At 44.3% G+C, this 143,964-nt stretch overlaps 1 protein-coding gene and 1 long non-coding RNA gene across 4 annotated transcripts in view; both read right to left on the minus strand.

Moving 5' to 3' along the window:
- Nucleotides 1-7,399, minus strand: part of LOC129827852 (protocadherin-10-like) — a 13,188-nt gene extending 5,789 nt beyond the window's left edge. Inside the window, exons 1-3 of one of the 2 annotated variants that reach the window (XM_055889090.1) lie at nt 4,542-7,399; nt 3,251-3,309; nt 2,763-2,869 (exon numbers count right to left, since the gene is read on the minus strand). In XM_055889090.1, the coding sequence (XP_055745065.1) occupies nt 2,763-2,869; nt 3,251-3,309; nt 4,542-6,878 (2,503 nt within the window). In that variant the 5' untranslated portion in view covers nt 6,879-7,399. Of the gene's footprint in view, nt 1-2,762; nt 2,870-3,250; nt 3,310-4,376 lie in introns of both variants that reach the window. The other variant, XM_055889089.1, reaches the window with a different exon arrangement.
- Nucleotides 7,400-70,403: 63,004 nt separating this feature from the next.
- On the minus strand, nt 70,404-100,670 carry LOC129827854 (uncharacterized). 2 transcript variants are annotated; one of them, XR_008755223.1, is made up of 4 exons: nt 100,098-100,670; nt 98,915-99,061; nt 98,653-98,749; nt 70,404-71,305 (listed from the first exon to the last, which is right to left on the minus strand). It is a non-coding gene; the product is annotated as an uncharacterized LOC129827854 (long non-coding RNA). The 2 variants fall into 2 exon arrangements; XR_008755224.1 differs by lacking the exon at nt 100,098-100,670 and adding an exon at nt 99,225-100,085.
- Nucleotides 100,671-143,964: the final 43,294 nt, after the last annotated feature.

Here is a 143,964-nt window from a genome sequence, read left to right on the forward strand (position 1 = left end):
GAAGAAAAAAACTACGAAAGGAAAAGCACCACTGTGTATCGAATTGACCTGTCATCATAAAGCTTGAAGGTTTATTAAAAGATGTGAATGAATATCCACATTATTTCTGGGCCGTAGTACTTTAACGATTTTACCGATCAAACATGAGAAAAGAATTACAGCCCCAGTCGAAGGCTATATAGTACATCAGTCTGACTTTAATATGCACTGAAAGCACTGTGTCAACACGTCTCTCCCTTATTCAGAGAGAGAGAGAGAGAGAGAGAGAGAGAGAGAGAGAGAGAGAGAGAGAGAGAGAGAGAGAGAGAGAGAGAGAGAGAGAGAGAGAGAGAGAGAGAGGAGAGAGAGAGAGAGAGAGAGAGAGAGAGAGAGAGAGAGAGAGAGAGAGAGAGAGGAGAGAGAGAGAGAGGAGAGAGAGAGAGAGAGAGAGAGAGAGAGAGAGAGAAAGGAGGAGAGAGAGAGAGAGAGAGAGAGAGAGAGAGAGGAGAGAGAGAGAGAGAGAGGAGAGAGAGTGAGAGAGAGAGAGAGAGAGAGAGAGAGAGAGAGAGAGAGAGAGAGAGAGGAGAGGAGAGAGAGAGAGAGAGAGAGAGAGAGAGAGAGAGAGAGAGAGAGAGAGAGAGAGAAATGAAGATTGTTCAAGGGAGAGAGACTGTAAATGCACTGACCCCTTACTTTATTGTGTACGTCTCTATCTTCTGATTCTGCATGGCTCTCGCACAGGGCAAACAGCAGTCTTGATAATAACCTTCATTTGGTAATTGGTATGCAGAGGTCTGAAAATGAATTACTGATCAGCGAGCTGTTACCACAGCGATAACGTGAACCGCAGGCCTAAGGAGGGATTCGCCACGGCAACTGGGGGAATGGGGAGGGGGAAAGATGGAGAGGGGGATATTGAGGTGGGAAGGAATGTCAATTCCAAAGTTCCAAAACAGTATGGTGACAATGTTCCCATAATAACAGTCTATATAAGATAAGCTATGTCATCTCTGATACCAGAAGAGTACTCTACTTATTCCATCCAATATCAACAAACCTATATTCACCTAAATGATCACCATTTTCAATGACAATCACAGTGCTATAAATAGGGCCCGTGCCCTGGCAATTAGAGTCTGGAGAGTGGTGGGCCTCCCTATGGTTCACCCTGTCCTCATTACATTTGGGAATGTTTCATGGAAAATGAAACATGTAATTAAGAAAAAGCATGAGGTTTTGACATGTCAGCAAACTCAATTATCACTTATCAAATAAGCGCAGTGATTTCCAAGTGTTGTGCAAGCAGACGATGCTAAGCCATGCTATCAATTATCCTAATCAAACAAAGACTAAATGCACAGCAATTAATCTCTTTAAAGACATTAAGCTCTCTGATAATTCCATAACAAAGTAACAGTAGCCTATTGCCATACAAGGATACTCAAAGTCAAACGCAAAGACAGCAAAGTCCACTCAATACCACACCATGGAGTCAACACTTAGCATTAGGAGTCTGGTCAAGCCCTCCATGAAGTAAAGAAGGGTTCTATGAACAAGGAAGTATAGCTCCTGTAGTCTCTGTATCGAAGAAGCTAATACTAGCCTGTAGCATCTAATATGGCTAAAACGTATGTAGAAATCAACCACCTAAATAAATGCCTTTTGGTTGAACATCAAAGGTGTTCAATGTGAGAAGTGACTTTATAAAGAGGTCCAAGCTAACCAGATACAACTTTAAAAGAAAAGTAGGCTAAATGAAACAGGATGCTTCCTTATAAACGTCTGTGTATATCCACAGGCTTACAATAGTGGCATTGTTATTTCTAGACATGGCTCATTTCGCATGATGTGGGTTCACCCTCTGGGCTGACCATGTTGCTATCTAAAAAACCATAGGCATTGACACACACACACACACACACACACACACACACACACACACACACACACACACACACACACACACACACACACACACACACACACACACACACACACACACACACACACACACACACACACACAAACAGACGCGGCTGGACCAAAGCAATCACACGGATTAATGAAGAGATAACGGAATTCATAGCTGAGAAGACCGAATGTAAAAACCCGGTATATGATCCTTTAGGTAGAGCAGATAAAAGCTGACGAGCAATCAGGAATGCGGTCAGTGCGGTGGTACCGGCCTATGGCGAGCGGCAGCACCCAGCGCAGTCAATTAATCAATCGTTTGTTTGTCTGCGACCGCAACTTATTTGGTCCCGTTCCCACACCAGACCGCACCGCCCAATGACAAGCCTACCGGTCCTCGTTATGAATTCCGTCACGTTTCCGTCATGTGGTCCCTAGCAGCGGGCCATTTTACTAACAACAGGCTTAAATTCAGCAGAACGTCATTGTCTCGAAACATTAACGAGATTGAGCTACATCCAGGAGAGCGAATGCACATTCACAGGAGACTAAAATATACGAAAAACAGCCCACTGTTATAGTTGTATAAACCAGAAGAGTTAGAAAAACACTATAGGCAATATTTTATAAGTCCTAAGCACATTTTCAACATTTGAGATGGAGAGAATGAGTATGGCACGACTAGTCTGGAACTCTGAAAGCAGCCGATATTCGTGCAGCTCATAATGAGTCGCTTACATTTCAGCACCACAATGGGAAGAGAGCAGTGGTGATAACAGAGAAACGGCAGCCACGGGAGCTGGATGACGAGAGAGCAACAAGCCGCACAACCAGCCAAGAACTAACAAGGGGACAGTGGTGGATGAACTTACCCGTAGAGTGACCTCGATTGGTGGCGTCATGGTCACTGTCGCCCTGTTCGCTGTCACCGTGACCACTGTCTTTAGAGCTAACGAGATCCGCTTCTTGGAAAGCCGAACTGGGCACAGAATAGGGGAAGAATAAAGAACGTTGAAGACTGAAGTGTATTGAAGATAGTGGTGGGCCGCATTTATTTTCAAACGTATGTAAAAAATAATACAAAATAAAAAGTTGACAAAAAATGACGCAATGTCAATATCACAATCTTCATCGTCATCATAATTCATCCTGCACTTCATTATCATCGTAATTGATTGGGAGTGTATTCACAAGTGGGCAGCGCCAGAAAGAAAACCATTCCTAGGTATTGAGTCTTGTTGGCATGCTTGTGGTTTGCAGAGTCCCTCCCCTCTGGCATTGAATGGCCGCTCTAAACAACACTCTCAATCACATCACTCGCAGGGCACCAGGTGTGCGTGCTCGTGCTCGTGCTCCTTACCTGTTCACACGCCGAGGTCTGTCCACCAGGTAACTGAGTTCGGCTCGCTGATGTTTGGTCTGAAAGAGATAGGCGGGACATTCCTGTGTTTGGGACGTGTTGGTATTTGATAATCAAAATAGGATGTTCATGCGAACACAAAATAACAATAATTAAATCTGGTAAAGGGAAGGGGGGTACCTAGTCAATTGTACAACTGAATGCATTCAACTGAAATGCGTCTTCCGCATTTAACCCAACCCCTCTGAATCAGAGGTATATATATATATATATATATATATATATATATATATATATATATATATATATATATATGATATATAAGATATATGATATCTTATTGATATTTGACGTTAGATTTGAAGTGATGTTCTGATCTAGGCCTATATTTTGAGAGGTGCCGTTTTAGGCCTCCTACCCGAGAGCATAGATAGATACCTACTAATACCTACTGCCAGGGAGAAAATTAAGTGGTGCACCTATTCAGGCTGCCGCAACTATAGACAGATCTTTGTTTTAGTGCGACTCAGCACGATCGTGACTGGTGTGCGTAATGTGTGTGTTCTCACAGTGGACATGGTCATTGCGCAGACAACAGAAACACACACACACACACCAGCCTTCAAGGCGCCCATATATTAGCCTCATTTATGCTTATCTTATTCCAAATCCAGCCTACTTCAAAATCACTTCTGAGCAGAACATAAACATGCAATCATTACTATTGCAATGATAATCTATCTCCCGCAGGATTGCCAACCGCAACATGTCAGCAACTAGCAATCATGTTCGGTTGAATTGCCGTTCCGGAAATTAATTGCAGGATATGCAGGATTATGTATTATGGAAAATAACAAACATATTTGTAGAGGACTCTGTTTAAACAATGGGGTGATGCAACATACAGGAAGTTATCGTCAATTTTAGGGATGCTTAATTAATTAACTTCCCTGGCAATGCGTAATGCATCTTATTTTTGATGACATTTTATCTGCATACTAATAGCAGCAGTGAGGATGTTTTTAAACAAGCATATGTTTGCGGTTATCTCAATCTATATGCAATATACTGATAGCAATTACATGCTGTGGGGTTTTGGGGTTCGAAGGTATGAGAGGACTCTTACCTCGCTTGATAAAATGCTGCCGTTTGATATGATGTCGGGTTGCTGGTCAGTGTACCCTGTCACTATGGCCCCGCACGGGTTGTGTTCCGTGTCTGTGCTCCTAGATGGGCTACACGGCTTTAGGAACATGAGGTCGGTTTTGGCAGACTCCGGTGTCAGACATACCTGGTAGCAATAGTTCTGGTTTTGGTGGTGAGAGCCGAAGCTCCCGGACTCTTCCACGGGCACTTGGGCTGTACCGGCCCCGGTGACGTTGGCGCTCTGCACCAGCATGATATCAGACTTGCTGAGCTTTTTCTTGCGGGCTCGCGCATGCCTGCTGCAGCATGTGGCGCACCCGAGGCAACAATCACTGGTGAGGCACGTGTAGATATTTAGCTTTTTGTCCTTCTGGCAGCGCACTGCCAGCACGATCATAGCCAGGAGGAAAATGAAGGAGACAGAGCCCAGGGCGATGATGAGGATGAGGGTGAGGTCCAGAGTGGTCTCCTTGGACTTGGCGGTGCCCCTCTCCCGGTGGTCCTCCACCACGCTGTCCACCAGCACCACGAACACACTGGCGGTGGAGGAGAGGGGTGGCTGGCCGTGGTCCCTCACCTCTATCAACAGGTCATACATCTGGTTCGGGTCCCGCTTGGTTGAGACGCGCCGGGCAGTGCGCAGCTCTCCTGTCCTCCAGTCCATACGGAACATGCCGTTCTCGTTCCCCCTCTGGATGCTGTAGGAGAGCCGTGCGTTCTCGCCGTCATCTGCGTCCATGGCGACGATACGGGTCACCAGGTAGCCAGGCTCAGCGGAGCGGGGCAGCGGCTCTCTCGCAGTGCCATTTTTACCCAGAGGAGCAATGACTGAGGGAGGGTTGTCATTCTGGTCTACGATGATCACTTTGACCGTGGCGTTCGAGGAGAGCTCGGGGCTACCTGCATCTTTCGCCTGAACCGTGAAAGTGAAGTCTTTAAGCTGCTCGTAATCGAATGATCTGAGTGCGTAAAGGTAGCCCGTTTCCTCGTTGATTGACACATATGTTTTCACAGACATACCCTGAATATCACAATCCATTATGGAGTAACTAATTAGAGCGTTCTGTCCAACGTCTGGGTCCAAAGCTGTCACAGCGTGGATATAAGCTCCTGGCACATTGTTTTCAGTCACATACACATCATATATGGGCTGCGTAAACGTTGGGGCATTGTCATTTTCATCCGACACTTGCACTTTGATTGATTTACTGGTTGCGAGGGAAGGGCTCCCTGTATCCTTGGCAACTACAGTCACTGAATAAGAGTCAGCATTCTCCCTATTTAGAGGTCCGTCTGTTACAATGGTGAAATAGTTCCTAAAGGAGGGTTTGAGTTTGAACGGGACATCACCGAGGATTTCAACATGAATCTTTCCGTTTTCCTCGGCATCTTTGTCCGTCACGCTCAGCAGGGCTATAACGGTTCCTGGGGCTGCCCTCTCGCTCACCGACTCAGTCACGGTGCTAAAGGTGATATCAGGAGCATTATCATTTACGTCTGTCACTTTCACCAGAACTTTACAGTGTGCAGCCACGGCATTGGGTCCAAGATCTTTCGCCTGAACGAATATTTGATATAAGCTGCTCTCTTCAAAATCCACCTCGCCGCACACCTCGATTCGTCCAGTGCGCGCGTCTATGGCGAACAGATCCTTGACGCGGCTGGAGATGTGGTTACTGAATGAATACACTATCTCCCCGTTCTGCCCCTCGTCCAAGTCGGTGGCGTTCAGTTGGATAACGAGGGTCCCCACCGGTGCGTTCTCCTGAAGGCTCACCGAATACACCGGCTGGTCGAACACGGGCACGTTGTCGTTAGAATCCAGCACTTTGACCACCAGCAGAGCAGTGCCTGTCCGTGGAGGTTGCCCCCCGTCTACCGCAGTTAGCACGTACCTGTGGGCCGCCTGCTGCTCCCTGTCCAGCGGCTTCTCCAGCACCAGCTCTGCGAATTTGTTCCCGTCGGTCTGCGTCTGCACATCCAGGTAGAAGTAGTTATTGGTGGTGATGTCGTATGTGCGCAGCGCGTTGGAGCCCACGTCCGGATCGAATGCACTCTCAAGAGGGAACCGGGTACCGGGGGTAGCGCTCTCTGAAATCTCCACGGTGATGTCGGTCTCGGGGAAGCTGGGCGGATTGTCATTGATATCCACGACCTCTATCTCCACGCGGAACAGCTCGAGTGGGTTCTCCAGAAACACTTCAAGGTGTAATAGGCAGCTGGCACTCTGCTTGCAGATCTGCTCCCGGTCAATTCTTTCGTTGACGAACAGAATCCCGTTCTCCATGTTCACTTCCAGGTACGGCGTCCGCGAGCTAGGCACCACCTGGAAGCGCCGCGAGGCGATTTTGGTCATGTCCAGTCCAAGGTCCTCGGCGATATTCCCTACGAACGTGCCGTGATCCGCCTCCTCTGGCACAGAGTAGCGTATCTGTGAGACCACTCCATTTGTAATACACAGAAGAAGGAATAGCACAATCATCGCCAAAGAACAAGTGCACTTTGGAAAAAATCTTATCCTTTTTTATTTAACGCGTCAATTCCCATTACCATTAGTCCAAGGAAAGTCCCCAAACTGTATAAGGCTTTGGGAGAAAAAAAATGTCTTTTAGTAGTCCCGTCAACCGTGGACCATCTTTGTGATGGTTAATGAAGGTCTGATTACACCCAAAAGCCTGTCTTCACTGCCAAATCAACAAGCTCTGGGCTACTTCAGATGCGTCCGTTAATGGCAGCAGTGCACATTCCAACGATGCGCAGTGCTATTTAAGTGATGAGGAGATTACTCTAAATGCATATATCAATTTTAAAACATCATAATCCGTACCATGCACGTAATCGATGCATTTTGTCATGAGCTTTTTCCAATTAATGCCTATTCACAAACAGCCACTGTTGTCTGACTTTCTCTCTCTCTCTCTCTCTCTCCGTGATATCTGCTCCTTATAGCGCACACACTGCTGCGGTCTCCTCTCCGACAACTGAATGCTGTTCACTCAACTATTCGGTTTTTCCGCAGCGCACCTACTCTACCAGCCAACGGGATCTTCGGGCACCAGCAGAGATCACTCCTCATTGGACGTTTGGGACGTCTGTTAACAGTGGACAGCGCTCTATGTGATGTGACGCTCCCCGCCTAGTTGCTGGTTCGAGCTGAATACCTAACGAGGAAGATACATTTGAGATGGGAGGAAGTTTGGGTTTTTATTGTTTTTAACAAAACCACAACGCACCATTTCTTGTTTTTTGGGAAAACGTAACACAATAATTAATTACATGATTGTCATTGATTGATGTGTAGACTATTTGTTTGAGGATAATGTATGGAAATGCGAGATGAATAGGCCAGATATGAGTCAATCACGTATATTCTGATGAGGCGTGCACGCACCACAGTGTGAGTATTCCTCATGCAGCCAGCAGCCTACTCCTTTTTAACTGCGCTCACACTAAACAGGGTAACTTGTTTGCAATATTTCTGAGCCTCTATCGACACAAGATGTAAACCACAGACCTTACGCGTCCCCTAGCGGCCAAGAGAGAAACATCAAATACAGTTCACCGGTTCAAATCTCGCCTAGTATGACATAGGTTACACATATCTCATTTTAATTTTTTGTGTTGTTTCCTTTGTTACGATGTGCTGATAAAGCTGGATGAAAAAGATCCCACATCACAGGAGCTGTCCGTGACGTCAGACAGTACCAAAACGCACATTCACAGGCAAGACATACAAAGAAAGTGATTCATACACAAGACAAATATATTGTAACTTAAGTGGAAATTGGCCTGGAATAGTGCACATGCTTTATCTAAAGTGTAGTGCATTATTAGATGATCAATGTAGGAATTCTATTGAAATCTAATCTAATCTAATGGAAAAAAAGAACAAGGCCATATGTTAATGTTATAGAGGGGAGTATGTACACCGGCCTGGATGGACTGAATGGAGTGCTCTGTCTGAGATCTAACTTTAGAGTGCCCATTGTGGTGAGTGGTACACCGATGACGCATCACATATTGTGAGGCATTGGTTACTATTCTGGATGTACTTTTACTTCTAATGAAATAAAATGAATTCATCCCAATACTCTTGCACAACAGCCTTTTCCTGTGTGTTTGTATTTGCTATCACTGATTTGAAAGGACTTGATAGATTGCTGGCAGTCTATGGGGGTCTCTCTCTCTCTCCCTCTCCCTTTCCCTCTCATATAAAGCCCTCATTAATATGTCATATAAAAGTATTCATTGCCTGGTCCTCAGAGGTCTGTATTTCTAAGGATTGTACTGGTAAACAGCTAATGACTTGGTTAGTGTTTGGAGTGGGGTAAAGTTGCCCCTGGACAATGATCTGAGCTCATTTTTGTATTTCTCTCCCTTATGTTTTAAGGTTAGGAATGTGGCAGGGTAAGCTGATCCTAGATCTGTGCCTGTGGGCTGATTCCACCCAGAGCCATTCCAGTGGGCATGGACTGATGAACACAGGTGATAAGAGGGGGACCCTGTTCAGGCTGCCAGAGACCAAGAGCTCCCCCTAGTGAGCAACAACGCCACTACACCCTTTCTCCCCCTTATGCACTACTTCCTCTTATCCTCGTTGATCCAAAAAGGGGACATTTCAGATTTCCTGCATGGGCTCCAGCAAAGGAACCTACCACACATTTTAGCAGGCAATTGGCAATTGCCAAAGCAATTGCAAATTATGATATGCCATGGGAGGGTCAACATCAGTTGCATCCAAGGGGAGATCTTCTCCTAAAATAAAGTCACATCAAACTAGGAGAGTCTATCCGACGTGCTGCTGTACACTCTCATAGACAAGGGAGAGTGCTACAAGTGTGTGTGTTGGGGAGGGGGGGGGGGGGGGGGCTCCATTAATATTTTAGAACATTTACTGATTTGAATATAAATCTGATTATCTCTTCCTCTCTCTCCGTTCATAGGAATGGAAGGCAAAGCCTCTCTCCTCAAACAGTGTTTTATGGCCGGAAAATAACCTCAACTGTGTTGTCAATGGCTCCTGTTCAATGTTGAGGATGTACTACTTTAACAGCATGTGGCTTTCTACCTTTGAAGAAATAGCTTGCTGACAGTGAGGTGATTGTTGCCTTTCTCAACGGATATCCACTCCACTGATATTCATTGACTTGCTTTCTTCATCGGCTGTGTAAGACACAATACAGGAAAAAAGCTTTTTTACTGCCACTAGTTTCTACGAAACCATTGTTTGTGCGGTACCTGAGCCGTGCTCAATCCACACTCCCTACGGCTACAACATACAACACAATCCACCACTCCCTACGGACTACAACATACAACACAATCCACCACTCCCTACGGACTGCAACATACAACACAATCCACCACTCCCTACGGACTGCAACATACAACACAATCCACCACTCCCTACGGACTGCAACATACAACACAATCCACCACTCCCTACGGACTACAAGATACAACACAATCCACCACTCCCTACGGACTACAACATACAACACAATCCACCACTCCCTACGGGCTACAACATACAACACAATCCACCACTCCCTACGGACTACAACACACAACACAATCCACCACTCCCTACGGACTACAACATACAACACAATCCACCACTCCCTACGGACTACAACATACAACACAATCCACCACTCCCTACGGACTGCAACATACAACACAATCCACCACTCCCTACGGACTACAACATACAACACAATCCACCACTCCCTACGGACTGCAACATACAACACAATCCACCACTCCCTACGGACTACAACATACAACACAATCGACCCCTCCCTACGGCTACAACATACAACACAATCCACCACTCCCTACGGACTACAACATACAACACAATCCACCACTCCCTACGGACTGCAACATACAACACAATCCACCACTCCCTACAGGCTACAACATACAACACAATCCACCACTCCCTACGGACTACAACATACAACATAATCCACCACTCCCTACGGACTACAACATACAACACAATCCACCACTCCCTACGGACTGCAACATACAACACAATCCACCACTCCCTACGGACTACAACATACAACACAATCCACCACTCCCTACGGACTACAACATACAACACAATCCACCACTCCCTACGGACTACAACATACAACACAATCCACCACTCCCTACGGACTACAAGATACAACACAATCCACCACTCCCTACGGACTACAACATACAACACAATCCACCACTCCCTACGGACTGCAACATACAACACAATCCACCACTCCCTACGGACTACAACATACAACACAATCCACCACTCCCTACGGACTACAACATACAACACAATCCACCACTCCCTACGGACTACAACATACAACACAATCCACCACTCCCTACGGACTACAACATACAACACAATCCACCACTCCCTACGGACTACAAGATACAACACAATCCACCACTCCCTACGGACTACAACATACAACACAATCCACCACTCCCTACGGACTACAACATACAACACAATCCACCACTCCCTACGGACTACAAGATACAACACAATCCACCACTCCCTACGGACTACAAGATACTACAACATACAACACAATCCACCACTCCCTACGGACTACAACATACAACACAATCCACCACTCCCTACGGACTACAACATACAACACAATCCACCACTCCCTACGGACTACAACATACAACACAATCCACCACTCCCTACGGGCTACAACATACAACACAATCCACCACTCCCTACGGGCTACAACATACAACACAATCCACCACTCCCTACGGACTACAACATACAACACAATCCACCACTCCCTACGGACTACAACATACAACACAATCCACCACTCCCTACGGACTACAACATACAACACAATCCACCACTCCCTACGGACTACAACATACAACACAATCCACCACTCCCTACGGACTACAACATACAACACAATCCACCACTCCCTACGGACTGCAACATACAACACAATCCACCACTCCCTACGGACTACAACATACAACACAATCCACCACTCCCTACGGACTACAACATACAACACAATCCACCACTCCCTACGGACTACAACATACAACACAATCCACCACTCCCTACGGGCTATAAGATATGCAGTACAACCTGAGAACCAGGACGGAGGAGAGCTGCATGTGATTTCAATGTTCGATGGCCACATGGGTCAGCTTCACTCACTGCCTGCCTGTCCCGCTCCCCTCGTTTCATACTGAGGCCTCTCTCTCTCTCTCCCCCTGGGGGCTTAAGGCCCATATTGGTTTCACACTGTCTGTCTGATGGAGGAGAGTGAGGCTTTTAGTCGACTCATCCTAGTGTTTGAGTGTGTGACAGGCAACCTTCTGGACACTTGTATATGTACGTGTCTGTGTGTGCCTGTTGTGTGTGTGAATGTGAGTGTGTTTATTAGCAAAGGAGGGATAGGGGGAGAGAGGGGAGTCGAAATAAAGAAAAAGTGTGATATTTTATGACAGTAGGAATTTTGTTTTAAAGTAAAAGGACCCCATGTTTAAAAATGTAAATGCCTCTTCTGGAACCGGCGTGTCGTCAGAATGTCTTGTCATGGGAACTTGGCTGCATGAGCGAAGGTATCAGGCGTCCCAATGAAACACAGAAAAAGCTTTTAGAGTTCACAGACAATGCAGTTGGTTCCTACGTCACTTTATGGTCACTGTGCTCAGTGTACTGGAGTGACAGTGTCAAATCTCCATAAGGACAGTGTTAAGGAGAGGTTGAGTGCTCTGACTTCATATGTTAGTGTTAAAGAACCAGTGCATTCAAAAACCAAATTTCCCTGTGTTTTATAAATATTTCCACACTATGAGGTTGCAATAATACTATGAAATTGTGAAAATGATTATAATGCCCTTTTAGTGTAAGAGCTGTTTGAAAAGACCGTCTGAAATTTCAGCCTGTATTGATGGGATGGAGATATGGCCTGCCTGGTGACATCGACAGGCGGTAAATTAGTTTGCCAATAACAGCTCGTTTTCAGATTTTCCCACCAGTCTCAGACCAATCCCAAACAATCCTAGCAAAATTCTTGTTTTAGAAATGTCTCTTCGCTAAGAAGCTATTTTAGTTTATTTTGACCATTTTAATTGAAGAAAAATCAAAGTAGGTACTTAAATAAGCATCTAGGGTCTAAGCCCTGTCTAAGCCGGGGGAGGGGGTTCTAAGTTAACATCTGGAATTGTTTTAAGATGGTTATACCAAGGACCATTGAGCTATTTGATTGGAATTTAAGACCCCTTAATAATAATAATATGTATATACCTGTATATAGTACCAGTCAAAAGTGTGGACACACCTACTCTTTCAAGGGTTTTTCTTTATTTTTACTATTTTCTACATTGTAAAATGGTAGTGAAGACATCAAAACCATGAAATAACACATATGGAATCATGTAGTAACCAAAAAAGTGTTAAACAAATCAACATATATTTTATATTTGAGATTTTTCAAAGTAGCCACCCTTTGCCTTGATGACAGCTTTGCACACTCTTGGCGTTCTCTCAACCAGCTTCATGAGGTAGTCACCTGGAATGCATTTTCAATTAACGGTTGTGCCTTGTTTAAAGTCAATTTGTGGAATTTATTTCCTTCTTAATGCGTTTGAGCCAATCAGTTGTGCTGTAAAAAGGTAGGGGTGGTATAGAGAAGATAGCTACCTATTTGGTAAAACAATAAGCTCGGGAGATGCCAAGGTGGAGTCATGTGTCCTCGGAAACATGACCCAACAAACCACTACATGACCATAAGTATGTGGACACCACCTGCTCGTCGAACATCTCATTCCAAAATCATGAGTATTAATATGGAGTTGGTCCCCCCTTTGTTGCTATAACAGCCTCCAATCTTTTGGGAAGGCGTTCCACTAAATGTTGGAACATTTGTGCGGGGACTTGCTTCCATTAAGCCACAAGAGCAGTGAGGTTGGGCACTGATGTTGGGCGATTAGACCTGGCATTCCAATTCACCCCAAAGGTGTTCGATGGGGTAGAGGTCAGAGCTCTGTGCAGACCAGTCAAGTTCTTCCACACCAATCTCGAAAACCATTTCTGTATGGACCTCGCTTTTTGCACGGGGGCATTGTCATGCTGAAACAGGAAAGGGCCTTCCCCAAACTGTTGCCACAAAGTTGAAAGCACAGAATCGTCTACCATGTCATTGTCTGCTGTAGTGTTAAGATTTCCTTTCACTGGAACTAAGGGGCCTAGCCCGAACCATGAAAAACAGCCCCAGGCCATTATTCCTCCTCCACCAAACTTTACAGTTGGCACTATGCATTTGGGCAGGTAGCGTTCTCCTGGAATCCGCCAAACCAAGATTTGCCCATCGGACTGCTTCGCGGCTGAGCCGTTTTTGCTCCTAGACTTTTCCACTTCACAATAACAGCACTTACAGTTGACCGGGGCAGCTCTAACAAGGCAGAAATTTGACAAACTGACTTGTTGGAAAGGTGGCATCCTATGACGGTGCCACGTTGAAAGTCACTGAGCTCTTCAGTCAGGCCATTCCACTGCCCATGTTTGTCTAGGAGATTGCATGGCTGTGTGCTTGATTTTATACACCTGTCAGCAACCGGTGTGGCTGAAATAACCGAATCCACAGATTTGAAGGGGTGTTGACATACCTTTGTATATATAGTGTATCTCTAGCTTAAACAGACAGATTTGGATGTGGATTTTTTTGTATTATGTTAATTCAATTTCCACGGGGCTGCGGACATTGTAGGCTAAGGTGTCATTGTTACCCATAAATGATTTGATATTGAGATAGAAATGTCTGCATCGGGGCCTTTAAGGGCCTTTTCCACTGCTCCACTGCACACAGTGAGATATAGAGTAGTGTCACATGGAGACAAGACATTGTTTAAAGAGACTACGACTTACATAATACACTCATTCACAATCATGCATGGACACACCAATTGTGCACAAACACATGCATGCTTGTACACTTATGTGAACACAAATACACACAAGTACACGCACATGAGCACGCATGTATGCACACACGCACACACACACATACTAACTCACTCAGTCCCTCACAAACAGCAAATGAATCCAGTTATTATTTAAGTATAACGATCAAAAGGGAAAGAGAGGAATCAAAGGAATAGATTCAAATGAACCTCAGCACTCCGCTAAGGGACAGGAGCCTTCTTGTAGGTCAAGTAGTAATTTATGTCCCTATTCTCTCTGCAATTCATCAAGATTAGACTCAGAGAGAGTTAACGCAATATTCTCTCCCCACTCAGTTCTCGTGCTAATCACCAGACTCACATAGGACCAAAATAACCTAAGGAACACTGTGGCCAACCTCTACACTCCATTTGTGTCTCAAATGACCCCCTATTCCCTACATAGTGCACTATATAGGGAATAGGGTGTAATTTGGAAGGCAGTCTCAATCTATGGGCAGTTCCTAGAACAGAAGAGAATAGAACAGAGGAAGGCGTAATATGACATGTAGCCAGAAACAAGCGGACAATCAGACGCAGAAACAGAACACATCATCTTAAAACTAACTGCATGTTAGAAAGAATGAGCCCTGCAGAGTACATGGTCAAATAAACACTGTGTAATATAGATTATAGAGGCCATTATAAAGGACATTATAGAGGCCATAATATAGGCCAACAATTCTGCAGGCCATTATAGAGTCCATCCATTATAGAGGACATTATAGAGGACATTATAGAGGACATTATAGAGTCCAGCCATTATAGAGGACATTATAGAGGACATTATAGAGTCCAGCCATTATAGAGGACATTATAGAGGACATTATAGAGGACATTATAGAGTCCAGCCATTATAGAGGACATTATAGAGGCCAGACATTATAGAGGACATTATAGAGGACATTATAGAGTCCAGCCATTATAGAGGCCATAATAGAGTACATAGAGGACATGATAGAGTCCATCCATTATAGAGGACATTATAGAGGACATTATAGAGTCCATCCATTATAGAGGACATTATAGAGGACATTATAGAGTCCAGCCATTATAGAGGACATTATAGAGGACATTATAGAGACCAGCCATTATAGTGGACATTATAGAGTCCAGCCATTATAGAAGCCATAATAGAGTACATAGAGGACATGATAGAGTCCATCCATTATAGAGGACATTATAGAGGACATTATAGAGGCCAGACATTATAGAGGCCAGACATTATAGAGACCAGACATTATATATCACATTATAGATGGCATTATAGAGGACATTATAGAGGCCAGACATTATAGAGACCAGACATTATAGAGACCAGACATTATATATCACATTATAGATGGCATTATAGAGGACATTATAGAGGCCAGACATTATAGAGTACATTATAGAGGACATTATAGAGGGCATTATATAGGACATGATAGAGGCCAGCCATTATAGAGGCCATTATAGAGGACATCCATTATAGAGTACATTATAGAGGACATTATAGAGGCCATTATATAGGACATTATAGAGGCCAGCCATTATAGAGGGCATCCATTATAGAGTACATTATATAGGACATTATAGAGGCCAGCCATTATAGAGGACATTATAGAGGGCATCCATTATATAGTACATTAAAGAGGACATTATAGAGGCCATTATATGGGACATTATAGAGGCCAGCCAATATAGAGTACATTATAGAGGGCATCCATTATAGAGTACATTATAGAGGCCATTATATGGGACATTATAGAGACCAACCAATATAGAGTACATTTTAGAGGCCAGCCATTATAGACATTATAGAAGACATTATAGAGGCCATCCATTATAGAGTACATTATAGAGGCCATTATATAGGACATTATAGAGGCCAGCCATTATACAGGACATTATAGAGGCCATTAAAGAAGACATTATAGAGGACATTGTAGGGGACATTATAGAGGACAATATAGAGGTCATTATAGAGACCAGCCATTACAGAGGACATTAATGTGGATAAATAGTTACTTGTCTAACAGAACACAGAGGGTGTTCTTTAATGGAAGTCTCAAATATAATCCAGTCAGAATCAGGAATTCCCCAGGGTAGCTGTTTAGGCCCTTTGCTTTTTAAAATGTTTACTAATGACATGCCACTGACATTGAGTAAAGCCAGAGTGTCTATGTATGCGGATGACTCAACGCTATACACGTCAGCTACTACAGCGACTGAAATGACTGCAACACTCAACAAAAAGCTGCAGTTAGTTTCAGAGTGGGTGGCAAAGAATAAGTTAGCCCTAAATATTTCTAAAACTAAAAGCATTGTATTTGGAACAAAACACTAAACCACACCCTAAACCTCAACTAAATCTTGCAATAAATCATGTGGAAAATGAGCAAGTTGAGATGACTAAACTGCTTGGAGTCACCCTAGATTTTAAACTGTCATGGTGAAAACATATTGATGCAGTAGTAGCTAAGATGGGGAGAAGTCTGTCTATAATAAAGCGATGTTCTGCCTTATTAACAATGCTATCAACAAGGCAGGTTCTACAGGCCATAGTTTTGTCCCACCTTGACTACTGTTCAGTCGTGTGGTCAGGTGCCACAAAAAGATTTAGGAAAATTACAATTTGCTCAGGACAGGGCAGCACGGCTGGCCCTTGGATGTACACAGAGAGCTAATATTAATAATATGCATGTCAATCTCTCCTGGCTGAAAGTGGAGGAAAGATTGACTTCATCCCTACTTTTATTTATGAGAGGTATTGACATGTTGAATGCACCGAGCTGTCTGTCTAAACTACTGGCACACAGCTCGGATACCCATGTATACCCCACAAGACATGCCACAAGAGGTCTCTTCACAGTCCTCAAGTCCAGAACAGACTATGGGAGGCGCACAGTACTACATAGAGCCATGACTACATGGAACTCTATTCCGCATCAAGTAACTGACGCAAGCAGTAAAATTAGATTTAAAAAACAGATTAAAAAACGCCTTATGGAACAGCGGGACTGTGAAGCAACACAAACATTGGCACAGACACATGCATACACACACGATAACATACGCACTATACACACACATGGATTTTGTACTGTAGTTATGTGGTAGTGGTGGAGTAGGGGTCTGAAATATGTGAATGTGTTATATTGTTTAAAAAAAATATATATTAACTGCCTTAATTTAGCTGGACCACAGGAAGAGTAGCTGCTGGGGATCCATAATAAATACAAAATAGAGTCCATAAATTATAGAGGCCATTATAGAGGCCAGCCATTATAGAGGACATTATAGAGTCCATTATAGAGGACATTATAGAGGACGTTACAGAGTACATTAGAGAGTACATTATAGAGGCCATTACAGAGGACACTATAAAGGCCAGCCCTTAAAGAGACATTGTAGAGGACATTATAGAGGATATTATAGAGGCCATCCATTATAGGGTCCAGCCATTCCAGAGGCCATTATAAAGGCCAGCCCTTATAGAGTCCATTATAGAGGCCAGCCATTACAGAGTCCATTCCAGAGGCCATTATAAAGGCCAGCCATTACAGAGAACATTATAGAGGCCAGCCATTATAGAGGCGGTCAAGTACCGATGTAAAGAAAGAGAATCTCAGGGAATAACTGTAGCCAATGAAGTTCCATACATAGTCGTCTGTACTCTAGCTGTGTGACTGACTCAAATGTTTAGTGTGCTATAGATCATCTCATATCCTTGCTGTTTGTTGTTTGTCCTTGTTTGTCCTTGTGTGTCTATTCAGAGCACAACCTAATCATATGACTACTATGTATAACTCTCGTCATGTTTAAACATATGTTTTCCATATTGAATGACATTTATTGAGTGGATGTATTCCAATAAGGTTCAATTAAAGTACTATTCTGACTGAGACGTCACTCTGGACTTCATGGAGAATTTTTGATCAGAAGGTAAATAGAATATTTAGTGAATGTAAATCCTGAATAGGGTGTCATTCACTTGATGAGGTTTGAGACTGTAGCCCTCATAAATGAGAACAGAGAGTGAGAGAGGTGTGTGAGAGAGAGAGAACGAGTAAGAAAGAGAGAGAGAGGTGTGAAAGAGAGAGAGTGAGTGAGAGAGGTGAGAGAGAGTGAGAGAGAGAGAGAGAGAAACAAACACCGGATGGCTTGGGCTAGCCCACGCTGTTCCTTGTCATTTTGCCAGTCTGGGAGGGAGATGAGGAGTGAAGTGAAATAGTATCCATCAAACTACTACAGGGCTGGTAGCTAAGATACTGCAAATAGGGTAACAAGAGGCCAAAAAGTCCCCATTCCCCAAACAAGAGCCAAAAACTGGTGTCTAAACTCTTACTTTTACACACTCTGGCTACAAGAGAAAAAACTAGTTTAATCCTCAGCCTGAAATCTCCCCACTTGAGTCACGTAATAGCAAGCTTTTCTGTGGCGCAACTGGCCGAGAATGTTTCAGGAGGGTGGCCATGTGTGTTTGCGAGGCAGAGGTCCCAGGTTCTAGTCTTGATGTGAAGTGGTGCACAAGGAAGCTATGAAATCGGAGTGACGTCCCCCACAAAAGTGAGGACAAATCATAGATCGCTTAGTAAGCAAACAATGTTGTTGCGAGTGTTTTTTTTATACATGATTGACAATTACACTGAACTGTGCAGGGGAAGGAATGGCCTGCTGTTGTAATACTGAGGTCTGCTCCATAGGGTAATCACACTAAAATACGTTTCTCGACTGATCTTAATAAGGCTGTTCAGTTCCATACACAAGAGAATTTTTTCCGTTGTACTTATTGTGAAGCTTTCTTGTTTCCATGTATTCTCAGGCATCATTTGTCATTTTAGGCAGTCGTTTGATGCATCTTGTGTTGTGGCTGTGCCAAGGGCAGGGGAAGAGTGCAAATTGCTTTCCTTAATTGAGTTACCTCACACATTGCAGATGTGTCCCATCTCTCCCTCCATTTTACCATCCTTCTCTCATCCTTCACCTCGCCCGGGCTTGGCAATTTGGTTTGCCAACGCTGTCTCAGGAAAAAGCTGCATGCCATTGTCACCTTTGATGTCCTAATTTTCACGTCGAGCCACTCCAGCAGCACAAAGACTTCCAATTCCATTCAGAGGCAAAGAGAGAGACACAGAGAGAGAGAGACAGAGACAGAGACAAAGACATAGAGAGAGAGAGAGAGAGAGAGAGAGAGAGAGAGTAACCCTGATCTCCAGGCCCAAAGAGAAATACAAAATGTGCTACAATTGCATGCTTGCCTCAACAGCACCCAAACTCGTAGATAGATTGTCAAACCCCCACGCTAATCCATCTATTGTTGAGGACAATACGAATACATTTTTTCATACTTATCCTCTCTCTCTGCATCTCTCTCCCTCTCTCTCTATATATATATAAGCAGGGCCCTGGTTGCTTTCCTTCAGATGAAGCCAAAAGGAACACTTGTAAGAGCTCAATTTTCCATGTTAAGCTGAATTTTCCAGGTTTCTTCTTTGGGTTGAAAAACAGAGTGAGGAAACCAAGCAAAAGCATTGTTTATGTTTGTCTGATGGGTGTGTATCTTCTGTTGTGGGAGAGACGCCGGAGCGTGCTGTGGAGTTCTTGGATTTGTAGACAGCAGAACTCTGTGATCCTGTGTGTTCTCAGGTGTGTTCTCGGGGGACTCAGTAGGCCTGTCTGGGTAGGGAGTGGCGCATTCGCCATGGATGCCCTCTATCTGGGCAGCTATTCACTTTTGCTATTGAGCCCTTTCTGGAACTGCTACGCAGGAGGCTGCAGAAAATGTGTGTAGCAGGCATCGGGTTGGGGACAGGCATAGCAGTGTGAGTGTATGCTGAGGGCGTCTCAGTGGTGGTTAGGGATGAGCAGGACTTAGTTTTACTAAGATAAAACTGGGGCAAGCGTTAGGCTCTTACGTGAGGCACAGGGGGACAGGGCACCTCCGCAGCATCAAGGAGGGTTGCAATGGGGCTGTTAAGGGGTCAAGATTTATCTGGGCTTGAAGGGGTGGGTCAGGATGAACTGGGAGGGAGTGTCACAAGCGGTGGTGTCGAGGCTGATGAAGTGGAAGTGGGTCCACTCTCACGTGTCATACAGAGGGAGGTTGCTGATCATCAACAACTTGGCGGCATCCCCCTAAGGCATACATTGGTCGTACTAAACCCCTCCCCCCCAGTGGTCAGGGCACCACTGGCTGAGGGTGGGGATGTTGTACCTGCCTGTCCCGGAGGGGGGACAAGGCCTGGTGGACCTGGAGAGCAGGGTGGCAGAGACTACCTTAACACACTGGTGTTGGCTGGAGCGAACCAGCATGTGGTCTGGGCTTAGGGCTGGACCGGTAGCTCTTCCTCATGCGGTTGGAGAGTCCAAACACAGCAGGGGTCTCTGACGCTGCAGTACGGGGGGCCTGGCAGCTGCTGAGAACCACTTGGCCGTGGGTCTGGGAGGTGCGCATTTTCCACAACCCACAGGTGCCTATAAGGTCTGTTCGTTCAGCCATCCTGCAGGAATGTTTCATGGCAGCAGGCATCAGGACACTAGCTGACCTACGGCTGCCGGGGGTCGGGCAGTGTAAAGCCCCCCCCATGAGCTGACACAGCAGGTTACAGGAGAGAGTCATGGGGGAGGTCCAGGAGGCGCTGCCAGAGCCTGTGAGGTACTCGACCAGCCATGATGGGAGGGGCCATCACCGTTTCCACCACTGCAAGTGTCAGCAGAGACTGGGAACTGGCAGGGGTGGTCCGGAGGACTTAGTGACTTTAAACACTCCGAGCCTGGGGGAGTTTGCGGAGGTGGGGCGCTGTACATCCTTAGCGTCAGGTTTAGACACACCAGGAGCTTAGCGGGAGTGAAGGGGCATCAGTGGCAGGAGGAAGTGGGGTCTGACAGCATGGCAGGGTACAGATGGAGGGTGCTTTATAAGCTCCCAGTGCTGAAAAGGTCAGGGATGTCCAGTAGAGGGTAATACGTGGAGCCCTGGACACCAACAGCTGGTTGGCTTGGCTTGACCTGGGAATCAGGGAGGGGTATCCGTTTTGTGCAATAACCAAGACTGTTTATTCTGCTTTTTTCTGTGCCAGTGTGATGCAGTTGCTGCCTTTGGTGGACTGCATTTGTGTGAGGTTGGTCTTCTCTGTGGGGATGTTTGTGATGGGGCCAAGGTATTTGTTACTGTCTCTGTTGGAATATGCGTGTGAGTTCGGGTGTGGAGATGTTTGTTAAAGGCTGAGTTCTTCAAGTAGGGAAACGGACAAATTTGTTATTTTTTTGTTTTGTTTGGCCAAGTTGGTCATGTGGCTAACAAGAAGGAACCAGGTCAGAAGGAAGGGAGCGACAGACCCGGATATATTATTTAAAGGGATTGTCTCTGCGTGGGGTAATGTGGTGCTTTTAGTGTAATGAGGATCTAATTACAGTAAGATAAAAAGTCAAACGTCTCTCTCTCTTCCCATCCCTGATAGAGGAAAGGACAAATGGGTGTCATTTCCCTGTGTTTGTAATCATTAGTACACAGCCTGTCAGTGGACTAACGAGCTTCAGCCCAGCTTCAACAACAAGAGGGAGTATAAGCCATCAGAAACTGGGCTGAGGGAAGATCCACAGAGCTTTGATTACTGGATGTGTGTGTGTATGTGTGTGTATGTGTGTGAATGTGTGTGTGTGTGTGTGTGTGTGTGCGTGCACGTGTGTGTGTGTGTGTGTGTGTGCGCCGCCTGCTTGCATCTTTTGTGTTTTACAGTGCTGTAAACTCTGTCTGAGAAGCTAGCCTCAGACTAATTGAACAGACTTACTAAAGTGCAGGGCTCTGTTTGTCCAGCAGCTAGGTCCTCAGCCTCTCAGCCTCCCTCCAAAATACAACAACACTGTGTTTACTTTACATACTCCGCCTGCCGCTACTCTCGCTAAACCCTGAGTATCTACCCCAGCTAATTACCCACACATTTAACATTTATCTTAATTACCCCCCGACTTAATTAATTTAATCGATAATTAATTTAAATATAGTTTAGAATTAATTATTGTTGCATTGGTGATAATTAGCATTGTTAATTAACTTGATGGTTTCTGTATCCCTCTGGTGTTCCAGGATCAGATTTCACAGAAAACTTGAACTCTTGTTTACCACAAAACCCTCATTAGCTCATCTTGCTAACTCTGCACGACACTTTTTCAGCTGTTAGTGTGTTTGTTTGTAAACCGGTAGGAGTTACTTACGACCAATCTGCCCGTTGTTGTTTTATAACTGTCTATTATGGTTATAATTGTTTTCCAGCATGATATTTCCCTCTTTGTTCCAGTTTGGTATGATTTATAGGCTGGGTTGATGTAACAAAACATTGATTTAGTTAGTGAACGGCTCTCCTGACTTCCTGCCTCCCTCCATCCTTTACTCATTCCAGTCCTCTACTCTTCTGAGTCACCTCATTCTCTCTCTCTCTCTTTGTTGCCTCTCCTCCTCTCGCTCCGTGGTTCTTCTCTTGACATTAAGTCATGGAGTTATATTAATAATGGTTTCTCAGCTGTCTCCCGACACACTGCGAATGAGAGGTTTAAAAAGAGGCGAGATATATACTGTCACCTTTCCACTGCGCATCAGAGGAGAATAACAATGCAACGGGCTTCCCAGCAGACACCTGGAGGTAGAGCAGGAAGAGAAGAGGAGCTGTAGCTTAGCATTTAGCTGATGTGTTGTGTGCATGGTGGTCCCATGCCTTTACATGAGCGGTGTGAGCAGTACTCTGAATCAAGGGGTAGCATTGGGTAAGGCCTCAGTACTGTACTGTACACTCACCGGAATAACCAGGCTAGGAAGCAAATGGTCTGATTGTCTGACACATCCGCCTGTGCTATGATTAGAACTCTATGAGCTGTTTAGTACAAAGGCCCGGGCTTCAGCTCGACTGGTTAATCATGACTCTTGTCTGTGAGAGAGTGGTGAGTTGCCGGAGTCCTGGAGGGGTAGAACTGACTGTACAGCGGGAGAAACAAATAGAGAGGGTTGTGTGTGAGTGTGTTGCCCCTGGATAATTCCATGGTTGTATTCAAATGTGTGAATATGTGGCACAATATTGCACACACACACACACACACACACACACACACACGCACACGCACACGCACACGCACGCACACACACGCGCGCGCGCACACACACATGCACACGCACACGCACACGCACACACACACACACACACACACACACACACACACACACACACACACACACACACACACACACACACACACACCACCTCTTCTCCACAGTTCTGTGCTGCTGTATGGTTCCTGCCTGCAGAGCTAAGTCTCAGTGGCTCTGGATGGCCCGTGAAGCGGAGCGAAAACCAGGCTGAATTTAATGACATGTGTGACAATTATTGTGCGGCCCGTGGAGACAGACACAAATTTAATAAGTTCTGCGTGTTTCTGCCCTCCAGCCTCATCAGTGGGAGGGTCTCGGTGGGCCTCCGACAGACTCCACACTCCATCCCACCATTACAATAAGCTGTGACTTAATTAATTTAATAGGGTCAGGAGTTATTACCACCACCACAGCAGCCCTGTTATTACTTAGGAACAGCGCCCGACTTTATGAATTCAAAAGGTTATATTAAAAGATTCTTTATTTTTATTTTTTCCTTTTACTTGTTTGGTCCTCTCCCAGGTATGTGACGCATGCACGCTGGGAGTCAGCAGGGACGATTTAAATTGAGGTTAGACTTTAATACCATCATTCCGATTGACAGAAATACTGCATGGGTCGTGAAGGGGAATGTATTATTTGAATTTCTTGAATATGAATACATTTTTAATATGCTCCATGTACAGTGGAATCATGTACAAGTAGGTATCTGTTTCTATAGGTCTGAAACATGTTAGAAAGTTAAACTTCACATTTCAGCAGATTACCGTAGGATCAAGTGTTAGTTGATATGGTTTATTCACCACATTACTGATATGTGTAATCGTACCTGTACGTTAGAGTGCGGCATGCAGGCGTACAGTACAAACCAAGCTGAGTAATATGGGACGGGTGTTAGCTAAATCTCTCCTTCCTCCTCCTCCTCTAACTTCTTATTGTAATCCTCTTAACATTCCACTCCATGTTGCAGGCCAGATATCAAACGCTACAGGATGTCAATATTGATACGGGAATGCACAGAGACCCTTACAAAATCGCTGTCAGAGGGCCTGCGAGGGAGCAGAAGGAAGAGCAAATGTTTAAATTAAAAGGCGATGGTGTTGTTCCTCCTGAATCTTCTCTGGCTACGGCCGGCGCATCACAAACAGGAAGTGTTTAATCAATGCAATGTGAGGACAATCGATTTCTCCCCTCCGAACACAGACAGACAGACCGACATTCTAGAATGTGCTCACATCCAAAAGGCTTGGCAAAGGCAGAGGCCTGGACAGAGAGATTATTAGAGGCTGTTAGTTATTGACATCAGAGACACTACGTTTCCCTCAGTGTGTTAGAAAGAGAAAGAGAGAACAGCTCAGGACAAATGTACCACAACTCTGTCCTCAAGAGACGAATGTCAAGTAAATCACCAACAAATGTAAACAAACTATAGTGAAGTACCTCCAACTAATTAACGTCAACAATCAGGTGCCTTTTAGAGACATACCATCACATCTTGACTAGTAGAACAGCTATAGACTTATAATTGGCAGGATGTGACCTCGTCCTTTAATCCACGGCAGGGAAACAATGCGAGGCTTGAGTGGTAAGAAGCTGTGTGTGAATGTAGATGGCATGTGGGGTAAAGGACAGCCCCTGCCACTCTGAGGGTCACCACTCATTTCCATGTCTGAAGTGGAGCAGGGAGAATTCTGTGCATGACGTTCATGCATGAATTATTAGCAGTTCAATGCTGGTTTGACTGAAGGATTTGACACAGGGGCAAGGCAGGGGACAGACTCTCTATCGCTGTCTCTCACTCCCTCTCCCTCTCACACGCTCTCTTATTTCTACATTCTCCCCTTCACTAAAATCTTTTCTCGAGAGCCAACGTTGGCGGAAGCGAACCATCCAACCACAATTCCTGTCTAGTGGGATGTGGTCTTGTTTCGCTACAGGATTTCCCCTCCCAAATCAAACCACAACTGCCGCCACTGGAGCCTTCACAACCACAGCAGATTTGAATACGATTTGTCTATGACCTTCAGGCAGGTCGGAGGCTGGCCTGTGAATGAGAAATCGAAGAAAGCAATAACCAGATCACGTGGCAGTCTGTCTTGCCCCAAAGTGACCTCAATGCGAGAGAGGAGAGAGAGGAGAAGTAGAGGAGGCGCCGTCTTTTTGGGGGTACTGCAAAGAGCATTGCTTTCAGCTTTCCTCCGTTCCAACCGGGCTGAAAAGAGGCAGAGTACAAATGCAAATACGTATTTGGCTAAGGAGGTGATAATGCCACTAACACTTCAGTAGAGGCCTGTCATCGCTGCATTCCACTGTAAGGGTATCAACCAAATGTTAGTGTAGTGAAAAGATGGGAAGCTGAAAGAGAGAGTCTGCAGGAGTTTATTTTTGTGTCAGTGGTGTATAGCTTCTTAGCCTGTCATACTTTTTTGAGGGTGGTAGAAATAGTTTATTTTTCTTTCTACCTCATTATCTAGACTTTCTATTCTGCCTTCTCCTCAGACTTAAGCACAGAGACGTGCATAATATACAATCTAACACTCCGACAGAGACATCTCCTTCCTCTACCACACACACATAAACACACTAAAACCGTAATGAGGGCTGGCAGGTCTGCGTTGGGCATATGTGAGACTGAATTTACGGCTTCATATTCAATTAGCGTTACTGTAGGGCTCGCCAAGAGAGCCCCGGGCTGCGCAGAGAGTGAATGAAATAAAAAACAACACTACAACATCAACATCTCTAATTGCATCAAATAAACACTGACCAGGGCCCAACTTCAAAGTATAGACAGAGCCACAGAATCACGTCTAAAGAGTAGAGATCATTTATTACAGTTATCGCTTATCAAAACAAGGTTTATGGATATGCCAATTGGCCCAGGGATATGTTTTGTGATTTTTTTGGGGCCGTCTAGAAGGTGTGCCTATTATATGTTTATTAGCAAATTTAACCAGCAACATTGTCTTTAAAGAATGGGTTGATTTGCCCAGGGATAAGTAGGTTACTTGACTAAGATCGTCATTAATTAAAAACAAAAAAATAAGTTTTAAGTGAGAAGTAGGCATTGGTCTGAAACTGAGTTCTTTATTTTTTGGCATGAACACCACAAAGCCTACTCCGGCACACAGCTTGGACCAACTTCAGCAGCTATGTTGGTCTATTGTAACGTCAAACAATATGTAGGCAGGTTGCTTAGGATTCAAACCTTCTCAAACGGCCTAATTCATACTTTTAGAGGAGGTGCTTCCACAATAATGTGATTTGTACCACATACAAGGTAAAGTATAGGTTATTCACACAGACATTATCCCATTCCACTACCTTTTCCACTTTTTAGATGTATTATAGGAAATCAAGCTTTGCTTTTATGCTTACGAGACCGTCAGGCTTGTGTGAGCTGTTTTGTCTTGTTGTAACGTGGTGCCTGTCTGTATTTCCGTGAATCTTTATTTTCAATCAAATCAAATCAAATGTTATTGTTATTTTAGCACTGCATGTCAAAATATTTCATAACAACTGTTTTCTGATCAGTATGTTGCCCAATGTTACAACTGATTGTGGTGTGTTGAACACAGTCACTCATATAGATATAGAGGTCTACGGAGCCTGTCTGTATTCCTGATGTCTGTAACGATTAACTTACCTGTGTAATATTGACATAAGCTCAGAACCACTCGTTTTTTTTCAATTGCTGTCTTGATCAACGGGCATTTTGTTACCTCTGTCAAATAAACATGGAGTCTAAAGTTCTGTTTGAATGTGTATTTGTTTTTGCAATAAAAATGGCGACGCCACAATAATGCACATTCACACTAGGCCTATATCTAAAAAATACGAACAGCCAAATGATACACTGTGCCTTTAAAAGGTATTCATACCCCCATGACTCCTGAACTTTTTATTTAGGACATAAAGTTCAGTTTAACAGTTGTACTTAGGGGTGCATGTTATGGAATATTTGTATTCTGTACATATCACATTTTAGGGAGGACCCAGATGCAGACAGTCTCAAAGTAGCAGAAGTTTATTACTAGAACAGGGGGCAGGCAAAACGATAGGTGAAGGGCAGGCAGAGGTCGGTAATCCAGATCAGAGTCCAAAAGGTACAGGATTGCAGGCTGGCTCAGGGTCAGGCCAGGCAGAGGTCAATAATCCAGTGTGATGTGACAAAGTGCAGAATAGCAGGCAGGCTCAGGGTCAGGGCAGGCAGAATGGTCAAAACCGAGAAAACAGGAACTAGAAACAGACAAACCCGGGGGGGGGGGGGGGGGGGGGGGGGGGGGGGGGCGCTGGTAGGCTTGAAGAACAAAACTACCTGGCAACAGACAGACCGAGAATACTGGTACAATGTAAATACACTGGGGATAATGGGGAAGATGGGCAACACCTGGAGGGGGGTGGAGACAAAGATAGTTGAAACAGATCAGGGTGTGACAGTACAGGCTTCTTTTCACTCTGTCATTTAGGTTAGTATTGTGAAGTAACTACAATGTTGTTGAACCATCCTCAGTTTTCTCCTATCACAGCCATTGGCCTAATTTAAAGTCACCATTGGCCTCATGGTGAAATCCCTGAGCTGTTTTCTTCATCCCCGGCAACTGAGTTAGGAAGGATGCCTGTATCTTTGTAGTGACTGGGTGTATTGCTGCACCATCCAAAGTGCAAATAATAACTTCACCATGCTCAAAGGTATATTCAAAGTCTGCTTTTTTTATTAATCTAACAATATGTGCCCTTCTTTGCGAGACATTGGAAAACATCCCTGGTCTTTGTTGTTGAATCTGTGTTTTAAATGTCTTGCTTGGCTGAGGGACCTTACAGATAATTGTATGTGTGGGGTACAGAGATGAGGTATTCATTCAAAAATCATGTTAAACATTATTATTGTACACAGATTGAGTCCATGCAATTTATTATGTGACTTCTTAAGCACATTGTTACTCCTGTACTTATTTAGGCTTGCAATAACAAAGGGGTTGAATACATATTGACTAAATACATTTGAGCTTTGAATTTGTAATTAATTTGTAAAAACTTTGAAAAACTAAATCCTACTTTGACATCATGGGGTTTTGTGTGTAGGCCAGTGACACAAAATCTGTAACACAACGAAATGTGAACGAAGTCAAGGGGTGTGAATACTTTCTGAAGGCACTGTATTATTCAGAGTTGTTGACAAATATCGAACACATGGCTGGTAGTTTGGCACTCTTCATCAGCACACATTTAGATAAAAAAAATCAACAAGATAGGAGAAGGAGCATCGTGGATTTTATTATGGATGTTAGAGAAACTGGTGAGTTTTTCTGATGCTAGCAAGCATGCATTTGCACACTGCAGTCAATGGACAACAGAGGTGCTGTTTAAATGTAACGTTAGCTAGCAATTTGTTATCTCAGAAGTTTGAGTTTTGTCCTGTCTGAAATGTGGCTAGCACTTACCGTAGCTTGGACTATGGAATGGCTAGCTAGCTAGTGTTGCACGCATTGTAAAGTAGCAGCGTGACAATTTGGCCAAATTTTGTTGTTGGTTTTGAACTCATGTAGCTAGCTAGCAATTTGTTTGTGGAAAAATGGAGACTGTCATTTAGACGTGAGCTAGCTAATGCTAGCTATCTTCTTTGTCGAGGTCAGCTGTTGTTGTATGGCTCTAGCTAGCTAGCAAATGGCTGTTGCAATTTGTTTAAACATCTTCCATAACCAAATAACGGTAGCTATAGAACAATTGTACATTGCACTGTACCGTACAATTGACCTTATTTTAGTGCCCAAAAAACGTAATACTTCCAGGTCAACTGTAATATGAATACCATTGTAAAGCACAATTTCTCCCCTTTCCAGCAAAATCAATGACGAGACCTTCATGCTGCCCATCTCTGCATGATTGAAGAAGGCAATGAGCCATCCTCTGGTCATCTTAAAAATGTTGGGTGGGGAAGCAAACCCTTCTGCGTGATAGTGAAAGGGGGAGATATGTCATGTGGGGAAACAGCTTTTTTCACCCGATCTGTCCAACTTATCACCTCTAAAATGTAAATAAAGCACTATAAAGAGTTTATATAATGTGTCATTACATACCTATTTGAAGGTTTTAGTCAAATTTGAATCAGAGTTCCTCTGTCCAGTGTCTGTGTTCTTTTGCCCATCTTAATCTTTTCCTTTATTGGCCAGTCTGAGATATGGCTTTTTCTTTGCAACTCTGCCTAGAAGGCCAGCATCCCGGAGTTGCCTCTTCACTGTTGACGTTGAGGCTGGTGTATTGCGGGTACTATTTAATTAAGCTGCCAGTTGAGGACTTGTGAGGCGTCGGTTTCTCAAACTAGACACTCTAATGTACTTGTCCTCTTGCTCAGTTGTGCACTGGGCCTCCCACTCCTCTTTCTATTCTGGTTAGCCAGTTTGCTCTGTTCTGTGAAGGGAGTAGTACACAGCGTTGTACGAGATCTTCAGTTTCTTGGCAATTTCTTGCATGGAATAGCCTTCATTTCTCAGAACAAGAATAGACTGACACGTTTCAGAAGAAAGTTATTTGTTTCTGGCCATTTTGAGCCTGTAATCGAACACACAAATGCTAAGGCTCCAGATACTCAACAAGTCTAAAGAAGGTCAGTTGTATTGCTTCTTTAATCGAGACAACAGTTTTCTGATTCGCTAACATAATTGCTAAGGGTTTTCTAATGATCAATTAGCCTTTTAAAATGATCAACTTGGATTAGCTAACACAACGTGCCATTGGAACACAGGAGTGATGGTTGCTGATTATGGGCCTCTGTACGCCTATGTAGATATTACATTAAAAAAATTGCTGTTTCCAGCTACAACAGTCATTTACAACATTAACAATGTCTAGATTGTATTTCTGATCAATTTATGTTATTGTAATGGATCAAAAATGAGATTTTCTTTAAAAATCAAGGACATTTCGAAGTGACCCCAAACTTTTGAACGGTAGTGTTTATATATGTATATTTCTACACATTTTTATGCCCTTTTTTTTGGAACAAAACTACCTTCACACTTCCATTCATTTTTTAAAGCCGGTACCGGTTACCGGTGACACTTGTGGGGGTTACAAAACGGATAACAGCATAGTGTTAGTGAGAGTCTCCCCTTTCCGTAGAGTGGTCATAATAGTTTGTACTATAGTTAAAATCGTGAGGATGCTACGGATGCTTTCGTGAGAAGAACGATTTTCTGGATGTCTCAAGGTCTGACAAACACCACTCTAGCTCTGCCAGCTTTCACCGCAGATACAGAAGTGCGACACTGGCGGATGTGGTGGATTGAGAATGCATCCAATGCAACAACAAAAAACTGAGATCTCTAGGTTAATATGACGAATTAGCACGTGACGGATTAGTAGAAATTAGCACGTGAGAGCGACACAGTTTACATTAAATGTTACCCGTACAAACTTAATCAGTCTGAATGGTGGCAAGTCTAATGATCACTTTATGGACGCTGTAGTCTCGTTGTTATCCGAAAGCATAGATATTAACACTACTTCATCACCATCCCTGATCCGGGAGCATCCTCATCAGTAAAAAAGCTGACTAGCATAGACTAGCATAGCGCCACAAGTAAATACTAGCATATAAATATCATGAAATCACAAGTCCAAGACACCAAATGAAAGATACACATCTTGTGAATCCAGCCATCATTTCCGAATTTTAAACTGTTTTACAGCGAAAACACAATATGTATTTCTATTAGCTAACCACAATAGCAAAAGACTCAACCGCATATTTTCACAATTTTTTTACCGCATAGGTAGCTATCACAAAACCGACCAAATAGAGATATAATTAGTCACTAACTAAGAAACAACTTCATCAGATGACAGTCTTATAACATGTTATACAATAAATCTATGTTTTGTTCGAAAATGTGCATATTTGAAGTATAAATCATAGTTTTACATTGCAGCTACCATAAAAAATATCACCAAAGCAGGCAGAATAATTACAGAGAGCAACGTGAAATACCTAAATACTCATCATAAAACATTCATGAAAAATACATGGTGTACAGCAAATGAAAGATAAACATCTTGTGAATCCAGCCAATATTTCCGATTTTTTAAGTGTTTTACAGCGAAAACGCAATATAGCATTATATTAGCTTACCACAATAACCAAACACACAAACGCATTCATTCACCGCAAAGGTAGCGATCGCAAAAAAACAGCAAAAGATATAAAATGATTCACTAACCTTGACAAACTTCATCAGATGACAGTCCTATGACATCATGTTACACAATACATATATGTTTTGTTCGAAAATGTGCATATTTAGCGGTACAAATCGTGGTTTTACAATGTGAATACGTAGCCAAAATGCACAAAATTCTCCGGAAATTTTTTGGACAGTCACCTAATCTAATCAAATAACTCAGCATAAACTTTACTAAAGAATACATGTTGTACAGCAAATGAAAGATACACCAGTTCTTATTGCAACCGCTGTGATAGATTTTTAAAAATAACTTTAGTACGACATACAGCTTACGTTATAGCGAGACAGCGCCCGCAATAAGGGCGGAAAATAGGACTAAACATTTTCCACAGAAATACGAAATAACATCATAAATGGTTCCTACTTTTGCCAAGCTTCTATCAGAATCTGGTACAAGGAGTCCTTGGTCCAGAATAATCGTTGTTTGGTTTTAGAATGTCCTCTTCTCCTGTTGAATTAGCAACCTTAGCTAGCCAAGTGGAGCGAAGATGTCCATCTTCACCTAACGCAGAGAACGGAAAACTCCAAAACTCAAGATAAACGTTGAATAATCTGATAAAACTATATTTAAAAAACATACTTTACGATGATATTATCACATGTATCAAATAAAATCAAAGCCGGAGATATTAGCAGTCTATACCGAACACTTTTCAGAAGCCAATGCTGATGTCCTTCCCGCGCCTTCGAAGACAAAGGAAATAGTGGTCACGTCATTCCAAGAGCTCTTGTTCGACCTCAGATCAAGCTAGACTCCCCATTCCACCTCCCACTGCCTGTTGACATCTAGTGGAAGGCGTATGAAGTGCAAGTATATCCATAGATTTCAAGCAAATGAATAGGACGGCCCTGGAACAGAGCCTCGATTTCAGATTTTTCACTTCCTATCAGAAAGTTTCCTGCAAAATGAGTTCTGTTTTACTCACAGATATAATTGAACATTGAGCTTCAATCGAAGCCTACTAATAATAATCTTCACATTTTGCTCAGAGAAGCTGTGTACTGCCTATTCCATGACACGTTACATCTGACAGTGTATAAACTAGTGGTGATTAACGTATCTATCCATACGTTTCTCTCAGCCTCACACTTAGAAACCGTGAGTGTTTATACCTCCCTACACATCACTCTGAAACCCTCTCTGCGATCTCTTCCAAAGTGAACGTCCAGCTGGAGATGATCCTTAGCACGTTGAGCACTTCAAGGGCGGTGATGATAGGTGTGCTTGTGTTTAGGAAGCGTTTCCCTTTTTGTTCTCCCCGTAGCAGCTTGGTTGGAGAAACGACCCCGTCACTATTCCCATTACCCAACTGACAAGACTTGTAAGAGTTTAGCCTGTTCTTACCAACCCCCCCCCCCCTGTCTCCCGGTCCCCCAGTCCCTCCCCTCAGCCACTCTCCATCCCAATGATTGGTTGTGAATTGGTTCTTAGTTGGACGTGTATTAAGGGGGACGTGCGACCTTGGCCCTGCTCTGCAACACCCTCTCTGTTTACTCTGTAAGCAGCACCAAGCTACTGGGGCAAGGCTCTGTGGTTTGGCTTATCAGGGACAGGGTCATATTCTGGGGGTTGGGACAGTCATACTCAGTCAGGGGCACCTTATTAAAATCCCCTGGACCTTGAGGTCTTGCCTTCTAACTAGAGACAGATTCAGACTTCGATGAATTGAATCGTTGGGAAAATGTAATCGTTTGCCAATCAGTGATATTAATGATTTAATGAACCACCACGGAGAAAAGAAAAAGCAACAGTACAGCTATGCAGGCCTTGGGGCATGGACTTGAGTGCCCATGCCCGATAGGGAGAACCACAATCTAGTAGCAAAAGCTAGAAGGAACTGTGTCAATCAGCACAAGGAGAAACCTTGAAAGTAGCATCTGAACAGAACTTGGATGAAGGGCTCTCCTTGTGTGTGTGTGTGTGTGTGTGTGTGTGTGTGTGTGTGTGTGTGTGTGTGTGTGTGTGTGTGTGTGTGTGTGTGTGTGTGTGTGTGTGTGTGTGTGTGTGTGTGTGTGTGTGTGTGTGTGTGTGTGTGTGTGTGTGTGTGTGTGTGTGTGTGTGTGTGTGTGTGTAGCCTACCTCTCAGATCTAGCTGCATGTCAGTCAACAGGACAACTATTGACTGGCAGTGGCCTGAGCATCAGTAGTGCTGGTTGATCTCTATGGACACAACCCTGCTCTCTAGACGAACAATAACACACACACACAGACAGACAAGGCTGGCTCAGCTCATACACTGTCATCTACTCAAACTGCATTGACATACTGGTCTCACGCACGCGCACGCGCACACACGCACACGCACACACACACACACACACACACACACACACACACACACACACACACACACACACACACACACACACACACACACACACAATAGAGCAGTCTGTTCACAACAGCTGTAGGATCTTAATTTGAGGGAGTTTTCCTAAGCAGGAAAATAATCTTGCAGAAACAGGAAATGTGAATTATTATGTGGATTATATTTAATGAAACTTATTTGTAGGCGTTGATACATTTGTCATTAGGGCAAATCAAGTCTGACCTTTTAAAGTGGAAATAACAAACCTTAGAAGCCTTTTTAAACATCAGATATGATACAAGTTGACATTTCCTGCTGTGTGGGAAAATTCTCAGCAACACAAGAGTGATCAAAATAAGATCCTAGATCTGTAGCACTTAGCATCAAGTTGAAAATAATTGGTTGTCTAAGATACAGACGAGGAACTATAGATATGATTATTACTATCATTATCAACCTTCACAGAGAAGAAAATAATGCATTGATATACACTACCGTTCAAAAGTTTGGGGTCACTTGGAAATGTCCTTGTTATTGAAAGAAAAACACATTTCCTGTCCATTAATGTCACGGATCACCCCCGGTACTGATGCTCATTCTGTTCACCAGTTCCGGAGGTCTACGTCACCGGCTTTCTAGGCTCCACTGAACAGGATTCATTATCATCAACCCCAGACTGTCGTGTCTGATTACACACACCTGGTTCCCATTTCCCCTGTCAGGTGCAGGAGAGCAGAGTGTAGTGAACAGGTGCACTTTAATTCCGTTCCACAAACTACAGCACATAAAAACAATAACGTGCCAAAAACACAGAACATGGCAAAAGTAAAGCGCCCGACAATAATCCACATAACAAACAATTACACACAAAGACATGGAGGGGAAACAGAGGACTAAATACATGCAGTAATTATGGAATGAAAACCAGGTGTGTAATGGAACAAGACAAAACCAATGGAATATGAGAAATGGAGCGGCGGTGGCTAGAAAGCCGGTGACGTCGATCGCCGAACGCCGTCCGAACAAGGAGAGCAGCCGACTTTGGTGGAAGTTGTGACAGTGCCCCCCACTTGACGCGCGGCTCCAGTGGCGCGCCGACGGTGAAACTATCGCAGCAGTTCGGGGTCCAAGACATCAGCAACCGGAACCCAACACCTCTCTGTAATCTGTAACACACCTCGTTCACCCTCCTCAGGACTTTGAATGGCTCCACAAGCCTCGGACCCAGCTTCCGTCAGGGCAGGCGGAGGGGAAGGTTTCGGGTCGAGAGCCAGACCCGGTCCCCCGGTGCGAACACCGGGGTCTCACTGTGGTGACGGTCCGTGCTGTTCTTCTGGCGAAGCGCAGCTCGCTGGAGGTGAACATGGGCGGCCTCCCATGTCTCCTCCACGCGCCTGAACCAGTTGTCAACCGCAGGAGCCTCGGTCTGACCCTGATGTCATGTCGCCAGAACCGGCTGGTGCCCCAATACGCACTAAAAGGGGGAGAGGTTAATGGAGGAGTGGCCCAGGGCACGAACGCCGGCCACTCCCCCGGCCGGTCCTGGCAATAGGACCGCAGAAACCTGCCCACATCCTGGTTGACTCTCTCTACCTGCCCGTTACTCTCGGGGTGAAAATCCGAGGTAAGGCTGATTGAGACCCCCAGACGTTCCATGAACGCCTTCCAAACTCTCGATGTGAATTGCGGACCCCGATCAGACACTATATCCTGAGGCACCCCGTAGTGCCGGAAAACGTGAGTAAACAGGCCTTACACAGTCTGTAGTGCCGAAGGAAGACCGGGCAGAGGGAGGAGACGACAGGACTTAGAGAAACGATCCACAACGACCAAGATAGTAATGTTTCCCTTTGAAAGAAATAGATTGGTTAAAAAATCCACAGATAGGTGTGACCAAGGTCATTGTGGAACGGGTAAGGGGTGTAGCTTACCTCTGGGCAGGTGTCACTGAGCCTTACACTGGGCACACACCGAGCAGGAGGAAACATAAACCCTCACGTCCTTATCCAAGGTGGGCTACCAGTACATCCCTGTCAGACTGGCACCGTCCGGCCGATCCCCGGATGACCAAAGGAGGGTGATGTGCGGGCCCAATAGATCAACTGGTCACGGACAGCAGACGGAACGTACATACACCTGACAGGACACTGGAGGGGAGCAGGCTCTGTACGCAACGCCTGCTCAATGTCCGCGTCCAGCTCCCACACGACCGGCGCTACCAGGCAAGAGGCCGGGAGAATGGGAGTCTGATCCATGGGCCGCTCCTCTGTGTCATACAGCCGGGAGAGTGTGTCTGCCTTCGTATTCTGGGAACCTGGTCTGTAAGACAGGGTAAACACAAAACGGGTAAAGAACATGGCCCACCTTGCCTGACGAGGATTCAGTCTCCTCGCTGCCCAGATGTACACCAGGTTGCGGTGGTCAGTCCAGATGAGAAAAGGGTGTTTAGCCCCCTCAAGACAATGTCTCCACGCCTTCAACGCTTTAACCACAGCCAACAACTGCCGGTCCCCCACATCATAGTTACGCTCCGCTGGGCCGAGCTTCTTTGAGAAGAAAGCACAGGGGCGGAGATTTGGCGGCGTACCCGAGCGCTGTGAGAGCACGGCTCCTATCCCAGCCTCGGATGCGTCCACCTCCACTATGAATGCCAAAGAGGGATCCGGATGGCCAAGCACAGGAGCCGAAGTGAACAGATCTCTTAGCTGCCCAAAAGCCCTGTCCGCCTCAGCCGACCACTGCAACCGTACGGGACCCCCCTTCAGCAGTGAGGTAATGGGAGCAGTAACCTGGCCAAAACCCCAGATAAATCTCCGGTAGTAATTGGCAAACCCTAAAAATCGCTGCACCTCCTTTACCGTGGTGGGACTTGGCCAATTACGGCTGCAATGCCGTCAATCTCCATCTCCACCCCTGATGTGGAAATACGATACCCTAGGAAGGAGACAACCTGCTGAAAGAACAAGCATTTCTCAGCCTCGACGTACAGGTCATGCTCCAACAGTCGTTCAAGTACCCTGCGTACCAAGGACTCCTGCTCGGCGCGTGTAGCGGAGTATATCAGAATGTCATTGATATACACCACTACACCCTGCCCGTGCAGGTCCCTGAAGATCTTGTCTACAAAGGATTGGAAAACTGATGGAGCATTCATCAACCCGTACGGCATGACTAAGTACTCATAATGCCCTGAGGTGGTACTAAACGCTGTCTTCCACTCGTCCCCCTCCTGGATACGCACCAGGTTATACTCACTCCTGAGATCCAGTTTCGTGAAGAAGCGTGCCCCATGTATTGATTCAATCGCCGTGGCGATAAGAGGTAGTGGGTAACTGTACCTCACTGTGATTTGATTGAGACCTCTATAATCAATGCACGGGCATAGACCTCCATCCTTCTTCTTCACAAAAAAGAAACTCGAGGAGGCGGGTGAAGTGGATGACCGAATGAACCCCTGACGCAGGGATTCAGAGACATATGTCTCCATAGCCATCGTCTCCGCTTGCGACAGGGGATACACGTGACTCCTGGGAAGTGCAGCGTCTACCAGGAGATTTATTGCACAATCCCCCCCGTCGATGAGGTGGTAATTGAGTCGTCTTCTTTTTACAGATAGCGAGAGCCAAATCGGCATATTCTGGGTGGATGCGCACCAGAATGGACTTCCCTGGTCTGGACTTTCCACCGTGGTAGCACCAACGGAAACCCCTAGACACCTCCCCGAGCACTCTCGTGACCACCCCGTGAGAGCCCTCTGTTGCCAGGAGATAGTGGGGTTATGCTGAGCTAACCAGGGAAGGCCTAGTACCACGGGAAACGCAGGAGAGTCAACGAGGAAGAGACTGATTGTCTCCTCGTGACCCCCCTGCGTCACCATGCCCAAGGAGATGGTGACTTCCCTGATTAGCCCGGACCCTAATGGTCGACTATCTAAAGCGTGAACCGGGAAGGGTCTAACTACAGGAATAATAGGGCTCCCTAAACTAAGGGCTAACGCTCTGTCGATAAAATTCCCAGCTGCTCCTGAATCGACGAGCGCCTTATGCTGGGAATGCTGGGAAAATACAGGGAATCAAACAGGTACAAACAGGTGGTCAACAGAGAACTCTGGATGAGAGTGGTGCAAACTCACCTGGGGTGACACCAGAGTGCCCTGCCCATTGCCTCTACTCCCAGAGGAACCGACACGGCACCGAACAGCAGTGTGCCCTCTGCGGCCACAAATGGTGCACGTGATGGCTCCTCCTCCAGTCTCCCTACGCGCAGCCCCTTCCAACTCCATGGGCACCGGAGCGGGGGTGCTGGAAGATGGCACCGACAGAGCTCCCTCTGGACGTCCGCGGGTGACCAGCAGGTTATCCAACCGGATGGACAAATCCTCCAGTTGGTCGAAGGAGATGGTGGCATCCCTGCAGGCCAGCTCATGTCGGACGTCCTCGCGTAGGCTGCACCGATAGTGGTCGATGAGGGCCCTGTTGTTCCAGCCTGCTCCGGCGGCCAAGGTCCGGAATTCCAGGGCGAATTCCATGGCGCTCCTCATTCCCCTGCCTCAAATGAAAGAGCCGTTCCCCCTCCGCTCTACCTTCGGGTGGATGGTCAAAGACGGCCCGGAAGCGATGGGTGAACTCCCCGAAGTGGTCCAACTTCGGGGAGTTGGACCACTTCGTCTTCTTCTCCCCACACAGCGGACAATGACATATAAACAATGACATAAGGCACAATTATGCATTTAAAGCAAAGCAGCATGGAATGAATAGGCAGCATTATCGAGCATGAGGATCGAGAGTATGTCGACGTCTTCTTCTACCCACACGGCGTTTGCACACTCCAGAGCTCTCCCCGAGAGGCATGAGACGAGGGCAGACACTTTCTCCCTTTCCGAGGGAGCTGGGTGCACAGTGGCCAGGTAGAGGTCCAGTTGTAGCAGGAATCCCTGGCACTGTGCTGCCGTCCCTTCATATTCCCTGGGAAGGGAGAGACGAATCCCACTGGGACTAGGTCCGGACGGGACGGGTAGAGGTAACCCCGGTTGTGCTGGTCGAGGCACTGGGGAGACTTCCTGTCTCTACCAGCTGTCCATAGTCTGGACAACGCGATCCATCATGGTACCAAGATGATGTAACATAACAGAATGTTCCTGGACGTGAATGGTCACCGTTCACAGAAAGACTTGTACACTAATAGACATGACCGCCTTGTCGACCTGGTAGCTACTGAGGTGAGAAAGGTGGTCTCACCAACAGCACACATACACAAACATTCTCTTGTCAGAGGAGCCTGGTTTGATGTTGATGATATATTTTCTTGTATCCTGAATAAGCCGGACATTGTTGATGTAGGGGAGGCCCGATGGAGGCGCTGATTCTGGAAGTAGGCTGCTCATTTGACTGCGACACGGAGCAGAAATTTGCCGACAAGCTTCTAAAATACCGGCCCCTCGTAGCAGGCTTGGACAGCCTAGGGATATAGGTGCAAGCTGGTTGCACTTACTGCATATTCTTAGGCTTGCAGTACTTAGTTTAATAGGCTTGCAGTACTTACGTTCATAGGCATGCAGTACGTGGCCTTTAGATTACGGGCCTGCCAAAGACCTAAGCAAAGCAGTTGACTTGGTCCTGCTCTGTTTCAGCTGCCATGTGCAGCCTGGCTGTTTGGAGAAAGTGCTTTCTTTATCGTTGAGTGTCCATTCATACAGGGACCTTTGAGATGTTTGGATCCTTCTTGAAATGTACATTTGATTTGTGGATCCAAATTAAGTATTTAAAATGTGTTTGTGTGTGTGCGCGTGTTGCGTGTGTGTGTTCAGGGAAGGGGGGTCTGTGAACTCTACATTCTGATCATGGGATTCAGGAGTCAGGCAGAAGTGTAAATTTCCCCTGTGACGGCGGAATACTTATCTCTCTCTCTCTCTCTCTCTCTCTCTGCTTTTAGATTCCAATAAAGAGGCCCGTGCTTTCTAAATCCATCACTTTCCATCTGGCGGAAAAGAAGGAGAGAGCGAGAGAAAGCGCGTGAGAGAGAGAGAGAGAAAAGAAAAGAAAAAGCCCCGTACTTAGCTTAAACCTTGAAGGACATGCATAGAATCAACCCCACTTAAATCAATCCGCTGGTGCGAAATATAATTTCCTGCTTCAAAAAGTTAGTGAAATATGTGCATGGAATATGAAACCTTGGCCAGACTCCTGGCGCCTGCTGTTCTGCACTCCTGACCGGTGTGGCAGGTGAGAAAGAGCACTTTAAGAGGGGGGCACAGTAGCATTTCTCACTCACTCAGTCCTAGCATAAATCAAATATGATTAGTCACACAGTATTCAGACCCTACAATATTCAAGCCAGGTTGGTTCCTTTTTATATGTCAAGACAAGATTGTTGTACAGACAGTATCAATGATTAAGTAAATGTCCCTCCCCCAAATGTATTTATATTCTCTGTAGGACCATTTCTATTTATGTCTAAATGATTTTGAGTGTTGCTAGAAAGCATGTTGGCCCTTAGGGTTAACAACCATCCTCTACTCTCTCCCCAAGAGTCTCCAACCAAAAACCATGTACAGACCAGTTAAAGAGAGAGATGGAGGGAGAGAGAGCGAGAGAGAGGGAGAAAGAGAGAGAGCAAGAACAATAGCGAGAGAAAGAGAGCAATAAATATATATAGAGAGAGAGAGAGATGGAAGAAGAGAGAGAGAGAGAGAGAGAGAGAGAGAGAGAGAGAGAGAGAGAGAGAGAGAGAGAGAGAGAGAGAGAGAGAGAGAGAGAGAGAGAGAGAGAGAGAGAGTGGACCTTTAGATGATAGGAGGTTGTGGACTAGGGGGTAATTATCTTTCCATTGTGATCTGTGCATTAAGCTGAGGCCACCTGATTTTTCTCTGAGTAGAGAAAAAAATAACGATAGGGAGAGAGGGAGAGGGAGAGAAAGGAAAGGAGGCAGTGGAGATAAAGGGTGCAGGGGGGGTGAGAGAGATTTGAAAAGGTTTAAATACATTTTAAAAATTGTTTCTTTGATGCTCTAGATTGTGTGTTGTGCTGTGGCCACTGAGTGAGTGTGGCGGAAACGTAATGCATATCAACGCAATATGGCAAGTGTGTGGTAACAGTATTGCTTCTGTCTCTCTCCTTGCGCCGACCTGGGCTCGAACCAGGGACCCTCTGAACACATCAACAAATGCCGCCCACAAAGCATTGTTACCTATTGTTCCAAAAAAAAGCAGCGGAACTTGCAGAGCCAAGGAAACAATTACTTCAATGTCTCAGAGCGAGTGACGTCACTGATTGAAACGCTACTAGTGCCCACCGCTAACTAGCTAGCCATTTCACACCGGCTCATGCGTGCGTGTGCATTTGTGTGTCTGAAAAACGGCAATGTGTTTAAATGCTGACATCTCCAAATGAGCCTTTCATTTGATAGAATTTGAGACCGTGGGATTACACTGCTCAAAAAAATAAAGGGAACACTAAAATAACACATCCTAGATCTGAATGAATGAAATATTCTTATTAAATACTTTTTTCTTTACATAGTTGAATGTGCTGACAACAAAATCACACAAAAATTATCAATGGAAATCAAATTTATCAACCCATGGAGGTCTGGATTTGGAGTCACACTCAAAATTGAAGTGGAAAACCACACTACAGGCTGATCCAACTTTGATGTAATGTCCTTAAAACAAGTCAAAATGAGGCTCAGTAGTGTGTGTGGCCTCCACGTGCCTGTATGACCTCCTTACAACGCCTGGGCATGCTCTTGATGAGGTGGCGGATGGTCTCTCCTCCCAGACCTGGACTAAAGCATCCGCCAACTCCTGGACAGTCTGTGGTGCAACGTGGCGTTGGTGGATGGAGCGAGACATGATGTCCCAGATGTGCTCAATTGGATTCAGGTCTGGGGAACGAGCGGGCCAGTCCATAGCATCAATGCCTTCCTCTTGCAGGAACTGCTGACACACTCCAGCCACATGAGGTCTTGCATTGTCTTGCATTAGGAGGAACCCAGGGCCAACCGCACCAGCATATGGTCTCACAAGGGGTCTGAGGATCTCATCTCGGTAGCTAATGGCAGTCAGGCTACCTCTGGCGAGCACATGGAGGGCTGTGCAGCCCCCCAAAGAAATGCCACCCCACACCATGACTGACCCACCGCCAAACCGGTCATCCTGGAGGATGTTGCAGGCAGCAGAACGTTCTCCACGGCGTCTCCAGACTCTGTCACGTCTGTCACATGTGCTCAGTGTGAACCTGCTTTCATCTGTGAAGAGCACAGGGCGCCAGTGGCGAATTTGCCAATCTTGGTGTTCTCTGGCAAATGCCAAACGTCCTGCACGGTGTTGGGCTGTAAGCACAACCCCCACCTGTGGACTTCGGGCCCTCATACCACCCTCATGGAGTCTGTTTTTGACCGTTTGAACAGACACATGCACATTTGTGGCCTGCTGGAGGTCATTTTACAGGGCTCTGGCAGTGCTCCTCCTGCTCCTCCTTGCACAAAGGCGGAGGTAGCGGTCCTGCTGCTGGGTTGTTGCCCTCCTACGGCCTCCTCCACGTCTCCTGATGTACTGGCCTGTCTCCTGGTAGCGCATCCATGCTCTGGACACTACGCTGACAGACACAGCGAACCTTCTTGCCACAGCTCGCATTGACGTGCCATGCTGGATGAGCTGCACTACCTGAGCCACTTGTGTGGGTTGTAGACTCCGTCTCATGCTACCACTAGAGTGAAAGCACCGCCAGCATTCAAAAGTGACCAAAACATCAGCCAGGAAGCATAGGAACTGAGAAGTGGTCTGTGGTCACCACCTGCAGAACCACTCCTTTATTGGGGGTGTCTTGCTAATTGCCTATAATTTCCACCTGTTGTCTATTCCATTTGCACAACAGCATGTGAAATTTATTGTCAATCAGTGTTGCTTCCTAAGTGGACAGTTTGATTTCACAGAAGTGTGATTGACTTGGAGTTACATTGTGTTGTTTAAGTGTTCCCTTTATTTTTTTGAGCAGTGTATAAGATTCTGGCATTTTTGTCAAAAATGTGTTAGTCACATGTAATTGATCTTTAGATGGTTCTTCATATGTCTGTGAAGCTACATTTTTGAAAGAGTACATTTTAAGTTAAACATTTTTAAAACCAGAAAGTTCTGTCTTCATAAACTCATTTGAACTTGGGCCTATACGGTTCTATTTGCAATCCAATCACAAGCCTTAAGAAATACAAATAGACCAATCAGAACACGTCTTTGCCATATCCCTCTAAGTATGGTCTAGGCTAGTGTAGCCAGCAGTAATGGCACGCAAGCCAAAAAAACACTTTCCGAAAACTTAAAGTAAATGATGTTGTCACATCATTGCTCAGTGTTGACAGCAGTCTGATGATCAGAATACATTTCCTAACGTATTTGATCATGTGTTCTGACTCTGTTTTGGTAAAATAGTGTTATTCTATTTTTTACGTATTCAAACAGCTACAGTTTCCTTAAAAACAATATTTTAGAAGTGTCCGATAGAAGCTTACAGCTGAAACCAGATTGACATGACAGAGCCATAACGTTATGTCTGCCATTGCACACCGCCTAAAAAAAGTGATTTACAAATGTCTCTTTTTATACTCTGCACGTTAGGTACCTTTAAGGTGATGACCTTAATGTGTTATGAAAGAAGAATTCACTACAAAACAGTTCTGAGATCTGGGATGGGAAAACTGATGCGAAATATCTCAGAACTATGCTTTGCGTAAATAGATATAGTGTGTGTGTGTGTGTGTGTGTGTGTGTGTGTGTGTGTGTGTGTGTGTGTGTGTGTGTGTGTGTGTGTGTGTGTGTGTGTGTGTGTGTGTGTGTGTGTGTGTGTGTGTGTGTGTGTGTGTGTGTGTGTGTGTGTGTGTGTGTGTGTGTGGAGGATAGGAGGGGTTGATCTTCTAGACAAACTAATAGGACATCCATTACAGGCTGCATGAGTGGGCTGTGAGCCACCACTAACACTGGTCCTAATGTCTGCGGTATATCTCTAGGCTCTGTGCCCTCACCAATAGGGCACAAGCACAACTGGGCAGACAGGAGTTAAACAGCCTTACAACTGTACAGATAGAAGTTATACAGACTTACAACTGGACAGATAGAAGTTATACAGCCTTACAACTGGACAGATAGAAGTTATACAGCCTTACAACTGGACAGATAGAAGTTATACAGCCTTACAACTGGACACATAGAAGGTATACAGCCTTACAACTGGACAGATAGAAGTTATACAGCCTTACAAGTGGACAGATAGAAGTTATACAGCCTTACAACTGGACAGATAGACGTTATACAGCCTTACAAGTGGACAGATAGGAGGTTTCATTACAGTCCAATGCTACAGTACCTCTGTATAAAATACTTATTTCTGTTCAGTCTGTCAACACCTTGATGAGGATAGCTGGTTTCTGTTCTGTCTCTAATGTGTCTTCACATCCTGTTATTTGACCCCCTTGTGTGCGATAATGGCTGTTTACTTTCCGTCGCTCCATTTACCTTTGGTCCTGAGTGGAGCAGCGGGACTGTTTGATCCAGATCCAACTGGTTTTGACTGGTTATGACAGAGTTATGGGAAGGCCGTCTGACGATGGCTCTTTATAATTACGTGGTATGTCGTGACACTCTCCCCTGTGCCAGATAATAGAAGATAATTGAGCCGTCACCTGTTGAACTCTCAACTCACTCTCTTTTTCTAACAAACACAAACACACACACACAACAGACACACTTACATCAACCCACAAATTGAGTCGGCCAGTCAGTGTTTCTTCCTCTAGCCGTACCCGCTTGGGGGAATATCGACGTGACTGTTCTGTGTTTGACAGAGTGAGCACACAAACAAAGGAGAGAGAGGAGAGGAAGCGTGTGCTTTAAAGCCCTGAGTATGTATCAAAGACTTCCACCCCGAAAATGAATCAATAAGCAGGTTGACGTTTATCATAATGAGTCTTGTCCTGGAGGCAGAGCTGAGCTATTTCCCCTTAGATAGGCCAGCTGCAAAGTCAAAATTGACTATATTGTGAAAATTCATGAAAACAGAAATCTGTTTTTTTGGTCTTAATTTAAGGTTAGGGTTAGGCATTAGGGTTAGCAGTGTGGTTAAGGTTAGAGTTAAGATTAGGGTTAGGTTTAAGATCAGATTTTATGACTTTGTGGCTGTGCCAGTTAATGACAACTCTGCAGAGTTGCCTCCAGGGCAAGATTCATGAGGAAAAACGTTAACCTGCAGGAAAAAAACACAATGTCTCTATTTCCCTCTTTTTAGTCCCAGCAAACTGAGAGGCACAGAGGATAGAAAGGGCCTGATGGGTTTCTTATCTTGATTTCACAGACCAAATAACCAACACAAAGGGTTCCAGAAACCGTCCGATTCATTCAATTTATTTATGATTTATTTGATATATTTTACTCATTTTGTGAGGGAGGAATGGGATCAGTTTGAGTATGGATTGGCTGGGAGTTCCCGGAGGCACACAGAGAGACAGAGAGAAAAGTAGAGGGTCATTTCAGCTTTCCCCCTCTCCCTCTCTGTCTCGCTGAAATTGCCTCCGCCGCCCAGGGGCATGCCTCAGATGATATTTGTGTTTGTTTTGTTCCCATTTTCTGATGAAGGTGACCTGTTGACAGATAATCTGTTGCTTTACGGTGCCAGTGCCAGAGGTGGCCATTTTGAAAGGCCTTATCGTCATCCCCAGCAGCTCTGGGTAAAAATTCCTCACTCTGTTAAAAATAAACGACACTGTGATGGAATTTGGCAATGTTGTCTACTGTGGCTGAAATTCCTTTTAGGTGGTGTTAGTGTTAGTCTCTGTCACTCTCTCTATCTGTCTAGAGCTGGAATCCATAGCAGTGAAACGGCCACATCCGTTTGCAATACTACAACAACAAAGACGTTACTTCAAACAACGAGCACTGTTTTTCCCCCCTAGGGCATCATTGCACATTATTTTTACCACAATGCTGGATGCTCCTTCTTAAAAAAACAAAACAAAAACTATACTGAAAAAATATATAAACGCAATATGTAAAGTTTGGGTTCCATGTTTCATGAGCTGAAATAAAAGATTCAATAATTTTTCCAGATGCACAAAAAGCTTATTTCTCTCAAATTCTGTGCACAAATGTGTTTACAACCCTGTTAGTGAGCATTTCTCCTTTGCCAAGATAATCCATCCACTTAACAGGTGTGGCATATCAAGAAGCTGATTAAACAGCATGATCATTACACAAGTGAACCTTGTGCTGGGGATAATAAAAAGCAACTCTAAAATGTGCAGTTGTGTCACAACACAATGTCACAGATGTCTCAAGTTGAGGGAGCGTGCAATTGGCATGCTGACAGTAGGAATGTCCACCAGAGAATTTAATGTTATTTGCTTTACCAGAGGCCGCCTCTAACATCGTTTTAGAGAATTTGGCAATATGTCCAACCGGCCTCACAATCATAGACCACGTGTAACCACGCCAGCCCAGGACCTCCATATCCGGCTTCTTCACCTGCGGGATCGTCTGAGACCAGCCACCCGGACACCTGATGAAACTGAGGAGTATTTCTGTCTTTAATAAAGCCCTTTTGTCAGGAAAAACCACAGTGAGTGGGCCTGACTTACAAGTGGGTGGACCTGGGAGGGCATCAGCCCACTGCGGAGTTCCTGCACAGTGATGTGAAATCCATAGATGAGGGCCTAATAAATGTATTTCAATTGACTGATTTCCTCATATGAACTGTAAACTCAGTAAATTCATTGAAATTGTTCCATGTTGCGTTTATATTTTTGTTCAGTATATAACAAACGCACCTGGAGCAACCAGCTCCACTCTTTCACCTTTTGGTTATCAGACTGTGAAAAGTCAGTGACTCCAAGGTTAAAGAGCCTTGTGGCAGTGAGCACACACTTTTGACTCACATTGCTATTCATAATAGGAAGCAATATACTAGCTTATTTAGTCCTTCCCATGCCTCCAACCCTATTCATTGAAAGCCAGATGAGTTTAGTCAATTGTATATTTCTGTAAACTGCCTGCCGCCTCTGGCTAAACCCATGCTCACAGCCTGTGGCGGCTAACACCAGCCGGTGACCTCATGCAAATGCTGCTTGCTCATGGGTGAAACGATTGGCAACCCTCAAAACCACCTGTGTGCCATTGGACAGAACGAGTAGAGAGCAGCTACAGAGGCCAGCGAACCAATGACCTCTGCTACCACTGTGAAATATTTTGTGTATTTTGTTCACTGTAACAGAGGGTGAAGACTAGGGTTGGGGTAAATTCCACAAATTAAATTCTCGTTCAATTCCTCTCTGTGTAAATTCAATTTAATTCAATTCAAATCCCTGGTCAGTCTTTGAATTCAGAGATAATTAAATTCCTCTCGATTCCAATGTTATGTAAATTCCAAGAATTCAATTAAATTAAATATTATCACCAACAATTCCACAAATTCAAATCAGAATGCATTTCCCTCAGGCTTTAAGGCTGATCATGTCACTGTTCAGACAGCCTAGCTATACTGGAAATACAGAAATACATGTTGAAATGATTTAAAACAATCCCTGCAGTCCACTTTTGATACTATGGAAATGAATTCCATTAACTGGGATATGTACAAATATAGTCTAATTCCAATTAATTTCCAATTCCACAACTTGAAGATTGTTGAAATTTGAAATGAAGTCAATGTAAATTCTCCGCTTCATTAGTGAATTCAAGAATTTAATTGAAATTTCTAATTAAATTGGAATTAACCCCAAGCTGGTTAATGACTATGTCTGGGGCTGTTGGGGTTAAAGTGATTACCCTGTGATGGCACTAATGCCCCATGATGGATGGAGATGGGTTTGGGGCGGGTGCCAGGAGTAAAGATGGCCGCAGGAGATGGTAGTGAGGGATTGGCAGAGAGAACGCCCACATCCTGCAATACAGAGACTGGACCAACATACAGTATGGTACAGCAGATGTTTGACGTCCTTAGCAGAAAGAGGAGGATACTGTTTGGTGTTCCCAGATTCTAAGACATATTGAAAAATAAAGAAATCTAACAGAGACAGGTTGGGACGGTGAGGGAGAGATACAGAAAATGTATCAATAAAAACAGAAGCTAGGCAATAAGAATGATACATTAATAATGAGTGAGAGAGATATAATTGAGAGGAGGTGTGTATGTGACGGGGGCAGACTGGCTGGTCCATATTAGCCTAGTGGGCATGTCTAACCTCGTTATTTTTCTCAAAATGATCATTATCTGGCTAATAATGGAGCCTCAAGGAAGAAAATGGGCTGGTGTTTTCAAAATGCCAGCGCCAATTCCTGGTCCCAGTCCACTCCTGGCATGTGACGGAGAATGAGGGAGAAGGATAGGGAAATATTTTTGACGCTTACACAGAAAGAGGGAGAGAGGGAAGCAGAAAAGGAGAGAATAAGAGAATGAGACTCACTTGTGAAGAAAGATAGAAAGAAAGAGAGGAGAGAAAGAGGGAAGTAGAGAGCGAGAGAGAGAGAGAAAGAGGGAAGTAGAGAGAGAGAGAGAGAGAGAGAGAGAAAAAAAATGAAGAAAGAGAGAGAAAGAGAGGTGGAGAGTCAGAGGAAGAGGGAGCTACAGTATCAGGCATCAGTAATTTGAACTCTCAAAGAGGATGGCAGGCCCAGCGTGTTGCTGCATGGCCGATGAGGGCTTTGACAGCGCAGCATTAATTTGGGACCAACTAAAACGAGCTGGGGAACAATGAAACAGTACGGGAGCGAGGGAGGAAAGAGGAGGAGATGGAGAAGTGAAGGAGGAGGATGCAGCATCAGTCTGCCAAATGTTTTGGTGTCGGGCACCAGCGATGTAATGGTCGTTTATAAAAAGAGACGGTTGTACTGATAGTGTGTGTGTGTGTGTGTGTGTGTGTGTGTGTGTGTGTGTGTGTGTGTGTATACACATATGCGTGTGCCTCGTCTCAGCCCCTCAGGTAGGCATTAGTAGTCCGACATCCTTTACACAGCCAGCTCTTTGCTTTGGCCTGAGGAAGTGATGAGGCCCTAACGACCCGTTTTTTGCTGAGCGCACAGTAAACACAGGTAGGAGCCACAACTCGGCCATCAACATCATCACAACAAGAGAGGGGCCACGGCCCCAGCCTACAACACTGCCACAGTTTCAATCTAGTTTTTGTGTCTGGTCTATGAGTGTGGCAGGGGGTTGCAATTACTTATATTAAGCAAACCAGACAGCACACTTTATCTTTGAATTTTTTATTTACAGAGAGCCAGGGGGGACACTCCAACACTCAGACATCATTAACAAACGAAGCATCTGTAGTTAGTGAGTCCACCAGATCAGAGGCAGTATGGATGACCGGGGATGTTCTCTTGATAAGTGCGAGAATTTGACAATTTTCATGTCCTGCTAAGCATTAAATGTAACGAATACTTATGGGTGTCAGGGAAAACATATAGAGTAAAAAGTACATTGTTTTCTTTAGGAATGTAGTGAAGTTAAAGTAAAAGTTGTTAAAAAGAAAAATAGTAATGTAAAGTACAGATACCCCCAAAAAACGACTTAAGTAGTATTTTAAAGTATTTTTACTTAAATACTTTATACCACACAGGCCTAATTGAGATGGTTGTCCTTTGGGAAGGTTCTCCCATCTCCACAGAGGAACTCTGGAGTTCTGTCAGAGTGTCCATTGGGTTCTTGGTCATCACCCTAACCAAGGCCCTCTCCACCGATTGCTCAGTTTGGCCGGGCGGACAGCTCTAGGAAGAGACTTGGTGGTTCCAAACTTCTTCCATTTAAGAATGATGGAGGCCACCATGTTCTTGGCGACCTTCAATGCTGCACACATTCTTTGGTACCCTTTCCCCAGATCTGTGCCTAGACACAATTCAACCTTGGAGCTCTATGGAAAATTCCTTCAGCCTCATTGCTTGGTTTTTGCTCTGACATACATTGTCAACTGTGGGACCTTATATAGACCGGTGTCTGCCTTTCCAACTCATGTCAGATCAATTGAATTTACAACAGAAGGACTCCAATCAAGTTGTAGAAACATCTCAAGGACAATCAATGGAAACAGGATGCACCTGAGCTCATTTGTGTGTCTCAAAGCAAAGGGTCTGAAAACGTACAGTACCAGTCAAAAGCTTGGACACACCTACTTATTCCAGGGTTTTTCTTTATTTGTATTATTTTCTACATTGTAGAATAATAGTAAAGACATCAAAACGATGTAATAACACATATGGAATCATATAGTTACCAAAAAAGTGTTGAACAAATATTTTATATTTGAGATTCTTCAGAGTAGTCACCCTTTGCCTTGATGACAGCTTTACACACTTTTGGTACTCTCTCAACCAGCTTCATGAGGTAATCACCTGGAATCCATTTCAATTAACAGGTGTGCCTTGTTAAAAGTTTATTTGTGGAATTTATTTCCTTCTTAATGCGTTTGAGCCAATCAGTTGTGTTGTGACAAGTTAGGGTTGGTATACACAAGATTTGGTAAAAGACCAAGCCCATATTACGACAAGAACAGCTCAAAAAAGCAAATAGAAATGGCAGTCCATCCTTACTTTAAGACATGAAGGTCAGTCAATACGGAACATGTCAAGAACTTTGAACGTTTCTTCAATTGTACTCGCAATAACCATCAAGCGCTATGATGAATCTGGCTCTCATTAGGTTCATCCCACAGGAAAGGAAGACCCAGAGTTACCTCTGCTGTATAGGATAAGTTCATTAGAGTTAACTGCACCTCAGATTAGAGCCCAAATAAATGCTTCAAGTAACAGACACATCTCAACATCAACTGTTCAGAGGAGACTGTGTGAATCAGGCCTTCATGGTCGAATTGCTGCAAAGAAATCCCTACGAAAGGACACCAATAATAAGAAGAGACTTTCTTAGGCCAAGAAACATGAGCAATGGACATTAGAACAGTGGAAATATGTCCTTTGGTCCGTAGAGTCCAAAATTTAGATTTTTGGTTACAACCGCCCTGTCTTTGTGAGACGCAGAGTAGGTGAACGGATTATCTCCGCATGTGTGGTTCCAACAGTGAAGCATGGAGGAGGTGGTGTGATGGTGTGGGGGGGGGGGGCTTTGCTGGTGACACTCTCAGTGATTTACTTAGAGTTCAAGGCACATTTAACCAGCACAGTATTCTGCAGCGGCACGTCATCCCATCTGGTTTGCGCTTAGTGGGATGACTTTTTACTGGTACTGTCTTTGTTGTCCTTAATACCTTGACTTAATACCTTGACCTTGATTGTGTTGTCCTTACGCCACTTTCACACAACTTTGGAAGCATGCTTGGTGTCATTGTCCAATTGGAAGACCCATTTGCGACTAAGCTTTAACTTCCTGACTGATGTCTTGAGATATTGCTTCAATATATCCACATAATTTTCCTCCTCATGATGCCATCTATTTTATGAAGTGCACCAGTTTCTCCTGCAGCAAGGCACCTCCACAACATGATGCTGCCACCCCTGTGCTTCACGATTGGGATGGTGTTCTTCAGCTTTACAAGCCTCCCCCTTTTTCCTCCAAACATAACGATGGTCATTATGGCCAAACAGTCCTATTTTTGTTTCATCAGACCAGAAGACATTTCTCCAAAAAGTACGATCTTCGTCCCCATGTGCAGTTGAAAACCGTAGTCCGGCTTTTTTATGGCGGTTTTGGAGCAGTAGCTTCTTCCTTGCTGAGCAGACTATCAGGTTATGTTGATGTAGGACTCGTTTTACTGTGGATATAGATACTATTGTACCTGTTTCCTCCAGGATCTTCACAAGGTCCTTTGCTGTTGTTCTGGGATTGATTTGCACATTTCGCACCAAAATACTCTAGGAGACAGAACCCATCTCCTTCCTGAGCAGTATGACGGCTGTGTGGACCCATGGTGTTCATACATGCGTACTATTGTTTGTACAGATGAACGTGGTACCTTCAGGCGTTTGGATATTCCTCCCAAGGATGAACCAGACTGGTGGAGGTGTACACTTTTTTTTCTGGGGTCTTGGTTGATTTCTTTAGATTTTCCCTTGATGTCAAGCAAAGAGGCACTGAGTTTGATGGTAGGCCTTGAAATACATCTACAGGTACACCTCCAATTGACTCAAATGAAGTCAATTAGTCTATCAGAAGCTTCTAAATAATTTTCTGGAATTTTCCAAGCTGTTTAAAGGCACAGTCAACTTAGTGTATGTAAACTTCTGACACACTGGAATTGTGATACAGTGAATTATAAGTGAAATAATCTGTCTGTAAACTATTGTTGGAAAAATTACTTGTGTCATGCAAAAAGCAGATGTCCTAACCGACTTGCCGCAACTGTTGTTTGTTAAGAAGAAATTTGTAGAGTGGTTGAAAAATGAGTTTTAATGACTCCAACCTAAGTGTATGTAAACTTCCGACTCCAACTGTATGTATTCTGCTTAAAACCGTCCTAAAACTGAGCACTTTTCATTGCTTTATATGAAATTAACATTAAAAAAGCAGGGTTTCAGAAAAGCTGATGCAAAATCCAGCATTTTGGGCTTAAAAATCACCAAAAAAATCTAAATGTTGCGAAATCCTGGAGGGACAGATTATTCTACAATGTAGAAAATAGTCAAAATAATTTATTAAACCCTGGAATTAGTAGGTGTGTCCAAACTTTTGACTGGTACTGTATTTACATTTTTTACTGCAACCTCCAACCCCGGGAGGATTCAGGAGCCCGCTCTCAATGAGTGAAGACTTCTTGCTGATGCTCTGCTAATCATCAGATGGGGCGAGGAGAGGAGTTGGGGGGGACACGTGGGTAACTGGGGGGGCGCTGCTCCAACTCAATCATCAAGTTTGCAGACGACACAACAGTAGTAGGCTTGATTACCAACAACGACGAGACAGCCTACAGGGAGGATGTGAGGGCTCTGGGAGTGTGGTGCCAGAAAAATTACCTCACACTCAACGTCAACAAAACAAAGGAGATGATCGTGGACTTCAGGAAACAGCAGAGGGAGCCCCCCCCCCCCCCCTATCCACATCAACGGGACAGCAGTGGAGAAGGTGGAAAGTTAAGTTTCTCTGCGTACACATCACTGACAAGCTGAGATGGTCCAACCACAGAGACGGTGTCGTGATGAAGGCAACAGCGCCTCTTTAACCTCAGTGGGCTGAAGACAATTGGCTTGTCACCTAAAACCCTCATAAACTTACAGATGCACAATTGAGAGCATCCTGTCGGGCTGTATCACCGCCTGGCACGGCAACTGCACTGCCCACAACCGCAGGGCTCTCCAGAGGGTGGTGAGGTCTGCACAACGCATTACCGGGGGCAAACTACCTGCCCTCCAGGACACCTACAGCACCCGATGTCACAGGAAGGCCAAAAAGATTATAAAGGACAACAATCACCTGAGCCACTGACTCTTCACCCCACTATCATCCAGAAGGCAAGGTCAGTACAAGGGCATCATAGCTGGGACCCGAGAGACTGAAAAACAGCTTCTATCTCAAGGCCATCAGACTGCTAAACAGCCATCACTAGCAGAGAGAGGCTGCTGCCTATTTACACAGACTTGAAATCATTGGCCAGTTTAATAACTGGAACACAAGTCACTTTAATAATGTTTGCATATCTTGCATCTCATATATATATACTTTATTCTATACTATTCTACTGCATCTTAGTCTACGCCCCTCTGACATTGCTTATCCATGTATTTATATATTCTTAATTCCAGTCACATACTTAGATTTGTGTGTATTTGCAATATGTTGTGAAATTGTTAGATTTTGCTGCACTGTCGGATCTAGAAGCACAAGCATTTCGCTACACCCGCAATAACATCGGCTAAACACGTGTATGTGACCGATAAAATTTGAAGCAGGCCATTGGCTACCTTCATCACGAGCGGTAGTATGTACGGGAGTTCTGATTGGTTTCAAGTTGAGCAGTTCCTCAAATTTGCCTGAGCAGTGTTGAAATATACCTTCTATGAGAAATGGTGCAATAATTGAAAGTGGCAACAAATGTTATAGTCCTTATAAGAATGTTTTACTGTCATATACAAAAAAATCTGCTCTTCCCTCGACATGGATTGGTCACGTTTTCAGGCTTCGACCCACCACCAATATCATCCTATCAACCAGCTAGTAGCTTGGGTGACAGCATCCTTCTCTCCTCTCCTTCCTTCCTTCCTCACTCCTCTCCTCCCTCCTCTGTCTGATCTCCCAGTACAAAAGACAGGAGGAATGAGAGAGGGAGGATCTGAGCCCAGCTAATCAAACACAACAGACGGGTTGGAGGAGGGAGAGAGAAGGGGAGAGAGGGGGAGAGAGAGACCAAAATGATATGTACATGAGATAGACAGGGGGAGGTAGAAAGAGGGATGAATAGAAATAATGGCGTACGTAGTCTGAGAAAGAGAATAAAATATACAGTACAGTGCATTAGATAACGAGGAAGACAGAAAGAGAGAGAAAGAGATGAGGGGGAGCAAGAGAGACAGAGGTGAGGGGGAGCTAGAGAGAGAGATGAAGGGGAGCTAGAGAGACAGAGGTGAGGGGGAGCTAGAGAGAGAGATGAAGGGGAGAAAGAGAGACAGAGGTGAGGGGGAGCTAGAGAGAGAGATGAAGGGGAGCAAGAGAGACAGAGGTGAGGGGGAGCAAGAGAGAGAGATGAAGGGGAGCTAGAGAGAGAGATGAAGGGGAGCAAGAGATGCAGAGGTGAGGGGGAGCTAGAGAGAGAGATGAAGGGGAGCTAGAGAGACAGAGGTGAGGGGGAGCTAGAGAGACAGAGGTGAAGGGGAGCTAGAGAGAGAGATGAAGGGGAGCAAGAGATGCAGAGGTGAGGGGGAGCTAGAGAGAGAGATGAAGGGGAGCTAGAGAGACAGAGGTGAGGGGGAGCTAGAGAGACAGAGGTGAAGGGGAGCTAGAGAGAGAGATGAAGGGGAGCTAGAGAGAGAGATGCAGGGGAGCAGGAGAGACAGAGGTGAGGGGGAGCTAGAGAAAGAGATGAAGGGGAGCTAGAGAGACAGAGGTGAGGGGGAGCAAGAGAGACAGAGGTGAGGGGGAGCTAGAGAAAGAGATGAAGGGGAGCAAGAGAGACAGAGGTGAGGGGGAGCAAGAGAGATAGAGGTGAGGTGGAGCTAGAGAGACAGAGGTGAGGGGGAGCAAGAGAGACAGAGGTGAGGGGAGCAAGAGAGACAGAGGTGAGGGGGAGCTAGAGATACAGAGGTGAGGGGGAGCAAGAGAGACAGAGGTGAGGGGGAGCTAGAGAGAGAGATGAAGGGGAGCTAGAGAGAGAGATGAAGGGGAGCAAGAGAGACAGAGGTGAGGGGGAGCTAGAGAGAGAGATGAAGGGGAGCTAGAGAGAGAGATGAAGGGGAGCAAGAGATGCAGAGGTGAGGGGAGCTAGAGAGAGAGATGAAGGGGAGCTAGAGAGACAGAGGTGAGGGGGAGCTAGAGAGAGAGATGAAGGGGAGCTCGAGAGAGAGATGAAGGGGAGCTAGAGAAAGAGATGCAGGGGAGCAAGAGAGACAGAGGTGAGGGGGAGCTAGAGAGACAGAGGTGAGGCGGAGCTAGAGAGAGAGATGAAGGGGAGCAAGAGAGACAGAGGTGAGGGGGAGCAAGAGATACAGAGGTGAGGGGGAGCTAGAGAGAGAGAGATGAAGGGGAGCTAGAGAGACAGAGGTGAGGGGGAACTAGAGAGAGAGATGAAGGGGAGCAAGAGAGACAGAGGTGAGGGGGAGCTAGAGAGAGATGAAGGGGAGCTAGAGAGACAGAGGTGAGGGGGAGCTAGAGAGAAAGATGAATGGGAGCAAGAGAAAGAGATGAAGGGGAGCTAGAGAGACAGAGATGCAGGGGAGCAAGGGAGACAGAGGTGAGGGGGAGCTAGAGAGACAGAGGTGAGGGGGAGCAAGAGAGACAGAGGTGAGGGGGAGCTAGAGAGAGAGAGATGAAGGGGAGCTAGAGAAAGAGAGATGAAGGGAGCAAGAGATACAGAGGTGAGGGGGAGCTAGAGAGAGAGAGATGAAGGGGAGCTAGAGAGAGAGATGAAGGGGAGCTAGAGATACAGAGGTGAGGGGGAGCAAGAGAGACAGAGGTGAGGGGGAGCTAGAGAGAGAGAGATGAAGGGGAGCTAGAGAGAGAGAGATGAAGGGAGCAAGAGATACAGAGGTGAGGGGGAGCTAGAGAGAGAGAGATGAGGGGGAGCTAGAGAGACAGAGGTGAGGGGGAGCTAGAGAGAGAGATGAAGGGGAGCTAGAGAGAGAGATGAAGGGGAGCTAGAGATACAGAGGTGAGGGGGAGCTGGAGAGAGAGATGAAGGGGAGCTAGAGATAGAGAGGTGAGGGGGAGCTAGAGAGAGAGATGAAGGGGAGCTAGAGAGACAGAGGTGAGGGGGAGCTAGAGAGAGAGATGAAGGGGAGCTAGAGATACAGTGGTGAGGGGGAGCTAGAGAGAGAGATGAAGGGGAGCTAGAGATACAGAGGTGAGGGGGAGCTAGAGAGAGAGAGATGAAGGGGAGCTAGAGATACAGAGGTGAGGGGGAGCTAGAGAGAGAGATGAAGGGGAGCAAGAGATACAGAGGTGAGGGGGAGCTAGAGAGAGAGATGAAGGGGAGCTAGAGATACAGAGGTGAGGGGGAGCTAGAGAGAGAGATGAAGGGGAGCTAGAGATACAGAGGTGAGGGGGAGCTAGAGAGAGAGATGAAGGGGAGCAAGAGATACAGAGGTGAGGGGGAGCTAGAGAGAGAGATGAAGGGGAGAAAGAGAGACAGAGGTGAGGGGGAGCTAGAGAGAGAGATGAAGGGGAGCTAGAGATACAGAGGTGAGGGGGAGCTAGAGAGAGATGAAGGGGAGAAAGAGAGACAGAGGTGAGAGGGAGCTAGAGAGAGAGATGAAGGGGAGCTAGAGATACAGAGGTGAGGGGGAGCTAGAGAGAGAGATGAAGGGGAGAAAGAGAGACAGAGGTGAGGGGGAGCTAGAGAGAGAGATGAAGGGGAGCTAGAGAGAGAGATGAAGGGGAGCTAGAGATACAGAGGTGAGGGGGAGCTAGAGAGAGAGATGAAGGGGAGCTAGAGAGACAGAGGTGAGGGAGAGCTAGAGAGACAGAGGTGAGGGGAGCTAGAGAGAGAGATGAAGGGGAGCTAGAGAGATAGTTGAAGGGGAGCTAGAGATACAGAGGTGAGGTTGAGCTAGAGAGAGAGATGAAGGGGAGCTAGAGATACAGAGGTGAGGGGGAGCTAGAGAGAGAGATGAAGGGGAGCTAGAGATACAGAGGTGAAGGGGAGCTAGAGAGAGATATGAAGGGGAGCTAGAGATACAGAGGTGAAGGGGAGCTAGAGAGAGAGATGAAGGGGAGCTAGAGATACAGAGGTGAGGGGGAGCTAGAGAGAGAGATGAAGGGGAGCTAGAGAGACAGAGGTGAGGGGGAGCTAGAGAGACTAAACGAGATAAATAGGAAAGCCACCCTTGACCCATGCCAGCCCTTTAATGTGGATGTGACACCCACTGCTCTCTGTCACCGTGCAGACAGGGTTATGACGCTGGTGGGTTGGCACGTGTGTCACGTTGAGTTACAGGCGGGTGGCAGGCAGATTGTCATGTGTCTCTCTGTGGAGACCGACCCAAAATACACTCAACCATGTTTCAGCATGTGATTTACACTGAGTGTACAAAACATCTTTCCATGACATAGACTGACAAGGGGAATCCAGGTGAAAGCTATGATCACTTATTGATGCTACTTAAATCCACTCCAATCAGTGTAGACGAAGGGGAGGAGACAGGTTGAAGAGGGATTTTTAAGCCTTAAAACAATTGAGATATGGATTGTGTACAGTATGTGTGCCATCCAGAGGGTGAATGGGAAAGTCAAAGGTTTTAAGTGCCTTTGAACGGGGTATGGTAGTAGGTGCCAGGTACACCGGTTTGTGTCAAGAACTGCAACGCTGCTGGGTTTTTCACCCTCAACAGTTTCCCGTGTATATCAAGAATCGTCCACCACCCAAAGGACATCCAGCCAACTTGACACAACTGTGGGAAGCATTGGAGTCAAAATGGGCCAGCATCCATGGAACGCTTTCGACACCTTGTAGAATCCATGCCCCAAATGGTTAGCAAGCTAGCTTGGTAAACCGTGGTTGGCAATTACATTTTGGCTAGCTAGCTAAATTACTAGCTGAATTGTACAGCCAGCATTTTCTTACATGTCATCTTTCCGTTCAAACGTAATGCATAATAAGCTTCATCAACAAAGAGAACAGCGTAAGTGCAAGCTGATAAGCTGCGGAAACAATATGTTAACTTTGCATGGGCCTTTTCTCAATTGGATTAGCTCAACACCTTTCTCGTCACCTTTTGAAAAAGGTCAAAGGTAATTGAGGAGAGGCAGGCAGCGAGGAGAGGGAGCGTGGACAAAAATGCCCATTGTAGGAAATGAGACTCTCCTTCTCCACTCATGAGTCCTCAGGCAAATGACTTACAGGGGTGGATCCCATAATAAACGTGTAAAGTCATAAAAACAAATGAAATGAGTTGAGCAAGACATTTCACAGATAAAAAGATAAGTAGCATATCGTTTTTAAACGTGTGAATGCTTTAATCCTGCGACAAAGCAAAAGCTGATTCAAAAGAGGGCGTGGTAGATTTGACAACTCTTCCATGAAGGGCTCAGGTAGGATACACATGACCGTCCTTGATGAAAGGTGACTGTCGAGGAGGGGAGGGCACTCTTCCGTTCCCCCACTAACGAATTGACATCTCCTCGACCACAAATGTGAAAACACCCTTTTCAGCACGCGCTTGTCCACCTGTCCATCCACACCAAACACGCAGGTTGAAATATCAAAACCAACTCTGAACCAACTATATGCATTTTCCGGGACAGTTTGAAACACATGAAACGTTCACAGACAGTTGACGTTGCTAGCTAACTTGTCCTGGGATAGAGCCATTGGGTTGTGGTTTTACCAGAAGTGCACAATGTCCTTTTCATCCTGGATCTTCGTAGAATTTGGATCCATTTTGAGTCACACAAAATCGTGTTCTCTACATCAACAATTCATCTACAGATTAAAGGGGAAACCTTGTTAGTTTCTAGTAATCTTTCCTCCTCCTCCACCTCCTTCTTCTTCTTCTGTGGACTTTCTATGGCGGTTGGCAACCATCTTTAAGGTACATTACCACCTCCAACTGAACTGGAGTGTGGATGTCAGTACAGCTTTCAATCACCCATGTGGGTATATGCTCCTAAAACCAATCGGAGAAGCGAGACTTGCATTGTGTCAAATATAGAACCAAGTTCTATTTTAGCGCCTGGCTACGCAGACGCTCGTTGACGCATGCAAGCAGCCTGGATGATATTACTGAATAACATGTATCTATCTGGACATTTATTTTGCAATGCTCGTAGGAAATGCGGGCGGTGTGGTCAGCATGTAAGGCCAACTTCAATATTCATGCAACTGGGGGTCAGTGTCTTTAGATAGGGATTCATTCGGCCTCCCTATGTAGGAGCAGGGTCTCGTTGTTACTTCCTCTCCTTGGAAGAGTAGCATGCTCCATACCTGTGCATTTGAGGGAGGATATGGTGCATGACGATTTGGACACTATTTAAATAGGATTGGTTATTGTATCCACCCATGCTTTTTAACTTGACATGTTTCTAACTACACCCATCTGTCTCTCTCTGCCCCCTGTGGAACTGAAGTTTGGATGGGCGGACAGAGAGTTCCGGGCGGGTGTTTGAATGCCCGAGCCCTCGTTTTCCTTTCCCCTCTCTCTCGGGGGGGTGTAATGTTAGTTGGCGAGAGAAACAGAGTGAGAGAGAGTGAGAGAAAAGAGAGCAATAGAGAGAAGGAAAAGCAGAGGGAGAGAGAGAGGGGGACGAATCTAAACAAATGGCAGCAAGGATGTATTGGAGAGAGAGAGAGAAGAGTGGTATCTCGCTAGTGTGCCCCGTGGCCAATCACACATGACAGCTCTGTGTCTGCTTGGATGTCTAATTGAGAACTGGAGGGACCTTTCTGTTCTACCACTATGAATTATTATTGTTTTTCTTTTCTTTTCTCTTCCCTTCTCTTCAGCTGCTCTTCTGAGACTTGAGTTCTGTGAGGCAGATGCATTATTCATTTGTGCCCTCAACGGGCGGTATTCATACAACTCTTGCGTCAAGTTAAATCCACCTTACCTGTTTTGAGTTTAATTGAGTAGGAAAATGCAACAGGCATTGGATTGATGCCTGTAAGGTACCTCGGGTGTTAATAAAGCATTACACATGCCATAAGAAAGAATATGTATCTTAAATGCACAGCCTCTACAGTGGTCACAGAGGGAGAGGGAAAGAGAGATAGGGAGAGGGAAAGAGAGATAGAGAGAGGGAAAGAGAGATAGAGAGAGGGAAAGAAAGAGAAGGAGAGAGAGAGAGAGAGAGAGAGAGAGAGAGAGAGAGAGAGAGAGAGAGAGAAAGAGAGGGAAAGAGAGGCAGAGGGAAAGAGAGAGAGAATGAGAGTGAAAGAAAGAAAGAAAAAGAGAGAGAGAGAGAGAGAGAAAGAGAGGGAAAGAGAGACAGAGGGAAAGAGAGAGAGAAAGAGAGTGAAAGAAAGAAAGAAAGAAAGAAAGAAAGAGAGAGAGAGAGAAAGAGAGGGAAAGAGAGAGGGGGGAGGAGAGAGAGAGAGAGGGAGGAGAGAGACAGAGAGAGAGTGAGAGAGAGAGAGACAGAGAGAGACAGAGAGAGAGACAGAGAAAGAGACAGAGAGAGATAGAGAGAGAGAGAGAGAGAGAGAGAGAGAGAGAGAGAGAGAGAGAGAGAGAGAGAGAGAGAGAGAGAGAGAGAGGCTCTCAGAGCCTTCAGTCAGCCCATTAACACCTCTCTCAGACCACAGTAAAATCACAGTGTATCTGAGAAGAGCGGAACCCAACCATGAAGCATCACGACCCAATAAATGACATGGTACTAAACAGGCCTATAGATGGAGTGCAAACAGTACAGACATCTACCAAAAAGCAATTAGTAGCCAAAAAATACAATCTCTCCTGGATAGCTTTTGAGCCTTAACATTCTCCTTCAGCAATGAAGGTGTAAATTTGGCCGTTTGGAACATAAACGTTATATTTGACAAATTAGCCTCCTTGGCTAATCTAAAGAAGCATAAGAGCAAACCAGAAATAACAGATAATGAAAAATGGTTTGAAGGATTGCAAAAATCTAAGAAAGTCATTGAGAAATATATCTATCAAAAACACAGAGAACCAGACAACAAAAATATACGCCTTCAATATGGGGAAACACTGAAGCAATACAAACACACCCTAAGAACAAAAAAGGAACAGGGACAGTTACATAAATAGCAGACTACATAATTTCCTTGACGAACACAACGTCCTGAGCAGAAGCCAGATTGGATTTCAAAAGAATTATCGTACAACAGACCACATTTACACCCTCCACACTCTAATTGACAAACAAGTAAACCAAAACAAAGGCAAAATCTACTCGCGTTTTGTCCAAGATTTCAAGAAAGCATTTGATTCAATTTGGCACGAAGGTCTTTTTTCTAAACTAATAGAAAGTGGGAAAACATATGATGTTATTAAATCAATGTACACTAAAAACAAATGTACGGTTAAAAATTGGCAACAGGCAAACAGACTTCTTCTCTCAGGGACGGGGAGAGAAACAGGGCTGCCCAATAAGTCCAACACTATTTAACATCTATATTAATGAATTAACAACAGGCAAACAGACTTATTTTCTCAGGGACAGGGAGAGAAACAGGGCTGCCCAATAAGTCCAACACTGTTTAACATCTATATTAATGAATTGGCAAAAACATTAGAAGAATCGTCAGCACCTGGTATCACCCTACACAACACTGAAATCAAGTGTCTGCTGTACGCAGATGACCAGTTGCTGCTGTCTCCCACTAAAGAGGGGTTACAGCAGCACCTAGATCGTCTTCATAGGTTCTGTCAGACCTGGGTTTTTTAGGTTAACGGTTAGTTAACCTAAAAAAAACAAATATAATGATATTCCAAAAAAGGTCTGGAAATCAGGATGACAAATATAAATTATTTTTGGACGCAGTTCTATTAGAACACACCAAAAACGACACGTATCTAGGACTAAATATCAGCAACACAGGTAGCTTTCACATGGCTGTGAATGAGCTGAGAGACAGAGCAAGAAGAACATTCTATGCCATTAAAAGGAACATTAAAATCTATATTCCAATTAGAATCTGGCTCAAAATGCTCCAATCAGTTATAGAACCAATTGCTCTATATGGCAGTGAAGTATGGGGTCCACTCTCTAATAAGGAATTTACCAAATGGGACAAACATCCAATCGAAATACTGCATGCAGAGTTTTGCAAGACTGTATTGCAAGTGCAAAGAAAAACTCCAAATAAAGCATAATTGGGCCAATACCCCCTCCTCATTCGAATAGAGAAAAGAGACTCTAAAAACAAGTGACCCCAAAACATTCCATCACACAGCTCTACAATGTCAAGAGATGAAACAAGAGAAGAGTCCCCTCAGCCAGCTGGTTCTGAGGCTCAGTTCACCAACCCAAACCAACCCCATAGAGCCTGAGGACAGCACTCAGAAAATCTGGCCCAACCAAATCATCACAAAACAAAAAGAAAAATATATCACCTATTGGAAAGACACCACAAAAAATCTAAGTAAACTTCAATGCTATTTGGCTCTAAACAGACAGTAAATGGTGGCAGACTATCTGACCACTGTGACTGATAGAAAACTGAAGAAAACACTGACTAGGTACAGACTCAGTGAGCACAGTCTGGCTATAGAGACCGGTCGTCACAGACAAACCTGGCTGCCCAGAGAGGACAGGCTGTGCACACTCTGCTCCAGGGGAGAGGTAGAGACAGAGCTGCATTTCCTATTACACTGTGACAAATACTCAGACCTAAGAATATTTCTTTCCCAAAATTATAATTCAATACAAAGTATTTGAAACTATAAAAGATGAGGAAAACATTTAATATTTATTGGGTGAAAAGCCAAAATGTGCAGTTTTGGCAGCCAAATATGTGTACTCCTGCCAAAACCTGAAAGACAGCCAGTGAAAAGTGCAATGTAATGTCGATAATATTTCTCATCTTGTTTTGTTTTGTCTTTCATACCATGTCATGTGTCTTCTCAGTCGTGTTGACACTGGTCTACTACAGTTGCTTTAATATATTGTTCTTCTGATTAATATTGTTGTTGTAGTTAATGGTAATCCCATGTCCACTACTACTATTATTATTGCTGTTGGTCCCACCATTTATTTATATATAAATATATATTTTATATATATAAATATATATTTTTTTATTTTTCTATATGTATACTTTGACAATGTAAGTAATAATGAACTTGCCATGTCAATAAAGTCAATTGAATTGAATTGAGAGAGAGAGAGAGAGAGAGAGAGAGAGAGTGAGAGAGACAGAGAGAGACGGAGAGAGAGAGACGGAGAGAGAGAGAGAGAGAGAGAGAGAGAGAGAGAGAGAGAGAGAGAGAGAGAGAGAGAGAGAGAGTGAGAGAGAGAAGGAGGGAGGGAGGGAGGAGAGAGAGAGAGTGGACCTTCTTTGGATGATAGGGGGTTCAGTTTTTCTTGATAGCTTAAACACAAAACTGGTTCCTGTAGCACAAAAACCCATACCCTTACGTCATTCTAAAACACACTGCACATAGATGCACTATATATTCATTCAGCAAACACGTGCTCTCAATATATTTAACTCAAGTCATCACAACCTAAACTCAAAGAGCATACCTTTCTCCAAGTGCAAACACTGAGCCTCAAAATTGTTAACACACCAATCAGAATTGCAGGGTCAATAAATAGGGCCTAGAGGCATGTCCATGCGTTTTGGAAGAATGGATCCTAACAATGCCGAAGTTGCAAGACAACAGAGAGAAAGAGGACGAGGACAAGGACGAGGACGAGGACAACAACAACAAAGACAAGTAATCTCAGAAGAAATCCGTGACACCCTAGTTCATCATGTGCTCATACATGGGAGGACTATGAGAGAAGCTGGACAGCTAGTGCAACCCAACCTAAGCCGTTACACGGTTGTATCCATTGTCGGAAACTTTCAGAAGAGAAAACAGGTCATTTGCCTTGTAGTTACTGTGATACATGTGATGTTGTAGTGCATATAGACTGAATCTCCACTTTGTTCTCAGTGTAGTTTTTACCACAGTAATGGATGAAGAAGCAAAGAGATCTTCTGTTGAATCTGACAATGAATCTTGATGGTTGTAAAGTCGTCTCAAATAAAACTGTGAAGGACCTCGGCGTTACTCTGGACCCTGATCTCTCTTTTGACGAACATATCAAGACCGTTTCAAGGCCAGCTTTTTTCTATCTACGTAACATTGCAAAAATCTGAAACTTTCTGTCCAAAAATTATGCAGAAAAAGTAATCCATGCTTTGTCACTTCTAGGTTAAACTACTGCAATGCTCTATTTTCCGGCTACCCGGATAAAGCACTAAATAAACTTCAGTTAGTGCTAAACACGGCTGCTAGAATCTTGACTAGAACCCACAAATTTGATCATATTACTCCAGTGCTAGCCTCTCTACACTGGCTTCCTGTTAAGACAAGGGCTGATTAAAAGGTTTTACTGCTAACTTACAAAGCATTACATGGGCTTGCTGCTAACTATCTTTTCGAGTTGGTCCTGTCATACATATTTACACGTAAACTACAGTCACAAGAGGCAGGTCTCCTTATTGTTTCTAAGCAAACAGCTGGAGGCAGGACTTTCTCCCATAGAGCTCCATTTTTATGGAATGGTCTGCCTGCCCATGTGAGAGACGCAGACTCGGTCTCGACCTTTAAGTCTTTATTGAAGACTCATCTCTTCAGTAGGTCCTATGATTGAGTGTAGTCTGGCCCAGGGGTGTGAAGGTGAACGGAAAGGCACTGGAGCAACAAACCGCCCTTGCAGTCTCTGCCTGGCCGGTTCCCCTCTCTCCACTGGGATTCTTTGCCTCTAACCCTATTACAAGAGCTGAGTCACTGGCTTACTGGTGCTCTTCCATGCCGTCCCTAGGAGGGGTGCGTCACTTGAGTGGGTTGAGTCATTGACGTGATCTTCCTGTCCAGGTTGGCGTCCTCCTTTGGGTTGTCCCATGGCGGAGATCTTTGTGGGCTATACTCAGCCTTGTCTCAGGATGGTAAGTTGGTGGTTGAAGATATTCCTCTAGTGGTGTGGGGGCTGTGCTTTGGCAAAGTGGGTGGGGTTATATCCTGCCTGTTTGGCCCTGTCCGGGGGTATCGTTGGACGGGGCCACAGTGTCTCCCGACCCCTCCTGTGTTAGCCTCCAGTATTTATGCTGCAGTAGTTTATGTGTCGGGGGGCTAGGGTCAGTTATATCTGGAGTATTTCTCCTGTCTTATCCTGTGTCCTGTGTGAATGTAGGTATACTCTCTTTCTCTCTCTCTCTCTCTCTCTCTCTCTTTCTTTCTTTCTTTCTTTCTCTCGTTCTTTCTTTCTCTCTCACAGAGGACCTGAGCCCTAGGACCATGCTTCAGGAATACCTGGCCTGATGACTCCTTGCTGTCCCCAGTCCACCTGGCCATGCTGCTGCTCCAGTTTCAACTGTTCCGCCTGCGGCTATGGAACCTGACCTGTTCACCGGACCTTCTACCTGTCCCAGATCTACTGTTTTCAACTCTCCAGAGACAGCAGGTGCGGTAGAGATACTCTGAATGATCGGCTATGAAAAGCCAACTGACATTTACTCCTGAGGTGCTGACCTGTTGCACCCTCGACAACCACTGTGATTATTATTATTTGACACTGTTGGTCATCTATAAACATTTGAGCATCTTGGCCATGTTCTGTTATAATCTCCACCCGGCAGAGCCAGCAGAGGACTGGTCACCCCTCATAGCCTGGTTCCTCTCTAGGTTTCTACCTTGGTTCTGGCCTTTCTAGGGAGTTTTTCCTAGCCACCTTGCTTCTACACCTGGATTGCTTGCTATTTGGGGTTTGTATGCTGGGTTTCTGTACAGCACTTTGTAACATAAGCTGATGTAAGAAGGGCTTTATAAATACATTTGATTGATTGATTAATTGATTGATGACCATAGGTCAGTAATGGTCAAATGTCATTTTTGCAGAACTGAGAGTCGGCCATCTATTGGAGGTAGGCGGAGACTTCTCACAGCTGAGCAGGAGACTGCCCTGGTGAATATGGTGATTGCCAATAATATCCTCCGTTTGAGGGAAATTCAAACCAAAATAGTTGAAGACCAGGTAGTCTTCCAAGGAATTGACAGCATCAGCATTTCCACAATTGACCGGATCGTTCAGAAGAACCACATAAAGACAAAGCAGCTGTACCGTGTACCTTTTGAAAGGAATTCAAACAGAGTTGAGCATTGATTCGAATATGTGCAGATAATTGCTATCCTGAACAGAATTTTTACAGCATCTCTCCAGCATATCCATACAGTACTGTATAGTAATGTGTTACAGTAACTGCAGTACACAATCTTTCATTCCAGTACAGTAGTACACTACACTATTGTATTTATAGAACAGTGAAATGTGTTTTTATTTGACTCCTGTAGAGAATCTTTGAGCTTGATGCCATGGCTGACCCACAGGAGTATATCTTCATCGACGAGGCAGGGTTCAACCTAACAAAAAGGCGCAAAAGGGGGCGCAACATCATTGGTCAATGTGCCACCATACAAGTTCCTGGCCAGAGAGGAGGCAGCGTCACCCTATGTGCAGCCATCAGCAATCGTGGCGTCCTCCACCGCCATGTCAAAGTGGGTCCATATAATATGGCACAACTCCTTCAATTTCTAGATCAGCTGCACAATAACATTCTTCAACAGGGGGGAGCCAGGGCAACCAGAGCAAGCCCAATATGTTGTAATTTGGGATAACGTGAGTTTCCACTTGGCTTCTCTGGTTTGCACCTGGTTCCATGACCACCCCAGGTTCACCATTCTTTTCTTGCCAGTATATTCCCCATTTCTGCATCCGATTGAGGAATTTTTCTCAGCATGGTGGTGGAGAGTGTATGACCGCAACCCCTACGCACAGCAAAACCTCCTGGAGACAATGGTGGACGCCTGTGGTCATGTTTCTGTGGAGTCTATCTAGGGTTTTCTAAGGCACACAAGAGCATGTTTCCCACGCTGCCTGGCAAGAGCAAGCAATGTGTGAAGTTGATGAGATATTATGGGCTGAGCCAGACTTGAGACGAGATGATGAGGACACTGATGCTGATGCTGAGTAACCTGTACATTTGCTGCATTTGGAAATAAAGCTTTTGGAAATTGTGTATTTGAATGTGCATGGACTCTTCCTTACATGTTTAGTCAGTGTGACATTTCAAAGGTTTTTGACCAAAACAGCATATACAGTAGTATTCCCTTATCCACTAATGTAAGAGGTATTTATTACAGTACTGTTTTTAATTTCTCTCACCAGGGTGTTCCTGAAAGTGTTATCTGGATAGTCAGTGCTGTTATTCTACAAAGTTCCAAACTATTTCTCTGAAAACCTATTTTCAACATTTTGGTAGCAGTGTTTTGAATGAATCCCTCCAGTGTTTAACAGACAGTCATGCAGTCTGTGTTTTTGACAGCTTGTGTGTGTTGTCTGAGGGCAAAGTTTGAATTGGGACCCAGAAGTTAGACGTTTGTACCGTCGGGTGTGAGTTTTTTAAATTGTGTGTGAACATTTGAGAAAATGGTGAGTTGTTCTAGGAATTGTGTCTGAGGAATTGAGAAAAACTAAGAGAGAGAGGGGGAGATACAAATAGAGAAATGAGACAGAAAGGAGGAATGTGAAAAGGGGATGAGGAGAGAGAATGGTTGTCTGATAAAGATGTAGGTACACTATATGTACTGTACAACAGAGCGAGGAGGGAGAAGGAGAGACACAAAAAGCATATTTGATTTCATGGATGAGTCACATACCACATGTTACAGCCTGGAATGCATTCGTCAAAGCCAAATGAGCTGGTCTCTTCTCTCCTTTTGTCCAAATTGGTGGAGGTGATCTCCCCACGGTGTTATGAATAGGAGTGTCTGCGCTTAGCTACAGACAGACAGTAACATGGCTCATGTTAGAGGGAAATGATCTCATTCCTTTTAGCCCGAGTCTGTTTATGAAAAGCCGTATTTTCCTTCAATCTAATTTTAATCACATCGTGGATATAAGCCTGCCTGCCTGATCACACCTGGGACAGACAACGTACTGTTTAATATTATTTTGCACCCGGCATTCTCTGTTAAGTCTGGGAAATGGTTCAATTGTGAGTGTGTATGTATGCGTGTCTGTGTGTGTATGTATTGTCTGACGATAGCATTCAGGCATTTATTGCCTTCTTTAATCCTGAGAACCAGAATTAGATTCTGCACACAGAAATGAATCTCTCTCTCTCTCTCTCTCTCTCTCTCTCTCTCTCTCTCTCTCTCTCTCTCTCTCTCTCTCTCTCTCTCTCTCTCTCTCTCTCTCTCTCTCTCTCTCTCTCTCTCTCTCTCTCCTCTCTCTCTCTCTCTCTCTCTCTCTCTCTCTCTCTCTCTCTCTCTCTCTCTCCCTCTCTCTCTCTCTCTCTCTCTCTCTCTCTCTCTCTCTCTCTCTCTCTCTCTCTCTCTCTAAAAATTAGGAACACGCTACTAATATTATTTTGCAGACCGTAGTAAAGGTAGTGTACATGCATAAAGTGGAACTCTAACTAATAATTCACGAACTCATGTCAGTACGAGAATCTTCAAAGTAATTACTTGTACGTGGATCACATAACCTTGATCTGTTATTCTCTTTTGCAGACTTAGTTGTGCATCTCTGGTGAACTAGAAAATAATCAGCCTTTGCGTCCCACTGTTTCTTACTATCGATTGATATTTGATTGCATGGTAATGAATATTAGTTTGATAACAAAATAATACCAAATCCCATTTTATCATTCTAAATCAGTGGCTTAATGGCATACACATTGAATCTAAATCCACTGTGATGTTTGCTTGTCACATGCTATCAGTTGCACACTATGTACATGTAGCAATATGGTTGTTCAATAATGCAAACCATTTTCCTTTGGGAAATAATACTGTTCATGTGTTTGCAACATGAAGAAAGAAACAAAGAGTGTGTGTGTGTGTGTGTGTGTGTGTGTGTGTGTGTGTGTGTGTGTGTGTGTGTGTGTGTGTGTGTGTGTAGTGTGTGTGTGTGTGTGTGTGTGTGTATGTTCATGTATGCTTCCATGTTGGTGTGTATCCATGTGCACATGTCGTTGGCCACTTTAATAAATGGATCACTAGTTACTTTAATAATGTTTACATATCTTGCATTACTCATCTCATATGTATATACTGTATTTTATACCGTCTATTGTATCCTGCCTATACCGCTCTGTCTTTTGCTCATCCATTTATTTATATTTATATATTCTTATTCCATTCCTTTAGTTTTTTTTGTGTGTATTAGGTTTTGTCGGGGAATTGTTAGATTACTTGTTAGATTTAGATATTGCTGCACTGTTGGAACTAGAAGCACAAGCATTTCGCTACACAATCGCAATAACAATAACAACAGTCGGCTGGCCCTCGCTACATGTTCGTCGTCAGACCCACTGGCTCCAGGTCATCTACAAGGCTATGCTAGGTAAAGTGCCGCCTTATCTCAGTTCACTGGTCACGATGGCTACACCCACCCGCAGCACGCGCTCCAGCAGGTGTATCTCACTGATCATCCCTAAAGCTAAAACCTCATTTGGACGCCTTTCCTTCCAGTTCTCTGCTGCCTGCGACTGGAACGAATTGCAAAAATCTCTGAAGTTGGAGACTTTTATCTCCCTCAACAACTTTAAAAATCTGCTATCCGAGCAGCTAACCGATCGCTGCAGCTGTACATAGTCCATCTGTAAACTACCCACCCAATTTACCTACCTCACCCCCCATACTGCTTTTATTTATTTACTTTTCTGCTCTTTTGCACACCAGTATCTCTTCTTGCACATGTTCATCTGATGATTTATCACTCCAGTGTTAATCTGCTAAATTGTAATTATTCGATTTATTGCCTACCTCATGCCTTTTGCACACATTGTATATAGATTCTCTTTTTTCTACCATGTTATTGACTTGTTTATTGTTTACTCCATGTGTAACTCTGTGTTGTCTGTTCACACTGCTATGCTTTATCTTGGCCAGGTCGCAGTTGCAAATGAGAACTTGTTCTCAACTAGCCTACCTGGTTAAATAAAGGTGAAAAAAAAAAAAAAAAAAAAAAAAACATTTTAACCATGTGTACAGTATGTGACCAATACAATTTGATAATTGTGTGTGTGTGTGTGTGCACGTGTGTGTGCGCGTGTGCGTGTGTGTGAGACTGATAGAGCCAGCAGCAGATGGCTTCTTCAGACTCAGACAGGGCCGTACATGGAAGAGAGAAAGTCAGATCCCATGATCCACCACTTGAATGAGGTGCACTCTCACCATAGGGACCACAGACAGCGTTTTAAGGGGAAATATTCTGATTTCTCGAGACAGAACAAACAATAAATAGTTGGAAATAGGGCAGGGCAGTGTGAGGGTCCTGGGGGAGAGTTTAATTATAAATAGACAGAGGGAAGGAACCAGTTTGAAACAGCTTATTTTCATATTTGTATATTTTCTTCATACTGTATGGTGACGACAAAGCATAGCCACGTGGCACAAGTGGCCTGAGTAGGTTTACAGAGGTGTCACAACTTTCTGTTCTGTAACAGGGTAAAAAAACACACAAAAAACATGGTAATCTTGATAATAAGTTGCATAACATTGATAAACCCACATAAAAAAAACGTTTTGGTTACTGATTGGAGAACATAGGAAAGAAACAGGAAGTAAGATAGCATTGGAGGTGAGTGTGGCTTACTGGTTGGTTGACAGGTCAAGGGTCAATCTTAATTATTACATTTCGTTATTGTACGGTTACGATTTTGTTTGCGCGTTGATAAGAAGCTAACCTGGATTAAGAAAGAACAAAGACACAAACCACAAACAGTCAAATTGTTCTAATTTAGGTTGGAATTAAATATGAAATCCTTATTGTGCCATGTTGTGTTCTACCTCAGTCAGAACTGGTATTCCAATCTTCATTCTCATCTTTCTGTAGTGCATTCTGAAGTCGGGGTGGATCTGCTCCTTAGAGCATCCCAAACGGGAGGAACACTTTGCCACAGCCAGATGGCCATCTCTTCCGACCATCCGGACCTAGATTAAAAATGAAAGATTGAGTTTAAATCTTTATGATTGCTTAAAAATAGAAAGCGCAGGGATAAGCAAACACCTGCTTATGAGTTTCACTTCTGTCCAAAAAGTCTGAAGACTTATTTTATTTCTGCACTGTTAAAATAGAATGACTCAAAACACCATCATTGTGTAGTAAAACCATGAAAGTAGTGCACCTAAACAGAGATCTGGTGTTTGGAGAGTGTTTGAATGTAAACCCAACGTAAGTGATACGATACACTGAATGTATTTCAAAAGTACTCTGAAACATCAAAAGTGGTTCTTCAAGCTGAATATCGGTGTTTTTTAAGAGAGCCTTGTGAAAACCATTGCTGGCATTTCAGTGCATGTAAAAGGCAGCTTAAAAACACAAAACGCATGTTTTGACAACCAAACGGTTTTGAAATGCCAATGGTTTATAGTGTAAACATTGATTGACGATGATTTTCAGACACTATTTGAATTAACAAATTCAAAGAACAAACTGGGAATGTCATATTTTTACTAGGGTATACAGCGGCAGTAATTATAGGCTGCAGTTACCAGGCCCGTTGTGATATTATCCATTATAAATGATGTTACAATTAAAATGTTTAGGGCTATGTAAGTTATAGCAGGTCTAACAGGAGGTAACGCATAAAGTGGGCCTTCATAACTGGACTTTGTGTGAGAAGGTGGATGTCAACCCGGGTCCACTCAGCCAGTCTTCAGGACTAAACGGTTGTGTTGAACCACTCTTGTTATATTCAGCACATGGGGTCCGATTCAGCCTTGAGTTAGACTTAACAAGACTTGAGTCAAAACAAATGTATGTCCTTGTTAAATCAACAAACTCCTAGGAATCCCCCCCCCCCCCCCAGTGCTTTATTTAGACAGATTAGAAACTGGAGAAGACAGAATCTGGAACTGAACTCACGATTTTTGGGGCCTTAAAATGGCAAATGAATTTGGAATTTTACCCACTCAACATGTGAGGAACTTTAGCCCCATATCAAAATACAAATGATTAGATTAAAGGCTAAATGTGAACGTCAAACATTGTGCTGCCGTACTGTTCAGAATCCCCCCCAGTTTGGGGCATGGAGGTGGAGAGAAAGGCATTTGTGTCAGGTGTGCCCTCAAAGCAAACTCTGTGGTCAAGTATAATACAGGCAAGTTTGCGGGCATCTCCACTGTGGGTTTGTGAGGCTCATTGTTTGGTGCCACACACACAGGGTGGTGTGAGTGGTGAAACAGAAGAGGTGTTGGCTGTTCTTTTGAGTTTTGATGTTGAGTCTTTGCCTGACAAAATTATGTTATGATTTTTGTATTTTACTAGGCAAGTCAGATAAGACCAAATTCATATTTACAATATCGGCCTACCCCAGTCAAACCCGGACGACGCTGGGCCAATTGTGTGCCGTCCTATGTATAAGGGCTCAGACCCAGATGCAGACACGGGAGGCAGATGGTTAGAGTCTTTTATATTTATTAGTTCCAAAAGGGTAGGCAAGAGACTGGTCATGGACAGGCAAAAGGTCAAGAACAGATCAGAGTCCAGGAGGTACAGAGGGGCAGGCAGACTGGTCAGGGCAGGCAGACTGGTCAGGCAGGCAGACTCGAGGTCAGGGCAGGCAGACAGGTCAGGCAGGCGGGTACGGAGTCCAGAAAACAGGCAAGGGTCGAAACCGGGAGGACTAGCAAAAGAGAGAATAGCAAAGACAGGAGCACGGGGAAAACACGCTGGTTGACTTGAAACAGACAAGACGAACTGGCACAGAAAGACAGGAAACACAGGGACAAATACACTGAGGAAAATAAGTGAGACCTGGAGACAATCACAAGTGAAACAGATCAGGGCGTGACACTATGGGACTCTCAATCACAGCCAGATGTGATGCAGACTGGATTCGAACCAGGGACTGTAGTGTCCCCACTTACACTGAGATGCAGTGCCTTAGACCACTGTGCCACTCGGGATAGACATTGCCTTCAGAAAGTATTCAGATCCCTTGACTTTTCCCACATTTTGTTACATTATAGCCTTATTCTAAACTGGATGAGGAAAACAAAATCCTCAGCAATGTACACACAATACCCCATAATGATAAAGAGAAAACTGGTTTTTAGAAATGTTTGCAAATGTATTACAAATAAAAACAGAAATACCTTATTTACTTAATTATTCAAATCCTTTGCCGTGAGACTCGAAATTGAGCTCAGGTGAATCCTGTTTCCATTGAACTTCCTTGAGATGTTTCTACAACTTGAGTGGAATCCACCTGTGGAATATTCAATTGATTGGACATGATCTGGAAAGGCACTCACCTGTCTATATAAGGTTCAACAGTTGACAGAGCATGTCAGAACAAAAACCAAGCCATGAGGTCGTAGGAATTGTCCATAGTGCTCCGAGACAGGATTGTGTCGAGGCACTGATCTGGGAAAGTTACCAAAACATTTCTGCAGCATTGAAGGTCCCCTAGAACACAGTAGCATCCATCATTCCTAAATGGAAGAAGTTTGGAACCACCAAGACTCTTCCTAGAGCTGGCTGCCTGGCCAAACGGCAATCGGGTGAGAAGGGATTTGGTCAGGGAGGTGACCAAGAACCCAATGGTCAGTCTGACAGAGCTCTAGAGAGAACCTTCCAGAAGGACAACCATCTCTGCAGCACTCCACCAATCAGGCATTTATGGTAGAGCTCTTTGATGGAAGCCACTCCTCAGTAAAAGTCACATGACAGCCCACTTGGAGACCATGATTCGGTTTGATGGTTTGATGAAGCCTAGATTGAACTCTTTGGCCTGTATGAGTGCTAATGCTAACATTAGCAGTCCTTGGCTGTATTTTCTTCTATTAATTTGAAATGTAAGGCCATATTTCCCTTGATTTTGAAGAATATGAATATGATAAACAACTTACAGATATTTGAACAGTCTTACTTTATCAGTATAAACATTTTGACCTGTTAATATTTTGTTGTCATTTAACAATTTGCTAAGAAAATATATAGCATTCTAAGCTTCAGAATCATGTCTTGAAATAGTAATTTTGTACTCATTAATTATTATCCTCGACTAACTTAATAATTTGTATTTTCATAAAACTATATTTTCTCTTATCCTTTGTATGAGCATAATACCATACATTTGACCTTTTGGAATGACCTATGAGGAGTTTATTAGTACACCGTATAAGAACAGGGCATACACAAAAAAAAGAGGGACTCCCATTTACACAATTTGGAAACTCAAGAAGGGTTCTAATTCTGCATTAGACAATATTCAAAACGCCATCAAAGTGTTTAGGCACCAAAAGAGAAAGGATCTAATTCTGCATGAAACAGGACTCGAAACACCATAACAGTGTTTTAAACCTTTCCTGGTTAGTGCTCCCAGTCTCCGGCAAGGTGTTGCACAACTCTTGGCTCGGTGGTGTTACAACACACCATGTGGTGTTTCAGAACACCTTAAATCTGTCTCTTAACCCCTTACACCCATGTGCTTCAAAACTCCAGCAAAGTTGGTGGTAGCTAAGATGCCACTAGTTTAAGTGTTACAAAACACTATTTTAACAGTGTGGATTTTCATGTCACTTCACATTCACTTTATCCTGATACTAGTGATTGTATTGAGAACTCCGTGTGTGTGTGTTTTGCTAGAGTCATGATTTTCCTAACTTGCTACAGGACAGAAGCACACAGACACCTTAACACACTCGTTCTCTCACTCTCTCTTCGCAGCTTAGCACACATGTGCCTCCTGTGTCTTGCAGTGTGTTTCCCTATGGATGAGTCATCTCCCCTCGGTCTGTTTTTACCACAGTATCTGGTGTATATCTATGGCGTTTCACTTTGTACTGTAACGCACGCTGCCTCCTCAAAGAGAGCACCACTTCAGAGGATCTGTTTTGAAAAACTGGCTCTCCACTGAGGAAACGGAGAAGGCGTGAAAGGGTAAGACATTACTTGCGTCATGAAAGAGGATAGTGTATCTTGTGGAATATCATATTTGGCCAGTATCAAAACATCTGTTATATAACTGTATGTTTAATTAATGAGACATGTTATTTGCTGCATCATGCCATATTTTGCGAAGTGAAACGTGTCCAATTTGGTCCCATGGAGCTGGTTGGTGGCCATTGTTGCCAGGGGAGAAATGTAAAAACTATTCTTGAACATGTCCTAGCTGTGTGTGAAATGCTTCTAGCACAATTCCTTGCGCTAGTAGTCCCACTATTAGTTGTACAATCTAAAACAGCAAATAACTATCCTTTCAATCTAATCTTAGATAAAAGTGCCATTGAGAACGTTCAATGACCCCCCCCCCCCCCCCCCCCCGACCCCCCAAAATAGTATTGTTACCATGAATTATTAATAACGTAGAAGGAAAACTACATGTTGCAATGTAACAATTATTATGACAGTAATTATTGTACTGTGAAGTGTCGGAGGTTTCCATTAATACGATTACAAAGGTGTAAGGAAGGAAGAGAAAGGAGGGTGATTGCCTGCTGGTTGCCTCTATAGCCTCAAGCGACCTCTTCACACAACACTCAGGTGGCTGGTTATTTTTGAGTGTCTATTCCGGATCTAGTACATCACGTGTTTTCCTGTCTTTGTCCAAGTGAGATAGGAAACAAGCTGTCACTGTTGCTGTTAAACTCACTCAATATGAAAGGAATGGTTCATGAAGTTTCATAACATTGTATTTTATGAAGGTGTGTGTGTGTGTGTGTGTGTGTGTGTGTGTGTGTGTGTGTGTGTGTGTGTGTGTGTGTGTGTGTGTGTGTGTGTGTGTGTGTGTGTGTGTGTGTGTGTGTGTGTGTGTGTGTGTGTGTGTGTGTGTGTGTGCATTTGTGTTCCCTTTCTCCAGAGAGTTGTCTTTTGAGTGTCAGCAGGGACTGAAATCTCTCTTTGTCTCTTTCTCCCTCTCCATTCCTCCCTCTACAGGGGAAGCCATTCTCCCCAGTGACTCTGCTGCCCAATATTATGGGGATGAAAAACATAATCTTCTACCTGGAAAGGTAGCGTTGGGGAGTAACTGATTACATGTAATTGGACTATAAACAAAGAACTGTAATCAGTTGCGTTACCAGCTAAAATATTGTAATCAGATTACAGATACTTTTGAAAACTAGATGATTTCTTCTTGCATTACTTTTCAATTCAGAAAGGATGTTGGCAAAAATATACATTATGACACCTTTATGTTGTCTCAATTACATAAAAGTGCTAGTTTAAGTTTGTTCCACCTGATGTCCCCTATGTCAGAGACCATGATGACACACCAAATGATGACCACCAGTCTGAAACTACTATGATGTCAGAGACCACTATGATGACACACCATGTGACGACCACCTGTCGGAGACCACTGTGATGACACACCAAATGACAACCACCTGTCAGAGACCACTATGATGTCAGACCACTATGATGACAGACCATGTGACGACCCCGTCAGAGACCACTGTGATATCAGAGACCACTATGATGACACACCAAATGACAACCACCTGTCAGAGACCACTATGATGTCAGACCACTATGATGTCAGACCATGTGACGACCCCGTCAGAGACCACTGTGATATCAGACCACTATGATGACAGACCATGTGACGATCCCGGCAGAGACACTATGATGTCAGACCACTATGATGACAGACCATGTGACGACCCCGTCAGAGACCACTGTGATATCAGAGACCACTATGATGACAGACCATGTGACGACCCCGTCAGAGACCACTGTGATATCAGAGACCACTATGATGTCAGACCACTATGATGACAGACCATGTGACGACCCCGTCAGAGACCACTGTGATATCAGAGACCACTATGATGACACACCAAATGACAACCACCTGTCAGAGACCACTATGATGTCAGAGACCACTATGATGTCAGACCAAATGGGTTTGTTGGATCTTTTTTGCCTTCTTCTAATGCCTCTTAAGGGGAAAGTAATCCAAAAGTTACTGAAAGTAATCAGATTACGTTTACTGAGTTTGGGCAATCCAGAAGTTGCATTACCGATGACAATGTTGGATAGGAAACGGATTACATTTAGAAATTGACCTACCCAACCGTGCTAAAACAACATTTTCATTTCAGGAAGACGGTGTCAGTTCACAAACTGCTAAAATAGATCTTCTGTGTGTTAGTATCACATTTAGATATTCTCTGCTGACTCTGTGGGTGACAGCTAGTTATTTAGCATGTTGACCTTCTGCAGAGAAACACATTCATAATCACAGAAGCAGAGTGGAACTAAAGGAATGTACTCTTAGGGGCTTGGTGTTATACACAAGAGAGATGTGTGTGAGTGGAAGGGTTTATTACTTCATAACTTTAGTCTCTCTCTCTCCCACTCTATCCTTCTCTCCCTCTATCAAACTTTTTTTTGCTCCCCCTCTCCTCCCCTCTCTGACCTTCTGAAGCAGAGCCTTGGGGCAGAGCAACTGCCGGTCACTCGACCTTACCCCAGTTTGGAGTGTATCCCCTGGCAGTACAGTAGATGGGGATTGTTGGCAGGCAGGCAGTCTCGTACACAGCCCCACTGGACGGAGGGGTCTGGGTGTGGGTGGTGGGGGAGGGGATTATCACGCAGGGCTCATTGTTGCTCCAGCCAACTCCCTGCACTCCCTTCTCCAGAATGTGCCCTTTAGATCATTGTGCATGGAGACTATGCCATGGTGTTCTGGAGCCTGCCATGCAGCAGCGTTCTGGCCAACATGGCCGCTGCTACAGTACTGCCGCTCTCTGTTGCTATGTGTCAGATTGTGACTCTGAGGTAGTTCCAGCGATTAGAGCTCAGACACCAAGATAAGCCAGAGCAACCGGGCTGCCCGCCCAGTCATTAACAGGCTCGCTACCTCTTTCTCTCACTCTCTCTCTCTCTTCTAATATTGACAACACCGTGAGACTAGACCATGAGTTTAACGGCTGCTAGTCCAGGAGTTTACGGCCCCTCATTTCGCTCACCTCCAGTGGCTAAATCATTTATGAGCGGGCAAGAGGAGAGACTAGTGGTTAGAGAGGTTTGGATACATGTGTTTTTGTTTGCATCGCCGGGTCATCGGGGGACATTAGGCATCCAAGACTGCATAGTGCTGCAGGTGCCGAAACCCAGATCTATTTTATTATTATTATTATTATATATGTTGTTGTTTTTTACTTTTTTTACTGAATTTTCAACTCCAGCATTTACAAAATAATTGCACTTGTAAGTTATTTGGTAGTAATATAAAACAGCACATCAAAGACAACAATACAGCAAAACAGAGAGAGAGACAGACATGAAAAAATATCTATTTTGATACAGTTGTTTCAGGTCAACTAGCACAGATAATACAATCTTTAACATCTGAGATCGTGTGTATACACATACCAGGCCTCCTACATCACCAGTATACAAATATACATAATTCTGGAACTGCAGGGAAATGTAGTCGTTTAACATAAGAAAAGAGGGGAGCCCACATTGCATAGAATTTGTCTATAGACCCATTGAGTGTGTGTTGAATTTTTTCCAACTTTATGCAATTCAAAATGGATTTAATCCAAAGAGCATGAGAAGGGGGTACAGATGATATCCATCTCAGTCAAATTAAACATCTCGCTAACAAAGTGACAAAGGCAATTACATCCTTATTCATTTTGGTCAGTTGTATTGTGGGTAAGGAAAACCAAATAGAGCAAAAAAAGGGTCTGGCTCGATCTGTGTGCCGCTTAATTCTGAGAGTGTGTTAGAGATGTCTTTCCAGAAACCAACAAGAGATGGGCAACACCAAAACATGTGTACGTGATTAGCAGGAGACTGGTTACATCGTACGCAATTAGGGTTCACATCCTTGTAAATTTTGGATACTCTTGCTTTGGTCCAGCGGGCCCTATGAATGAGTTTGCATTGAATGAGACCGTGCCGAGCGCAAATAGAAGAGCTATGCACCCTTTTGAGTGCCCCTTCCCATAGTTAATCAGATATTTCCTCACCCAGTTCCTCCTCCCATGAGGATTTAATATTGTGTAATGAGGTGGTTTGTAGTGAGCAAATTTGACTATAGATTATTGACAAGGTGCCTTTAAGAGTAGAAAGTGGGATAAGAAACGTATCGAACTGTGTTTCACCAGGAAGGGAGGGGAATCCTGGACCTATGCTGTGGACGTAACTCCGGACTTGTAAGAACTTAAAGAAATGGATGTCAGAGGAGACCAAATGTAGCTGATAATTGTTCAAATGTACTAAATGTATTGTTAATATGCAGATCTCTGAATCTTTTAATACCGAGACTAGACCATGTGGAGAAAGCACCATCAACCATAGATGGGGGAAAAGCTGGGTTTGAGGCTCCCGGAACCAAAGAAGAGGTTGTTTGAAACCCAAAGTGGCACCTAAATTGATTCCAGATCTTCAATGTTGTTCTGACATATTTTTTTGGTGAAGGAGGAGTGTTATGGAGGAGTGAGCGACGGAAGACAATGATGCCAGTATAGATGAGTCGGCCTCCATCTCTAGCCAAATTGGGGGTGGGAATATCTCTCTGCTCTGCAACCATTACTGAATGATCCTAAGGTTAGTTGCCCAATAATAGAATCTGAAATCCGGTAGAGCTAGACCGCCGTCTGGTTTGGGCCTCTGCAAAAACTGTTTTCGTATCCTGGGGGGCTTTTTGTCCCATATAAAAAGAGTAGTATTAGGCCGTCGATCTTTTTGAAAAATGTATTGGGAATTCAAATCGGAAGGCACTGATAGAGATATACGCATTTAGGAAGGGTATTCATTTTAATAGAACTAATTATTGCAACTAAGGAGAGGTGTAGCAAAGACCAGAGTTCCAAATCGTCCTTAGTACGGATTAAAAGAGGAGCAAAGTTGGCTTGACAAAGGTTTTCAAATCGGATTGTGACATGTACTCTGAGATAAATAAAACTACTGTGAGCAATTTTAAATGGCAAGTTATGTAATGGGCAATTTCTTGCCCATATTCAGCGGCATGAATTTGCTTTTACTGAGATTCAGTTTATACCCTGATAAGTGATCGAAAGATGCGAAAGTGGCAAGGACAGCAGGAACAAAGACAGAAAGGTTGGATGTGTCTAATAGTAAATCATCTGCATATAAAAGACCGTTTGTGTTTGTGTCCGTATCTGACTATACCTTTGATGAGGGGGTTGGAGCAAAGTGCTATTGCAAGTGGTTCTATGGCGAGGGCAAACAGTAAGGGACTTACAGGGCAACCCTGACGTGTCAATCGTTGCAAAGGGAAGCAATCTGATTGAGTGTTATTAGTCCTGGCAGAGGCTTGAGGGTTTGCGTACAGAAGTCTTATCCAAGTCATGAATTTGGAGCCAAACCCAAATTTATTTAGAGTTTAAAAAGGTATTTCCATTCCACCCGGTAAAACGCTTTCTCCGCATCCAGGGATATAATGGCTTCAGAGGTATTGACGACAGAAGGATTATATATAATATTAAATAATCGTTGAAGATTGAAGAATGAGTGTCTATTTTTAATAAATCCTGTTTGATCCGGAGAGATAATTGATGGGAGGACTGTTTCCAGACACATTGCCAGAAGCTTGGCTAGAATTTTATAGTCAACATTTAGCAGGCTAATTGGACGGTATGATACACAGTCAAGAGGGTCTTTGTTTTTTTTAAGAATAAGACAAATGGTTGCCTGAGTGAGAGTCTGGGAGAGCACCATTTACAAATGCTTCATTGTACATTTCAATTAGAATAGGGGCTATTTTGGAGAGAAACTTTTTAGAAAACTCTGCCGAGTAGCGGTCAGGCACTGAGCTTCTCCAGGATTTAAGGGATTTGACAGCGTTAGACAATTCTTCAACAGTGATTGGCTGCTCTACTTTTTTAACCAAATCCTGTCTAACAGAAGGCACAGCAAGTGAGTGGAAGAAACCATCCAATTTCAATGTATCCACTTTACTTTCAGAAGTATATAAAGTCTTGTAAAATTTCTTGAACTCGTCATTGATGCCCCTAGGGTCTAATGATATCCCAGATAATTTACGAATTTTAGGAATCTGGAATGATGATGATAGTTGACGTAACTTGTGAGCTAATTACTTACTGGCTTTATCTCCTTGTTCGTAGTAAGTGTTCCTAGACTTGACAAGCAGTTCTGTAACCTGGTCTGTTAATAATGTGTCAAATTCTGCTTGCAAAGTTAAACGCTCCTTATAAATATCCGGAGATGGTGAAACGGCCTAAATGTCATCTAATTGGGCAATACAGCGTGTTAACATAGAAAGCCTATGCCTTTTCAGTTTGTTCAAATGTGCGGTGTAGGAAATAATTTCACCTCTGATATAAGCTTTCAAAGTTTCCCAGAGAGTAGACGCAGAGATGTTTGGGGTTCTATTTGCAATCATGAAAAAGTCGATTTGACTCAAAACAAAATTGACAATGTGTTCATTACTGAGCAGTTGAGTACTTAGCCGCCAAAGCGGTCGCAGATTGTCAACAGTTTGAAAGACTACTTCCATAGTAACAGGGGCATGGTCAGATACAATTCAAACAATTGGAAACAATTGGATTAAATGAACATGAAGATATGGAATGGAGAAGTCTGTCATCTACAAGGAAGTAGTCTATGCGCGTACAAGTGTGGTGAACCGATGAGAAAAAAAGAGTATGCTTTTCCAGATGGATTAAACATTCTCCAACGGTCTGAGAATGCGAATTCCGATTTGAAAAAAATCGCCATTGTCCCAATTAGGAGCATAAATATTAAGAAGAAGAACATTCGTATCGAGCAGCCTACCACTGACAATTATGTATCTATCCTGGTGGATCTGCGATCACATTAGAACATGTAAAAGGTACCGATCTGTGAAGTAAAATAGCCACCCCTCTTGCCTTACTCTGAAATGAGGAATGGAACATCTGACCCACCCATCTGCACCTAAGACTTGAGTTTTGTGATACCTTCAGATGAGTTTCTTGGAGAAAGATGATGTGAGCTTTCAATTGGTGAAGGTGGTGTAGCACCTTACTACGTTTAATAAACCCATCGAATTAAACTAATAGGACACAGGAGTAAGGAAAAACTAGACAGACACAAACGAAAAGGAAAAATGGATCGGTGGCAGCTAGTAGGCCGGCGACGACGACCGCCGGGCAACGCCCGAACAGGGAGAGGAGCCATCTTCGGTGGAAGTCGTGACAGGATCAGCATTAATTTTGTGGATAGATTGTTGCTTCCATCAATGTAATTGTCTGCATCATTTCCAATCCCACATATTTTTGGGAGTAAATATATACATCCAAACATGAATATATAAATCCACCTTAGCCAAATACATTTAAACTCCAGTTTCACAATTCCTAACATTTAATCCTAGTAAAAATTCCCTGTCTTAGGTCAGTTAGGATCACTACTTTATTTTAAGAATGTGAAATGTCAGAACAATAGTAAAGAGAAGGATTTATTTCAGCTTTTATTTATTTCATCACATCCCCAGTGGGTCAGAAGTTTACATACACTCAATTAGTATTTGGTAGCATTGCCTTTAAATTGTTTAACTTGTGTCAAACATTTGGGTAGCCTTCCACAAGCTTCCCAAAATAATTTGGGTGAATTTTGGCCCATTCCTCCTGACAGAGCTGGTGTAACTGAGTCAGGTTTGTAGGACTCCTTGCGCGCACAGGCTTTTTCAGTTCTGCCAACACATTTTCTATAGGATTGAGGTCAAGGCTTTGTGATGGCCATTCCAATACCTTGACTTTGTTGTCCTTAAGCCATTTTGCCACAACTTTGGAAGTATGCTTGGGGTTATTGTCCATTTGGAAGACCCGTTTGCGACCAAGCTTTAACTTCCTGACTGACGTCTTGAGATGTTGCTTCAATATATCCACATCATTTTCCTCCTCATGATGCCATCTATTTTGTGAAGTGCACCAGTCCCTCCTGCAGCAAAGCACCCCCACAACATGATGCTGCCACCCCTGTGCATCACGGTTGGGATAGTGTTCTTCGACTTGCAAGCCTCCCCCTTTTTCCTCCAAACATAACGATGGTCATTATGGCCAAACAGTTCTATTTTAGTTTCATCAGACCAGAGGAAATTTCTACAAAAAGTACGATCTTTGTCCCCATGTGCAGTTGCAAACCGTAGTCTGGCTTTTGTATGCTGGTTTTGGAGCAGTGGCTTCTTCCATGCTGAGCGGCCTTTCAGGTTATGTCGATATAGGACTCGTTTTACTGTGGATATAGCCGCTTTTGTACCTGTTTCCTCAAGCATCTTCACAAGGTCCTTTGCTGATGTTCTGGGATTGATTTGCGCTTTCGCACCAAAGTGTGTTCATCTCTAGGAGACAGAACGCGTCTCCTTCCTGAGTGGTATGACGGCTGCGTGGTCCCGTGGTCTTTATACTTGCGTACTATTGTTTGTACAGATGAACGTAGTACCTTCAGGTGTTTGGAAATTACTCCCAAGGATGAATCAGACTTGTGGAGGTCTACAATTGTTTTCTGAGGTCTTGGCTGATTTCTTTTCATTTTCCCATGATGTCAATCAAAGAGGCACTCAGATTGGAGGTAGGCCTTGAAATGCATCCACAGGTACACCTCCAATTGACTCAAATGATGTCAATTAGCCTATCAGAAGCTTCTGAAGACATGACATCGTTTTCTGTTAATTAATATCATCACCCCTTTTGAATTTCTTTGCCCATGGGGGGTGAAATATATTTCACCCCCCCAACACCCCAGTCCTTTTTCCACAAAACGTAATCTAAAATTGTTGAATGGGCTTCCTGAAACCAATAGATATTATATTCCTCTTTTAGCCAGGACAATACTGATCGTATTTTCTTATTACCTGCTAAGCCATTACAATTAACTGGCTATACTTATTTCACCAACTACCATAATCAGACACAAGTTTCAATTCTATTTATCATATTATATGTTTGTAAATATACCATTAAAAAGTAAGATGATGATTGAGTGTCTATATAGCTGTACCATGATACTTGCATTGCTGCTAAGTAAACCTCCTATTGGTCTCAACTATACAACCCACTAAAACCATTTCTCATCCTGAGTTGGGTTGTCATCCCAATGCCCGGCAGACCACCCCCGACCACCCAGATTCCATGGCCCCGGGGGGACCGGGACCCATCCTTCGAAAACAGCACACAGTGCCACCAACAGAACAGAAGCAGATCAACCGCCAAATGCATTTCCATCGCCCTCACAAGATTTGTATTATATATAGCCATTAAAAAACATATACATTTAAAAAATCCTATCTTATTTTTCAAAATTAGCAATTAATATTTGTAGTAATGTAGGCAGTTTATGCAAAGGATTTTTACCTCTCACCAGTCTCGCCATTACCAAAATTACATTACGGCAAGCAATTATTATTTTAGCAAACAATTATTATGATTCATCCTAAACTCAGCAAAAAATGAAACGTCCCTTTTTCAGGACCCTGTCTTTCAAAGAACTTTGAATTTTTATGAAATAACTTCACAGATCTTCGTTGTAAAGGGTTTAAACGCCGTTTCCCATCCTTGTTCAATGAACCATAAACAATTAATGAACATGCACCTATGGAACGGTAGTTAAGACATTAAACAGCTTACAGACGGTAAGCAATTAAGGTCACAGTTATGAAAACTTAGGACACAAAAGAGGCCTATCTACTGACTCTGAAAAACACCAAAAGAAAGATGCCCGGGGTCCCTGCTCATTTGCGTGAACGTGCCTTAGGCATGCTGCAAGGAGGCATGAGGACTGCAGATGTGGCCAGGGCAATAAATTGCAGTGTCCGGACTGTGAGACGCCTAAGACAATGCTACAGGAGACTGGGCGGACAGCTGATCGTCCTCGCAGTGGCAGACGACGCAGTGGTAACACCTGCACAGGATCGGTACATCTGAACATCACACCTGCGGGATAGGTACAGGACGGCAACAACAACTGCCTGAGTTACACCGGGAACGCACAATCCCTCCATCAGTGCTCAGACTGTCCGCAATAGGCTGAGAGAGGCTGGACTGAGGGCTTGTAGGGCCTGATGTAAGGCAAGTGCTCACCATACATCACCGGCAACAACGTCGCCTATGGGGAAAAACCTACCGTTGCTGGACCAGACAGGACTGGCAAAAAGTGCTCTTCGCTGACGAGTCGTGGTTATGTCTCACCAAGGGTGATGGTCGGATTTGCATTTATCGTCGAAGGAATGAGTGTTACACTGAGGCCTGTACTCTGGAGCGGGATCGATTTGGAGGTGGAGGGTCCGTCATGGTCTGGGGCGGTGTGTCACAGCATCATCGGACTGAGCTTGTTGTCATTGCAGGTAATCTCAATGCTGTGCATTACAGGGAAGACATCATCTTCCCTCATGTGGTATCCTTCCTGCAGGATCATACTGACATGACCCTCTAGTATGACAATGCCACCAGCTATACTGCTCGTTCTGTGCATGATTTCCTGCCAGACAGGAATGTCAGTGTTCTGCTTTGGCCAGCAAAGAGCCCGGATCTCAATCCCATTGAGCACGTCTGGGACCTGTTAGATCGGAGGGTGAGGGCTAAGGCCCCCAGAAATGTCGAGGAACTTGCAGGTGCCTTGGTGGAAGAGTGGGGTAACATCTCACAGCAATAACTGGCAAAGCTAGTGCAGTCCATGAAGAGGAGATGCACTACAGTACTTAATGCAGCTGGTGGCCACATCAGATTCTGACTGTTACTTTTGATTTTGACCCACACTTTGTTCAGGGACACATTATTCAATTTCTGTTCGTCACATGTCTGTGAAACTTGTTCAGTTTATGTCTCAGTTGTTTAATCTTGTTATGTTCATACAAATATTTACAAATGTTAAGTTTCCTGACAATAAACGCAGTTGACAGGGATAGGAAGTTTCTTTTTTTGCTGAGTTTATATTGTCTCTAAACATTTTTTACTCCCTCGCAACAGTTGTGGGACACACACACACACACACACACACACACACACACACACACACACACACACACACACACACACACACCCTTTCCCCCACAACAACAATAGTCTCAGATTCTCATCAGTTGCACCATCCCAGAGCCCAACTCAAGAAAGGTCTTGATTTACAAATGCATATACAGTTGCAGCTGTATGAGAAGGCCTGTAAAACTGAGAAAAAATATGGGCAGAAATGGTGAGATTTGATTAACCATTGTCACGTCCTAGGTGGAGGTCAGATATACCCCCCTCCCCTGAGACATTCACACATGGTCCCCCGTTGTGACCATATTCCCAAGCATCTCCGTGCAGTCAGACCTTTGATTTTGTGCCACCATGGCCACAATAATATGACCCCTCTCTGAATGTCCGAGTGTGACTCCCCTCCCCGTGGGTTACTGCAGCTAGTGTTGCCCGCAATTCCACTGCCCGGGTGGGGGCACCCCACTGGAATCCCCACCGGCTAGGTACAAGGTCATCAAGGTTCTCATTAGCAGCTTTGAGAATATCCTTGTATATTATGCTCTCCCATCAGGGGACTCTGGCCTTGCAGGACCAACCCTGCAAGGCAGGATCAGAATCTTGAGGGGGCGGTGCTAGCTAGGAGGTCTCTGACCGCATTTTGGCTGCATACAGGCCGCTTACAGCAGGCTCATAAAACAGAAAGGGACTTCTCCTTAGTATCTGGGTCGTTCAGGTGGATGTCTAGGGTATAGGGTTGTGGACCGTTCCATCACTATAGGACCATAAATAAATAAATTAGATGTATAATTTATTCTTACAATGTAGTTCCCCATGATTGGACAATAAATAAATTAGACGTACAGTTGAAGTCGGAAGTTTACATACACCTTAGCCAAGTACATTTAAACTCTGTTTTTCACAACTCCTGACATTTAATCCTAGTAACAATTCCCTGTCTTAAGTCAGTTAGGATAACCACTTTATTTTAAGAATGTGAAATGTCAGAATAATAGAAGAGAGAATGATTTATTTCAGCTTTTATTTCTTTCATCACATTCCCAGTGGGTCAGACGTTTACATACACTCAATTAGTATTTGGTAGCAATGCCTTTAAATTGTTTAAATTCAGTCAAACATTTTGGGTAGCCTAACACAAGCTTCCGACAATAAATTGGGTGAATTTTGGCCCATTCCTCCTGATAGAGCTGGTGTAACTGAGTCAGGTTTGTTGGCCTTCTTGCTCGCACACGCTTTTCAATTCTGCCCACAAATTTTCTATAGGATTGAGGGCAGGGCTTTGTGGTGGCCACTCCAATACCTTGACTTTGTTGTCCTTTAGCCATTTTGCCACAACTTTGGAAGTATGCTTGGGGTCATTGTCCATTTGGAAGACCCATTTGCGACCAAGCTTTAACTTCCTGACTGATGACTTGAGATGTTGATTCAATACATCCAAGCCTCCCCCTTTTTCCTCCAAACATAACGATGGTCATAATGGCCAAACAGTTCTATTTTTGTTTCATCAGACCAGAGAACATTTCTCCAAAAAGTACAATCTTTGTCCCCATGTGCAGTTGTAAACCGTAGTCTGTTTTTTTTTATGGCGGTTTTGGAGCAGTGGCTTCTTCCTTGCTGAGTGGTCTTTCAGGTTATGTTGATATAGGACTTGTTTTACTGTGGATATAGATGCTTTTGTACCTGTTTCCTCCAGCATCTTCACAAGGTCCTTTGCTGTTGTTCTGGGATTGATTTCAAGCATTTGGAAATTGCTCCCAAGGATGAACCAGACTTGTGGAGGTCTACAATAATTTTTCAGAGGTCTTGGCTGATTTCTTTTGATTTCCCCATTATGTCAAGCGAAAAGGCAATGAGTTTGAAGGTAAGCCTTGAAATACATCCACAGGTATACCTCCAATTGACTCAAATTATGTCAATTAGCCTATCAGAAGCTTCTAAAGCCTTCACATCATTGTCTGGAATCATTGTCTGTGTCATGCACAAAGTAGATGTCCTAACCGACTTGCCAAAACTATAGTTTGTTAACAAGACATTTGTGGAGTGGTTGAAAAACGAGTTTTAATGACTCCAACCTAAGTGTATGTAAACTTCCGACTTCAACTGTATATTTTTTTATTCCACACTAATTACCGGAATTACAGGCTAAGAATGATCATATTTTTCCAATGCCAAATCACTTTGTCTTGTTCGCAACAAAACTTTCCCTGTTTGCAAATAATTTAATCTGAGAACACATTAGGAATCTCTGCATGGTACTTTTAAAAGTTAGGACTACCTTTCCACCCCAGACAGAGTAGGTCTACCAATGCAGAAAAATGTTGTTTTTAACTGCTGGCTACTCTTCTTCGGTGGCTTACCTAACGAGAGAAGGTCGTAAGTGTTTCCCTAAAAGCTGTCTGGGTTTAAACCCTCTATTGTACATAAAGTAAATAGCTTGATCAATTGATAATGACAGAATTAGATTACTTCCCAAGCAGTCAGCCTCTGAATGTCAAAGAAATATGCATCATAGTCACGTCTTTCCTGGGTATTTTACAGCTTGTTTCTAGCATAGAGCATCGAGGACCAAAGCGCTGTTATAGATCACTTTATAGAATCAGATCCGTTTTATTTTGTTCTAAATCTTAAGCTAACAAAAGGGTAGGCCTATGCTTTTTTACATTTAAAAATAAATAAAAGGTAGACCTATGGCAAACCCTGTCATACCCCCTCAATTTGAGTTTTGGTTTTAACTTAACAGTCCTTCACTGACACGGAGGTAGGCTATTTAAAGAGTTCATGGTGGGTGGAGGAATTGACTGACAAATCTATAGATATAGCAGCCTATTGCCTAATTTAGTCTGTCAAACAGGTAGGACTACCTCTTATTACTTAACCTCTACAGAGTACCTAACCCGGATCCGGGAGCACCCCCCACACCCCCCACACTGATTAGCATCGCTAGCATAGCGTCACAATTAAATAGTAGCATCTAAATATCATTAAATCACAAGTCCAAGACACCCAATGAAAGACACAGATCTTGTGAATAAAACCACCATTTCAGATTTTTTAAATGTTTTACAGGGAAGACACAATATGTAAATCTATTAGCTAAACACGTTAGCAAAATGACACCATTTTCTTACTCCAACAGTTTCTTACTCCATCAGGTGCTATCACCAATTCGGCTAAACTAAGATATTGATAGCCACTAACCAACAAAAAAATTCTTAAGATGACAGTCTGATAACATATTTATGGTATAGCATAGTTTTTTTTTTTTTTATGTGCATTTTTCAGGTATAAATCACAGTTCTACATTGCAGCTGCAATCTGATATAGTGCTGATGCAGCTAGAACAATTACAGAGACCAACGTTATATAACTAATTACTTGTCTTAAAACATTTCAGAAAAAATACACAGCGTACAGACATTGAAAGCCCAACATCTGGTGAATCCAAACAATATTTCAGATTTTTTAAATGTTTTATAGCGAAAACAAAATGTAGCGCTAATTAGCATAACCAGGCCAGCCAGAACCAGCTGGACGCGCGCGACCAGTTCACATGCACGACAGATATATGAAATAACATCGTAAATTGGGTCTTACTATTGCTGGTCTTTCATCAGAATGTTGATCAAGGTGTCCTTAGTCCTGATGAGTCGTTCAATCCATTCACAATGGCAACCTCCCCTCTTCATTTAGCCTGGGTACTGGTCGACTAGCACGGCTCTGTCCAAAGTTAAAAAACTCAAAGAACGGAACACGGCAAAACTCCCGAAAAAATTCTAATAATCTGATTAAACTATATTGAAAAAACATACATTACGGTGATATGGTCACATGTATCAAACAAACTTTGACACGGAGATAGTTTTCATCCGTAACGTCAGCATAACAAAAGTCAATGGCTTCTCTAAACGCGCATCTCAGGAAACCGGAAGTTGTCGGTCACGCTAAAGAAATAGGTCTTATTTCACGTCAGTACAAGATAAACAAAAAATTTCTCCTCTGACGTCTTCCAGACACCCAGAGGAAGAAGAAGGAAGTGTGTTTCGGGTCATAGGTCGCGTGACCATATATAGGCAGAGCTTTGAAGCGAGCATACACATCTTGCAATCTTTTTCTGGCTCAGGGAAAGTGCTGTGAAATGACCTGTGTTTGACTCAGAGACAAAATTGGAACGGTTTTAGAAACCATAGCTTGTTTTCTATCCAATGGCATATGGTTATATGCATATAGTAACAGCAATAATTGAATAAGAGGCAGTTTTATCTGTAGAGGCAATTATGCTAATGTGAAAACAGCACCCCCTGTATTCTCAAGAAGTTTTAAATAGGAACAAATAAGCTGAAACACAAAGCCCTCTTCTTAGTAAAGTCTAATTACAATTAAAATGAAGACAGTTTAAATGAATTATGCCTACTCAAATGTGACTGCTTTCAGCACTACGAGCTGTCCATTTCTGATTGACTGTGCCTCGTCTGCTGCTTCAAGTTTCAGCACCACGAGCTGTCCATTTCTGATTGACTGTGCCTCGTCTGCTGCTTCAAGTTTCAGCACCACAATGTAAGTTACTCAAATCTGTCTTATTGTGAGTTCAATAACTCTGAAAAAGACATAATGGTCAAGAAACATATTAGTTTAAATCAAATATACTCGAGTAGTAGCAAACTATCAACGTTGACATCCGGTCCTCCTTCTCATCTTCGCGCTCTCCGTCTCAAACTGAACACAATATAGGCTATAAGCTAGTCCACGCACAAGATAGTGATTGTTTTGGACAAGACCTAATCAAAAATTATTTTCAGAAGAAACCTTTGACTCTCCTCCTGAACTGCCACTGTAGGCCTACACAGCACAGACATTGCTTTGTGTTTCTCCGAGGCTATGAATCATTTGATTGAGACCCCACAAAATAGCTTACAGGCACACTTGATATTGCACGCCCAGCGAAGAATCAGAGATGAGGGGCGGCATCGGGCACACATCGATATATAGCCTAATAAGCAACTAAATCTAAAACACTGAGAAATATTGACATTTCATCATTTACAAATTACATGACCCTCCCCTTGACTAGATTTTTTAAATACTAAACCATCCTCTTGAATGAAATTGAAAAAGCATGACCCTCCCCCATTTTCTTCTAGGTAACCATTCTATAAATGTTGATCCATCCCTTCACGAAAAATGTATTAACCCTTACAGAAATATCCCTTAATTATAATCCACAAAAGAGAGGGTTTTGTACTTATTTAGGGAAGCCAACCCAGCATAGTGTAATAGATAAGGAATGTCAGACAGACACTGATGGCTAGACAGCCGGCCATGTGAAACCTACGTTGGAATTCACCTGCAATAAACCTCTCATGACAATGCCTTTTACATAGTTCAGAAAATGTGTATATTTTGAAAATGTGATCCTCTGACTCAAATGAGGGTTGGAGGTTTTGTACTTGGTGAAATGTGACAGATCTGAAGGGTGTGTTGGTACCTCCATAGCCTAATGGCTGCAGAGCGAACCGCTTGTCGTTTGGCAGGGGCTAATTAAAATGATTTATGCAAGCTTTGCATGACATCACTACGAGCCCACTCGCAGCCCATGAGATAAAAGGCTGAATTAATTAATCTATTTAGAGACATAAATACATTGTCGTGTTGGAATGAACAAGAGTGTAAACACCAGCCAATCAATAAGGATAATTAAAATATGGTGTGTATGTAGGTATCTGTGTGTATGTTGGAAGAAGTGAGTTTGAGTGCACGTGTGTGTGTGTGTGTGTGTGTGTGTGTGTGTGTGTGTGTGTGTGTGTGTGTGTGTGTGTGTGTGTGTGTGTGTGTGTGTGTGTGTGTGTGTGTGTGTGTGTGTGTGTGTGTGTGTGTGTGTGTGTGTGTGTGTGTGTGTGTGTGTGTGTGTGTGTGTGTGTGTGTGTGTGTGTGTGTGGTTCTATCCATTTGTTTCTCGACCGCTTCTGGGAGCTTCACCTCTGTGTGAATGATATATGGCACGGCTATGGCGCTTTCAATTTTATTCATTAATAATAAGTGACAAATCGATGCTCACATCATTAAGCTTGCCTGTATGGTGAACACCTGGCTCATAGGTTAGCCTTGCTGTGGAGCTCTATAGGACACCACTGTTTAGCACTGTATATGCAGCCTGATCACATAGACTAGGCATAACATAGTAAATATAAATCTAGGACACTTAAATTAGTATGATATGTTACGTTTGGTATGGTTACTTAAGGTAAAAATGAAAGTAGGGAGGTTGGTGGATGGGTAGGCATATAAACGTCAACGTCTAGCAACCCAAAGGTTGGGAGTTCGAATATCATCACGGACAACTTTAGCATTTTAGCTAATTAGCAGATTTTCTACAACTTTTAAGTACTTTGCAAAAACTTAGCATATTAACCAACCCTTCCCCTAACCTTAACCCTTTTAGCTAACCCTTACCTTAACCCTAACCTTAACTCTTTAACCTAAATCCTAAACTTAACCTCTAGCTCTAACTCCTAGCCTAGCAAACGTCAGCCAGCTAGCTAATGTTAGCCACCTAACCACCTAACTAGAATTCGTAGCATATTATATGTTTTGCAAATTCGTATCAATCATACAAAATGGCTCTTGGACATCCACAAATGAATACATACCACATGAAATGTAACATACCATTCTAAATGGATTGTCTCTGATTTACTTACAGAATAATACAAAATGCTCTGAGACCAGGTTGGTATAGGACACCACTTCAGGGCTGTGCGAGTAAGGACTGACGATACCTTCAGAACAGTGCCTCTCTCAACGGTCTGTGACTTTTAGACCTGTCTATTATCAGGGTGACATTCAGTTGTTATGAAATGAGACAAAACCTTTTGAAACATGGGAGGTAGTAACTGAGCTTGTCCAATAAGAATGCTAATTTTAAACAATTATTGTTTGGTGCCTGCTGAACACAACCAGATGGTAAATGATTGTGAACACAAGATCAACAAGATGGCAAAAAAAGAGAAATATCAAACTGTAGGGAAATACATGGTTGTGGTGTAAGGGCTAATGACTCAAATGGATATGACATTTGATATTCTATTTTCCATATGTTAATGGGTTATGGGTAATTTCATGAACATGGGTCACAGGTGCATTTTACCACCACTTGAAAGCAAGCTGCCAATAAAACCTCTTCAAAACAGGACGTAGATTTATCCCTCATGCAAATTCATGACTTTTCTCAACCAGTGATTTACAGTGCCTTCAGAAAGTATTCCTAACCCTTGACTTATTCCAGTCGGAATTAAAAAAGTATTAAATAGCTTTTCGTTTCACCCATCTACACACAATACCAAATGATGACAATGCAAATGCATGATAATTGAAATGTTTGCAAAATATCTCATTTACATAAGTATTCACAGGCCTGAGTCAATACAAGTTAGAATCACCTTTTGCAGCAATTACAGCTGTGAGTCTTTCTGGGTAAATCTTCAGGAGCTTTGCACACCTGGATTGTACAATATTTGCACATTATTCTTTAAAAAATTATTCAAAATCTGTCAAGTTGGTTGTTGATAATTGCTAGACAGCTATTTTCAATTTTTGCCATATACTTTCCAGCCAAATTAAATTGAAACTGTAACTATACCACTGAGGAACATTCAATGTCCTCTTGGTAGGCCACTCCAGTGTATATTTAGCCTTGTGTTTTAGGTTATTGTCCTGCTGAAAGCTGATTTTGTCTCGCTGTGTCTGTTGGAAAGCAGACTGAAGCAGGTTTTCCTCTAGGATTTGCCTGTGCTTGGCTCTATTCCGTTTATTTTTATCATAAAAAACTGAAAATATGAAGAGTGGTACTCAGTGATGTGTTGTGATGGATTTGCCCCAAACATAACCCTTTGTATTCATAACATAAATTTAATTTCTTTGCCATATTTTTTGCATTTTTACTTTTTTGGATAAGTTTTATGAGAGATCAGTGACCAGCCAGAGTAAGACGACAACAGGGGATAGGTACTCAGTGTAAAGCCAATTAGTACACACCTGGCCCCACTAATGAATGTCTCCTTCTTCCTATATATAGGTGTGCCAGGAGAGGAGCTGGGGGAGAATTGGAAGTAGAGATGGGGACCTGTGAGGATGTCAGATTTTCCTACCTCAGATAAAGCTTATTTGACTCTGTTAACCTGTTGGGGATGGGGGCGCTGTTTAGACTATTTATGCTAATGTGGCTAATTTTTTAAACGGCTTCCCACAAAATCCTTGATCGTACAATATGCATATTATTATTATTATTGGATAGAAAACAGTCTATAGTTTCTATAGGAGTTGAAATTTTGTCTCTAAGTGGAACAGAGCCCATTCTACAGCAATTTCCCTGACATGGAGTCAGATTTGAGAAACGTTGGCCACTTTTCTGAAGTCATTTAAACGGGCACTGTCGTTGCTATGACTATACGGACACTTCTTACGTCTTCCCCTGGATGCCTTTACGTGATGACGATTCCAACGGGCTCGATTGCTCGTTCACAGGCCCTACAAATGAAAAAAACCTTTAGCTAGCAAGTCTTTTCTTGCTGCGTAACGCGCGTGGAAGACACCGACCCTCTCCTGTTCCAAGCGTTAGTTTAGCCTGTTATATTTCTCCGGTCATCTTTTCACTCGTTATAGGAGTTACAAACATCACAAAGTAGTTAATTTAAAGCGTTTTATAGCAATTTATATCCGTTTAGTGCGATTTTGGGACATTTATTTTTGCAACGATGTGAAAAGTTGGGCACGCTTTTCAGTTCATCCCGAACGTAGTTGACATTTCCACATGGCAAGAGGACAGCTTTCCACCAAAAGACGATTTCTCCCAAGAAAGGATCCTTTGCCCAAGATACTGATGGAAGAACAGCTCAAGGTAGGACATTTTTATTATGATAAATCGTGTTTCTGTCGAAACATTTTAGTGGCTTAGGACGCCATGTTTTTTGACGTAGCTTCGCTTGGCGCAAACTGTATTGAAAAGTAAGGATAAATTAAAAAATGTAATAACGCAATTGTATTAAGAATTAAATTGTCTATCAATCCCTGTCCACCCTATATTTTTTAGTCACGTTTATGAGTATTTATGTATAAGAGTAGATCACTGTCTAAGTGGCGCAAGGACGTTTTCTTTACCAGCTTGTCTACATTTCACATTGTCTAACCATGATTTTGGTGGCTAAATATAAACATTTTCGATCAAACTGTATATGCATGTTGTAATGTGATGTTACAGGAGTGTCATCGGAAGAATTCTGAGAAGGTTAGTGAAAAAATTAATATCTTTTGGCGATGTTGACTTTTATCGCTCACTTTGGCTAGAATCAATGCTGGGCTGCTAATTGCTATGTGCTAAGCTAATATAACGATTTATTGTGTTTTCGCTGTAAGACACTTAGAAAATCTGAAATATTGTCTGTATTCACAGGATCTGTGTCTTTCGATTCGTGTATGCTGTGTATTTTTACGAAATGTTTGATGATTAGTAGTTAGGTAAACACGTTGCTCATTGTAATTATTCTAGTCCATTTGTGATGGTGGGTGCAATTGTAAACTATGCCATATACCTGAAATATGCACTTTTTTCTAACAAAACCTATCCCATACCATAAATATGTTATCAGACTGTCATCTAATGAGTTTTTTTGTTGGTTAGGGGCTATAAATATCTTAGTTTAGCCGAATTGGTGATGGCTACTGGTGTTGGTGGACAAATAAAAGATGGTGGATTATGCTAATGTGTTTTTAGGTAATAGATGTACATCTTTACATATTGTGTCTTCCCTGTAAAACATTTTAAAAATCGGAAATGTTGACTGGATTCATAAGATCTGTGTCTTTCATTAGCTGTATTGGACTTTAATGTGTGAAAGTTAAATATTTTAAAAAAATATTTTTTTTGAATTTCGCGGCACTGGTTTTTCAGTGGGGGGGGGGGGGGAGTGCCGCTAGCGCCACGCTGATCCTAGACAGGTTAACCAAGGCAGGCTATAGGTAGAGAGAAGCGTTCCTCCTGTAATTGTTATGTTAGATGACATGAGTATGATGATGATAGTCTGAAGACAGGAGAAGCCCTTTGTTGTTTTGCTTTCCTTTTTTGGCCACTGCCTTTTGGTCAAACGGCTTAGTTTATGTTAAGTTACGCTGGTGTTTCAGCGTTGGACGTTAACCTGTACTGGAGATATTTTGTCGGGCGAAAGAAGACCCGTTTAGTAAACAATCACAAGAAAAATAATCATAACCCCTGCCTCTGGTCTGTTCATTTTATGCCTCCAGCCTGTGTTCGGGTGCTTCGGACAAGCTGATCCGTTCACAGTTTATGCCTCCAGCCTGTGTTCGGGTGCTTCGGACAAGCTGATCCGTTCACAGTTTATGCCTCCCGCCTGTGTTCGGGTGCTTCGGACGAGCTGATCCGTTCACAGTTTATGCCTCCCGCCTGTGTTCGGGTGCTTCGGACGAGCTGATCCGTTCACAGTTTATGCCTCCAGCCTGTGTTCGGGTGCTTCGGACGAGCTGATCCGTTCACAGTTTATGCCTCCCGCCTGTGTTCGGGTGCTTCGGACAAGCTGATCCGTTCACAGTGTATGCCTCCCGCCTGTGTTCAGGTGCTTCGGACAAGCTGATCCGTTCACAGTGTATGCCTCCCGCCTGTGTTCAGGTGCTTCGGACGAGCTGATCTGTTCACAGTTTATGCCTCCAGCCTGTGTTCGGGTGCTTCGGACGAGCTGATCCGTTCACAGTTTATGCCTCCCGCCTGTGTTCGGGTGCTTCGGACAAGCTGATCCGTTCACAGTGTATGCCTCCCGCCTGTGTTCAGGTGCTTCGGACAAGCTGATCCGTTCACAGTTTATGCCTCCCGCCTGTGTTCGGGTGCTTCGGACAAGCTGATCCGTTCACAGTGTATGCCTCCCGCCTGTGTTCAGGTGCTTCGGACAAGCTGATCCGTTCACAGTTTATGCTGTACAGCATCTTTCTTTTCGCTATGTCATTTAGTTTGTATTGTGGAGTAACTACTATGTTCTTGATCCATCCTCAGGTTTTCTCCTGTCATAGCCATTGAACTCTGTAACTGTTTTAAAGTCACCATTTGCCTCATGGTGATATCCCTGAGCGGTTTCCTTCCCCTCCGGCAACTGAGTTAGGAAGGACACCTGTATCTTTGTAGTGACTGGGTGTATTGATAAACCATCCAAAGTGTAATTAAGAACTTCACCATGGTCGAAGGGATATTCAGTGTCTGCTTTAAATAAAATATATACACACATACATATATATATACCAATAGGTGCCCTTCTTTACAAGGGACTGGAAAACCTCCCTGGTCTTTGTGGTTGAAACTGTGTTTTAAATGTCTTGCTTGGCTGAGGGACCTTACAGATAATTGTGTGTGAGGTACAGAGATGAGGTAATCATTCAAAAATCATGTTAAACACTATTATTGCGCACAGAGTCCCTGCAACTTCAGTGACTTGTTAAGCACATTTGAACTGAACTTATTTAGGCTTGCCATAACAAAGGGGTTGAATACATATTGACTCAAAACATGTCAGCTTTTCATTTAGAATTCATTTGTAAACATTTCTAAAAACATAATTCGACATTGACATTATGGGGTATTGTGTGTAGGCCAGTGACACAAAATCTAAATTTAATCAATTTTAAATGCAGGCTTAAACACAAGAAAATGTGGAAAAAGTCAAGGGGTGTGAATGCTGTCTGAAGACACTGTACACATGAATGGATGACAGTAGCCTAAAGCACATCAACTATTCTTAGTCAGGGAACAGTGAAAGGAGACAAATAATACAACAGTATCTGAAACATATTTAATTTTAATGATTTCGTTTGTTTGTGTTTTTCAGACTTTCCTCCAACAATGTGGAAATTAGAAAGGGGCGAAATCTCATTAACTACCTTAGCTGCGTGTTGACATGTCATTTGCATCTTGCAAGACAAACCGCATCTCTTCATTTCACACTTTAGCCTTCCAATTTCCTCCTTCGATACGTCGGCAGCTCAAAAGGAAATAATGAATAACATTAATTTCCGTGGCTTTTTTATTAATGTGCAAAAAACAAATGCCAATTATGGGCAGCAAATGTTCTCTTATTTCCCTTTGTTTACTTCTGAGTATATCCCCCAGAAGCCTCTATCCCGAGTCCGAGAGATGGGTTTCTAACAGTGGAGGCTGGTGACTTGAAAAACAGAGGAGGATGGGAGACCCACGGTATCGGCCCGGAACGCACGGAGACGTCAGTGTGTTTCAAAAATCGTCAGAGAGTAATTCTTTTAACCTAAAGCATTTAATAAAGACATTTATAGTACAATATTATGGGGAATATGCGAATGAGAGGGCTACTTACACCGTTTTGGGAAGGGATCACAGCAGTGATTGAATGAGGGTATGAGGCATGAGTTGAGGTGTTCAGAGGCTTGACTTCGGTGCAGGAAAGGATTTGACTGGAAAGACAACAACCAATAGCACAACACACTACACAGTTAGACAAAAGAGCTAAGAAGGAGTTTGTCCAAGCAAGGAGTAAAATCATTGATGTGTAATAATGTGATTGTGTGTGTGATTGACTCTACATACAGTAATGAGAGAAAATTGATAGGGGTCCTCACAGTGCTTGGAGAGGAAACATGAAATGTGCCAGTGGATGAGCGGGCACATGAGATGTCATGGCTTCCGTTCATGTCAGGAGAGAGTTGACAATGGTAGTGGAGTGGAGTAGTCATCACCTCTTAATCACGGAACAGGAGGGGACTTAGCTGGAAATACAAATAGCAGACACATTTCATTACAGCTGTGCCATCGTAGGTTTGAACAACAAGTTTGTCCATGAAGTTAAACAAAGACTGAGCATCTCGCCCACTTGACACATCAAAGTAGCCCAGGAAACGTTCCTGAATGAAGCCCTGATCATCCACATACCTGACGATAACTGACAACAGCAAGCAGACTGGTGGCAACCAGAGTTGGGGGGCAATTTTTACCCACTGGGACACAGAGTTTTTCCTTATCTGTTAACAGGGGTGAAAACTCTGTCAAACTGCAGAAACCTTATACTTGTTCATATGAGTTATATTTAGACTAGATTAGGAGGGGATTTCCTTTACCCAGATACAGGGACAACAGCTGATAGACAATAGAACTCACAGGGCTGAGCTTGCTTTATGCATGTTTGGATCATGCAGGCCTATGCAACTGCATGCCTTATAAAAATGCACTTACATCTGTCATCACTATTATGTTGATTGATTGAATCCAGTTAATAATTGTGGATTGAAAATGTATAGGCTGCCTAGCCAGCCCAATTTTGAATATAAACCAAATATGATCACATTCACATTTTCTCCTGACACACAAATGGACTTTAAATACATAATGTTACCAATTAGTTACCCTGCACAGCACACATAGGCTGTATGCATCTGTTCTTAATAGTAGCCTACAGTTGATCTGACTGAAAAATTGCCTCGTTTTCATCCCATTCAGCAAGTCAAATCTCAAATGTTTAGGTGTAGCCTAGGCTGCTGCAACATTTATTTGATGTGTTTTTGCTTTTGTCTGTCCGGAGTGATTATGTGTTATCATCTTTGCTAAATAAATACCGGAGGAAAGTGGAAAGCCTACATGAGTGCGCGAAGAAAATGCGCTGAAAATACGCTGCGTCAACCTCTGTCTCTAATCTAACTTTTAACGGATGATGCGATGGAAGCTATCAAATCATTCTGAATGATCCCAGGAAATTACAATAGAAAGTTCCATGTGTTCATCAAGTAAAGCATCATAGCGTCCAATTACCGCTGCAAGCTCCTTGTGGTGGCACTTGTTAGTTAGAGGAACATTCCCTCTCGTTGTGTCCTCTAAAAGCCAATTATTGAATGCCCAAAAACTCAGCGGTGTTGATAAGCCGCTTGTGAACATCCGTTTCTTCTTTCTCGTTGTGTTGCGCATTTTGAATACAGACCTTCCTCATGAACGATGCGACTTTTTTCCCAGAAGCTTGAATCGTATATGCTTCCTGCTTTTGTTTTGCCGTTTAGATGAACGATCGATGTTCTTCAGGTTACTGTACCCCTCTTTCGCCAAAGGCTCACTTTCCAAAAAACAGGCAAGGCCAGCAATACAGGCGGCTTGATGAAAGGCTCCCAGTTAACCAGCTATACATTTGATACCAATTGGTATTGAACGCCCTCACCTTTTCATCTTCCTTCATGAAACTGATCTCAGGCAGAGGTCGACCCTCGCCTTTAATTCGCATATTTTCCGTTGTACCACAGAGAATGAAAGGGGTTCAACAAAATAGAACCCCCCACATAATGCTCTGCGGCACAACCAGAATACAACGCACTAGGTTCATTCTCTGATCCTAAGCATATGATTACATGGACAACATGTCAGTTCATACTGAAAAAGCTTTGATTGGTTGAAGGACATCCTGCGGAAGTGATCATAATTACCATGTAGGTCTATGGAAGGGGGTAAAGCCTACGAGCCTCCTAGGTTTTGTATTTAAGTAAATGGATCCAGAGGAGGACAGAAGCTAGCTGGCTTCCGGCTACACCATGGTGCTGACCTAGAGAGTGCTGGTGAAGTGAATATAGACCTTCATTGGAAAATAGTGTGTTTTAATCAATTATTTGGTGACATGAATATATTTAGTATAGTTTTATTTAAAAAGGAACACTTTTTTAGTGTTTCGCTATTTTTGTAATTTTTTTTATTTCCTTGAGGAGGATGGTCCTCTCAGTCCAAAAGCAGTCGATTGTTATATAGAGGAAGGAATGTCTCTATCTGTCACGACTTCTGCCGAAGTCGTTGCCTCTCCTTGTTCGGGCGGTGTTCGGCGGTCGACGTCACCGGTCTTCTAGCCATCATCGATACATTTTTCATTTTCCATTGGTTTTGTCTTGTCTTCCCACACACTTGTTTTCAATCCCATCCATTACCTCTTGTGTATTTAACCCTTTGTTTCCCCTCATGTGTTTGTCAGAGATTGTTTTATGTCAACTGTTGTTTATTGGTGTATAGGTGCGCGACGGGTCCTCGTACCCATGTTTATTTTATGTATGTACATTTTCGTGTTTGGAGCATGTTAAGTAGAGATTTATTAAAAGTCTCCATTTACACTCAGTTTAACACTCCTGCGCCTGACTTCCCTGCCACCTATACACACGGCTCTGACACTATCATTCTTATTCTACACACAGACACAGTATCTCAGATTATGGTACCTATGGTAACCATCTTATCTCACCTCTAGACAACATATAAAACAGAAACACAACATGTATAGATAGCACAACATATCACTCCCTCCTTCTGGACAATGGAACCACAGAGACTCTAAAAACAACATTGCAACCCAGATGAGACTGACTAACACCGTACAAACTGAACGAAACCAACCATCAGCAAAGCAAAGAGAAGTGTGCTACTGCTTTGCTCTGATCTGGTTTGCTGTTCCCAATCTAACTGGCCGGGATATCAGTTTCCACCATCTGGGCCAGGCAAATCTCAAATTCAGCTTTTCTTACTGTGCCCAGAAATCAAACAGGCAGATTATGTTAAAGCCGATGCATTACGTCGGGAGTGGAACAAATGGGATTTCTCCTGTCTTTGATCTTTATTTTCAGACGCCCGCCATCTGCATGCAAACGCACCAGTGCGGCCCACTAACTTGTAGACAAGTGAAATGCATTAATATTTAAGTGATGGCAATTATCCAAAGAGAGGAGCAGTGTACGTGTGTCACGTCGCTGCTTATGTTCAAATTCTATTATAGATATGAACATAATATCGGAGGATGGTAATCATATACTGGGTTGTGGGTTGGTGTGACAATCTGTGTGTTGGATGGAGGCAGCACTGAGCTAGGGTAACACCGGCAGAGGGCCTGCAGTATTTTTAGCAGACCCCCTGATATGCATAGCAAACAGAAGTCTAAATGACATGGTTTAGTGTAATGATGTTATTCCTTTGGTCCTTTTATCCAGAGAGATTTACGCATAATCACATATAATTAGAGACTATTACGATCAGAGAGCAGCACAGGCAGACAGGCAGGCAGGGCGCAGAGAAGCAAAATAGTGAAAAGGAGAGTCATCTGTAGGAAAATGTTTTTCCTATTTGTTTCATCCAGGTTGGAATGGATCTGTGTGAGATATTTTACAATCTCTTCCTCTGAAAATGTTGGATGTTTACCAGCCGTCTGAAAATCACCCCATTTTCATGTATAAATGAATACAAAGCCTGGCTCATACATATAAAAGCGCAACGTTTCCATTAGAGGAAAAACTCAGCAATGGTGTAATAAGAAATGATCACAAGCTCTTCATGCCTCTGTTTCCCTTACTGCTGATTGTTTCCCTCACTGCTGATTGTCTTTCTCATGACAACTCCTGATGATCATCCGTGCACTCCTCCCATTTCCCCCTGTACAACTTCACCGCAACGCTCTGCCTCGCATAACGACTCCCATCCCATTCATCCCCATCTCATGGCCTTTTGGACGTCGTAATTGTGTCTAATCATAATTCCCATTGCTCCTACGAAGAACACCCCTGCTGTTTAGGAGCATTTGCTCATGCCTCCCTCCTGCGATGTAAATGAGGGCAGGCAGAAGCAAACGCTGGCAGAATGAAATGTTTCTCCCACACCTCATTAACCCTCCGAGAGCACAGGAAATAGAACCTTTGACAGGATGTCAGAGAGCAAGTAATGGCCCAATCAGAGAGATCGCCATTGGCAAATTAGCATTAACCAAACGCCACGGGCAGCGGAGAAGATGCCTAAATGTCAGACGAGTTCCCCGTAGAATGGTTGATAGGGGTTGGATGTCATTAACGTTGTCCATCAATAGGCCTCAACTTTAAATTACAGCTTGTTCAACCTATTGAATCGTGGGAGATTTATATCCAAATATTATCAACATGCTGTCCTTGAAAGTTTTATTTAACAACTTAATATTATTCAGAATCACGCGAACAATTATATTGTTCTTAGCCTTCTTCAAAAAAATTATTCATTTTATATAACATTATGAAAATCCCTTAAAAGTGATTGCATTATGATGCTAATCCAACGGCCTCGGTTTAGGTACTTGCCGTCCTCTCCACTCAGGCTGTTCATTCCTCTCCACTGTACGGGCTTTGGAAACTCAGTCTACCCACATATTCCCACATCCACCAATCTGCACTGTGTGGTTCACATGTAGTTGTCCATAATGATCCAGAACGATATTACACATAACATGAATATTTTGTATCCTCCTCATCCTTCAGCAGCTGTATTCTATAACCTCCTCCACCCTGTCCTCCCGTAGGCCCCCGGTCACCTTACTGATACAAAACCTTACACTTGAACTTTTACTCCAAATTGTTTTCTTATTGTTCACTTGAACCTGTTTGTTCTCAGAGTGCAGAATAAGCCCTCAACGTTCCGTGTACGTGTACACGACACTTCAGATCAATCAAGAACTGAACAACTGTGTGTTATGCTAATGTATTATTCTGTGGTGGGATGTAGCTAGTGATCTACAGATGGTGTGATATGATACTGGTTTGTCTATAGGTAAACTGTTTTATTCCATCTCCCCCCAGAGGTAGAACTGTGTTACTTCTACAGATATCAGGTGTGTTGCTTTGTGATCTTGTAAATCATTTGAGGTATTCCACCACCAACCCTTTGAACCTGTGTTTCCCTCCCCAGTGCTGTGGAAAAGGAGAACATGTTACACCTCTAACCCGCTGCATCGGTCTCATTACGTACAGCTGAAAGTAACTTCTGCGTCTGACTGAAACGTGTCAGAATATTACAAAAAAAACAGGTTTGTGTAGATTCGTCTCATTCTCTCTCAGCGCTCTCCAACAACAAGCTGTGAGGAACCGTGGCTCTGCCACTTCTGGAACCTGGAACACAGAACCACGTCTGATCTGTGGCCATGACAATACTGTGCTCTGCAGAACACAACATATGGCTGGTCTAATTAACTAGGTCCAGCTACATTACTTAGTGCTTGATCCATTGACTATTGACCTGGTTCTGTACATTTTGGCAGCTTATGTACTCACGCCTACTCACAATGTCTAAATTGATTCCAAACTGCTCTGCAATGACTCCTTTGTTGTTTCTCTTGGTGTCTTGCGTTGATGAACAATTCATTTCAATATGTTCTTTCTCAGAGTGTGAACTTTGCGAAAGCAGTGACATTCGTGTTTTTAATTAAGCAAAAATATGGGAAAAATCCATTTTAAGATTTGATTGATCTGCGCCAAAATGCAAAATGAAATCAACAAACATATTTGAATCCATTACTTTGACTTTAAATGGGTTTTAAAGTGTGTTTTACCAATCATGGTTAAATATCAACACACACAGATGTGCGTGGGCACACACACACCCACACACACCATGGTTTCGGGGTTGTATCATGAATCATTCATACCTCTATCATTTCCATATCACGTCTCCCTGACTCTCTACTTTGAAGAAAAAGATTAGCACCATATTTTGTGCGTGTGCGTATGCACGTGCCCATGGAGAAGTGGGACAGACATAATGAACCAAATTGACTGGGGACACAGAGAAAAGGGTTCAGTAAAAGAGGCCATCTTCTTCACAGATGCTGTATGAAGTGGGGAATAAATTAAACATTACAACAGAAAAGGGATATAAAACAAGAAAAGAACGACAAAAAGAGCGTCTGGAATCTGGTAATATCCCCCCTGCTAGCTTGAGTAGACTCCCCATTACATGTCAAAACGCATTTTCAACACATTCACTGAAAGAACTACATAATGTTAGTCATATTGAATACATGGAAGGTATAAAGAGCTCAGGAGATCACTTAGTGGTGTTCTGAGAGGGAGATAGAGTGACAATGTCATGTGTTGACACAGATAAATCACATCAAAGCAATGGAAATCCTCTGGACCTTATCTTAACCCTCAAGCTACCGAAAGGAGTCATTCTGACCCCAGAGGCATTTTTGTTTTTTATCATAGCCCAAAGATGGTTTATTAAATTGTTCCATTTTTTTCATGACTTTGTGAATCAACTTGTTCATAACAAAAGTGAATGATTGTTTTGTGTTTCTGTATCAATATACATTTTTACAAAATTCAAGTCCTTTGTGGTAATTTTGACCACAACCCAAAACACCTAATTCCACCTATGGTAATTTGATAAATAGGACAGTTATCCCTAAAAAAGCCAAAATATTTGTAGCTTAATTAAAAGCGTATTTTTTTTTACCCCATATTGGTAATGACTACAAAGTAACCCTTTTAATTTTATTAACCTTTTGTAACATAAGTAAATGGTTAAAACCCCCCCAAAATAAGCATATTGTCACGCCCTGGCCTTAGTATTCTTTGTTTTCTTTATTATTTTAGTTAGGTCAGGGTGTGACATGGGGAATGTTTGTGTTTTGTTGGTTTTGGGTGTTTCTATGGTAAAGGGGTTGTTGGGTGTAGTATATGGGTTTGTGTTGAGTACATGTGTCTAGCGTTGTCTATGTATGTTTAGTTGTCTAGGAGAGTCTATGGTTACCTGAATGAGTTCCCAATTAGAGACAGCTGATTTCGGTTGTCTCTGATTGGGAGCCTTATTTAGGGTAGCCATAGGCTTTCATTTGTTGTGAGTAGTTGTCTATGTGATACGTTTGTAGCCTGTGTGTGCACATCGTTATTTAGCTTCACGATCGTTTTCTTGTTATGTTAGTTCGTAAGTGTGTTTGTTTCGTTTTGCCTTCTTCACCAATAAAAGGAGATGGCTTATTTTCCAAATGCTGCGTTTTGGTCCGTCAATCCACCATACGATCGTGACAGAACTACTCACCAATACAGGACCAAGCGGCATGGAAAGCGGCAACAGGACCCACCTACACAGGATTCGTGGACATGGGAGGAGATACTGGATGGTAAGGGGCCGCGGGCACAACCGGGAGAATATCGCCTTCCTCGTGAAGAGCTGGAGGCAGCTAAAGCCGAGAGGAGGCGATATGAGGAGGCAGCACGGAGACAAGGCTGGAAGCCCGTGAGTACAACCCAAAAATTTCTTGGGGGGGGCCTTAAAGGGAGTGTGGCGAAGTCAGGTAGGAAACCTGCGCCTACTCCCTGTACTTACCGTGGAGAGCGAGAGTACGGGCAGACACCGTGTTACGCAGTAGAGCGCACGGTGTCTCCTGTACGCGTGCATAGCCCGGTTCGGTACATTTCAGCTCCACCACGTATCGGCCGGGCTAGACTGAGCGTTGAGCCGTATGTCATGAAGCCGGCCCAACGCATCTGGTCACCAGTGCGTCTCCTCGGCCGGTGTACATGGCACCAGCCTTACGCATGGTGTCCCCGGTTCGCCTACATAGGCCGGTGCGGGTTATTCCACCTCCCCGCACTGGTCAGGCGACGGGGAGCATACAACCAGGTAAGGTTGGGCAGGCTCGGCGCTCAAGGGAGCCAGTACGCCTGCACGGTCCGGTATTTCCGGCGCCACCTCCCCGCCCCAAACCAGTACCACCAGTGCCTCCTCCACGCACTAGCCATATGGTGCGTGTCTCCAGCCCTTTACCACCAGTGCCTAAACCACGCACCAAGCCTCCTGTGTGTCCCCAGAGTCCTGTGCGTCCTGTTGCTGCTCCCCGCACTAGCCCTGAGATGCGTGTCCCCAGCCCGGTGCCACCAGTCCCGGCACCACGCACCAGGCCTACAGTGCGCCTCAGCCGGCAGGAGTCTGCCGTCTGCACAGCGATGCCTGAACTGCCCGTCTGCCAAGCGCCATCTGAGCCATCCGTCTCCCCAGCGCCATCTGAGCCATCCGTCTCCCCAGCGCCATCTGAGCCATCCGTCTCCCCAGCGCCATCTGAGCCATCCGTCTCCCCAGCGCCATCTGAGCCATCCGTCTCCCCAGCGCCATCTGAGCCATCCGTCTCCCAAGCGCCATCTGAGCCATCCGTCTCCCCAGCGCCATCTGAGCCATCCGTCTGCCTTGAGCCTGCAAAGCCGCCCGTCTGCCATGAGCCTGCAAAGCCGCCCGTCTGCCATGAGCCTGCAAAGCCGCCCGTCTGCCATGAGCCTGCAAAGCCGCCCGTCTGCCATGAGCCTACTGAGCCGCCCGTCTGCCATGAGCCTACTGAGCCGCCCGTCTGCCATGAGCCTACTGAGCCGCCCGTCTGCCATGAGCCTACTGAGCCGCCCGCCAGACAGGAGCCGCTAGAGCCGTCCGTCAGACAGGATCTGCCAGAGCCGTCCGTCAGACAGGATCTGCCAGAGCCGCCAATCAGACAGGATCTGCCAGAGCCGCCAGCCAGCCATGAGCAGCCAGATCAGTCAGCCAGCCATGAGCAGCCAGATCAGTCAGCCAGCCATGAGCAGCCAGATCCGTCAGCCAGCCATGAGCAGCCAGATCCGTCAGCCAGCCATGAGCAGCCAGATCCGTCAGCCAGCCATGAGCAGCCAGATCCGTCAGCCAGCCATGAGCAGCCAGATCCGTCAGCTAGCCATGAGCAGCCAGATCCGTCAGCTAGCCATGAGCAGCCAGATCCGTCAGCTAGCCATGAGCAGCCAGATCCGTCAGCTAGCCATGAGCAGCCAGATCCGTCAGCTAGCCATGAGCAGCCAGATCCGTCAGCTAGCCATGAGCAGCCAGATCCGTCAGCTAGCCATGAGCAGCCAGATCCGTCAGCAAGCCATGAGCAGCCAGATCCGTCAGTCAGCCATGAGCAGCCAGATCCGTCAGCTAGCCATGAGCAGCCAGATCCGTCAGCTAGCCATGAGCAGCCAGATCCGTCAGCTAGCCATGAGCAGCCAGATCCGTCAGCTAGCCATGAGCAGCCAGATCCGTCAGCCAGCCATGAGCAGCCAGATCCGTCAGCCAGCCATGGGCCGTCCCTCAGTCCGGAGCTGCAGTCCCTCAGTCCGGAGCTGCAGTCCCTCAGCCTGGTGCTGCCCCTTATCCTGGTGCTGTCCCTTACACTGGTACTGCCCCTTAGTTCGGAGCTGCCCCTGACCCTGGTACTGCCCCTTACCCTGGTACTGCCCCTTAGTCCGGAGCTGCCCCTTAGTCCGGAACTGCCCCTTAATGAAGTGGGGTTAATGTGGAGGGGGGTCATTTGGAGGAAGCTAAGGAGGCGGTTAGGGACTGTGGTGACGTGGGGACTACGACCAGAGCCGGAGCCGCCACCGTGGATGGAAGCCCACCCAGACCCTCCCCTAGACTGGTTAATGGTGCGCCCGGAGTTCGCACCTTAAGGGGGGGGTTATTTCACGCCCTGGCCTTAGTATTCTTTGTTTTCTTTATTATTTTAGTTAGGTCAGGGTGTGACATGGGGAATGTTTGTGTTTTGTTGGTTTTGGGTGTTTCTATGGTAAAGGGGTTGTTGGGTGTAGTATATGGGTTTGTGTTGAGTACATGTGTCTAGCGTTGTCTATGTATGTTTAGTTGTCTAGGAGAGTCTATGGTTACCTGAATGAGTTCCCAATTAGAGACAGCTGATTTCGGTTGTCTCTGATTGGGAGCCTTATTTAGGGTAGCCATAGGCTTTCATTTGTTGTGAGTAGTTGTCTATGTGATACGTTTGTAGCCTGTGTGTGCACATCGTTATTTAGCTTCACGATCGTTTTCTTGTTTTGTTAGTTCGTAAGTGTGTTTGTTTCGTTTTGCCTTCTTCACCAATAAAAGGAGATGGCTTATTTTCCAAATGCTGCGTTTTGGTCCGTCAATCCACCATACGATCGTGACACATACACTGAGTGTCCAAAGCATTGTATTGAGTTGCACCCATTTTGGCCTCAGAACAGCCTACATTAGTCGGGGCATCTATTCTACAATGTGTCAAAGGTGTTCCACAGGGATGCTGGTCCATGTTGACTCCAATGCTTCTCACAGTTGTGTCAAGTTGGCTGGATGTCCTTTGGGTGGTGGACCGTTCTTGATACACACGGGGAAACGGTTGAGCTTATAAACGCAGTAGCGTTGCAGTTCTTGACACACTCAAACCGGTGTACCTGGCATCTAAAACCATATCCTGTTCAAAGGCACTTAAATATTTTGTCTTCCCCATTCACCCTCTGAATGTCAAACATACACAAATCATGTCTTAATTGTTTGAAGACCCCCCCCCCCCCCGACTCCTCCCCTTCATCTACACTGATTGAAGTGGATTTAACAGGTGACATAAATGAGGGATCATAGCTTTCACCTGGATTCATGTGGTCAGTCTATGTCATGGAAAGAGCAGTGTTCCTAATGTTTTGTACACTCTGTGTATTTAACAATGTTTATACATTTATAGTCTAATTTGATAAAATGTATGTTTTTGTTTTCATGTTTTTAACCAATATTTTGATGAATATCATCCATAGTTACTTGTTATGAACATTTTCTCTGTTATTCATTGTCAGTGTTGTGTTTCTGTTGTACTCAGAGGCAGAGAAAATGGCAATTGATCTAATCTGGCATACTGGTTAGCCCTAAAATGGCCACTGATATGGGCGTTATAGGCGAAAGCCCGCAGGTACCACCAGACTTTTAGCTCAAACTTTGGAATGCTATGGGCTATCAACTCAGTTCCAATTGTATCTGAAAGATCTACATATCATTTTCTATTATTTTTGTTATAGTGAATGGCACGCTGACCAATGGGCTAAATCTCAGGTGGCTCCATATCTAAACTCAGCAAAAAAAGAAACGTCCACTCACTGTCAACTGTGTTTATTTTCAGCAAACTCAAAATGTGTAAATATTTGCATGAACATAACAAGATTCAACAACTGAGACATAAAGTGAACAAGTTCCACAGACATGTGACTAACAGAAATGGAAAAGTGTGTCCCTGAACAAAGGGCGGGTCAAAATCAAAAGTAACAGTCAGAATCTGTGTGGCCACCAGCTGCATTAAGTACTGCAGTACATCTCCTCCTCATGGACTGCAACAGATTAGCCAGTTCTTGCTGTGAGATGTTACCCCACTCTTCCACCAAGGCACATGCAAGCTCCCGGACATTTCTGGGGGGAATGGCCCTAGCCCTCACCCTCCGATCTAACAGGTCCCAGACGTGCTCAATGGGATTGAGATCCGGGCTCTTCGCTGGCCATGGCAGAACACTGACATTCCTTTCTTGCAGGAAATCATGCACAGAATGAGCACTATGGCTGGTGGCATTGTCATGCTGGAGGATAATGTCAGGATGAGCCTGCAGGAAGGGTACCACATGAGGGAGGAGGATGTCTTCCCTGTAACGCACAGCGTTGAGATTGTCTGCAATGACAACAAGCTCAGTCCGATGATGCTGTGACACACCGCCCCAGACCATGACGGACCCTCCACCTCCAAATCGATCCCTCTCCAGAGTACAGGCCTCGGTGTAACGCTCATTCCTTCGACGATAATCACAAATCCGACCATCACCCTTGGTGAGACAAAACCGCGACTCATTAGTGAGGAGCACTTTTTGCCAGTCCTGTCTGGTCCAGCAACGGTGGGTTTGTGCCTATAGGCGACGTTGTTGCCAGTGATGTCTGGTGAGGACCTGCCTTACATCAGGCCTACAAGCCCTCAGTCTAGCCTCTCTCAGTCTATTGCGGACAGTCTGAGCACTGATGGAGGGATTGTGCATTGCTGGTGTGACTTTGGCAGTTGTTGTTGCCACCCTGTACCTGTCCCGCAGGTGTGATGTTCAGATGTACTGATCCTGTGCAGGTGTTGTTACACGTGGTCTGCTACTGCAAGGACGATCAGCTGTCCGTCCTGTCTACCTGTAGCGCTGTCTTAGGCGTCTCACAGTCCGGACATTGCAATTTATTGCCCTGGCCACATCTGCAGTCCTCATGCCTGCTTGCAGCATGCCGAAGGCACGTTCACGCAGATGAGCAGGAACCCTGGGCATCTTTCTTTTGGTGTTTTTCAGAGTCAGTAGAAAGGCCTCTTTAGTGTTCTAAGTTTTCATAACTGTGACCTTAACGTCTGTAAGCTGTTAGTGTCTTAACGACCGTTCCACAGTTGCATGTTCAATAATTGTGTATGGGTCTTTGAAACGGCATGGGAAACAGTGTTTCAACCCTTGCGGTGGTTCATTTCTGTATTACCAAATGAGGAGAGAGACAAACTTCACACACCAGTCAGAGTTATACTTAAACTACATATTTTATAATAAGAGCTTTGCAATAGCAATGACTTTCAAAGATTCGCCATTTCTAATGAACCATTGAAAGTGACAACACAATGGCTACTGAGACTTTTTACAGCAAAGATATTCCCCTCTCAACCTACATGACGAACAACAGATACATAGAATGGTCACAAGGTTAAGATTTGTATGAAAGGTATGTATAATACATAGCAGACAGCAACTGCTGTGTGTCACGTTCCTGACCTGTTTTCTGTTGTTTTGTATGTGTGTGATGGTCAGGGCGTGAGTTTTGGGAGGGCAGTCTATGTTTTCTGTTTCTATGTTGGTTTTGGGTTGCCTGGTATGGCTTCCGTCGCATGACATCTAAAGTCCAGAATAAATTGCAATAATATAATTAAAGTATATTGAAAAAACATACTTTAGGATGATTTTGTGACATGTATCAAATAATATCGTAGGCAGAGGTCATATTCACCTTAAACGAGCGTCTTCCATGAGCCGAGTCCAGATTCTGCCTTGCGCCCGGAAAAAAAATTAAACTGCGCAGGTCTCACAAGAAGATGTGGTATTCAGTCCATGGAAGAGATATTCGACTCCTTTCAACTCTCACTTCCGCATTACACCCAGATGAAGGCGTATGACGTGTTTCTACGGTCCTAAGTGTCATGACCTTGTATAGACAAGGTCTTAAAGAGACACATCGCATTTTGGAAATCTCAATTCGGCTGGGAAAATGGCTGTAAAAATAGTTCTGTTCCACTTAGAGAAATAATTCAAACGTTTTTAGAAACTATAGACTGTTATCTATCCAATAGTAGTAAATATATGCATATTGTAAAATCAAAAATTTCTTAAGAGGCCGTTTGAAAATGTGCACATTTTCCATTTTTTTCAATATTCACCCTGCAGCCTGAAGAAGTTAAGGTAGGGTGTTCTCACTGTTTGTTTGTGGGTGATTGTCTCCTGTGTCCTTGTCGGTGTACCACACGGGACTGTAGCATTTGTTCGGTATTTGTGTAGTCTGTTTTCCCTGTCCGTGCGTTCTTCGTGTTTTATGTAAGTACTCTCGTTCAGGTCTGTCTTCTTCGTTTTGTTGTTTTGTAAAATATTCAAGTGTTCTTCGTGTGTTTAGTTTTGTCTTGTAAATAAAGTTTCATGATGTATTCACAACCCGCTGCACGTTGGTCAAATCCATGCTACTCCTCTTCTGATGAGGAGAAGGAGGCAGCGCGTTACACTGTGTCAACAGTTTTCATTGTATAGACCAGTGTCTGGTCCTCCTACTCCAAACTGGAACCGTCTCACCCTGGTACGGTAAAGCACAAAAACATTACCTCATGTTATCTAGAATGCTCTTTAGGTCTTATCACCCAAAGACATCGTAAATCTCCTCTGTCAGCGTTATCTCATAGAGGCCCATCCTCCGTAGAACACACACACAATAGTTAACAGAACATTCTATTCTGTCGAATAAAACAACCATTATAATGCAATACAAGTATTATAACATATTCTTGCAATTTCCACGACACCCTTTACAATGAAGATCTGTGAAGTTATTTTGACTTTTCCGAATGATCTTTGAAAGACAGGGTCCTGAAAATGGGACTTTTCTTTTTTTGCTGAGTTTATGTATTTTTAGGGTACATACATCTACCTCTGTGCCAAATTTGATGCTTTTCTCACAATGTTTACTGTTGAGTAGTGCTTAGCGATTAACCAATATTTGGGGGGAGTTTTCGGTTATCAAATAACTAATAGACCGACGTCAGTTCAATTACTTGAATTCCCCCCCAAAAATTGTGTGAACCCAACGTGCCGTTTCTCTAGAGAGAAATTAAATCATTCACAAGATAAATTAAGTCAGGAACTATATGGGACCCTGGGCTGAAGAGAGTTGTAGATCTCATTAAGCAAATATTCAACTTAGTTCAGTGCACAAATGTGGTAATTAACTGCAATGACCATCATCCATTGCACCTGTTCTTTTCCAGCTTGGACAGAGATGGATAAACTTTTATGCCTACTACATTAGGTTAGTTACACACGCCAGCGTGTGAGAGAGGAATATACACAACACAACAATGAGAGAGAGGGATAGAGACAGTTTGTGAAAGTATCTACTTTGAAAAACGAGTAAAATGATTGTCAGACAGCTCTGCAGCATACTTAGGCAGGCTAGCTTAATAAGATGACTAAAGACAGTACAGTATGGCGAGCAGATACCATTACATGGTCTGGCTGGCTGACTGCTATTGCCTGAGCAGAGATGAGATGACGACTTTAAGGAATTAAACATTATAAAGTCATTGAATAAAACTAAGTGATATACAAGACTGAATTAGTCATTTCCTATTAATCTATGTGAACCTTACAGAGACGATGGAATATTTTCAATGTTTTGGCAATTGAATGTTCACTATTTCTGGCTTTGGAATTTCCATTAAAATGCTCTAATCGCCTCCCGAGTGGCACCGTGGTCCAAGGCACTGCATCACAGTGCTAGCTGTGCCACTAGAGATCCTGACTCACAATTGGCCCAGTGGGTTAGGGGAGAGTTTGGCTGGCACGGATGTTCTTGTCCCATCACTCTCTAGCGAGTCCTGTGGCGGGCCGGCGCAGGTCGCCAGGTATACAGTGTTTCCTCCGACACATTGGTGTGGCTGCCTTCCAGGTTAAGCGAGCATTGTGTCAGGATGCAGTGCGGCTTGGTTGGGTTGTGTTTCGGAGGACGCACGGCTCTCGACCTTCGCCTCTCCCGAGTCCGTACGGGAGTTGCAGCGATGGGACAAGACTGTAACTACCAATTGGATACCATGAAATTGGTGATATAAGGGGTAAATATATATATATATATATATGTGTGTACATATAACATTAAAAAAAGCTCAAATAATTTTTGTCATTATTTCATAATGCATCTAAAGTTGAAAAAATAATCGAAACCGAAATCAAAACCTGAAACCAAAACAACCTCAAAAGGCACTAATCGCTAAGCACTACTATTGAGTTCATATTTTCTTCTTAGTCGCATACAACTATTTGCATACAATTTCTCATTCTTCCATATTAACATAGAAATCATGGTAAGTTGTGTTTTTTTGTCAGTAAGTAGTTGATTGACAATGTCCAACATTTTTAGAAGGTTTAAAAAAAGGGTTTAAAATATATATTTTTTTACCCCTTGGTGTCAAAATTGACTCTGTTGGTGCATTTAAGGTTATTTGAATCTTGATTTCTCTGGAGACATGATTACAAGTTATCCATACCACCAAAGGGTGGCAGAACCAGAGATGTAGCTCCCCATGTACTCGCCTAAGATTGTACTTTTCAATACCACCTATCGTATGACCGTGTACAAAACCAAAATTAACTTACTTGTGTGCATATGGTATACAAAATCTGCCAATGGTACAAATATTTCATGAACTGCAATACAGAACTCAGACACAGTCTGAACCCACCTAGAGAAGTTATTGTAAGGCAAATAAAAAAAGTATTAATTTGAATCCATGTTTCTCTGGAGACCTAATATTACATTATACATATCATCAGAGGGTGGAGGGGGACCTGTATCAGTGAAATAGACAGATCACCTACCAGAGACCTTATGTACTTGCCTATGGTTATAACTGGTTATAACAGGGTATGACCATGTATAAAATCAAAGTGTCCTTAGATATGTTCTGTAACACAGAAACCATTGTATTCTCAGAAAAATAGTTATTCTACTGAAAATGTGATATATAGTGCCTTCGTGATATTTCCTTTTATATATATATATATGTATATATAAATTAGCAAACATTTAAAAAACTGTTTTTGCTTTGTCATTATGGGGTATAGTGTGTAGATTGATGAGGGGGAGAAAAACTATTTAATCCATTTTAGAATAAGGCATAACAAAATGTGGAAAAAGTCAAGGGTCTGAATACTTTCCAAAGGCACTGTTTGTAAAATATGTTGGTAGCTTGATGTTTAAATATTTAGTACCTTACTGAAACATACAGTATGTATTCTTTTTTTGGGTGAGGGTTGAGGGATTTTGACAGCAGGATAGCTTATAGACCACTGGGCCTAGGCACTTAGACTGTATTTGATATACCACTTTTTGTGGATGTCTAGTCCAGCTCACCTATACCCAGCTCAATACATTACACTTCAACTGTATAATTGCATTGGAACAAATCTGTTTTACAGCCAATTACTTTGTTGGAGAGTTTCTGTACGAACAAGTGGAGATTGTGTGTGTTTGAGTTGAGTTCAGCAGGGTTTTTGGTTGATCTCCCACTCCCAGCGCTGGTGATTAATTCAATAGTAGCCTACACTCCCGAGCTAAGAGGGTTACGGATGAGGAAAAGGGCCCTGCGTGTAATCGAGGTGGATTCTGCTCAACACGCGTGGACTATTAGGTTAAGTACAGTACCTTTTAAGTGTAATTGGAAAATGCAAATGAGCCATAATTGTACCAAGCACGGGCTACTATACACATGGGTGGCCTCACTTCAGAAAAGTAATTTAGGGCTAATACTTTCATTTGCAGAGTGCCAGGGAAAGATATATAACAAATGGTTGAATAATGTGTAAGTGTACGATTTCACCGATAGTGACCAGTCCTTGTTTGCACTTCAATTTCCACCACTCTCTCAATTGTTCCATAGCACCAAATGGATAATAGGACTGTTGCTCCAGAAGAGCTCTATTCTCCTATAAAGTCCTTATTCCATGGATGGAGAAACCCAGGCTTGTGCTACGTTCGACTCTGACCTGTGTGGGACTTTGGCCCTGAAACCTGGTATCAGAAATGAGCTAGAGAGGTTAAGATGAGGACCCACACATTGCAAACACAATCAATATTTCACATCATCATCATCATCCCTCTACAACAAAAAAAAAGTGAAATAATTGACTAAATAATAACAAAGTACTGGAGGGTTCCCTGCAGAGCAGGACTATTGACCTTGTTTTTATCCCATTATTAACAGAACCTGGAGTTAAATAAAAATGATCTCAATTAGATGAGAACCCTCTTGGCCCTGGCCTATGAACGTCTAGATCCACACCTCATGCCTCCTCCTCACACCGTGGAGAATCAACAGGAGATTTAAAAATAATCAGCCAGGAAATGATTACTACAGCTTCGTCAGCGTTACAAACCCTGTGCATCATCACTTCCCTCCACTCTCCACGGACTCCTTCACCACACAGGCAGAATTAAGACAGGTCAACAACCACAACAACAATCCCAATCGCACACTCTCATCCTCCTCTGTCTTTGTGTCGGTGGGAGGAAGGAGTGACCCGTCTAGCTGAGAGGCAGCTGGGTGCAAGCGGGCAGCATCCAGGTTATTCCTTATGTCCAAACCGTGTCAGTGTGTGTATGTGTGTGTGTGTGCGTGCGTATAACTTATGTCTGTGGCCATCATTTCAGCCATCAGAGTTGATTTCAAAGCTCTGGAAAGTATGGATTGATCATTTACTGTAATGAAACTCAGGGAGAAAACGGTGTAGATTCACACGCAGAGCGCAGCAGGTGTTTACTTCGCCTTCGCAGAAGGCAGGAATCGTAGTCACAGGCAGACAGGCAGGTGAATCAAAACTAGGACTGAAGGCTATAACTGGTTCTCACAAACGAGCTGGGAAAAGGCTTAGTAGAGTCAAAATGAACAACACCTCACAAAGGCACAAACAGAATGAACTGAACTAAATAAGGAGCTGATGAGCCAAGGTGAGTAACTAACACAGGTGAAATCAATGAACAAGAACACAAAGAAACAGGGCTACGTTCAAGAACACAATGAAACAGAACACAAGTCTGACTAAGAAAATAAACACAGAACCTTACATTTACGTGACACACAAACAAACAGAGGTGAAGAGTGTCTGAGGTCGAGTTCAACAGATCTAGACGATGATGGAAAGAACAACGTTTCAATGAACATACAGTGAGTCATCTAAACGACTCTGTCACACCACAGTATATCACCATAGCCTCTGAACACACTGTATATGCACTCGAGGGTCCTCTTTACAGCAACCTCACTCACACTCTCAATCACTCTCTCGTTACACCCCATAACTTTCTCATTACACCCCACACACACACAACCACATACCCACTCACGGACGACAGACACACACACACACACACATACACACACGTTTGTTTACTATCCTTGTGGGGACCAAACAATTGATTCCCACTCCTATTTTCCATAACCCTTAATTGAGGAACGCTCTACTTCGTTCTCTTACATCGAAGTGGAGTTGAGTTTTAACCCCTTAGAGTCGATTGACGCACCATAAAAAAGTTTAAGCCAGAGATATCTGGGGTTTTTTTTGCCCTGAAGGCGTCTCAATCTACTGCATCCACCAGCGTCTGCAGTGAACAGAAGAAAGGGAATTTTTACTTTAATTTTTTATATAAAATGTCAGGAATTGTGAATAACTGAGTTTAAATGTATTTGGCTAAGGTGTATGTTAACTTATATATGTATATGTATATTGTCCACACAAGGATAGTAAAACGAAACACAAACACATATATATACACACACACACACCGTGGGAGTTAGCGTTCTCTCCTGAGAGGCCAAACTCATGGTCAAGACTGTTATTAAGTCGGAACTGTCTCATTGTTCATTTCTCAGAGTGGCCTTGGACTTGGCTTGAGCTTTTCAGAATGTAGAGCAAGGGAAAGTACTCATAGTACTCATAGCACTTGCAATACATTGCAAACACATTTTAACAGTAAGAGTCATTCAATACTTTGCCCATTCAATGCATCTCTCCATTTACATTAATTGATTCATAATCCTGGGCTTCTCAGTATTGTATTTCAATAATTGAGAGAAACACAGGACTTCAATTTCATTCATTTCATGAAACTACACTGAACAAAAATATGAACGCAACATCGGAAGCGTTGGTCCCATGTTTCATAAGCTGAAATAAAAGATCCCAGAAAGGTTCCATACCCACAAAAACCTATTTATCAAAAAATGTGCATCCCTGTTAAATGTGCATCCCTGTTAGTGAGCATTTCTCCTTTGCCAAGATAATCAATCCACCTGACAGGTTTGGCATATCAAGAAGCTGATTAAACGTCTTGATCATTACATAGGTGCATCTTGTGCAGGGGACAACGAAAGGCCATTCTTAAATGTGCAGTTGTGTCACTGTAATGCATCTGTGTGTAGCCGGTGTAGATGAGTCAGGTGCAGGACAGCAGATATGAGTAATGTACGCAATTTTACTCAACAATAATCACAATATACGTCAAATAAATCCAAGGCCACAATAACGGACCGCAATACAATAAACAATCACTCACAAACAAACATGGGGGAACCGAGGGTTAAATAATGAACAAGTAATTGGGGGATTGAAACCAGGTGTGTAAGACCTGATGTGTAAGACAAAACAAATGGAAAATGAAAAGTGGATCGGCGATGGCTAGACGACCGGTGACGTCGACCGCCGAACACCGCCAGAACAAGGAGAGGGACCGACTTCGGCAGAAGTCGTGACAGTCACACAACACAATGACACAGATGTTGCAAGTTTTGTGGGTGCGTGCAATTGGCACAGCTGACTGCAGGAATGTTATGTTAATTTCTCTAACATAAGCCACCTCAAACATAATTTTTGAGAATTTGTCAGTACGTCCAACCGGACTCACAATTGCAGACCACGTGTATGGCGTCCTGTGGACAAGTGGTTTCCTGATGTCAACGTTGTGAACAGAGTGCCCCATGGTGACGGTGGGGTTATGGTATGGGCAGGCATAAGCTACGGACAACGAACACAATTGCATTTTATCCATGGCAATTTGAATGCACAGAAATACCGTGACGAGATCCTGAAGCCCATTGTGAGGCCCATTCTGAGGCCTTTTGTGAGGCCCTTTTTTTAAGGCATCTGTGACCAACAGATGTAGATCTGTATTCCCAGTCAGGTGAAATCCATAGATTAGGGCCTAATGAATTTATTTCAATTGAATGATTTCCTTATATGAACTGTAACTCAGTAAAATCTTTGAAATTGTTGCATGTTGAGTTCATATTTTTGTTCAACATAAACACAAACCTGGTTTTTGACGGTCAGAGTTTACTCGTCTTGATGTGGAAAATAATCTCCTTTTTCTGAACCTTCGAAATGAAAAGAGTATGTCTGATATGTATTAACCCTATAATGGAGCACAAGTGGCCCAAACCTACAGACACACATTGAGAGACAACTTTGACAGAGAGAGAGAGAGAGAGCACGAGAGAGAGAGGTTCATGGGCCCAAGAACACCAAGCATAGACTGTTCCAGGAGTATTTGCTTAATGAATGCGCTAATTATCTGACAGACAATGTTACATCATAGTAGTACAAAGATGTTTTGGGTAGTGGGTGTGGTATGTAATAATCCTTTCTATGTCTGCGTGTGTTAGGCCAAAACTTGCTTCGCGATGGAGACGCAATTTTCAGAGAGAGGAGACTCCGGGGATAACGCTTCCTCAAAAGCCAATTCTTCTCCATCTCCCTCTAAGCCGCAACCAAAACAATTTGATGTTTACTCTCTGGAATTAGAGAAAAATTGCTCTACTTGCTTTACCAGAAATCTAACACATCCCGAAAGAGCTGAGGGGGAAAAGCACAAACAGAATAGCTTTGAAAGTGTTTCTCACGCTTGGCTAATAAGAAGTGAAAGGACTACCGCAGATGAATCAATCTGCTTTTTAGTTGTTTTTTTAAACCCTCCATTGTCCTGTCTTTCTCTCTCTCTCGCTCGCTCTCTTTCTCTATGTGTTTCAACATTGTAATTCACTGAGTGGCGGGGCGAGACAGGGCCTGTTTGCTGGACGATAAGGTAATCAGCGTGTTGGTCTCTCTGCCACTCTGGGGAAACAGCCTCTCTCTGAGGTGATGACCCTGAAGGACATTCCTCATCACTGACTCTAATACCCTTCTAACCGTCATTTCGGTTAGAGAGAGAGAGAGAGACCTTGTCAGCACCTCTCTCTCTCTCTCTCTCTGTGTGTGAAGCCTAGTTCTCCTCAGTCAGTGTTTGCTCTGCCTCTGCTGGCCTCAACCGTGTGCGATGAAGAAAATGTCAGCGGAGAAGAGAGAACACCACAGAGGAGGGAGATGGAGGGATTAGCTATCCTAAGATGAAAGCTTCAGTCAATACAGAGAGATAGAAAAACATAACGAGCAACGGCACCACTTAATGCCCCATCGATTTCCTCTCAGATGACGGTTGACGGGACAGAGCTCTGTAAATCGATGATGTGTGAGTTAGAATGCACTCTTCTACATATCAGCACCTTGTCATATCCCACTGCAGACCAAAGAGCTACAGGACCTGGGCTGAGGGGGAAACCCCTGTGTCTTTCCTGTCTGTCCTGTCTGTCCGATGGGACAATGATATCAGAACAGTCTCCCGTTGATCACGTTGTTGACTACTGTAAGATTACACTTGTCTGTCTGTGGACATGGAGATTATGTACCTCATCTTATAAAACAGTAACGTATAGATAGAAGGGGTATGAGAGAGAGAGAGAGAGAGAGAGAGAGAGAGAGAGAGAGAGAGAGAGAGAGAGAGAGAGAGAGAGACAGAGAGAGAGACAGAGAGAGAGAGAGAGAGAGAGAGAGAGAGAGGGAGAGAGAGAGAGAGAGAGAGAGAGAGAGAGAGAGAGAGAGAGAGAGATCATCTTCTTTGGGACAGACAGTCACTCACTGACTGAGTGTGAATGTGTGTGTGTGATATTGACCTCGATTGTGTTGTACAATAACTCAACACAACTTCAGCTGTATGGAAACATATTGATACATTGGGACTGACAGTAGGATGCCATGTTAGTATTCTGTCAGTTTGCACATTCCTTTACGTGTGTCATTCAGATGAAAGACTTTGATTTCACATGACCGATGGATAATGCTTTGTGTTTCTGGTATGGCGACGGTTCCTTCTTCACTTTTATAACACAATCATTCACAGCTCGCCAACAGGAATAAGAAGAGCAAAGGGTCTATATTTTACAGAGAACTGTAGATATGGAAGAAAAACCACAGGATTTTTAAAATTGTGCCCATCACACACACACACACACATACACACGCACACACACTGCAACAGCTTATTCACAACAGCGTCATCACCGACCACCGCCACCCCCCCCCGGGTCATATCTGTTCACAGTGGGAATAATCGCTGAGCAAGACGAGCAAAGAAACGCTGCAAGGTACGGCGGTATAAACGGCCAGACAAACAGGCTGCGCTAACCTAGCGTTCTTACTCTTCACCGAGGTGAGATATGTAGAGAGGAACATGGCAGCCGTGAAAAGATGAAGTGACACTAGCACGGTGCCTGGGGTGAGACAGGAATTTCTGTTCTGGGAAACGAGGGGAGAGAGAGAGGAGGAGGAGGAAGGAAGGTTTAAAGTCCAATTCTGTGCTGTCAGAGGGAGAGATGGGGGAGAGGGAGTGGAGGAGGGAGGTTTACAGGCCCGTCCGGTTGCGTCAGAGAGGGAGAGATGGAAGAGGAGGGAGGGAGGGAAGGATAGTTTACGAAGGGCCTCAAACGCAGGGAAGCAATCGGAGGAATCAGTCAAACACATAGCCATGAATACAGTTGGATACACACAGGCACACACACATGCACTAATAAGCCATTAAAGTCACACTCTCGCTGTCTGTGAACATATGTGGGTCCGTGAAACACTTTACAATAAATACGTGACCATGTTAATGCAGACACACTCAAGTTGAACAGAAACAGCTTCGTTTAGCCCTGTCTGCCATCTGCTGTGTTCTCGCCGCTTGTTGCTTTGTCATAAATGCGTTATGAGCATCGGTACGCTCTGCCAAGCACACATACACACACATACACACACACACACACACACACACACACACACACACACACACACACACACGTATCTGTTTAGAGGCTGACTCAGAGGAAGTTTTGAGATGAATCAAGCAAAAAAAGCTAAGTGCAATAAATGTAAACACACTGCACAGAACACAGACGTCAACTCTCAAAACTGTGATTCACTTTTCACGCAATCTAGACGAGACGTTTTTCTGCCCTGAATATGATTATATACATGGAAGCAAATCAGTGCCAGCAAACAGAGGGTGTACACGCATGTTAAATATGTCAAAACAAATCACAGTGGAAAGAGGGAGAGAACGCCTGTAGAGAATCTAGACTACAGGCGAAAACTGAAAACTTCAGGTTGGTTTTCATTGCTTTCGGGCTGCGGTGTGCGGAGGCTCACTGCTCGTTGAACAGGGAAAACTGATACACAGCTTGACTGTTATAGTTGCTGATAGCTTTCTACTACCTGACTACTTTGACAGAGGATGTCTTGTCATGATAATTGAGATGTTAGTTTCTCTTCTCAGTTTATGAGAGAGGACCTGCTGAGGCCTATAGGATCATGTGTCAAGGCTTTAGGCTTTAGACCTACCCTGGTCTCTGTCTCAGTGAAGCTCAACTGAGGGCCTCCCATGTCCTCCGTACTCCTCCCTACCTCCTCCTCCCTCCTCCACCTCCCATCTCCTCCCTCCTACTCCCTCCTCCACCTCCCTCTTTCTCCCTCCTTCCTCCCTCAATTTTCTTCCTCCCTCCTCTGTCCTCCTCCCGCCCATCTTCTTCCTCACAGCTTGAGAATTCTCACTGCTAAATTGCTTCAATTCTGCTGGGTTATTCCAGTGGACAACGATTGTACACTGCTCTGACATAACCATAAATGACATGTTAGGACTAGTACCAAGAAATGTGCTGACGTATATTCATAGTTTAAACAGCACCATGCTAATGACACCTATTGACCTGTGATCATTGTTACGCTGTGGGGATATTTACGGCATGTGTTACGAGCGGGAAAAAGCTCAGAGTCAATCATAATCACAGATGATGAGCTATTTCACACGGTGAGGTTTTTATATGACTCAGGGCAGAGCAACATATTCCTGATTCTCCTGCTGGGAGAAGAGGCGCGGAGCTTACCAGCACTCCAGCTCACCACTAGGCCAGAGAGACAACACAGAGGTCTGCAAAGTCTGGATTTCTGCCTGCTTAGGGGAGTAACGGTCCCAGGACAGTGTTTGGGGAATGTGGGGGAATAAGATGGGGGGATTTGGTGTTGGGATTGGGTGGATAGGGGTGGTTTTAGCTTGTTGAGCCTCATGGCTAAGTCACTGTGGAGCTAGAGAGCTTTGACAGAGCTGACAGAGCTGTACAATAGATGTCTGTTCCCAGTAAGGGTTTCCATACCTGTGGCTAACAGTGGCAGAATGAGGTTGGTTTGATATATTTATTTGTTTTGATATATTCACTGTGGTTAGCTGTGGGGGTAATTGGAAAATGTGCAATGAAAAGGATAAGCCTGCATGAGTCTGTTCTCACTGTGATGTCAACCCCTACTCTCTGTCTCTCTCTCTCTCTCTCTCTCTCTCTCTCTCTCTCTCTCTCTCTCTCTCTCTGTCTCTCTCTCGCTGTCTCTCACTCTCTCTCTCTCTCTCTCTCTCTCTCTCACTCTCTCGCTCTGTCTCTGTCTCTCTCTCTCTCACTCTCTCTCTCTCTCTCTCTCTCTCTCACCCTCCCTATCTCTCACCCTCTCTCTCACACATTCCCTCTCTCTCATCCTCCCTATCTCTCTCTCTCTCTCTCACCCTCCCGCTCTCTCACCGTCCCACCCTCTCTCTCTCTCTCTCTCCCACTCTATCTCTCTCTCTCTCCTCTCATGCTCTCTCTCATCCTCCCTATCTCTCTCTCTCTCTCTCTCTCTCTCACCCTCCCGCTCTCTCACCGTCCCACCCTCACTCTCTCTCTCTCTCTCACCCTCCCTCCCTCTCTTGCTCTCTCTCTCTCTCTCACTCTCCCCCTCTCTCACCCTCCCTCCCTCCCTCTCTCTCTCGCTCTCACTCTCCCCTCTCTCCCCCTCCCTCCCTCCCTCCCTCTCTCACCCTTACTCTCTCACCCGCTATCTTGCTCTCTCTCACCCTCCCTCCCTCTCTCTCACCCTCCCTCCCTCCCGCGCTCTCTCTCACCCTTCAGCTCTCACCCTCTTTCTTGCTCTCTCTCCACTTCCCTTCCCTCCCTCCCTCGCTCCCTCCCTCGCTCTCTCACCCTTCCTCTCTCACCCTCTTTCTTGCTCTCTCTCTCTCCACTTCCCTACCCTCCCTCCCTCGCTCCCTCCCTCGCTCTCTCATCCTTCCTCTCTCACCCTCTCTCTTGCTCTCTCTCTCTCTCACCCTCACGCTCTCTCACCGTCCCACCCCCTCTCCCCCTCTCCCCCTCTCCCCCTCTCTCTCTCTCTCTCTCATCTCTCTCTCTCATCTCTCTCTCTCTCTCTCCTCTCTCTCTCTCTCTCTCTCTCTCTCTCTCTCTCTCTCCTCTCTCTCTCTCTCTCTCTCTCTCTCTCTCTCTCTACTGATTGAGTTTTACTATGTTTCTTGCTGTGCTCGACACCTGCTGTTTATTCATTTTGCCACAGAGATCTGTGACAGATTTCTGCAGAGTGCGTTTGGCTCGGGAGGAAGACGGGGGAATTAGTCTTGGATCACAAAGAGATCAAACAATGAGACCTGTATTAATTTCACCAGATCTGGCCTCGGTCCCGATGACACTCACAGAGCCTGCCAACTGCACACATGGAGTCCAGCAATTAACTAAGACCTCTCGTCTGCCTGCCCAGTGTCTGTGTGTGTGTGTTTGTGTGTATGTAACAAAATTCTCATTCTCTCTGTCCCTTCAATTATCAGATCCATTTATCTCTCTCACTCTCCTCATCCCTCTTTTTCTTTTTCACCACTCCTCATTCAACCATCCTCCCTCCTCCCCTCCCTGCTTTCTCTCTCTCTCTCTCTCTCTCTCTCTCTCTCTCTCTCTCTCTCTCTCTCTCTCTCTCTCTCTCTCTCTCTCTCTCTCTCTCTCTCACTGTCCCTGCCTTCTGTATACTATCTCTGTTGATGTGGAAGGCATCTGTCCTGCCATGGTTGTGTGGTGTATATGATTTCAGAGGCTCCTTTGAAAGTGTGATTTTTATTAGGCTTTGATATGTTCCCTGGGCTCCAGCGTGGCCCTAGCCAAACCCTTCCCAGATCTGAGCTGCCGAAGGCGGGCTTTGAAGTGCCTCTTTCCCCCCCTCTACTCCACCCTCCCTCCTGCTCTCTCTCTCCTCCCCTTTCTCGCTCACTGTCTGTCTCTGTCTCTGTCTCTCTCTGCACTGCTAACAATCCTGCCACTTATAGTATCACTGCTCCTCACTGGAAACAGTCTAGGGAAGGAGGGAGGGAGGGACAAAAATAATGGTGTTCCAAAAAGGGTCCAGTTGCCAGGTCCACGAATACAAATTCCATCTAGACACCGTTGCCCTAGAGCACACACAAAACGATACATAACTCGGCCTAAACATCAGCGCCAAAGGTAACTTCCACAAAGCTGTGAACGATCTGAGAGGCAAGGCAAGGGCCTTCTATGCCATCAAAAGGAACATACATTTTGAAATACCAATTAGGATCTGGCTAGAAATTGTGAGGCCTGGGGTCCGCTCACCAACCAATGATTCACAAAATGGGACAAATACCAAATAGAGACTCTGCATGCAGAATTCTGCAAACATATCCTCTGTGTACGTAAACCACCAAATAATGCATGCAGAGCAGAATTAGGCCGATATCCGCTAATTATCAAAATCCACAAAAGAGACGTTAAATTCTACAACCACCTAAAAGTAAGTGATTCCCAAACCTTCCATAACAAAGCCATCACCTACAGAGAGATGAACCTGGAGAAGAGTCGCCTAAGCAAGCTGGTCCCTGGGCTCTGTTCACAAACACAAACAGACCCCACATAGCCCCAGGACAGCAACACAGTTAGACCAACTAAATCATGAGAAAACAAAAAGATAATTACTTGACAGATTGGAAGTCATTTACAAAAAACATCATAAATGTATATAGACATAATATGACATTTGAAATGTCTTAATTCTTTAGGAACTTTTGTGAATGTAAAGTTTACTGTAAATGTTGTATTGTGTATTACACTTTGTTTATCTATTTCACTTACTTTGGCAATGTAAACATATGTTTCCCATGCCAATAAAGCAAATTGAATTGAGAGAGGGAGAGATGGGGGGGACAACGGGAGAGGGGAAGTGGGCGCAAAAGAAGGGTGGAGAGACAGAGAGATAAGAGGGGGGAGAAGGAGAGCGAGAGAGAGAGATTGGAGGGGGGAGAAGGAGAGAGAGGGCAAGAGAGATAGGAGGGGGTAGGAGAGAGAGAGAGAGAGATAAGAGGGGGGAGAAGGAGAGCGAGAGAGAGAGATAGGAGAGGGGAGAAGGAGAGCGAGAGAGACAGAGATAGGAGGGGGTAGGAGAGAGAGAGAGAGAGATAGGAGGGGGTAGGAGAGAGAGACAGAGAGATAAGAGGGGGGAGAAGGAGAGCGAGAGAGAGAGATAGGAGAGGGGAGAAGGAGAGCGAGAGAGAGAGAGATAGGAGGGGGTAGGAGAGAGAGAGAGAGAGATAGGAGGGGGTAGGAGAGAGAGACAGAGAGATAAGAGGGGGGAGAAGGAGAGCGAGAGAGAGAGATAAGAGGGGGAGAAGGAGAGCGAGAGAGAGAGATAGGAGAGGGGAGAAGGAGAGCGAGCGAGAGAGAGAGAGATAGGAGGGGGGGAAGGAGAGAGAGAGAGAGATAGGAGGGGGTAGGAGAGAGAGACAGAGAGATAAGAGGGCGGAGAAGGAGAGCGAGAGAGAGAGATAGGAGGGGGTAGGAGAGAGAGAGAGAGAGAGAGAGGATGGGTAGGAGAGAGAGAGAGATAGGAGGGAGTAGGAGAGAGAGAGAGAGAGAGAGAGAGATAGGAGGGGGTAGGAGAGAGAGAGATAGGAGGGGGTAGGAGAGAGAGAGAGAGAGAGAGAGAGAGAGAGAGAGAGAGAGAGAGATAGGAGGGGGTAGGAGAGAGAGAGAGAGATAGGAGGGGGTAGGAGAGAGCAAGGTGTGAGCACTTTGTCACATCTACTGGTGTTAAAATGGCTTTATAAATACATTTGATTGATTGATTGATTGACAGATAGACCGAAAGACCAGGGTAGTATGCGACAGTACTCATATTATGGCCTAAATGTCTTCATGGTTGGTTTGTTCATGTCATATTGTGTTCTACTATGAGTGATGACCTCATATCTCTGAAGTGGCCTGTTCACTTCATACTGTATCTCCAAGTGCTCTAAAATAGACCAAGAGGAACTTACTCTTCAAGTTATGTACTCGATGTCAGTGGTTCAAAGTCAAAGAATAGCCACTACTCAATCGTTTATATAGTAGTATAAACTGGGTGGTTCGAGCCCTGAATGCTGATTGTCTGACAGCTGACAGTTTATAATAGTAATTAGGCACCTCAGAGGTTTGTGATATATGGCCAATATAGCACAACTAAGGTCTGTACCCAGCGTTGTGTCGTGCATAAGAATAGCCCTTAGCCGTGGTATATTGGCCAAATACCACACCCCCTCCCCGTGCCTTATTGCTTAAGTAACCCTTTGGGTGATATTCTCATGAATAAATGAATCAGCGTTTGTTACATGAATGTCAAATCAAATCACGTCAAATCAAATCAATGTGTATTAGTCACATGTGCCGAATACAACAGGTGTAGACCTTACAGTGAAATGCTGACTTACGAGCCCCTAACCAACAATGCAGTTTCAACAAAAAGTAATTAAAGAGCAGCAGTAAAATAACAATAGCGAGACTACATACAAGGGGGTACCGATACAGAGTTAATGTGCGGGGGCACCGGTTAGTTGAGGTAATATGTACATGTAGGTAGAGTTATTAAAGGGACTATGCATAGATGATAACAGAGAGTAGCAGTGGTGTAAAGAGGGGAGGTGGGAGGGGGGTAGAAGCTGTTTAGAAGCCTCTTGGACCTAGACTTGGCGCTCCGGTACCGCTTTCCGTGCGGTAGCAGAGAGAACAGTCTATGACTAGGGTGGCTGGAGTCTTTGACAATGTTTCTATATGTGTAGTGTTTATACTACAGCTGTCCATATGATTTGATAGACGTGGGTGCACCAAGGGACCGTAACAGGGTTCTCAAAAGCAGTTGTTAATAGGGTATAATAATAATTTGCTTGCAGAGAAAGTTGGTTCCCTCTCCACTAATACCTTATCAATCTGTGGCTTTCAACATTATCAACCTCACAATATTGCCCAGGGCAGGTCACACGCACGCGCACACACACACACACAAACACACACATTAGCAAGTATGGGGGGGGGGGGGTATTGTTGCTATTGTGTTATTCGTAGGCAGCAGAAATGGGTCAAAAAAGTATTTGTTTTCTTTCAAATAATTTTGCTCAGCTTGATTGAGCTTGTGTGGCTCAAAGGAACCAACGGGATAGTCCCAAAAGTGCAAACATCCCCCATCTGGGACTCCAGCCTGTGTCAATGAAAGTATTTCAAAGAAAGCAAATACTACTCGAACCCTGGTCTGAGAAGCAAAGGTGTACTGGCCTGGTTTTCTGTGTGTGACTGTGTGCATGCTTAAACACATTCATCACTCCGCTGGGTACATTTAGGTGGAAAGTAAATGTGTATCATATTGATGGATGGCTTGAGCCTCCACCAGAGGAAGAATGTTCCCTCCTTTTTCACCTTTCTGATTTATTTGGACTTTACGCTGCATGCTTTCAATTTCCAGGCGACGCAATCTAACTCCACACGCAATTACCCTTCGCTATTTTAAGTGAATTTCTGCACCCCGAAAATCGTGGCACCATACGGAAAAGGATTAACGCAAATCTGTTATTTGACCTACATTCTGTTCTATTCTTCCCCTCAAGAATTTACACACTTTACATTTTCTTGTTTGGATATTTACATCAATTTCACAACGATGTACTGTGCTAGAGATGAGTGAATTGTGTGTGTTCAATTCAATTATATCAGTGTGTATTTGTGTCTGGTTACCTTAGGGATGTTGTCATGGGGGGTAGAGTAGAGGGAGAAAGAGGCTGTGGTAGGTCTATGCTCTAGCAGCAGGGTTGGAGCACGATCATGATGGGTACCTTAGGCAGCGATTTAAAGAACAGAGATGATTACAGAAACAATCATGTTTTTTTAAGGCTGAAAACATCTGACCGTATTAACTGGAGCGCTTCACACTCTGGGTTCTCTGTTTTCCTCTCTTCTCTTCTCTAACCCTTCAGGCTCTTCTTCTCTTCTCTAACCCACCAGGCTCATCTTCTCTTCTCTAACCCTTCGGGCTCTTCTTCTCTTCTCTAACCATTCAGGCTCTTCTTCTCTTCTCTAACCCATCAGGCTCTTATTCTCGTCTCTAACCCACCAGGCTCTTCTTCTCTTCTATAACCCATCGGGCTCTTCTTCTCTTCTATAACCCTTCAGACTCTTCTTCTCTTCTCTAACCCTTCAGGCTCTTCTTCTCTTCTCTAACCCTTCAGGCTCTTCTTCTCTTCTCTAACCCTTCAGGCTCTTCTTCTCTTCTCTAACCCTTCGGGCTCTTCTTCTCTTCTCTAACCATTCAGGCTCTTCTTCTCTTCTCTAACCCTTCGGGCTCTTCTTCTCTTCTATAACCCACCAGGCTCTTCTTCTCTTCTCTAACCCTTCAGGCTCTTCTTCTCTTCTCTAACCCTTCAGGCTCTTATTCTTGTCTCTAACCCACCAGGCTCTTCTTCTCTTCTCTAACCCTTCAGGCTCTTCTTCTCTTCTCTAACTCATCGGGCTCTTCTTCTCTTCTCTAACCCATCAGGCTCTTCTTCTCTTCTCTAACCCATCAGGCTCCTCTTCTCTTCTATAACCCTTCAGGCTCTTCTTCTCTTCTCTAACCCATCAGGCTCTTCTTCTCTTCTCTAACTCATCGGGCTCTTCTTCTCTTCTCTAACCCATCAGGCTCTTCTTCTCTTCTCTAACCCTTCAGGCTCTTCTTCTCTTCTCTAACCCATCAGGCTCTTCTTCTGTTCTATAACCCTTCAGGCTCTTCTTCTCTTCTCTAACCCATCAGGCTCTTCTTCTCTTCTCTAACCCATCAGGATCTTCTTCTCTTCTCTAACCCATTAGGCTCTTCTTCTCTTCTCTAACTCATCGGGCTCTTCTTCTCTTCTCTAACCCACCAGGCTCTTCTTCTCTTCTCTAACCCATCAGGCTCTTCTTCTCTTCTCTAACTCATCGGGCTCTTCTTCTCTTCTCTAACCCATCAGGCTCTTCTTCTCTTCTCTAACCCATTAGGCTCTTCTTCTCTTCTCTAACCTATCAGTCACTTATTCTCTTCTCTAACCCACCAGGTCCTTCTTCTCTTCACTGCTCATGGAATGTTAGGCCCTGTTTCAGCGCCTCTTCAACCTCAGGAGGCTGAAGAAATTTGTCTTGGCCTCTAAGACTCCCCAAAACTTTTACAGATGCACCATTGAAAGCATCCTGTCGGGCTGTATCAAAGCTGGGACCGAGAGACTGGAAAACAGCTTCTATCAGACTCTTAAATAGCCATCACTAGGCGGCCTCCACTAAGTACCCTGCCCTGAACTTAGTCACTGTCACTAGCCGGCTACAACCCGATCACTCTACCCTGCACCTTGGAGACTGCTGCCCTATGTACATAGACATGGAATCACTGGTCACTTTAATAATGGAACACTGGTCACTTTAATAATGGAACACTGGTCACTTCAATAATGGAACACTGGTCACTTTAATAATGGAACACTGGTCATCAAATCAAATGTATTTATATAGCCCTTCATACATCAGCTGGCATCTCAACGTGCTGTACAGAAACTCAGCCTAAAACCCCAAACAGCAAGCAATGCAGGTGTAGATGCACGGTGGCTAGGAAAAATTCCCTAGATAGGCCAAAACCTAGGAAGAAACCTAGAGAGGAACCAGGCTATGAGGGGTGGCCAGTCCTCTTCTGGCTGTGCCGGGTGGAGATTATAACAGAACATGGCCAAGATGTTCAAATGTTCATAAATGACCAGCATGGTCAAATAATAATAATCACAGTAGTTATCGAGGGTGCAGCAAGTCAGCACCTCAGGAGTAAATGTCAGTTGGTCACACTGGTCACTTTAATAATGGAACACTGGTCACTTTAATAATGGAACACTGGTCACTTTAATAATGGAGCACTGGTCACTTTAATAATGGAACACTGGTCACTTTAATAATGGAACACTGGTCACTTTAATAATGGAACACTGGTTACTTTAATAATGGAACACTGGTCACTTTAATAATGGAACACTGGTCACTTTAATAATGGAACACTGGTCACTTTAATAATGGAGCACTGGTCACTTTAATAATGGAACACTGGTCACTTTAATAATGGAACACTGGTTACTTTAATAATGGACACTGGTCACTTTAATAAAGTGTGCATACACAAGCATCATGCTACACCTGCAATAACATTGACTAATGTGTATACAACCAATAACATTTGATTTGATGTGGTAAGTTCACTAGTACTGTATAACCCTATCCGGTGGTTACATTGGGATTCGGGAGGTTTAGGGTCCTGAGTTTGGGGGCATGCCCAGGGGTGAGGAGTTGATATAATATACTAGCCTAAACAAAATGAACTGACAAAAGGACATATCACAGCATGCTAAGGGTTGCACGGGACCTACAAATGGGGGGGGGGGTGGGGGGGGGGACTTTGAGAAGGTCGGTTCTGGTGACTTTTCGAAAGAACATCCTCCTCCAAAATGAGTGAAAATAAAAGGATGCTGACATCTAAAATATGATTTCCCCCTCCAGAAATGAGCCCAATAGCTCTACCATCCCGACTGAGACAGTGTACTGTACATTTAGCCCACTGCCCTCCAGACCTCTGTCTGCTCCCTCTCTCTGTCTACTCCCTCGCTCTGTTTGCTCCCTCTCTCTGTCACTGAGCCAGAAGTACTGGACTGTAGCTCACCTGTAAGCTGTGCTGACGCTTGGAAAACCCCACTCACTGTTTAATGTGTATTACCCCCGTTAAGGGGCTTCCCAAACAACACAGCCGTCAGATTCAGCACCCAGACACCTACTGAGAGACAGACAGAAATAAGCAAGTTTATTACAATTGTTATTATCTGTTCAGTTTGTCCTTTGGAGTCAGATTTATTAGATGTTGAGACGGAGCAGGGGCTTTTTGACACAGCGTATCAGGAGTAACGTCTGCTTAACTTCTCAATTCATCTAATCTGAGACGTTTTCCTTCCTCCGTTGTAAAACAAAATTACTTCCACACCGTCAGTTGCTCCTGGGGACCTTGATTAGTATGTATTTCCACAGGTGAGTCTCCTGTCTCCTGCCTCCTTTGTCAGATGAGGCTGAGGCCTTTGCCGTCATTACCCAGTCACCTGGATTCCTTTCTTCTCCCGGTCTGACGGACGGGGGCACAGAGAGACATCATCACAGTAGATAAGACTCTGAATGTAATTCCAGATTGAAATGAATCACCCTGCCAACGCCTCATTTCAGACTCAATGCATTTCTAATCCCAAACAATTATGACAAAGGCTAACACTCTATTCAAGTCTTCTACCCATCATTGGGGCAACGTCATCAAGAGGATCTGGGCATAATTGCGTGACAAGGGCACTTGGGAAGAATTATAGGACATAGATTAGGATAATGTTTCTGAATTTAGGTAAATGTTCCTAGGCTTTGTTCAAAATTCAACTGTTCTCTGGCAGTTAATTGGAAAAGGCCATGGGACAGACGGGCTGACCCTCACAGAGCCTGGTTTCACATTTTCCCTCCATACACAGATTCAACAGTTGACCTTTCCATGAGTCCAATAAAAGAGAGAGGAGGGGAAGTGAGTGTCTGCGTTTTAATTTGAGCATTCATTTCCTCTGGTCACTGTCCCAGAGATCTAAATGACCACCCAGTCAGAGCCAGGAATGTGGTCATTTTGGCTCTGATATATATTGTCTTCTGAGAGTCGGCCATCTTGGCTCAACCAGCTGCTCCTGGGGCCAGCCGCATTGCCCAGTTGGAGTTCCATGGCATGTGACAGACTGTGGAGAGTAATGGAAGGGCAGGGGAGAGCCAGAGGGGAGCCATGGCACAGATGACCGCTAAGGGAGACTTTGGGGGGGGGGGGGGGGGGGGGGGGGGGAGAAGCGAGGCCCATAGCAGCTTTGCAGAGCTAGAGGGTAGGAGACATGTTGGGAGCTGGGTGACCAGACACTGCCTCAGGCCAGGATACTGCAGCATGGACATGAAGGTCTGGCTAAACAGACCAAAACGTTTCACTCTCTGCCCAAAGCACTTATGGGTTCTGTTCACTTATGCTCTTCTTTTCTCTCCTCTTCCTTAATTCACTTAACCTCTTCTCTTACCTACCTTTTCCTCTCCAGGGGTTGGCTAATGTCCTAAGTCAGAGGGTTCTGTGGGAAGCGAGTGGGGCGAGAGAGGCTGTCCAGACTGTTTTGGGCTGCCTCTGGGTGGTATATTTGGTCAGACACTCGGCCTGTCCGGACTAGTTTGAGCTGCATTGTGGGTATTTGGTCAATTGGCCGGCTGGCCGTCCAGGTGTGGAGCCACCTGTTGGCTGTAGAGGAAACCTGGGAGAGAACAGTGCTTCTGGGCATCAGGCCTGGTGTTAGAGTTGGCAGGCTGGAGCTGTCTACTAGAGGGCTGGGCTGTACCCACTGGTCAACCAGCAGGCTGTCAGACTCTCTATCTACCCACCTGTTTGTTATAGGACAGACAGAGCCAATATCCACATCTATTTTTCATACTGGGGAGAACAGTGCTGTGGTTTTGAGATGCTTGTATAATTTGTGTTAATGTAATATTTACATGGCTGCTTTACATTTGCATGTGGATTCAGTCCATTACGGTTCATTTTTTACTATCTCTTTATTTCTCCGAATTGGGATTTGTCAATTAGAAAACAATTAGCCATCAATTAGAAATGAGTTTCTCTAAAGCTCCAGGTCAATAAAATCACTGTGATGGAGTGATGAGTGATGGAGGGAAAGGGAGAGTGAGAGAGAGAGACATTGTCTATAAGTGTCTTCCTCGCGGCTTTGTTCTCCTTAGTGTCATTAATCATCTAATGCTGTTCTGCACACACACACACACACACACACACGCACACACACTCACACACTCACACACACACACACACACACACTGACTCACAAAGCCACCTGTTCTTCAGAGAAAGAAATTTGTGCAGGCGTTCAAATATATCTTAAATCAATGGTAAAACAATCAGCAGCTCCTGGACACCCACACGTAATTATAAGCATGTTTGAAGGAGCTGGGAGGAAAAAAGTCTCACCAAATTGTATAGGAAATACAGGCTGTCTGGATAGACACAATGGGTACGTTGGAAATGTGTGTATAGACTCTATATAAGGTCAAACAGCGGGAGAGAGAGCAAGCTGCATGTTGATCACAACCACCTTTGTGTGCATGGTTAAAAAGCATATGTTAAATGACTCTGTGTGGGTTTGGTGTTGTCGGTGCAAGCGTGCAAACAGTTTTTAAACTTTGATGCAATTTTCACAAGTTTGAGGTGCATTTTCAGAACTCTTAGTTCTGACAACTCAAAACAGATCATCAAAAAGGCAGTTGTTTCAAAATTCTCAGCACATTTTCAATTGACCAAGTACAACACACACAATCATGCAGTCCCTTTTTCACCAAACATAATCAGTGTTTCATCTGGAAATATACACGACCGTTTAAAAGTTTGGGGTCACTTAGAAATTTCCTAGCTTTTATTATTTATTCAAATAATATCAAATTGATCAGAAATACAGTGTAGACTTTTTATGGAATGTCTACATAGGCGTACAGAGGCCCATTATCAGCAACCATGACTCCTGTCTTCCAATGGCACGCTGTGTTAGCTAATCCAATTGATCATTAGAAAACCCTTTTGCAATTATGTTAGCACAGTTGAAAACTGTTGGTCTGATTAAAGAAGCAATAAAACTGGTCTTCTTTAGACTAGTTGAGTATCTGGAGCATCAACATTTGTGTGTTCAATTACAGGCTCAAAATGGCCAGAAACAAAGACTTTCTTCTGAAACTCGTCAGTCTATTCTTGTTCCAAGAAACTGAAGATCTCGTACAAAAATTCTGATATTGACAAAATCAGATACTGAATGTAATGTATGTAACAAATAAATCAAAGTTTACCAAATAAAAATCGATGAAGTTTAGTGTAGATAAATTGTTGGAGACATGTTAAAGAAGGATTTTTAAGCCTTGAGACAATTGAGACATGGATTGTGTATGTGTGTCATTCAGAGGGTGAATGGGCAAGACAAGAGATGTGCCTTTGAAAAGGGTATTGTAGTACACAACAATTTACCGTGTGTATCAAGAATGGTCCACCACCCAAAGAACATCCAGCCAAAATGACATAACTTTGGGAAGCACTGGAGTCAAGCATCCCTGTGCGAACGCTCTTGACACCTTGTAGAGTCCATGCCCTGACTAATTGAGGCTGTTCCGAGGGCAAAAGGGGGGTGGATCATCATTAGGAAGGTGTTCCTAGTGTTTGGTATACTCAGCGTATGTCATTTAGGAAGCAGAAACTTTTATCCTAACATTTTGGTATGTGACCCCAGTGGGAATCGAACTCACAACTCTGATGTTGCTAGTGCCATGCTCTTATGAACTGAGGTACGTACAGGACCACTACAATACATAAGTACAATACAAAACTGTAAAATACAATACATGATTACAATACAGGTGGAAGATATATGATTGTCATCCCCATGAGCGTACCACCCTCTTTCATGCCATGCAATGATTTCAATCCAGACCTACAGTGAGCTCCAAAAGCATTGGGACGGTGACACATGATTCGTTGTTTTGGATCTCTACTCCAGCACTTTGAATTTGAAATGATAAACTGACTATGAGGTTAACGTGCAGACGGTCAGCTTTAATTTGAGGATATTTTCATCCATATCCGGTGAACTGTTTAGAAATTACAGCACTTTTTGTGCATAGTCGCCCATTTTAGGGGAGATTTAGGACAAATTCACTCATGTGTATTCAAGTAGTACAAACATAAGTTTTTGTTCCCATATTCGTAGCACACAATGACTACATCAAGGTTGTGACTCTACAAATGTTTTGGATGCATTTGCTGTTTGTTTTGGTTGTGTTTCAGATTATTTTGTGCCGGATAGAAATGAATGTATAGTAATGTATTGCGTCATTTTGGAGTCCCTTTTATTGTAAATAACAATAAAAAAATGTTTCTAAACACATCTTCATTAATGCGGATGCTACCATTGTGGATCATCCTGAATGAATGGTAAATAATGATTGGTGAGAAAGTTACAGACGCACAAATATCATACCCACCTGTTATTGTAATGGTGAGATGTTAGCATGTCTGTACCTTTCCCATTACTCACAATCCATTCAGGACTGTCCATCATGGTAGCATCTACATGAATGTAGACGTGTTTAGAGACGTATTCTTATTTATTATAATTGTGTGTGTGTGTGTGTGTGTGTGTGTGTGTGTGTGTGTGTGTGTGTGTGTGTGTGTGTGTGTGTGTGTGTGTGTGTGTGTGTGTGTGTGTGTGTGTGTGTGTGTGTGTGTGTGTGTGTGTGTGTGTATCACCCCCTTGCTGTGTTGAGATCTTTTACATTTTATTTCTGTTCTAACAACCGTCGCACAGGGAGTCAAAACAATGATCAAAAACGGAGCCATTTTAACGGCTCGGGAAATGAATGACTCAATTCTTAAGGGTTCTACAATTCCATTTTTCTTCACTTTTTTTTGGAACAAATGAAGTAAAATTGCTCAGAATTATAACCATTTAGAATTCAATTATTAAGCCTGTCAACTTCCCCTTGGCCTCAGAGCCTAATGAGCGTCTACCCTATATTTGAATGCATTACTCTGTTGCTGCCCTAGAAGAGAGGAGCTCAGAATAGGCCAGGGTGGGGTGTCGGGGAGGGTGCTGGGATACGGGGCAGGGGCGCCAGCGAGGGTGGGGGGGGGGGGGGGGGGGGGGGGTTACAGTTGCATGCTAATGCACTTGCCTCTCTTTCCTTTCTTCCCTGTCTTCCCTCTCTTTCCTATCCAGCCCCCCCCCCCCCCTCTTCATTAATATACAGATTTATAAAAGGAACATTATGCAAATCTCCCTGCTCCAGATTAGATTGGAAGCGCTGTAATTTGCTCTGAAATATAATTCTGTACACATTAACTATCCACCTTAAGGCAAAACAGTATATTCAGACAGAGTTTAACCTAATTACATAGCAAACATTAAAATGCCATTTGAGATGGGAATGTCTTTTTTCTTGGGGATATCTGCCTTGTGGTGTGAGGACCCATCCTAAAAAAAGTATTGTTGGTACAACAGTTTAAGAGTTGCATAAACATCTGCATATATTCTAACACAAACACTATCTGACTGTTGTGTTACTGAACTAGTAGATGAGTAGTAATGGAATTTAACCACAATGAACAGACTGAAACTACACTGTAATCAACCTGCAGTAAAAGTCTGATGTATTTGTGTTTTACTGAATATGATACCAGTCAGGTCTTGTGACGAATGAAAATAACAAGCTGCAATAGGGCCAATGGCTCGTCAAACGAGCAGGAAGGAAGATATCGAGGTGGTAAAGAAAACACTGTCCTTATCCATCATAGGAGGATTGCTCTGTTCCCCCAAGTCAAACAATATATGGCTGAGATATAGACACTCTGTCGTAGTTTATCCTCCCTGGGATTTAACGTGCTCAAACTCAAACAATGACTCCACTCATCTGCCAAGTGATATTAAATACTGTAATTGCCTGCCTGTCAGAGTCCGCTTCCCTCGCCCCTTCCTTCCGTCCTCCGCCCACCATGGGGGAAACAAACACAGGCAGAAAATCCATGAAGAGGTAAAAGACGGAGATATCTTCTCTCAGGCCTGTCAAGGTTTTAAGACCTACCTTTCCTTCCCTTTGACGACCAGGGATCCACTGTAGGCCTGTCTAATTTCTTTGTGTCAATGTTGGATGTTTAATAGGGATTTGAGGTGATTTAAGTCCTGCTACAGCTTCATGTTTGACTGCTAAACTTTCTCTATTTGACACCTCCTGGTTAAATAGATTGGATTTTAGGGTTGGGAAATAAGCTTTAGCAATTAAAAAGTTTTCATTTGTGATGATATTTCATCGGGGTGACAGTGCTGTGGCATGATATGGCGCTGTTTGTAAACCGTAGAGGAGCTTAATTTGACCACTAAATCAAATCAAATCAAATTGTATTTGTCACATGCGCCGAATACAACAGGTGTAGTAGACCTTACAGTGAAATGCTTACTTACGAGCCCTTAACCAACAATGCTTTAAGAAGTTTAAGAAGTAAAAGAATAGATAAATAAAACATAGAACATAAAAAGTTATAAATATTTAAACAGCAGCAGCAAAATAACAGTAGCTAGGCTATATACAGGGAATAACGGTACGGTACAGAGTCAATGTGTGGGGGCACCGGTGAGTCGAGGTAATTGAGGTAATATGTACATGTAGATAGAGTTAAGGTGACTATACATAGATAATAAACAGAGAGTAGCAGCAGTGTAACAGAGGGGTCTGGGTAGCCCTTCGATTATCTGCTCAGGAGTCTTATGGCTTGGGGGTAGAAGCTGTTAAGAAGCCTTTTGGACCTAGAGTTGGTGCTCCGGTACCACTTGCCATCCAGTAGCAGAGAGAACAGTTTATGACTTGGGTGGCTGGAGCCTTTGACAATTTTTAGGGCCTTCCTCTGACACCACCTGGTACAGAGGTCCTGGATGGCAGGAAGCTTGGCCCCAATGATGTTCTGGGCCGTTTGTATTACCCTCTGTAGTGCCTTGCGGTTGGGGGCCAAGCAGTTGCCATACCAGGCAGTGATGCAACCGGTCATGATGCTCTCGATGGTGCAGCTGTAGAACCTTTTGAAGATCTGAGGACCCATGCCAAATCTTTTCAGTCTCCTGAGGGGGAAGAGGCTTTGTCGTGCCCTCTTCATGACTGTCTTAGTGTGTTTGGACCATGATAGTTTGTTGGTGATGTGGACACCAAGGAACTTGAAGCTCTCAACCTGCTCCACTGCAACCCCGTCAATAAAAACGGGGGAGTGCTCGGTCCTCCTTTTCCTGTAGTCCAAAATCATCTCCTTTGTCTTGATCACGTTGAGGGAGAGGTTGTTGTCCTTTCACCACATGGCCAGGTCTCTGACCTCCTCCCTATAGGCTGTCTCATCGTCATTAGTGATCAGGCCTACCGCTGTTGTGTCTGCAAACTGGATGATGATGTTGGAGTCGTGCCTGGCCGTGCAGTCATGAGTGAACAGGGAGTACAGGAGGGGGCCGAGCGCGCACCCCTGAGGGGCCCCTGTGTTGAGGATCAGCATGGCGGATGTGTTGTTACCTACCCTCACCACCTGGGGGCGGCCCGTCAGGAAGTCCAGGATGCAGTTGCAGAAAGAGGTGTTTAGTCCCAGGGTCCTTAGCTTATTGATGAGCTTTGAGGACATTTTGGTTTTGAACGCTGAGCTGTAGTCAATGAATAGCATTCTCACGTAGGTGTTCCTTCCATCCAGGTGGGAAAGGGCAGTGTGGAGTACAATAGAGATTTCATCATCTGTGGATCTGACGGGGCGGTATTCAAATTGGAGTGGGGGTTCAGGGTTTCTGGGATAATGGTGTTGATGTGAGCCACTAGCCACCACTATTTAGCAAGGACTATTATACTGTATCAATCAAACTAGGAACTGTCCAGCATCTTCCCTCCTCTACAACTTAGAAAAAAAACAATAACACTCAAACGGCTATGCAGGTTGAACAGATGAGTTTTGGACACTGTGAACACACGGATTGTACGTGAACAGTATCTATAGCAACTGGAGCCAAGAGTGCCTGGTCCCTGTCACAACAGTCCTCCTCAGAGCCCTCTCTGTTTACGCTCAGTCAATTCCCATCAGCCTCTCTGTTTTCTACTAGGTAGTGGGGGGTCGGGGGTTGTAGGTGTGAGATACACCATTTTCTTATGACTTATAAAGCATTTAGAGACAACGCTGCATTCAGACACAGCCAGGTGCATTGTCATAAATCTGAGGAATAAAATATATCCAACTATTGGAATAAAAATGGCATATTATATATGCCACAAAGTCCTCATTGTCAAGCTGTTGTGTATTTAGTATACAATCAGGAGAGCACAAGTCAATGGTAGACCCTAAAACTATCCTGCAAGTTACTTCCTGATTCCGGGGTTGTATGAGTCCCCGCCACGCATTCATTTCACCATGTTCCTCCTGCTCTGAGAAGCTCTGACATGTGAGAGAGTGTCAAAGTAGTGCTCAATCTCCTTACGTGCCCTGTGTTGTCACCTCTAGCATGTATCTATTACCTCTGTCACCCCCTGCATGAAGCTGATGAAGTGGGCACGGACGGGCAGAGAGAGAGAGAGAGACACCACGTCCCCATCCCCACGCTCGCTGTAGGTGTGTCCTACTTTACCAGCACGACCTGCGTGAAATATGCAATAGACCCGTCCATGAATATTTTACACATCCCTGAGGACCAAATTGCTTTTAAGTTTGGATGGAGACTCTACCATAAAATGAGGGTGTCTTGTGGCAGGTGCAAAGCTGAGATTCACTCTAGGAATGTGATGTTTGAGACAGGCGTGTGCTGCTAAGAGCTTTGTTTTTTTTGAAGGATTTAGAGGTTTAGTGAAAAAGACAGGGGTAGTGTCGTGGAAGGGATGCTGTTTGGAGTATAATTCTGTATGAAGTAATGATGCAGTGCTCTGTTTAGGTAACACTGGGATTCACAACGGAATGGGAGATTGAGAGAAAATCTGTTCATATTTTGAGAGAAAATCTGTCCATATTTTGAGAAAAAAATCTGTCCATATTTTGAGAGAAAATCTGTCCATATTTTGAATACCTAGTGTTTACAGGGCTGTTGGTATTTTGCATGGTTAATGTCACAGCTGGATTCATTGCTCTTTCCCAATCTCTCTCTCTCTATTTCTCTCTCTCTCGCTAACGGGTCGACAGGCCTCCTAGTCCATCTTGCAGTTAAGTAATATGTTCCAATCTAAAGTTCCTCAGCCAGTGTCCTCAGATGCCCCTCTCATGTCCCAGACTCCCCCTGCTCCTGTCCCAGACTCCCCCTGTTCCTGTCCCAGACTCTCCCTGCTCCTGTCCCAGACTCCCCCTGTTCCTGTCCCAGACTCCCCCTGCTCCTGTCCCAGACTCCCCCTGTCCCAGACTCCCCCTGTCCCAGACTCCCCCTGCTCCTGTCCCAGACTCCCCCTGCTCCTGTCCCAGATTCCCCCTGTCCCAGACTCCCCCTGTCCCAGACTCCGCCTGCTTCTGTCCCAGACTCCCCCTGCTCCTGTACCAGACTCTCCCTGCTCCTGTCCCAGACTCCCCCTGCTCCTGTACCAGACTCCACCTGCTCCTGTACCAGGCTCCCCCTGCTCCTGTACCAGGCTCCCCCTGCTCCTGTACCAGACTCCCCCTGCTCCTGTACCAGACTCCCCCTGCTCCTGTACCAGACTCCCCCTGCTCCTGTACCAGACTCCCCCTGCTCCTGTACCAGGCTCCGCCTGCTCCTGTTCCAGACTCCCCCTGCTCCTGTACCAGACTCCCCCTGCTCCTATCCCAGACTCCCCCTGCTCCTGTACCTGACTCCCCCTGCTCCTATCCCAGACTCCCCCTGCTCCTGTACCAGACTCCCCCTGCTCCTGTACCAGACTCCCCCTGCTCCTGTACCAGGCTCCGCCTGCTCCTGTCCCAGACTCCCCCTGCTCCTGTACCAGACTCCCCCTGCTCCTATCCCAGACTCCCCCTGCTCCTGTACCTGACTCCCCCTGCTCCTATCCCAGACTCCCCCTGCTCCTGTACCAGACTCCCCCTGCTCCTGTACCAGACTCCCCCTGCTCCTGTACCAGACTCCCCCTGCTCCTGTCCCAGACTCTCCCTGCTCCTGTCCCAGACTCCCCCTGCTCCTGTCCCAGACTCTCCCTGCTCCTGTCCCAGACTCCCCCTGCTCCTGTACCAGACTCCCCCTGCTCCTGTACCAGGCTCCCCCTGCTCCTGTACCAGACTCCCCCTGCTCCTGTACCAGACTCCCCCTGCTCCTGTACCAGACTCCCCCTGCTCCTGTACCAGACTCCCCCTGCTCCTGTACCAGGCTCCGCCTGCTCCTGTCCCAGACTCCCCCTGCTCCTGTACCAGACTCCCCCTGCTCCTATCCCAGACTCCCCCTGCTCCTGTACCTGACTCCCCCTGCTCCTATCCCAGACTCCCCCTGCTCCTGTACCAGACTCCCCCTGCTCCTGTACCAGACTCCCCCTGCTCCTGTACCAGGCTCCGCCTGCTCCTGTCCCAGACTCCCCCTGCTCCTGTACCAGACTCCCCCTGCTCCTATCCCAGACTCCCCCTGCTCCTGTACCTGACTCCCCCTGCTCCTATCCCAGACTCCCCCTCCTCCTGTACCAGACTCCCCCTGCTCCTGTACCAGACTCCCCCTGCTCCTGTACCAGACTCCCCCTGCTCCTATCCCAGACTCCCCCTGCTCCTGTACCAGACTCCCCCTGCTCCTATCCCAGACTCCCCCTGCTCCTGTACCAGACTCCCCCTGCTCCTGTACCAGACTCCCCCTGCTCCTGTACCAGACTCCCCCTGCTCCTATCCCAGACTCCCCCTGCTCCTGTACCAGGCTCCGCCTGCTCCTGTCCCAGACTCCCCCTGCTCCTGTACCAGGCTCCGCCTGCTCCTGTCCCAGACTCCCCCTGCTCCTGTACCAGACTCCCCCTGCTCCTATCCCAGACTCCCCCTGCTCCTGTACCTGACTCCCCCTGCTCCTATCCCAGACTCCCCCTGCTCCTGTACCAGACTCCCCCTGCTCCTGTACCAGACTCCCCCTGCTCCTGTACCAGGCTCCGCCTGCTCCTGTCCCAGACTCCCCCTGCTCCTGTACCAGACTCCCCCTGCTCCTATCCCAGACTCCCCCTGCTCCTGTACCTGACTCCCCCTGCTCCTATCCCAGACTCCCCCTCCTCCTGTACCAGACTCCCCCTGCTCCTGTACCAGACTCCCCCTGCTCCTGTACCAGACTCCCCCTGCTCCTATCCCAGACTCCCCCTGCTCCTGTACCAGACTCCCCCTGCTCCTATCCCAGACTCCCCCTGCTCCTGTACCAGACTCCCCCTGCTCCTGTACCAGACTCCCCCTGCTCCTGTCCCAGACTCCCCCTGCTCCTATCCCAGACTCCCCCTGCTCCTGTACCAGGCTCCGCCTGCTCCTGTCCCAGACTCCCCCTGCTCCTGTACCAGACTCCCCCTGCTCCTATCCCAGACTCCCCCTGCTCCTGTACCAGGCTCCGCCTGCTCCTGTCCCAGACTCTCCCTGCTCCTGTACCAGACTCCCCCTGCTCCTGTACCAGACTCCCCCTGCTCCTGTCCCAGACTCTCCCTGCTCCTGTACCAGACTCTCCCTGCTCCTGTACCAGACTCTCCCTGCTCCTGTCCCAGACT

The sequence above is a fragment of the Salvelinus fontinalis genome, chromosome 29 (genome assembly GCF_029448725.1).
Source record: "Salvelinus fontinalis isolate EN_2023a chromosome 29, ASM2944872v1, whole genome shotgun sequence".
NCBI lineage: Eukaryota > Metazoa > Chordata > Actinopteri > Salmoniformes > Salmonidae > Salvelinus > Salvelinus fontinalis.